We start from the raw sequence: 144,179 nt of genomic DNA, 5'->3' as shown, positions 1-144,179 counted from the left end.
GTGGGTGCTGCAGTCTGGCCAGGCACAGCCCACTCCCAATTGCAGCTGATGCTGGTGAGGGCTACAGCCTAACACAGCCCCGCTGGCCTCCAGTCCTGACCCCCGTGTGAACTGGCATGTGTTGCGACCCAACCTGGCAAGTGTCACCACCTGGTAGTGTCACCACTGCTGAAAGATCAAAATCCTCAGGCCCGGCATGGTAGCCTATTTGCTGAAGTCTTTGCCTTGAGCGCACCAGGACCCCATAGGGGTGCTGGTTCTAATCCTAGCAGCCCTGCTTCCCATCCATCTTCCTGTTTGTGGCCTGGGAAAGCAGTGGAGGACAGCCCATGACCTTGGGACCCTGCACCCATGTGGGAGGCTCGGAGGAGGCTCTGGGCTCCTGACTTTCGATCGGCTCAGCTTTGGCAGTTGCAGCCACTTGGGGAGTGAATCAACAGACAGAAGATCTTGCTCTCTGTCTCTCCTCCTGTCTGTATATCTGACTTTCCAATAAAAATACAACAAAATAAATAATAAAAACAGATCAAAATCCTCAATATTATCTGTACCATGCTTTCCAAGATACAAGTCATGAGCCAGTGGTGGGTTACAGATACAAGTTATAGGGCTTCATCAGTTCTTTTTTTTTTTTTTTTTAAGATGGAAGAAAGTAGACCATAAGTGGGAGATGGCAAGGCCAATTGTAGGCCTAAGTGTTATCGCATGAAACAGGATTCTCATTATGGGTCTTGTCCAAAAACATTTGAAGATCCCTGGGTGTAGGTCCCTGGGTGATGGGATTCCTGCTTCCTCCTTCCCTTTCTCATAACTTCCTCCCCTTCCCTAGCTGCCCGCTGTTGGGTCACAGCAGAAGCCTCCCTTAAATTCCTCTGGCAGATCTCTTTCCATTCTATGGGGAAGAATCCATAGTAAGTTCTCCCTTAACTGCCACTGCTGGAGGGAAGCCTTCCCAGCCCCGCTGGGGCCAAATTCTCACAGCAGTGTAGAGGACTGTGTTTAATTACTCCTGTAATTGTGTGCTTCTTTGGTTCAGAGTGGGCTGTTGCTGTTGACCTGTCATAACCTAGCACGGGCCCGGGCTGGCTCGTGAGCATTCACAGAGTACTGTAGACAGAAGTCCCCTCACCTATCTACCAGTGATGGTAGTTGGTTTCTCTTTCTGAGTGTTAGTTTTGCTTCTAATCCTTTGCACCAAGCAGACACACAGCAGGGCTAATTCAGGAACTTCCGTTAAAGGAATTTCCTAACTTAGATCTCAGGGCTTCTGATTAGCTTAAAATCAAACAAACAAACAACAGCTTTCATAAGAGGTTAGCAACAAAGCATCATGAGGTACCCTTTAACGCGGTCCCTGCGCATCCCTGAGGGTTTCTGAGGCGCGCTAGACCAGGAAACTTGGCGCCGAGCCCCTGCGACCGTCCCCTCCCAGTCACTCCGACTAACCCAGTGGGGCTCGGGGCCGTCATTCTTTGCGGGGCGCGTCCTCGGGGCGGCGGAGAGCAAGGGCGCGACGGCAGGTGACCTGCGCCTCCAGGGTCGAGGCGGCCGCATCGTGCAGCCCGGGTCTCGGGCCTCTGCAGCCATCTTCAGCCGGGGAGGAAGGGCGGGAGAGGCGCGGCCTCGGGGCGCGGACCGCCCCCGCCGCCAGGGCCGCCCCGCCCGGCTGGCCGGGCGCCGCGCCTGGGTTCCGACTTCCCCTCGCGGCCGCGCCGGGCTGCATCGCGCGCTCCCCGCCCAGCCCGTTCAACCCGCGCCGCGGCCGCCCCGCCGCGCTCGCAGAGGCCGCCATGGGCCCAGCGCGCTGGCTGCCTCTGGGCAGCCTCCTCGCCCTGGCCGGGCTCCTGGAAGGCCGGCTCGTGGGCCAGGACCAAGGTGGCTTTGGCGAATGTGACAAGTTCTTCTACGCCGCGACCCCGCCCGCGGGGCTGGCGGCCGAGTCCCACGTGAAGATCTGTCAGCGCGCGGGGGGCGCCGAGCGCTTCGCCACCCTGTACAGCCCCCGGGACCGCATCCCCGTGTACTCGGCGTTCCGCGCCGCCCGTCCGGCACAGGGTGGCGCCGAGCCCGGCTGGCTGCTGGAGCCGCAGGTAAGTGAGGTGGTGGCCCCCGAGCCTGGCTGCAAGCGCTCGCCGGGCCCCTGGGGTCGCCTCAGAGAAATACTGGGGAAAGCCAGTCTCCCACGCCTTGGGTGCCCTGGGACGCACGCCGCCGCGCCCCGGGAGCTGCAGTCTGCCTCACAGCCTGCCCAAGCTGCGGGAAGAGCTTGGCAACCTGTAAGCCTTTCCTAAGCCGCTGGGGAGGGAGGTGCCCCAGGATGGCGTTCTCCCTCCTTTGGGCGCAGACAGCCGCAGTGTCTCATTCGTTTCCTGAGTAGTGAGGAGCGTGAAAGAGACTCAGAGACCATTGAGATCCGCGGGAAACTCGGGCTGGGCGTCCATAGGCCTGGGTAGACACGTCACTGTCATAATGAGTTGGGGGTAAGCAGGTGGACGTTTTGTCTACTACAGAAGAGGAGGAGGTCGAGGTTGCTGATGGGGGCGCATGGGGCGAAGACACTCGCAGAAGAGCGCCCAATTACTGGGATGGGGTAGGTCTTTTGGCTGGGAAGTCGATGTCCTTTCTGTTGGGGAAGGCTTCCCTTCTGCAGAGCTAAGCCGACTGTGGAAGTCCTTCCCTCTGCACATGGTGGCCAGTAATTGGTTGTGTAGTTGAGCTGAGCTAGAATAGAATAGTAAGGCATAGGTCTGGGAGAATGCAGTGGGCTAGTTGTTATGTGGTAGAGAAACATTGACTACCTTCCAGCAATGGAGAGTCAAACCAGTTTTTCTTGATGCTTCATATGGATATCTGTATTATCAGACCACTTGCCAATGCAATCACTTCTCATGGCGTTCTGTCCTGCTGGGTGATGCTGATCAAACACTCCTAAAGGAGGCCCTGCTGAGCCTGTAGCTCACCTCTGCTCAGCCAGGCCCTCTTCTACCTCCTGCCAGTTTGCTCGTAGCTGCCTGACGACTCTTGTTCCTGATGCCCATTGCTGACCAAGATCACACCAGACTGGCAGTTGGGTTTTCCTTCAGAGTTATGGCTGTGGTCACATTATAGTCCTTCTAGATCTGGGATCTTGGCTAGTTGTCCAGCAATGTGCACCATTTCTTTGCCTTGCCCACATCCATTACACGCTGTACCTGCTGTTGTCAGGATGGTTAGATCTGGCTCAGGAAGCTAACTGTAAATCAGGCACACTCAACCACATTTTAATCCGAAATTATGTTTCCCCTTGCAGTACACCCCAGCTCCTCATTTTATGCACGGTGATTATGAGCCTAGAGAAAGCAAATGACCTGGACCTCTCTCCTTAAGAACCACATGGGACGGCTTGAGGAGAAGGATGAAAGTGTGAGGAAGTCACAATGCATGTGAAACCAGTTCTAGTTAGCTTCCAAGCACATTCGGCAACTGCCTGCCCGATGCCAAAGATTTAGGACACAAAGAAAACTGAGTGTGGCTGCAGAATCCCAGGTCTGCCAATGGAGAGGTGTCCTAGCACCAGATCCATATTACACTGGGTAGGTTCAAATCCCAGAGCCCCCACTGACTTTGTAAACTAGGGCAGATTAGCCCAGAGATCATGGCATGGATTAGTTGTTAGGATTAAATGTGTCACTATTACAAAATTTTCAAGAGAGATGCCCGACACAGAAGTATAAGCTGTTGTGACATAAGCAAAACAAACAAAAAGGTCACAAACACAAAAAACCCAACTACAACCATAATGTAGTAAGTGTGCAAAAGTCCTATTAGATTTCATTTGCATTGGAAATGGTAGGGACGAACCTCTTGTCGGGATGATGTGTTTGCTGTGCCCAGAAGTAGAAGACAGAGTTGAGAAGGGAGATGGGAGGAGGGGGAGGAAGTGATTTCTAGCAGAGGGAACATCACCAGTGAGACATGCACAACAGATTCAGGGATGAGTGCATGGGCAGTGGTTGGGACAGGTAAATTAATATGACTAGATTATAGCTGACTAAGTGTGCAGAATAAAGGGCAGGGCAGTAATGGAAGGGAGGAACCAGTAGGAAGCAGTCATCGAGGAAGGCTTAGGGAGGCAGAGCCATTTGCTCAGTTACTGAAGGAGCTGTAAAGGAGCATCGCTTGGCAGAGAGGGGAAGTGGAGAAGTCAGGAAAGCAGTGGAGACCCCAGGTGGAGTACTGAGGGATGGGAGTGGGGAGGGAGAGGCAAATCATTTCAGATGGCTCTTGGAGAGAGAACTACGGCAGCTTTGAAAATCACGGAGGCCTCACCAAGCCTCTGCCTGGCCACTGGGCTGTGCATTGCAGGATGCTTTCCTCTGCATAATAGCTGAGCTCCCCACCCCGCCCCCTGTTTCAGGGAGCCGGGGATCCTTAGAAGCGAAGGCAGCTTTATGGGATGCGCACTGCAGCAGGCATGAGCCCTCCTCCCGCCTACCTCCAGAAACCTGCATCATGCTAATTCCTGCTGCAGAAGGATGCTCAGGGCTCAGTGCGTACTTCTGGCTGCTTCCAAACTGTTTGGGATGCTGAGTCACCTTGTGCCCACATCACGTTTTTGTTAGGCCACCATTACCTTACCAAGGGGGGTTGCAATGACGATGGAAGGAGGAGCAGGTGAACAAAGGTGTTCAGAACTTGTTTCCAACAATGACTCAGGCAGGGTTGCACCAAGGCTGGAATTTTAAAGCCCAAGACGGCACCTTTTGAGAACATCCTGTAATTTCCTTTTAAAAAAAGCTTCTAAACCTAAGATCACAGAAGCAGTCACTCTTAAAGCCTTCAAAGTGTCAATTGGCCAGTGCTTACAGGAGGAAGTTCAAACTAAAGAATGGCTCTTCAACGCCTGGCATCTGCTTCCAACTCCAGCCTTGTTTCTCATCTTGCCACACTCTCACATCAAAGCAAAACGATTATTTGAGAGGTAGAGGACCACACATTCACACAGAGCACAAGAGACAGAAAGAGAGAGAGAGGGAGAAAGGTCTCCCATGGGAGTTATAGGGACCCAACTACTTTCGCCATCACCAGCTGCCTTTCAGGTGCCCAATAACGGGGAGCTGGTGTCAGGAATGGAGCTGGATAGCATAGCCAGCTACTCCAAGGCTGGATATATGCATCTTAAACTGAGTCTCAACTGCCTGGCCAGGCATTCACCCACCACCTTCACATCTGATTCTCCAGCTGCCTAGAGTTCAGCTCATGACCTACAGTTTATCACGTTTGTTTCTGTGCTCATGTTGATTCTCTCCCTTGCACATGCCTTTTCTTCACTGCTCCTAATTGGTCCTTTCCTTCCTCCCCGCACTGTAAGACTCCTGAGGTTTCCCTTCATCTGGAAGGAATTCTCTCTCTTTTTACCTACCATCTTGTTTGTGATTACCTATACATCTATCTGTCTCCTCAAGCTGAGCCCTTGAGATTTGTATGTGGCATCCCATTTACCCTTATATTCCTAGAATCTAGCACACAGAAAGCATTTAGTAAGTGTCGGGGAAAATAACTTGATGTTAGGAGACTCAATGAGGAATCAGTGGTGACATATATTTTCCATGAGTTTTCTCGGTGGAGAGCTTCCTGTTTCAGAAACTTACTCATAATTGGCTGGCAGGTGCCGTTACAAGCATATTCCTTGTGCAGAGCAGGAAGCTTTCAAAGGCTGGCCCAGCAGTTCCAGCCCTGGAGTTTGGAACTATCCCAGATGATTTGGATCTCTTCCTCTGTCTTCTAACAGCAATTCAGTGTTGAACATAGCAGCCCGTGTCTGCCCACACTGGAGGAATTTACAAGAGACCTTCTGAGATACAGAATGAGAAATTTGAAAAGAAAGCAGGGAAAACAGAGGCCTGCTGTGAGGTTTTACATGCTTCAAGTTGTTCATGGAGAGAGGAGAGAAAGAGATAGGAAGTCATCTCCATCTGGCATGATGAGATAGTCTGGGCCTCTCCAGTCAAGACTTACAGGAACCTCAATGCTCAGTGCAGAGAGTGTCAAACCTTCTAGTCTCTCCATTCCTTACATTTAAGGACAGTATGTTTAAAGATCTTTTTTATTGGAAAGGCAAATTTATAGAGAGAAGGAGAGATAAAGATCTTCCATCCACTGGTTCACTCTCCAAATGGCTTCAGCGGCCAGAGCTGAAGCCAGGAGCCAGGAGCCAGGAGCTTCTTCCAGGTCTCCTATGTGGGTGCAGGGTCCCCAGGCTTTGGGCCATCCTCCTCTGCTTTCCCAGGCCACAAGCAGGGAGCTGGATGGAAAGTGGAGGAGCTGTGACATGAACTGGCATCCATAGGGGATCCCAATGCTTGCAAGGGAAGGATTAGCCAATTGTGTCATCGTGCGAGGCTGGAAAGAGTTTTTAGATTAGTACCCATGAGGCGTTTACAAAAGACATTGCCAGTTCATGCCAGAAGTAAACATTTAGGACCCTGTCACATTATAAACATGAATAGCTGTGTGCATGTACTTAATCTTCTACAGAAATGGTGAATATGTAATGATGGTGTACATTTATTTAATCTTACAAAAGTACTGTGAGGTAGATGTTATTCTCTGTAAAAGGAGTGCAGCAAGCAAGGCAACTCCTACTCTTATTTCCTTGTCCAGAGCAGAGGCCCTGCTATTCACAAGGAATACGACCTGAAGTTCTTGTTGTCTATTTTTCTTGTTTATTCATAGTATAAATAAGTAAGGAGAGTGGCTGTGACACAGTAAATAACACGTGTAAGCATTTAGCATAGTACTTGGAAAAATGTTAAATTCGTAGCAGATATTAACAAGTGGACTTCATTAAGGTCTTCCTCTAATAATAATGAGAGGCATACACAAATGGAATGTTGGATTATGTGGGTAACTCCTACAGTTCTGCAAATCTAGAATATGAAACATTTTGAATATCTTCTCAAATGCTTGAACTATGTTCCACTTTTATATCAGTGCCAACAAAATGCGTGTTGGAAGATTGAATGAATAGAGCACTAAATGAATGGGTAGATGGATGGAATTAATTGATTTAAAAAAAAAATCGAACAGGTACCAGAGATACCTCCACCCTTTTTGCCCTGAACAACCAGCAGGTGTGTGTCACAGTGAGCAATGCCATTCCAATCTATTATGCTGAGCCTGGCAAGCACCTGGCTCAGAAGGATGGTTCCAGAGTCGCTCACAATTTATTTCTGACTGTGGTCCAGGCCAGACATGCTGCCCTTCATTGCTTTATTCTCCTTTCCTGCTTCTTTCTTCATCTTTGAACTCAGTGTTTCCACTTGTTTCACAGGAGCAAGTAAGGATATTGACCTGTATTTGTACAATGTTTCAGGCACATTTTGCCCTGAAACAGTTCACTCTCCGTACTGTACTTTCAATTCAAACAAATTTGGACAGTACAGAAAGGGAACTATCATGTATTGATCTCTCTGTGTTAAGATCTCCACAATCTAACTCATTCATCTATATCACAAGTGTAGGCATTATGACCCATGCTTGTAGTTTAGGAAACAGTGATTGGGTAATTTACCGAAGGTCACACAAGCTGGAGCTGACGCCTGCCCAATCCAAGCTCTCAGCTCTCCTTCTATTCTGTCGTGCTAGTTTCCAATTCAAGTGTCAGTGTTTTCTACCCAGAATCCAAACTCACTGCATTGTTTGTATTTCTTTCAGTGAATTAATCCAGTTCTCTGAATGCTTAATGATTTTTGTAATAGACCATTCTGAAAATCCCAGTGTCAGACTGCTGCTGTCAGCTCAACTACTAACTCAGAGTGACGGGCTAGAACTTTTTCTGTGGGAAATGAAGATTTTAGTCTCTGGGAATCAAATTTCTCTTCCTTTTAAACTGTCAGCTCTGAAAACAAAAATATGAGGAAGCAAATCCTCCCACTGCTGGTATTTCTTGCTTTCCGTAGTCTTGTTTTGCTCCTAGAATTAATGTTCATCCAAGAATGTTGCTCCTCTCTCGCTGAAGATGCATGTCATTCTCCTGAGTGGTTACTTACCCCTTTAGTTCTTTTGAATTTGACTTCCATCATAGCATTAATTTGTTGCCTGCTGATCTATCTGTTTAGTCCTTGAAAGGAAGGAGAAAGAAAAAAGAAACTGATTCATTGGCTGGACTAAAAATAGAGACTCCATTTGGTATTCTAGTCATATTTTTATTGACCCAGTGCCTGACAGAAGTGTGGCTCAATTGAAAGGCATCAAGCTGAGAGCATTTTATATTTTTTTAAATCAAAGCTGAAGATACAAGTAGGCTTCATTTTGTAAATAAACATGGACAAAATTATTTTTAAAGATATAGATTAGATTTCCAGTTGACTTATACCTTAACTTTAGGGAAGATTGATCTAGAATCTTGGCAGATCTTTAATTTGACATCTGATGCTTTAACAGAGCTTTGTGTCCTCTGTTAATTAGTACATTTATTTATTTAACAGATATTAAACATCCATTATATATAAGGCATTCTTCTGAAACAGAGCAGTAAGTCCAACAGATGAAAATATCTGCTACCATTTGGTTTAATATCTGACAGATGGTATAGATGATAAACTAAATAAATAAAAGGCATAGCATAGTAAGTAACAGTAAGTATTAAAGAGAAAAACGAAGTGATACCAAGTCAGAAAAGGTGAAGTTTAAGAAGGGTTTTTAGGGGTGAGTGTTCAGTGATTAAGATGCCTGTTAGGATTTCTGTGTCTCAATTAGAGTACTGACACTTGGGATTCATACCTAGCTTTAGTTCCTAGCTCCAGATTTCTGTCAATGTATACCATGGGAGGTAGTAGCCATGGTTCGAGTAACTGAGTACCTGCCAACCAGATCGAATACCCTGCACTGAGTTTCTGGAAGCCCACTTTAACCCCTGCTAGCAAAAGCCAGTGGGGCAATTGAGGAAGGAACCAGCAGATGGCCCCTCTCTCTATCTTTCTCTTTTCCACCTTCTACCTATCAAGTAAATAAAATTTTTAAAGTGCTTCCAAGGAATACATCACCAAAAAGATGACTTTTGGGTTAATATGGCATAGGCGTGTCAAGGGAGAATGTTCCAGGTGAAGGGAATAAGAAGTACAAAAACCCTGGATCATGCGTGCTTTCTGTATTTGAGAAATTAGTGTGATAGAGAAGGATAAATAAGAGTATAGGAAATGAAATAAAATGGGAATAGAATGAAGATATTTGGAGTCCTTCTGGATTACTTCTAAGAATTTGGTTTTTGGGCCCAGCGTGGTAGCCTAGTGGCTAAGGTCCTTGTCTTGCATGGGCCAGGATCCCATGTGGGCACTGGTTCATGTCCTGGATGCTCCACTTTCCATCCAGCTTCCTGCTTGTAGCCTGGGAAAGCAGTAGAGGGTGGCCCAAAGTCTTGGGACGCTGCACCTGCATGACAGACCCAGAAGAGGCTCTTGTCTCCTGGCTTCAGAACAGCTAGGCTCAGACTGTTGTGGCCACTTAGGGAGTGAACCAGCAGATGGCAGATCTTTTGGTCTCTCCTTCTTGCTGTAAATCTGATGTTCCAACAAAAATAAATAAATAAATAAATTGGTTTTTTACTGTTTGGAAGATTTTGATCTGATTTGAATTGCATTTTTAAAGGTTATTTATTTATTTATTTATTTATTTATTTATTTATTTATTTTCAGAAAGGCAGATTTACAGAGAGAAGGAGAGAGAAAGATTTCTGTCCACTGATTCACTCCCCAGATGGTTACAATGGCTAGAGCTGAGCTGACCTGAAATCAGAAGCCAGGAGCTTTTTCTGGGTTTCTCACGCGGGTTCAGAGTCCCAAACTTTTGGATGGGAGTGGAGCAGCTGAGACACGAATCAGCACCCGTACGCTGTGCTTGCATATCCCAGTGCTTGCAAAGTAATGATTTATCCACTGAACTATTGCATTGGGCCCCTGAATTGCATTTTAATAGAATCATTTTGGCTGCTGCAGTGTGGATAGACTTGTAAGGTCAAAGAAAGAAGGAGAGAGAGAAACCAGTTATGACATTTCAAACATTTGACAAGAGAAAGTGGTGGTTTAGATCAAGATGGTGGCATTGTGTGTGGCAAGGGATAATAGTGTTGTTCTGAAGGAATTTTGAACCAGGAGTCTTAGGATGAGAGGAAAAAGAGTCACAGACAACTCCAAGAACTTGGGCCTGAATAACCGGAAGAATTAAGTTACCATGTGTGAAGTGGAAATGCAAGCTCTCTTTTGCTCATAGGCGTAAGAATACAGTTGCCATCCACAGCAGATTGTTCTGTGAGTATACAATTTTAGTTATGCTGGATGAGTTAGTTCCAGATATCTGCTATAGAATATAATGGCTAGAGTTGAAAATTTTGTATACTGTAAGGCTTATTAAGAGCGTACAGCTCATGTTCAACCTTCTTTCTGCATACCCAGAGAAATATAAGCACATACAAAAAGCACAAGGAAACTTTCGGGGTGGGGTGGAAGGTACTTTCACTAGTGCGATAGTGGTGGTTTCATGGTGTTGGCCTATGTCCAAAGCAATCAGGTTGTGTTTGTAAAATATATGCTATTATATCTTAGCAAAGCCACGGCAGTGGGGAGCGAAGGAGACGTTTGACATGTGAAGTGTGAGATGTGCTCAGGTGTCACTGCAGCTTCAGATACAGGTCTGAAATCCATCGAATGCTTTCTATGAAACACTTTCCAAGGATGTTTTTTCACCCATGCTACTACTTAATCCTCACAACAATCACAGGAACTGGATGCTGTGAGTATCCCTCTCAGTGCAGAAACTGAGGCATGGGGAGCTTAAATCACTATTCCATGTTCTTGCACTTGAGGGGAGTTTAGGTAAGAGATTGAACTTGACCAGCCTGACAGCAGAGCACACATGGGGCCTGTTTTGTTACCATAGGATTATTTACCAAAATTTCGTAGAGTGAGGCATGTTCTAACCCTGTAGCCACGAAATAGTGATTTCCCAGTGTTGCCTTTGTGCCTGCAGCAATTGAAGAGCTCACAGACTCAGTAAGTATTTAACTGGGCTGGAGGTGTGTCTGCCTTCTTGTGCAATCTTATTCTAATCCATCTTGAACATTTCCCATGGTGATTATATAAGCAGACATTTTACTTAAGGTAGCAGATGGTTTGAGGGAAATGGCTCATCTAAAAACTATGAATTCAGTTGATCAACAGGCATTGTGCTTGTTACAGATGAAAGTGTGGTGTGGGATCTTGCATATATGAGGGTATGGAGCTGCTGCTTCTGGAGAGGCTGTTAGGATGGGCACATGCATAGTCTAAGAATAACCCAGATCCTGACCAAATGTCAATTGCCCTCAGGGGCAAGAAGATTCACACAACACTCATTATCTCAGAGTTAACCTCTTAGCAGGGACAGAAGACCGACTCCGCTCTATCCAACAGCCCCAAATAATTCTAGAACCCCTTCTATACAGTCAGCTTAGCTCCCCAGCATGTAAAACAAGCTGGGCATATTACATTCTAAAAAGCAATAGCCTAGTAATGCAATGAATCCTACTGTGGGACCAGAAAAAGGACTTTGCTCCAACACTTTGCTTCCTTATGGGGACAGAAATATTTTTTCCTATCATCACCGTGAAGAAAACTGAAATTCTTCACTTGTGAAAGTTTTTACCTTTGTCTTTACATTCTGATTTCAATACAGCTTGGCAAGTGTGTTTGTGAGTTGCTAATGTTGGTTTCAGGAAATCTGCTGACCATTGTCTTAGTAATTATACCTAAGGAAGGGAATCCATCAAAGTCCAATTTGTAGATTGAATGGACTGGCATGTGATTGTGGGCCCAGCACGATAACCTAACGGTTAAAGTCCTTGCCTTGCACACGTTGGGATCCAAATGGGTACCAGTTCTAATCCTGGCAGCCCTGCTTCCCATCCAGCTCCCTACTTGTGGCCTGGGAAAGCAGTCGAGGATGGCCCACAACTTTGGGACCCTGTACCCACATGGGAGAACTAGAAGAGGCTCTTGGCTCCTGGCTTCAGAATGAAGATGGCCGTTGCGGCAGCTTCAGGAGTCAATCAACAGACAGAAGCTCTTGCTTTCTGTCTCTATATCTGACTTTCCAATGAAAAAATAAATCTTAAAAAAACCCCAAATATGTGGTTGCTGTCTATGTTTTCTGAGAGTAAACATCACTGTACTCTAAGGACACATAGAAGACTGGGGAAAGGAAAGCTAAGTTCATCAGCTGTAGAAAGTTCTCCCTCTTGAATGTCTGTGTTGTATCTGGAGCTGTAATACTTATCATAGCATCAGACACATCTCCACAGATGCAAGCTGTTTGGGATGATTGATACCTTGATTTTTGTTGTCTCAGTTGGGTGGACGTCACTGCTTCAGTCTTTACTATTTGAACTCTGAGGTCCCAGCTCTTATCATCTTTTATCGAAATCCTTGCACAACAGCTCCCTGCCTGGTTAACCCATTGCAGCTGGTCTCTTCTAATTCTGCTCTACTCTGAGCTAGAGAAAGCCTTGGAAATATGTCTGACTGTGTCTCCGTTGGCTTCTCTGAAAACACTTGGTCTTCCCCATTTCTGTTCAGATAAAGGTTCAGCTCTCTATCATTGTTTCCACAGCCCTGCATGGTCTGCCCCTCTCCCCTTTCCAGTCTTATCTGGTGTCTCACATTTTGTGAGGTCTTAGCTTGGACATTCTGACTGTTTTGTCTCTAAAGAATGTCTGTTGTCTAGCATTATAGTACTTGCTAGCTGTCTGTTTGTTTGTTTTCCATGATGTTCTTAACGAGAACAACTGCTTATAATACTCTATCTAGCAGCACTAAGCATTTCTTTGTGAGCTCGTTGCAATTACATGGTCATTTTGTGACTCACGGAGTGCCACCCAACTAAAAGTTGCATGCTGGCAGGGCCAGGGCTATTAAACTCACCATGAAATCCTCATTTTTTTTGGATAAAAATTTAAGGCTCTATGGGACATGTGATCTCTTTTGAAACGATTTAATTGTGTTGTTTTCACATACAAAAACAAAACAAACAAACCAAAAACCAAAAAAAAAAAAAAAAAACCCTAAATGAAAGAGAATGGTTGTGTTCCAGAGAAACCTTATTTATGAAAACAGTTGGTAGTAGTTAACTCCTGGTTTAATGCAATCCAGTGCATAGTATGTGACTAACAAATGTAGAGTGTCAAGGACTTAGCAAATAGTTTAGTTAAATAATGGAAGTGAAAATTTACAGTTGTGCAATAATGTTCCAGTTGTGGAATAGGAGCCCTAAATCTAGAAGTACAGACAGTTTACAACCAGTGTTTTCCTCGTGGTGGTAATGATGGTGATTGTTTACAATATTTAATTTTTTGTGATCATAAAAGTAACATATGCTAATGGAAAAAGTTTTGAGCATTTCAGAGCCATATGAAGAAAAGATACCACTCCTCACAGATTGCCGATCTTAATAGTTTGTGTATGTATGTACATATATGTAGCACTCCAGAAATTCCCATTGCATTAGGGACAGAAGTGCATGTACCATTTCATACCCTTTGTTCTAGTCAGCCAGCTTCAGTGCCCATTTGACCTCTGTGAAGCAACATCTAGAAAAACCCTTCAATCAACTGTCATTCCTGGAGTGGAAGAATATAGAGCCTCTCTTAGTGGATAACATTTGCACAAGAACATAATCTGGTCCTTTAAGCATTTTGATCTGGAAATAGAAGATCCGGGGACTTCAAATCAAATCTAGTCTACTTCATCCCTTCTTATTTCAAGAATATGATTTATCAGACCTTCTTGCTCCATCCCATGTTCCTGCTCAGAGGGACATTGGCCTTTCCACGAGGAGACAGAGACTCAGGAGTCACTGTTCTCGCTGAAGTCATAATGCCGTAAGTGGCAGAGCTGATCAGTGTCAACCTTTCCTGTCTTTCTGGCCTATCACTAGCCCTGCTGCCACACCGTCCATTTTAGGACGTTTAAGAAGAGTTACATTCTCAAAAACCAGAAGAAAGGGCCATTGAAGTAGAAATTATTTTTCCTAGAGCAGCCTTATCAACCTTAAGTGATAGTTGTTACAAAGAACTGCTTAAAAATTGTCTTTTTGTGCATAAGGAAAGAGGCAGTCAGCTTAAGCAGCTTGAGAGAGACCTGCATTGATAACTGTTTCCTGATAGTGAAAATTACAATATTATGGAAAACAGCTTAAGGGCTGCCAGGTCTTTTCTCACGATGTTTAAATGAGAAGCAAATATTGCCTATTAGTTTTGAAGAAGAGATATCTGCTATAATTGCAGTCTTGTATGTAGACAGGCTATGTAGGTTTTCCCATTTTCAGACAGGGTGAGTCGTAATTGAATTGGCAGTGGTGTTTTCTGTGCAGCTCTATGTGCAGGTAATACATTGATCGACCTAATTAATACTGGTGCATTACTGGGTACCACTTTGCTCCTCTGTCGCTTCCACATTCCAATGTCTCAGGCAAGTTGTTAAAGAGGAAACAAAGCAGTGTTTGGCACAGCAGAGAAGCTGCTGCTTAGGATGCTCACATCCCTTATTGGGGTGCCTGGTTCAAGTCTAGGCAAACTGCTTCCAGTCCAGCTTTCTGCTAATGCAAGTCCTTGGAGGCAGGAAGTGAAGGTTCCAGTATTTGGATCCCTGCCACACACAGGAAGCACCTAGATTGAGTTTCTGGCTCATGGCTTCAGTCTGGCCAAGCCTAGCTTAGCAGGCCTTAAGGAGAGTAAACTAATGAATGGGCTATCTCTCTTTCTCTTTCTGCCTGTTCCATTGCCTTTCAAATGAAATGAAAAATAATCTTAAAAACTTACTGAAGGGAAAGCATAGGATATGGGCAAGCACATGTGCCCGGGTGGGTGTTGCCTGTCAACTTAATCAACCATTTATGCAGCAAATGTGAACACAGCCAATCAAAAAACAAGTATTTATCACCAGTTTATTTTGTTCTCTGTCACTGAATTAGGTTTTAATAAGAATGAAATTGCAGGTAGCTTTAGTAGCAGAAAGTCACACTGATTGTCTGATCACGTTTGTTCATTCATTTATTCATTCCTAGTTAGCAACTCTGGCTTCAGCATTGCAAAGATTTAATAATAGGCATTCAGCTACTGGCTTGATACTTCAATCAGAATTATCATCACTATCAACACCAAACCGTTTATTGAGGGGCTGAGTGTTGTGACGCAGCAAATTACACTGCCCTTTGTGGCACTAACACCTCGTATCAGAATGACAGTTTGAGCCTTGGCTGTTCTGCTTCCAATCCAGCCCCTTGCTAATTGTCTGGAAAAGCAGTGGAAGATGATCCATGTACTTGGGCCCTGCCATGCTCGTGTGGAGAACCTTGCTGGAGTTTCTGACTCCTGGTTTCAGCCTGGGCCAGGCCTGTCTGTTGCAATCAACCTTGCTGGAGTTTCTGACTCCTGGCTTCAGCCTGGGCCAGGCCTGTCTGTTGCAATCAGTTAGCAATTGAACCAGAAAATGGATGTTATTTCTGTCAGTCTCTCCTTTCTCTGCCTTTAACAAATAGTAAAACAAACAAAAAAATTATTGAAATCTCATGGTTGACTAAAACAAGAAATAGGAGTCCAGGCTAAGCCCTGGAAAAGGCTCTCAGTTGTCTTATTACTTGATCAGGAAGGTAGATCATGATCAAGAAACGTTTTCCTTGAGTTCCTCTCACTGGGCACTTAGCCCCCAGGGGGCAAGGGATGGACATACAGAGTGACATATGGGTTTGTATAAGATGAAACTGGGTTGAATTCCACTAGCTCTGCCATTTACCAGCAGTGTAACCTTGACAATGTTACTGAATCTCATGGGGCTATATTTGTGGAATATGCTCACATGTTGCCCCTATTCTACAGGGCACTTTGGAAGATTCAGTAAGACAATGTGTGCAATAAGCTATCCGTATTGTGCCCAAGTACTCAATGTGTATGTGTTACACATGGTCACTTGGCACAGGACTGTGACATTGGAGACAGACCTGGGCACGTATGTAGGATTCAGGTAACAGAGAGGAGTGGTGGAGGCATCCCCAGCCAACAGTGACAGAAAGCATGGAAACATTTACATTTCAACCAGGAAACTCGTATATTTAGGGGATAGGAGTTGATCAGTTTGGGTTGAATGTAAGTTAAAAGAAGAAGTTGGAGGAATTGGGAGTGTGATAGGGCATGGAGCATGAAAATGCTGTTTTATCATTAAAGCAGGAAGTGATAGGATGCTATTGAAGGTGTTGGAGCAATGATGGGTCCAAAAGAATAAATGTAGGCATCTTACTCCTTGAATGAATAAGGCAAAAAAAATCCATATTTACTCATACTGATTAAAATAGTAGCTGACTTAATAAGTGGACGCTCCAATGGGCTGTACTATTTTCTTTACCTTGGCCTCTTCATCACAGCTCTAGCCATGTGTGGACAAAACTCACATAGTGAGATCATCATGTCAATAAGACAATCTCTGAGATGCTTTGAACACCTGCTTTTCAGGATGGGGTCCCTGGGACCCTTGCAATCAGCATCCTGGGCTGGGGGCAAAACTGCATACCACAAGCTTCACAAGCTTGTTGTGAGGCACAGAAACCAGCATTTTTAGGAAGCACCCAGGTACTTTGCCAAGAAAAAGAATTTTGAGAACTATTGACTTAAGGAGACATTGTAATTTCCTGTAGTTGTTGTCTTAATTCTTCAGTGACTAATGCATGAGAATCTGATCAAATGCAATACATTGGGTTCCAATTTAAATCACATTAAAATCACAAGGGGATTCAAAAACATCCTGATTCCTGGTCTAGAGAGTGGCTCTTTGCATTATTTATTATTATTATTATTATTATTAATTATTATTTATTATTCTGGCTCAATAGGTCTGGGTGAGGCCTTAGGAATATTGTTTTGTTTTAGTTTCCAGGTTGTTCTGATGTGCAGTTAGGCGCAAGACTGAACTCATAGAATGGAAAAATGAAGACTTCTCAATTTAGCAGACTTTCCTACACACAGTGAATGCTAAACATAATTACTCTGGAAGAGAAAGCCGAGTCCAGTGTGGAAAACAGTCTGAGTAATGAGGAAGGAAATTCTAGAAAATCAGGATGATGTAACCTGAGCAGGTGCTGCAGCCTGGAGAGGTCTTAGAGGAGTCAGCACATGCGCGGTGCCTTCTTAGGCTCCCAGAAGAGCTTCCAGTGGGAAACTCTGGGTGAGCAGGAACAGCCAGAGCCTCTTGAGAGTTGGTTGCCCTGGAGACCACTCCTTCACCTCGCCACAGGCTTTTTTTGCCTGTTCTTATTGGACACTTTTTTTTCATCCCCTCTTTTGTTAGTATTTTCTTAAGTTTTCAAGAAAAAAGCCAGGTCTGAAAGGAAAGTAGGCAGCTGTTCGAGTTTTCTTCTGCTCCACTCTCCTTTGCCTCAGACTCACCCAAGTCTTCAGCCGTGTGTCTTGGCATCCCTTGATCCCTGCCACACCCACAGGGTGTAGCACAGCACAGACCGGAGTTGAAGATACCTCCTCCCTCCGTCCCTCGCTGTGGCAGGAAGGTGTGTGAGTGGAGAGAGAGCTGGGAGGAAGGGTGATTCACCAGGAGGAAGGCGGGGAGGACTAGGAAGCCCCTCTAAGTGCCAAGGAGCTGGCCAGGAAATAGAATAAATAAAATAAGACACACAACTGCATTTCTCTATCCTAAAAAAGGAAAAAGAAAGCCAGGAACATCAGCATCCTTCTAATTCTTGTAGGCTGCTTCTATTCCCAGAGGAGAAAGAGTATTTTATGTTTGTGCCAAGCACAGAGGGGTTTTTTTTCTTACATGGGTGGGTTGGGAATTTTGTTTGTTTGTTCTCCGAGAGCTGAGAGAAAGGCTTCATGGTTTATTCCTCCTCAAATATCTTTAATGTGTTGCCAGGGTCCTACCAGGCTCCCCTTCTTTGCTTCACTGGATATTTTTCTTGGTAAATAGGTTCTCATAGGACTTAACCCAGGCCCCAGACCTAGATATTTCTCCTGTGTCTGACATACAAGAGATGTCAGTGCCTCATCCAGCTCTGATAAACTTATCTGATGTTCCGGTTGTCAGCTGAGCTCACGATTCCTTGTAAGAGGGGCCTCTCTAATGCAGCCAGTGATGGGCATCAGGGTGACCACATCTCTTCCATCGCAGGTACACTCATGTGCCTGAGTGAATGTCATGGTTCTCACAGCTGTAACAGACAGGACTACTACTGTTCAGCTTCTCGTTATATCGGAGCTCCCTAGGTGGTTTCCTGACCATGGGATCTTGTCAGAATCATCCTTTGCTTGTGCTGATCTAGTCTCAGCTTAAAATTCTCCAGAGGAAGGAAACTCCACCCCTCTGTGATGAATCATCATGAAGTTTAATGACCACGTTGACCATCTTTTGTTGTGTCCACCTCTTCCCCAGGGCAGGTCATGGTGCGGGCAGGAGGACAGCCAGGGCTCCATGGAGCTCCATCCTATAGGAAATCCTATAGGCATAAGAAGATTGTTGTGGAGTTCATTGGAATCTCCAGTGAGATCATTGTTTTAATAAATACCAGTCACTTCCTGTTACACAAAGATAACTAGAACGACACACAACTAGATAAACACAGATTCTCAGTACAATGCCAGGCTGTTCCTGGCTGTGTCTTTGGTGGTCATCTTGCCAAATTCAACCATGTACCTGTGACTCACGCTGCTGGGTGCTGCCTCCTCACAGAGCAGCTGCCCTCCATCAGCAGGGCTATGCTTGGCTCTATACCTGGGAGTTGCTTCTTCTGCCTTCCTTGTGACCCTTGTTCTGCTCTTCACCGGCACCATTTCCATTCAGTCTCTTCATATTAACAGTGCCATTTGCTATCACCTTGATCCTCTGCCCAACCAGGACTCTGAGGTCAGGAACCTGAGTCTGTTTTCAGCATCACACACCTCATACTTCCCACAGCACCTAGGCCTAGTCTTTCTTTCTCTGCTGTTCTGCCTGATCATAAGCAGCTGCCAGGAGCATAAGAAGCAAGAAAATCAAAAGCCTGCACTCTTCAGAGCTGGCCTTGCCCATTAATCCTAGCTAACTTCTTCTTTTTTTTTTTTAAGATTTATTTTTTTTTTTATTTTTATTACAAAGTCAGATATACTGAGAGGAGGAGAGATAGAGAGGAAGTGGAGCTGCCGGGATTAGAACCAGCGGCCATATAGGATCAAGGCGAGGACCTTAGCCACTAGGCCACACTGACAAGCCCAATCCTAGCTAACTTCTACAGGGCCTTCTTCTCAGCAACCTTTTTCTCTCTTTCTCTCTCTCTCATTTGCAATTTTGTAGGTCCAGGAACTTCAGGAGGCTGAATCTTTGTTATGACACAGGCAGACAAAAAGCACAAGAAATGACCCTTTTTATTTTTTTATAGAGAGAAGGAGAGAAGAGGGGAAGAGAAGAGAAAGAGCAAGAGTGAGAGTGAGAGCGTTTCCATGCACTGGTTCACTTCCCAAATGGCTGCAGTGGCTAGAGCTCGAGTAGATCTAAGCCAGGAGTTTCTTCCAGGTCTCCCGCAGGAGTGCTGGGGATCAAAGACTTGGGCCAACTTCCACTTCTTTTTGAGGTGCATTAGCAGGAAGCTGGATTGGAAGTGGAACAGCCAGGACACAAGCTGACACCCCTATGTGATGCCAATTTTGCTTTACTTGCTATGCTACCATGATTCTCGAAGAGAATTTAGTCTACAAAAATGCAAGAAGCAAATGTTTGCACTTCACTCTTTTTTTTAAAAAAATTATTTATTTTAATTGGAAAGTCATATTCACAGAGAGAAGGAGAAAGAGAAAGATCTTCTGTCTGCTGATTTACTCCCCAAATGACTGCAACGACCAGAGCTGAGCCAATTCAAAGTCAGGGGCCAGAAGCTTCTTCTGTATCTCCCACATGAGTGCAGAGTCCCAAAGCTTTAGGTCATCCTCTACTGCTTTCCCAAGCCACAAACAGGGACCTGGAAGAGGCATGAAGCAGCCAGGATATGAACTGATGTCCACATGGGAATCCCAGCACATGCAAAGCAAGGATTTAGTCACTAGGCTACCACACCAAGAGTGCAGCCCACTCTTAATCAGATGCATCTCCTCACTCTGAAAACTCTTCCCTCTTGCCTTTCAAACCACCTGCTTTATGTACGTGTGTGTGTGCACTCTTTACAAATCAAGCTTAGTAACAGATTGCGCGATTCCCTTCCTTTCCCACCCTCAGCACTCCATCGTTGTCACTCTCTGCAGAACCTCCTTGTGCTCATTTGCATTCTAGAATAGCTTTTCTTCCTCTGCCTTCTCTCAGAGCTGTTCCCATTCTTTTGCCTTATGGCCCAGTCCCCTGACTGACCTTGGAGGCCTCTGCTGGGACACTGACCTCTTCATTGTCTGGTCCTGTGGGATCCTCTGTTGCATCAAGACACTTGTGCACGTGTACTTCAAAAAGAATGTGGGAGAGTGGAATTAAAAGGTAAGCTCAGGGAGTGGGCAGTTAACTAGCAGTTAAATTGTCTTTGTTCCACACTGGAGTACCTGGGTTATGTTCCCGGTTCTGAGTTAGATTATGCTTCTCATTCCGGCTTCCCACCAATGCAGACTGCTGAGACAGCACTGACAACATAAGTCATCAGGTTTCTGCACCCACAGGGAAGACCTGGATTGGTTCCTGGCTCTCAGCTTCAGCCTGGCCCCACCCTGGCTGTATGGGTATTGGAGAGTAAAGCAGCAGGTGGGAACTCTGTGTCTCTGCCTCTCAAATAAAATCCAAAAGAAAAAAATTTAAAGATACATTTAAACTGATGCAAAAATACTTTGAAATCCATTCACAGGCTTTTCATAGTATGCTCTTTCTATGAACTTACTGAACATTTTTCAGACAGCTTTAACTCTGGGCAAGGAGTGAAGGGAGCTCCTTGTCCCTGCCATGTGTCTGAGCTATTGCAGAGCAAGTGCTTGTGAAGATGGGTGATTTTAGTTCCAGAGGAATTGAGCAAACCTTGGGAGGAAGGAGGACAAAGGACTGCAGAAGGCTGTGGATGAACTCCAGAGTACTAAGCCTGTGTTCCCTGAGGATCACTTTCAACAGCAACTCTTCCCTACCTGGCGACAAACTCCCCCTGGCAGGTCTATACCAGGAGATGCTGGCCCCTGAGGTTTGCATGGATTTTGCTGCCTGAGGTCGTGAAGGACTAGGCCCTGGTTGGAGGCTCTCTGCTCCTTCAGCCCATTGGTTTCTGATGGCGCTTGAGCTTGTAGAACTGGACCTAAATGCAGAGATTCCTAGTAACCCCACCTTCCCAATGCTCCCCTAACCCTGAGTGGGAAGATAGCCTTGGCTTATCCTTGTGAGCCTTTGTCCCTCAAGATAAAGTCCTGTTCATCTTCTCAATCAAGAGGCTAATGCTGCAGCCTCCTCTTGCCCATTTCCAGTCACTTGCACCAGCTGCCTTCCTTCCTGGACCCTCTATCATTACTGATCTCCAGTTATCAAAGACCTTGGCCCTTATCCCCAGCTTCCCTGTCATCTCTGCAACAGGTGGCACACACTGTTAATCGTGCTCTAGCTGATGCTTTCTTCTTCCTTGACTTTGCACGTGAGACTTGACAACGGGTGATGCTTATATTTCTGTCCGTTTTTCCCATTTGACTTCCCAGCTTCCCTCTGTCCCATCTCAGAGCACCCAGCAGGCTCCCAGCATTTGCTTTCTCATGCAGAAACTGGTGCAATTATTTGGAGCCTTGATTTTTTTCGAATATGTGTTGGGTGACTGAGTACCTTAGAGCTGAGTTTCTGTGTTCTCACACTTAATATCAATATGGTAATGATGCCTAACTTATAGGCTCATGTGACAAGTAAATGGGATGCAACAACCATATCCAAATTTTCGTCTTGTCACCTGCTCTTCTGGCCAGTTGACCCTGTGCTCACATTGATTCAGTCCTGTTTCCACAGGCTGCTTATTTCTGCTTCTCAATGTTTGTGTAGCATCTTACCAAGTCTTTTCTGACCTTTCTCTGTTACACTAAATCTGTCAGGGACTCATCCATCCTTCAAGTCCCACGTCATGTTTTATTCCCTTCAGGAAGTATTCTCTGACTACATTCCCTGTGCCCTTCCTTCCTTGGAAATTCCATTTATTTAGCAGTTGATATAAATAGCATTGTACTCTTTTTCCCCTCTCAATTTTCTTTTAACTTTTGTATGTATTTGTATTCTGTTTCCATAAATAGTGAGTTTCTTGATGTGAGAGCCTGTTTGGAGGCATGAAAACAGTGATTCGGAAGACTAGCTAGGGAGCTGGACATCATGAGCTCACATTCTACATTGACCACATACTAACTATGTGACATGGGGCAAGTGACTTAATCTTGTGCCTCAGTTTCCCCATGCATAAAATACCATATGATTGTATATACTTGTGATTTTAAGTCAGGTACTTATTAGCTCAGCCACTCACTGATTTGACTCTGTATAAAGCTGGTATTGTTGTCTGGCATTAGTATGCAATAAATGTTGATTGTTGTGGCAGTCATTTTCAGTTTTAATGCCTCCTCCTACAAATGATAGCTCCTCAAAATGTCGGATTAATGATTAATATTGTGTGTGAATATTTCCCCTCCAGTACGCACTTTTCAACTTTTTATCCTTTCTTTCCATGCAATATATTATTACAAAAATTGTCTACCTCTGTAACTCCAAAACAAAAAAATGAAACCCCGTAGGTTTATATAACTTTGATTTTTTGGCATAAGGAAACAACCCAGCTCATTGAGAGAAGCAATTTTTTCTTGGCACTAACTTTGGATAGGAATTTATTATAAGATTATTTATGGAACAAGAGGCTAGAAGAGTAGGGACAGTTTATTATTCTAAAACTTACTTAGCATTTTTGACATGAGAAAAAAATTCCATTAACCATAGGAACTATATCAAATTGCATCAGTACTCCAAGGGAACCAGGATCAGCTGGGCGGTGAATTAGAGCTTTGTATGGTCACCTACACCGAATATTCTGTGGGGAGACCAGTCAGATTGGCAGTGTGTGCAAAAAGGTAGGTGTACTTTGGGAATGGCCATTCGAAAATACTTCTTACGTTATAGGTTTATTTCTGTCTTTAGGGAGCAGTGTTGTCAGCAATTTACTGTAATTGCAGCAAGCAGATCATTAAACTGTGTCTGTAGAGAGCATGAAAAAACACATCTGACCTTTAAATGACAGTGTTAGAAAATATAAGACTGTTTTGACCAGATGATATTCCTATTTTTTATATATTCCCTTATTGCATGAGATAGGTATTTTATACACACACACACACACAGAGCATGATTGCAAGTGTGTGTGGATGAGTGTGCAAATGTGCATTCGAATGTATTTTGACTTCCCTCTGGAAAGTGAGAGCCTACCAAAGCACTTTTGATTGTTTTGTAAAGTTAAGTGAGCATGGTAATGATGGGCTGCCAGTGAACTGATTGTATTTTTTAGATGAGTTTTCAACAACGGGTATTAAAACACTACTTACCTAGGAGCTAGAAGAAAGTTTTGTCAGAGTAAAACAATTGATCTTATATCAGGAAACAAGTTAGCATAATGGTCATTTTTCTCAGTGGAGATCAGATAGCACATTATTACAAAATTCTTGGATTTAACCTTTTTAAAAAATGGTGTGGTGGAGTGATCTCATAATGTATAGTCCATTGTTCAGGATGATTCTAAGTTGCAAAATAGAAATCAACAGAAGTAAATTTCAGGAAGGCAGAAATACCCAAGGAACGTACACAAAAGGTTTTTTGAGTAACTTGTAATACAAAGGGAATAGTGAAAAAAAATCAGATTGCTTACCACCTGGTTAGAGTGATTTATGAGAGTATGAGAATCCTTGTAACTTACTCTTAGTGAGCATTTTCAGGCTCTATAGTTCTTGGCACCAGTACCACTACATTTATACTCATACTTATCCAGGAAGTTGGTGATGCCAAAAGATCTAAGTAAAATAGAGCATTCTTGGAACAATAAATGTATAATGAGCAATAAAAGGACACAAGGCATACTTGAGAAATTTTTGAAGCCTGAGACAATGAAGAAAACATCTGAGCAAGTGCCTACACAGATGTGAAATTCCTCTTTGTACTGTAAACACATAGAAGTATTGGAAAGAACACACAATTTTTAAACATAAGATTAATATTTGAGGAAAAAGTAATAAGAGTAAATTTTCAGATCTCAGAAACAAGGACCTTCTAGAAATAATCCTAAAACCAGCACCTTTCTCTGTGGGGTTTTAGATTGGCACAACTTACTCCACATGGAAACCCTGAACAGGGAACATATAACTCAGAAGTCAGTCCCGGACTCTGTAGGATTCAAGCAGAGACAACCACAAAGACAATCCTATTGGTTTTCTTTTCCACTAGCAAAGTTCCATGGGCTTTTATGAAGGTAAGCTCACCAGCTGAATTCCTCACCTTGCCCATGTTGGGACCCCAATTTGTGTCCCGGGTACGCCACTTCTCATTCAGCTCCTTGCTTGCAGCCTGGGAAAGCAGTTTACAGCCCAAAACCTTGGGACCCTGCACTCGCATGGCAGGCCCAGAAGAGGCTCTAGGCTGCTGGCTTCGAATTGGCTCAGCTCTGGCCATTGTAGCCACTTGGGGATGGAGGGACAACACAAGAATCACCCAACTCCAACACCCTTCACACAGTTGACTAGACAGCAGTGGACATTTGACTCAACGACAACTAATCCATAGGTTTCACTTGGCATGGTGTGATCTGAAAAGATGAGCTAGATAAATCTTGCCCCCTAATGGATGTAGGAAATTGTAACAAAGATGATAAAGTGGAACAAGGGACTCTTGAGTCCATGATGACCCAAGTACAAGTGCAAGTTATGAAGAAATAGAGGTCACGAATGAGAAGAAACCAAGACAGAGACAGGAGTTATACAGAGAGAAATGGATAAGAATCCAGTGGACAAAACAGAGAAGAGTCTGACACATCAAGTGTGTTTGTGTCTTAATAATGGTAGTCATGATTGTATATTTAGTCTCAACCACAAATTCTTCCTGCTAAAATTGGTTAGATCTGCTCTGTTTCTAGTTCCAACAATGCCAACATGAGCTATAATTCCTAGATCTTTATGTTTGTTGGTTCAACTTGTCTTGGGTTTCCAATGTCCTTACAGGGAGCAAATAAGTGAGTTTTAGAAACACAGTCCAGGCTCATTGAAGCTATACAGATGATCTAGGTCTCTTGGGTCATGTAACATCGCTTCACTAATTGTTTCACTGCAACCCATATGGGGGAAGCAGAGGGGGTTGTAGTGAAGGGACTAGTTTTATGACTTTTCTCCAGAGGTTTGCTATGTTTGGTGTTTACAGTTCTCTGCTACCATTGCTGGTATAGAGAAGAAGGGAGTCACCAAATAAGGTGCTAGGATCAGGGATTTGGATAGACTGGCCCACTGGAAAATGTTCTGGCCAGCTGCCTGCTGCCTCTGCTGCCACCTCTTTTGCCTGTGAAGCTAGTGCTTCAGCTGCTGTGTGCCTCATCATCGTGTGCTGAGGATCAGCCAGTGCATGCATCATTCCACCTGCTTTTCCTCTGCGTCTCTTCCCTCTGCCCTTAGCTCTGGGGCTCACAACACAAGGACTGGAGTGTGACCTCCCTTCATTCCTATGACTTTTAGGAGTTCAGTTGCTCCATGCACATACAAAAAAGGAGATTACAGATGATGCAGATTTCTTTTTTTCCATTCTCAGAAAAAAAAATAATAAAGCACAGCAAGTACCTATTAGAATGAGAGAAAGTAAAATTACAAGTAAAGATTATATGCTTTACAGAGAAAAAGACTAAGTTCAAATCTTGGTCCTGCTTCCAATTATTGGATGATTGGAAAAGATACTTTGCCTTTCTGTAACTTAGTTCTGCATTTGCAAAATCAGATAGACATGACTTCTGTGTAATGTTATGTTGAAAACATTTAATGAATAATATAATTTGTATAAATTTAAATTTATTATTTAAATATAACAGTTAATAATATACAAATATTAGTCTATATTCCTCCATCACTATTTAGGTACAGTCTCGTTGCATTCTCTCTGATTTCAGACACTGTTTCACGTCATAAGGTATATAGTTTAATTTTGGGTTCATAAAGTAAGTGACCATGGATACAGGATTCAGAAGCAAGCAGAGGACAGGGGATGGAACATGTGCATACTCAGAGAGTGTAGTTTCTTTCTTTTTTTAAGATTTATTTATTTTTTATTGGGAAGGCAGATTTACAGAGAGACAAAGATCTTCCATCCACTGGTTCACTCCCTAAGTTGCTGCAATGGCTGAAGTTGAGCTAATCCAAAGCCAGGAGCTTCTTCCATCTCCCATGTGGGTGCAGGATCCCAAAGCTTTGGGCCATCCTCTCCTACTTTCCCAGGCCACAAGCAGGGAGCTGGATGGAAAGTGGAGCAGCCCGGAAATAAACAGGCACCCATATGGGATCCCAGCGCATGCATGAAAAGGATTGAGCCACTAGGCCACTACACCTGATTATCAGGCCAAGCCAATGGAAGTCAAAGAGCCCAGTGTGGAATTGGGCCCTGGTCCCAGCCACAGTGGCTCCATCCTGGCCCATTTCCATGTAAGGTACTTGCCCCATTTTTTTGTGAAGTGTGGGCAAGAAAAGCTTAACTTGGTTCCCAGATACATGGCCATGGCCAAAATCTGGAATGCTTCAAATCACTTTGGCCCTGAAGAATGCAAAAATGCCTGTGCTCTGTAATTTGGGGGTGAGTAGACCCTCAGTCTTGGTTTCTGTTACCGTCAGGGTACTTACCATGTTTTGTTTCTTAGACTACACAAACACTCTCTCATTCAGTTCTTTTTCTTCCCTCTTGTCTCCTCACCTTTTCTCCTCTTGTCTGCTCTCTCTTTCTCTGACTCACGCCAGATGGCTCTATGGCTGAAGACATACCCACATACTTCTCTATGCTGTGCCACAGAGCTGTAGATTCAAAAAACATATATGTATTTTCTCTTACTAGCCCTCAACAAACATGCATTCCTGACCTTACACCGAAGACTACGTAAGTCTTGACTCCACCATATCTTGATCTCATGATTTAGGAATGAGGCTGATATTTCCTTGGGATATATCTTTCAGTTATAAGAGAGCGGAGATAGAAGCTTTGCAAAATGAATGAGCTTCTTATCTCTGCCCTAAAGGGGATGTGGCAGGAGTAGAGAACATCTAGCATCATTGATGGTAAGCTAGGGGAAGGGATGGAGTGACAGGTAGGGGTAGCATATGGATTACTTCATTAGGCTTCAGCAAACAGCCCTGCCTTTGTATCAAGTTACTCATTGATCACCCTTACTACCACTACATGGACACACAGGAGAGCCTGCACGTGCTATTTGTAGAGCTAGAGAAATGCCCGACATGCTCCCCTTGGACAAGAGACACAGCAGCTCCCATGGTCATGACTCCCTTGGAGGTTTATTTGGTAAATTAGTGAGTAGCACTAATTCTAGGAACTCAATCAGGAGGAATTAACTCATTTAAAATTAAAATTAACCCATTTAAAAGTTCCTTTCGTGTTTCCTGCTGAAAGTAATACATACTATAAATAACAATATGGGTAGGAGCCATAGGAGAGAGAAATAAGAAAGCAGAGGCAAATGACGCTTGCATCATCAGGAAATCAACTACTTGTGACATTTCATGTGTTTCTTTCCAAAGTTTTTCTTGCCTATTTTTAGGCTTTCTATTTTAACTGTGACCATTTAGTGTCGCACCTTTTACTTTCAACATAATACTATATGTTTCTCTATTATCCTAAACTCCTTATAATTCTAAGCATTTTAATGGATATAAACCCAAATTGCATTATCTTCCCTCAGCCCATTGAAAATGGTGGTTTTGTTCAAGTGCATGTGGTTGTAAAGACAGAAAAGATGACCCTCTCAGGGCAAAACAATGAAGAAGCCAAGAGACCCTAGCCTATGTCTGATCTTTGTTCTTATGGGGAATATACTAGTCCCTGGTGTCAAGGAATGTACTAGCTAGTTTAGGGAGATAAACATGATAAACATGTAGTTTTTAGTTATTCCTGAATTCTTTCATTTTTTACCTTTTAGATATTTGAAAATAATGTTGAACTTTAAAAGGAAAGATCTGAAACATATTTATGCATATATATATAAATGTATATATATAGTAATATATAGCTTACATGCAAATTGACCAAGACAGAAAACAAATTGTTAATAGCAATAAAATGCATGCAAAAATTTAAGTTCAGGCACAGGTTAGTTTAATTCAAATTTTAATCTTGCCACCTGGTTTCTGATAACTGACACTAAAATATGCATGTTTTAAATGTTGTGATAACGGTTTCTTTTCATGTATTTGCTGAAGCATAAGCATTTTTTAGGAACATGCACATTTATTTTTAACTAGTGTTGTTGGCTGAAAATCTGAATTGCAGTTCTGATTTTATTTCCATTTCAAAACTATAGGCCCAGCAGACCTTATATAGAAGATTTGAGGCCAGGAATACTTGAGATATCAGAACTTTTCAGGTTCTGGAATAATTGGGTAGATTCCCCTGACTGAGCACCTGTCATCTGAAAACCCCAAATCCTACTGCTGTAAAATCCAAAACTATGTGAGCACTTGGGTTTGCATACTGGGAATGCTCAAACTGCACTTTAAATCTTGTGGTAACATATATTTTTTAAAGACTTATTTATTTTTATTGGAAAGGCAGATATACAGAGAGGAGCAGAGACAGAGAGGAAGATCTTCTGTCCAATGGTTCACTCCCCAAGTGGCTGCAATGGCCAGAGCTGCGCCAATCCAAAGCCAGGAGCCAGGTGCTTTCTCCGGGTCTCCCACATGGGTGCAGGGTTCCAGGGCTTTGGGCCATCCTCGACTGCTTTCCCAGGCCACAAGCAGGGAGCTAGATGGGAAATGGGGCTGCCAGAATTTGAACCAGCGCCCATATGAGATCCTGGCACGTCAAGGTGACAACTTTAGTCGCTAGGCCACTGCACGGGCCTGGGAACATATTATTAAAAGGAGCTATGAAATTAATAAAACAACAAGGTTTTTTTAATGGCTCTATGATTGGTATATTGGTGTCAGGGTGTCACCACAGAGTACAGGTAAGATAAACAGAGGATACAAAATAGGAAGCAGTCTACTTGAAGGATACTTTGAAACCCAAAGTTGTGGAATATTAGATTGAAGTGCATGTTCACCAAAGAAATCAAATCAAAGACGCTTCCAAACTCAGGCATTGTAAATGTTAGAGTAACTGGCGTTCTTCAAGAGTGTTAGCAGAATAATTTTTAATCAGAATGGTTCCTGGCACCCTCCCTTCTGTGAGCAAGGATGCATCTCAATACTTGTTCATTTCTTTCAGATTGATGACCCTGACAGCAACCTTGACGAGGCGATTGAGGAGGCCGAGGCCATCACCTCTTTGAAAAATGTGGGAAGCAAGCAAGCCTTGAGTACAGATTATCTTGAATCTGATTACCAAAGAGGACAGCTGTACCCATTCTCCCTCAGCAATGATTTACACATGACCATGTTCACTCTTACCAATTCGGTTCCCATGACTCAGTCCTTCGAGGAACGATGGTACATGAATCTCAACAGCCTCATGGACCAGGCATTGGCCCCGCAGTGTGGCAATGCAGAAGACCTCTATATCATCACAGGCGCAGTGCCCTCCACCCACAGACTTAAAGACAAAGTGACAGTTCCTGAGTTTGTTTGGCTGGCAGCCTGTTGTGCTGTCCCTGGAGGAGGCTGGGCCATGGGCTTTGTCAAGCACACCCAGGGCAGTGACATCATAGAAGATGTGATGGTGAAAGATCTTGAGAAACTGCTTCCATTGAACCCTCAGCTTTTCCAGAGCAACTGTGGTGAAAGTGAACAAGACACAGAGAAAATGAAAAAAATCCTGGAAATGGTAAATCAAGTCCAGGATGAAGAGCGAATGGTTGAGTCTCAAGGGAGTTCTGTTCCCCTGTCCAGCACTAGGAGCAAAAGATCTGCTCCTTTGCCTCCAGAGGCATCTGAAGAAAAGAGCAGCTTTTTAGGAAAACTCCTGGGCTTCATTGCTACCCCATTCATCAAACTTTTCCAGTTAATTTATTACCTCATGGTAGCGATCCTGAAGAACATTTTCTATTTCCTGTGGTATGTTACCAAGCAGGTGATGAACAGCATAGAAAGTTGCCTTTACCGCCTGGGCTCAGCCACTGTCTCATACTTTGTGGCCATTGGGGAAGAGTTAGTAAGCATACCCTGGAAGGTGCTCAAGGTTGTGGCCAAGATCATCAGAGCCATTCTCCGGATTCTTTGCTGTCTGCTGAAGGCTGTCTGCCGTGTTCTGAGCATCCCTGTCCGAGTCCTCATGGATGTGGCCAGTTTCCCGGTGTACACAATGGGTGCAATTCCAGTTGTCTGCAAGGACATCGCCGTGGGCCTTGGTGGCACTGTCTCCCTGTTGTTTGACACTGCTTTTGGCACCATGGGTGGCCTTTTCCAGGCAGTTTTTAGTGTCTTCAAAAAAATTGGCTACAAGGTTAATTTTGACAATTCTGGAGAGTTATAGAACTCAAACAACTCTACAGTGAATTTTTTTTAATAGAAAGCTGGAATATTTTGTTGTTTTGATGGGCTTCTCTTCACTGTCAAGAATCATTGTGTGTTAGTTTTGGTGGGGGTGTCTGTCTAGTTTGCAACAGAAGATGGCATAAATTAGCCTCCAGGGAAATGCTCAGGGTGAAATTAGGTGTCGCAGTCTGCTGTGTACCTACCTATAGTTACATGTGCGAATTTCCCAGCCACTGATAACTTCAGTTATGCACTGTGATACAGATTATAAACTCAAATGTTCTTGTATTCATTTTGGCTCATTAAAAATTATGGAGAAGAGTTTAATTAGAAAGAGGACAACTAGAAACCAGGGGGTATTATCTTGTGCCTCCCATCACGCTCTGAGACTTCAGGCAGAACAGAAATAAATATCCTTGGCTAATTTCTTAGCAAGTATTTCTCTTCTCTCAATTCTTCTCCCTTTGGTAAGAGCAGATGATGCCTCTCTGTGGACATACTGGTGTGAAATCTTGTATACCTCTTGGGTTTTCCGTGATTCCAAAGGACCTTTAAGGTTTCATTTTTTTTCCAAAGTTGAATTCTACTGCATTTTTTTCAGTGGTGATAACCATTTTATGTCAAAATGACCTAACAAACTTTGAATGTAAAGGGAAAAATTTTTGTGCCCCTTGAATTGTGTTATGCAGTCTTTCCAAGTATAAAAAAGAGGGTGCAAGTTGACAGCCCTACTCTTAGTTGGAACTGTAGATTTAAGCATTTCCTTAGCAAAGCTTGGACTAACTTAACATATATTACACCTCTGACTGATAAGAAAGAACTCAAAGATGTACATGTTAAGCTACTATGAGAATTCATATCCTACAACATACTAGATCTTTCTAATGCATCAAGTAAATAATACAGCAAAACACTGATTTCTATTTGCAAATGATTACCTAGATACAGCTCTACAGGAAAGAGCCACAAAATAAAAATTATTTTAGTCATCTCTTGGTCATTTTCTAAGCATCATTATTGCTTAGAAAAATTTTTGCAGAGTGAGGCTAGAAAACATAATGCAAATTAAAATTGAGCGATAATTCTCAATTTTTAGATCAAGCACCTGTCATCTTAATTCACAGACTAAAAATCGCAGCAAGAAAAATCAAACTTTGTTGTGTCTTCCACTGCTAAGATGAAATCATCTGGACTTTTCTGAATGTCTTCTGAGATTAGAAACAACAAATGTGAAATCCTGATCTTGAGGGTACCGCCTATGTTACATCAGAAACTCTGATGCAAAAATTTATGGTGCAGAAAGGCAATCAGGAGACAATGAGTCAATGATTTTTATGGAACTAGCAAATGAGAAATGTGATTGTATCTAAAGTAACATGTTTTTCCCCAAATGATTGAATGACACCCAAAGCAAAACAGCAGCCACCTAATCGCCTAATCAACGTATGATACAGGTTTGATACTGTGAACCACAGACTGGTCTATAACAGGGAGAGATACACTAGATTTTTCTTAGAACCTTAGTGAAATGTTTTACCATTAAGTCTATTTCTGAGCAAAAAATATTATAGTAAGACTTCCTTTCATTTCTTCAGTGTGAAAGTGAAAGAAAGGGTTATCTTAGAAGCGACTAAAGAGAGAGTCTTGCAGATTTTCATATGATGAGGAACCCAAAACACAGGGAGGCAAATGACTTCCTGATTCTTGATGCACAGATTTGGATCCAAAGTTGTTTACATCTATTCTAGCATACCTGGGAGGTCAGAGAAGGGGAGTCTGCTGTTATTTAGCTTTCTCCTTGGGACATGGCAGTATTTTCACATCCACCTGACCGATTCCAGGCCTGATTAATCATTTAGTTGTATGCTGAAAATGATCATTCATGTATGTACAACCTCATGTATCCAATGGAGCCTATCTCCTCTTATAGTATGCAGTTTTGCACTGAAAGGTCCAAAGAGGGCATCTATACTAGCTTGAGCCTCAGCACCATCCGAAGAACAAAGCATCCAAACTGCTTCTTGAGAACTATTTGGAAATGTTTTCTTTCTCATGTCAAATTATTTAGTAACTATTTATTCTTGTATATTTTTAAAGGTGGGCTGGAACAATGAACAAGAGAAAACAATAATCTTAATATTAAGTAGTTGAGATTGTCCACATTGGTCCAATAATGTTGGCTATATTGGGCCAGAAGCTCTAGCAAGAGGCTGAACTCCGGGTCTTTCCCCAGTGAGTTGCTTTGGGCTTTAATGTGGGAGTCTGGGTAAATGAACACCCACTATGGCTTGAAGATGTTGTGTGGCACTGTTATGTTCTCAGGCCCTTAGAAGGCCAGCCAACTCTTCCTTCATATGGGGCTGATTTTCTGGTTTGTGAATCAACCATGCCTTTGGACACTAACTTCCATGGTGGCTTTGGAATGCTGACTTCCTGATGAGCATTAACACTTCTGGCTGAATACATATTAGAGAGTTTGTTCTTCCAACAGAGCACAGCCCTCTTCACCCAATTATTTACTCATCTAGAAAACATGCATTTGTACACCACGGTTGCAGAGCTAGCTGTCCAATTGCATTGCTTCAATCTTTGGGAAATTCAAAATTTGGTGGGTAGGTGAGATCATGTGATATAATCGATACTTACGATGTTTCATGATAATTGCTGTGATAAAAATGACTAGTATGCCCCTGGGACACATGATGGAAAAACAACAACCCTTCGGGAATTAAGGAAGCCTTTACAAAGGAGGCAACCAAAGTCCATTTGATGATTTCAAGCTATGTACAATGCTGTGCACCTTGTGAGACTCAATAAAGTAATTATTGGCAGTTTGTTAGATGTTCCGCGCACTACCTAAAATGGGAGAATACTAGCAGTTGAAATGAAGTTTGGGGTGTTTCCCAGTTTTCTTCTTAATCGTAGTGACAATTTATTGCCACATCTGATTTTGTTCTTTAAAAAAATGAGTCATACATGAGGAAAGGGAGAAATATGAATCGGTGAAACCAACCTTAGAGTTACTTTTCAATGTTACCGCTTTGAAAAGGTGATTCAGACATCACACTTTTTGACATGTCCTTTACGCATGAGCACCACGGCACACAGGCTTGTTATTTTACTGAGTCTGAATCACATAAGACCAATGTAGGAATACTCTCATCTGTGTTTTCATTGGGAAACTCTGTATTTTGAGACAAAAAAACAAGAAGTCTCTGAAGGGGTTTTCTTTTTGTTTTTTTCCTGTGGCCTATTGCAGGGCGCTTGGGAGTGCTGGTGGCAGCTACTAGGGGATGCCTTCCCAGTGTGGGCAGGATCTTGTGTGTGAGTCTGTATGGGTTTCAGCATTATGTTTAAGCTCAAGTCACAATGTGGAGTTTCCCACTGTTACACTATAAGAGCTGTAATGTTGACCACTTGACTTCCACAAGTGGGTTCTGAGACTTCTCACTGTCTCTGTAGATATCCTTCTACCCAAGTCATGGATTGGTTCCTAGCATCACAATCCAAACTGGTTTTTAAGTGTAAATTTCACCAAAGAAAGTACCCATGACCACTCATCATCATGTATTGGGCTCTTTGTTGGGATTCCAGAATGAGTTTCTCTGAGGAGGCAGATCAAAGTTCACTCCTGGAAGGACGCTGATCCAGCACCTGGCGATGGCTCAGAACCCATATTTTAGGGTGCAAGTGACATAGACGTAAATCCTGGCTTCCAATTCATTGACTACATGGTTTTGGACAAATTACTCAGCTTTCCTCATCCACAATATTGTGCTATTATTAGTACCTACTTCAAAGGGTTGTTATGAACAACCCACAGCAAATGGTTGTTGTCACCATATTGAATGGTATTGATTGGAAGCTGCCTTGGCAGTCAGAATGTTTATAGATCAAAGCTGGAAAGATTAGCATCAAAGCACATTATGGGAGTAAAAGTACTGAGTGAAAATGAAGGACCCAGAGCCTCATGTGGTGACAGCAAATCTAGAAAAATGCAAGATTTAGAGCTGGACTCTCGAAGGATGGTTAGAAACTGTGAACTTAACATGTATCCAGCACTCTCCAGAGAGGGAATGAGGTATGAGCCTTTCAGGTCTCTAAAGTAGAAAATTTCCCTCAATGCCTATTACCTAACCACAAATTTCACTTGTCAAGAACACTGGTACCTGGGAGAAAACTGGAAGTGCCTGTGTGCACTTCAGCTGCTGAAAAGGATGACAGGCCTCACTCTAGTCATTCTCCTTTGTTCTCCAGCCTCCTACGAGTTAAAGTGTTATGAATTAGATCCCCAAAGACCTAGGGTATTGATAAGATAAAACTTGGGGACTTCCACATGTGACTCCTAGGTCCTACACTAAAATGAGCATCCTCTTTTCGCCTTTCCTCACCAACCCACATTAATTAGGCACAGACTTCAAGAGGCCCTTTCTTTTTTTGAATGTTACTTTTGAGTAGTCTTATGCCACCTGTGATACCTACTTCCAAAGCTAGTACTGACAATAAATTTGGACTTTGGAGGTTTGAGCAGGATATAAATTTCTTCAGAAAGTAAGCAGATGCAAACAAAATGTAGCCATTCAGAAAGCATTAAGTAGTTTAGCTAATAATTGAGTTTGCTGGTAAATGTTGAACATTATGCCCAAGGAACTTATGGTCTTGAGAATTCTGCCTCTTATTTTTCAGTATTTGTTAAAATTTCATAAATCTGTTGTTTGATGGACCTCCTCCACACACCTCAGGCCCATTTGCTTCCCTCCTATAAATTCCTACAATAATAGGCATTGGCATGAAAGACACCATGTGAGTCATGTAACAAGAATTGGACAAGAAACAAATGCCAGAGTTGAGTCACAGGTGAGTCCCTGCTCAGACTTTCCTGGCATTCTGCAAACCAAAGACCAGCCCAGGCATGACGCTGAACCAGTTGCACTGACAGCACCAGATAGCAGCTCCCAGAATTCTGTTTCTGGAGATTGTACCAAGTATGTGTTTTACCAAGATTTCTGTTGATGAGACATGTCCAATATCTCCTGTTCATTGTGTATGGGAAGTGGTTGTTCCAGGAATCATCATGATTGTAGAAATGGGATGACACATCAGGGTCAGGAAAGACCTGAGCTGCTGCTTCTTTTGTAGATGTCCTCACTGATATCCTCATACTTGAAAACTAAGAGAAGGCTGAGCGGGATGACCACTAGGACCCTAGCAACCTGCAGGTAGTAAGTTATGCTTTTCGTAGGTACTTATCTCTAATCTCTGAAGGTTACCAAAAGCTGGAGAAATCTCCTGGGAAGTGAATGTCATCATTGTCATCATGATGAAGATAATGAATATTTCTCCTCTCCCTACTTGCAGAATTAAATAGTGGGTTTTGCTTCTTGCTCACTAACAATTCCCCCAGTAGTCTTCAGTATTGTCAGAACTTTCACCACTTGGCACTCTTCCAGGAAGCTATACATATGGTCTGAGGAGAGTAAACACATTATGTCAATACTAGTAATCTTCCCGTAGCCAGGAACGACTCCTACACACAAGTAATTGTTTTAGTAGGTAATAATGCTGTAGAGTCAGAGGCACCTGTTTTAGACCAGTATCCTGCAGACCTAGAGATTTACGCTGGGTTTTGAGAGATGTAGCAATGTGAGAGCCCTTCTAAAATAGACCTGTCATCTTCCATCATTTGTCTAGTTACCTATCTACTTAAGCTTTACATATCTTTTATCTATCGATCCATCATTTTTCTGTCATCTATCATCTATCCATCTAAGGCACTATAAAAAATAAGACAAACCAATTTTTTCTCTGAAAGTCCAATGTAAGATCAACCCATAATGTACAGTCTTGAAGGAAGGCCTATTGAACCCATAACAACTGATATGCTGGTAAATATTGAATAATCGCATTGCAGGTCAGGGGATGAGATGATGTGTATGTTGATTTTTAATGCTTGCCAATTTCTGTGGTTTATGCTTTCAGCATGAATGTGTTCAAGTTGCAAATGTGATCTCTTTTAAAGGAAGAACTGAGAAGTAGAGCTGGTGTGAGCCATTGGGAAGCAGTTCTCCAACACCGCTACTTATAAATCCAATTGAATACATTAGGATTTATCAAATACGTACATGTATTACATATATTATATATGGTATGCAACACAAAGTAATTGAAAGTCATAGTATGGTAGAGAAAACAAAATCATTGAGAACCATACTGTCCCTGCATGTAATAATACTATTTAAGAATAAGGAATTGGCAATTCAGATATTTCCAAATCCAAAGGTTAACATTGGCCATGTAAAATGAATGCATCAAGCTGTTTTGGCACAAAGCCTATAAACCTCAATTAATCTACTACCTCTTTTTCAGTCTATTCCAATAACACAAGTTCTAAGCATGACTTGGTTTCCTTTGCTGATTTGCCTCTGTGGAGCAAGTGTATTGAACAGATTTCAAATCTGATGATGTTTCATCATGGTAAATTTGAGCCAACTGTCTTTTTAGATTTTTTTTTTTAGATTTTATTATGATTTCCTATGTAGTTTAAACATATAATGCACTTAAACAGCAAGTGGAAGTGTCCTCATCCATGTCAGCTCTGTGCTTCAGTGGATATTAATAAAAGATCATCTTCACTCTGTCCTCCGTCTCTCATTGTGTCCTTGTGTGATTCTTTTTCCTAGAGCAGTTTTGCATCTTTTGGAAGTTCATTAGAACTCACATCTCTGTGTTCTGAAACAGAGAGCTCTTCACACTGCTGACTCTCTGGAAATACCACACATTTACATCTCCTGCATTAAGGCTCACTTCCTAGTTCTGTAACCCCTACTTGTGAATCAAATACCAGGAGGATATGGTGCAATTTGATGAAAGCTCTGCTGTTGATGTACTTCATGATGGCAAGATGCATTCGTCAGGAATCCTTTGGATGTATGCAACAGAAATCATACTCTAGCTAGCCTAGTTCAAAATTTACTGCAGATATCCTGTGGATATGGAGGACCCTAATGGTGGCAGAACTCTGTGTGTGTGTGTGTGTGTGTACACAAAGCTTTTCTCTATACGTCATGGAGCATTACACAGACATCTCTGGATAGTCACCCCTACTGCTTCATATCCAGGGAGGGGAGAAAACTTCTTTGTTAATTTTGGCTGGGAAAATTTCTGAAAGGTTTTTTTTTCTTATTTATTTTCTAGCTGAATACTTGGAATCTCTGGGTCAATCACTGTAGCTAGAAAGGAACTATGAGAATTACTCTTAATTGGCCAGACTAAGTTATGAACTTATGAGATGGTGGGTAAGTTGCCGTAAGAACAGGGAAGAGGTGCACAAAGTTGTTATGGTCATCTCTTGTAGACTGACTCACACAGCCTTATTTAAGACATGCAGTGATGACCCTGAAACTGCAAGAAGCCTCAGCTCTCTCACATGTATCACTGAACTACATCAGAACCACAGATAATATGTAGTTTCTGGCTGTTCTGAAAAAGAAAGCAAAGCAAAACAAAACAAAATTCTGGCACAAGTGAGCCAGCATTTCTATCAGGCCATAATTAGCTGGAGTTTGGTAGACAGGGTATGCATTTATCCTGGTTCCCATCATTTCTGTTTCCCATCCTGTGCCTATTTGGATGTCTTCATCCCCAACATGACCTCATTTCTTTCATGTCAGGCCTGTAAACATGAATTACCTTCATTTTCAATCTTAAACCAAGATTCAGAGATTCAACTGGCTTTCCTCGGGCTATGCAGTTGAAACTTCGTTTTGTTTTTGATAGAAAAAGAGGAAGAGACAGAGAAAGAGGGAAAAAGAGAGAATCTCCCATCAACTAGTTCACTCCTAAATGCTTACAAGAGCCAACATAGCAGGAACACAACTACTCGCTGTGTTTGAGGGTGTGGATCAGCAGTTCGGAGGCAGGACTGGGATTCAAGCTCTGGCACTCTAACACGGGGTATGGGCATCTTCAGTGGTTACGTTTCATCTTAACCACTGTTTCCAACACCCTTTCCAGACTGAGAATTTAGAAACTGATGCTGGTGAGTTCCACTGTAATAAAGCCATGACAGTGGTTCAAGACTCAGAGGGCCTGCGGAGCCCTCCAGAGTGTGCTCTCTGCACTGAATGTGGACACTCTGAGGTTACATCCCATTCTATTTCACCAAAATTGCAACACTGTCCCTAACTTAGTGAACACAACACAATTCTACAAAAAGTTACTATAGAACAAATAATTGTGACTAAGTGTAAATGATAAATATGTTCTCTCTGAAATAAGGCAATCTTAATGCAAATTATCAATAATCCTTTCAATACTGTTTTTGCTGCAACCCATGGATTTTGATATTTTTTTTTATTTTCATTTCTTCAAAATAGTTTCTTCTGTCTTATTAAATTCTTCACTGACTTGTAAATCACACAGTAGCATAATTTCCTCCAAGAAGCTTTTGTGTTCTCTTTTTCATTTCTTCATCCACACATTGGTTATTCAGTAGCATGTTACTTACTCCATGGTGCTGTAAATCGTTTGTTTTTATCTTTATTCCTATTGCTGATCTTGTTTCATGGCTTCTGATTTAAAGGGATATATAGTTACTGTGTAATAGAGATTATCATATCCAGTTGTTAAGATTCAATAGGTTGGGCCCAGCACGGTGCCTAGCAGCTAGAGTCCTCGCCTTGAATGCGCTGGGATCCCATATAGGCTCGGAGGAGGCTCCTGGCTCCTGGCTTCAAATTGACTCAGTACTGGCCATTGCATTGTGTGATGAGAAGTGAGAGGAGGTTTGAGAAGTGCTTAACCCATTTTTGGGCACACTAAAATGCTTCCTAAAGAGCTGTGTCATGCCAGCAGTGACGGTAGTAGTCATACAAACCCCGTTCCCCACATTGTATCCAAATGCTAACCTTATTCAGGAAAATGATAATGTTTTATTCACAAGGCTGGCAGGAGCAAGAAGGACAGTTGAGGGTTGAGTCTGAGTCCTTGGTTCTCACCAGGACCTGTCCAAACTGGAAAGTATAGTTTTACCAAACAAGTCTTTTTGTTGTCAAGCTGGAAGAGCTGTGAGACTTGCCAAGACGTGCAGGCCACAGTGTCTCTTAGGGAAACTCCAGTTCCAGAATTTCCAGAATCCCCATGATGCTGGTTACTGATGCTACTTAATATTTACTTTTCCTGGAGGTGACTCTCTGAAATCACACTGTCACTGGACCTGCCAAGTGACAGTCTAAATTATTGGTGGAAGTCAGGAATTAAGCATCTTTCTACAATTAGGTGGGTTTCATGTGTGCAGAGCAGACGCACTCCGCTCTCCTAACATGTGTCCCCATACTCCCACAGGCATCCACAGATACCTGCCACAGACTTCAATTTCCTTTTCCAGTTGCCTTTGGTGAACATGTGGATAATGTTTAAACTATACAACTATGTTGGGAACTGGTTTCGGTGGTTTAGCATGCAAAACCTGTCTGCTGTGCCAGCATCCCTTATGAGTGCCAGTTTGTGTCCCAGCTGTTTTACTTGAGATCCAGGCTCCTGCTTATGATCTTGACAGCAGCAGAGGATGCCCAAGTCCTGCACCAATGGAAGACCCAGAAGAAACTCTGGCTTTCATCTTTGGACCAGTCCAGCTCTGGGCACAGTGGTTATTTGGGGAACGAACCAATGAATAAATTTCTCTCTTGTTTCCTCTCTGTTTCTCCTTTCTGTAAATCTCCCTTTCAAATAAAAAAAGTCACAAAAGGATATTAGTTTAAGTATTTGTTTATGAGGATGCACATGGCTTACTACAATAAATTTCCTTCTAGAAACACTTATGGGTATAACCTTGGGAATATCAGAAGCTGACACCAGATGCTTAGGGTTTGGCACCAACTGAGCAATCTACTCATTCAGAATCCTTTGAATTGGAGAAGAAATGCCGTTCATTCCAATGTTTCTGGTGACAGCAAAGCCCAAGGGCATTGACCAGGGAAGACAGTGCTTGGGAACTTGAACTACGTACAACTAAGATGGAAAGATCTTTTTTGTTTATTTTAATACACTTATTGAGGGAAAGCAGATGAAATGTGAGCATGCCTATAAAAACAAATGCATCATAAGTTACTTCTTTCAAAAAAAAAATTCCCAGTATAAAGTCATAGAGTCAGGTGGTAGAAACTGGGTCTGACTGAGGAATGACATGATATCAATCTCAGTCTCCAGAAATTGAGCTTGCTGTTTATAAGATCCGTGTAACATCACCATTGCAATGATAATTGCAGTAATAATAATAATAGCTACAATGTATTTGCATTATGGATATTATATGAAAGTGTGTGTGTGCATTCCAATGCTGAGTTTACGAATAAGGGCACTGTGGTTTGGGAGTGTTTATGATCTCCTCCATGGTCATAGTAAATGAACTTGGGTCTTGAAGTTCTGCAGTTGCACTCCAGAGCCTACTGTTGCAACCAGCCAAGCTTTTTCCTACCAATTATTAATATGTAACTTGGGTTCTCTTTGCAGACATTCCAAATTCCAAAGCAAACAACACTCTGCTAGGAAGCAGGGGGCATAGATGTTTGTTTTAGAATTTTGTGTGCTATCTGGAGATAAGAGAGGACATTTGTGATTGTGTTTTCCATGTCAATATTTTTCCTTGTCTCCTAAAATTAAGTCTAGTGAAATAAAACTAGAGTCATCAGCCAGGTTGCAAAACATGGAGTAATTTGCCTAGTAGAGTTCCTGGTTTAGTATTTATGGAAACTTCATTTCTACCAAACTGTGCTTTAGGCATTGATGACAGATCAAAAACAGTCATCAAAACAATGTTACAGGGCTGACACCAAGCACTTTATAAGCTGCAGTTGGGAAGCAGGGAGAGCGAATGGCCTCAACACATACATATTACCCAAAAAGATGCCTAAGAACAATACCACCATAGCTGTTTGAAAGGAATGGTTTATAAAAAATCAGATTTGAAATACAATTTCTTCTATATGATATGTTTTATTTGTTTTTATCTTTTTTTCTTTAAGAGTAAGCAAGAAAGAGAGAATGTGCTTATACGCTGCTTCAGTGCTCCAATACAGCAGCTGTGCTGGTCCAGGGATGGAGCCGGGGGGAGCAACACAGGGCAAGTCTCCAAAGCAGCTGCTTGAACTTGATTATTGAACCATCTCTGCTACATCAGCAGAAGGCTGAAGCCAGGAATCAGTGCTAGGAGAAGTACCTAGGCATTCTGAAGCGGACCTTGTGTGTTTCAAGTGCTCAACCAGGTGCTCACTACTTATTTACACATAGTATTAATGTCAATAAAAATAATTAAACAGGCAAGGCATCTTAGAATAAGTTCCCATCTCAAGAAGGCAAAATCATCATAAAATATCTCTTAAGAAAGAATTTGAATTGACAAATGCATTCAGCTACCCTGACAGAAAGTGAGACTGTGAATGTGGGGGTCTCTCTGCTATATCCCGTAGCACACATGAAACCCACCTAATTGTAGAAAGATGCTCAATTCCTGACTTCCACCAATAATTTAGACTGTCACTTGGCAGGTCCAGTGACAGTGTGATTTCAGAGAGTCACCTCCAGGAAAAGTAAATATTGAGTAGCCTCAGTAACCAGCATCATGGGGATTCTGGAAATTCTGGAACTGGAGTTTCCCTAAGAGACACTGTGGCCTGCACGTCTTGGCAAGTCTCACAACTCTTCCAGCTTGACAACAAAAAGATTTGTTTGGTAAAACTGTACTTTCCAGTTTGGACAGGTCCTGGTGAGAACCAAGGACTCAGACTCAACCCTCAACTGTCCTTCTTGCTCCTGCCAGCCTCAAGGGCTGTTTAACCCAGAAACTGCAGTGAAGGAACTCATCCTTGAGGAACATATAAACCAGCTGTTCTAACTCATTAATGTCCTTGTCTCCGAGCTTATTTTGTGGCATGTTGCCAGAACATTGTGACCTGGAAGATCAGCACTCACGACCAAGTACTACATTGTGTGATGAGAGTGAGAGGAGGTTTGAGAAGTGCTTAATTCATTTTGGGGCACACTAAAATGCTCCCTAAAGAGCTGTGTCATGCCAGCAGTGACGGTGGTAGTCCTACAAACCCGCTTCCCCACGTTGTCTCCCAAAGCTAACCTTATTCAAGAAAAAAAAATGTCTTATTCCCAAGACAGAGGGAAAACAATTTCTCTTGTTTGGCTTAAGTTGGGTCATATGAAAAGAACACAGAAGTCAACTCCTAAATAGTGGAAAACTATGCCCATTCCTGCTGAGGAAGACAGTGTCCTCAATATAATCAAAATGTAATTTCATTAGTGAAGAAACTCCCGTGATCTATCTACATGCTTTCTATTATTGGAAAAAAATAAGCAGAATATAGCCCTGAGTATTGTTTTATCCCTAATCTTTATCACACAAAGACATTCCGAGTAAGTAGCATACTCAATCGCTTGGACAAGGAATGCCCAGATGTCTAGTGTTACATGGATATAGGTAAACACTGTGAATTAACTTTAATCATAGTAGTTGCATTGCCTAGAAAAAACTACAGGCTCAAGCCTGAATAAGTTTTTTAAAGTCCTGAGGCTCCAAGTGCCTCCCTTGCCCTGCTGCATTTCCCGAAGTGCTCCAACTTGGGGTCTGAGACACAGGGAGGGCCTTTGATGTGGTTTCTGCTCATTCAAGCCCAGAAGCCCGACAGGCTGCCGCTTTGACAACTACTCTGCCACTCTCAGGAGTCACACATTTGAAGTGTCACTTGTCAGCAGAGCTGGTTAGGGCTTTCAATTTGGTGGCAAGTAGTTCACAACGCAGCAGAGACTTGGCAGGTCCAGTGACAGGAGTATGAAGCTTGTGAACCCTGATAAGAGCTGATCAGGGTTGAGCTGTCTCCACCCCTGAACTGGGGAAGAGGGAAGAGGGAAATGATGGATGTCTTTCTGTATGATGTGAAATGGGATACAGATGGGACAATTTAAAACTGAGGCCAACGGATGCAAAATGAAGGGTTGCCTTCCACAGACGTTTTGTCATGACTCCAGAGGCCAGGCCCATCTCTGTGGAGGAAGGCCGCTATGGTTGCTTAGATCCTTCCGGTCCTGGGAGTCCTCAGCAAGATACTTCAGACCACATCCTTGGGGGATAATCTACGATGATCCTAAAGACACGTTGAGCCAGGACTCTTGACTGCTCAGAAGTGCAACATAGGAAAGCTCTTCTCTGATGCAGGCCTTTCTCAGAGAATTGGGCATGACTTGCCACACGATTGCCTCCTAGGGGCACCCACCTTACCATGTCAGACACATCTAAATCTAGGCAACTCCTTGGGCCTTACAACCAGGATGGCCTGTCATGACTTCCCAGTTAGACTACTAGTGTTTATTACTTTCTGCCCAAAATCAAAGTATCAGACACTAGAAAGAACCTCTCCAGTCAGTCTTCTCCACATTGGAAAGGAACAGTCCCATCAATCACCCTCAAAGGACAGAAAATATAAATAATATTCAGACTTCTCTCCACTGTGAAAAAAAGTAAGAAAAAAAAAATCTCATTCTGCAAGTAATCGAAAGCATAACTTCCAGGGCTCTTTCCCCAGCCACGGACAATTTGAGGCAAGTTGTCTAGAAGTCATGCTCTAGACTGTCCACTAGAGGGAGACCAAGACCTCTGACTGATCCATGTCTGTGGAACAGATTTTGACCATGGAGCTCAGATCTAATGAAGGCCCAGCTCTTCTGATTCAAACCTGACCCCACTTCAAACAAGTTCCCAGAAAGAGAATTAGACACACACTCTTTGTGACCCAAGTGGGCTTGTCATGAATCACATACAGTGAGAACCACAGAAGTAACAGCAGAGCCTGAACCTGAATTCCAAAGCCATATTTTAATGCGAGTTTAGCTATATAAGGAATTATTGGAAGCCAAAGAGAAAAGCAGAGAATATGAGGAGTTTGCTGCATAGGGAAAGGGCATGGCTCAAAGTCAAGCAGCAAGAAAACTGGAGGCGGAGGGGTGGTGGCGGGGCAGGGGAAGCCAGCGTGATGGCTCACCTGGCTAATCCTCCAGCGCAGCTCCAAATACCAGCCTCCCATATTGGTGCTGGTCTGTGTCCCAGCTGCTTCACTTCCCATCCAGCTCCCTGTTTGTGGTCTGGGAAAGCAGTCGAGGATAGCCCAAAGCCTTGGAACCCTGCACCCGCGTGGGAGACCCGGAGGAATTGGAAAGTGTGGGGAGAAGCTCTTGGCTCCTGGATTCAGATCGGCTCATCTCCAGTCACTGGAGAGTTAACCAGTGGATGGAAGATCTTTCTCTCTGTAGATCTGCCCTTCTGAGAAATGGATAAATCTTTGTTAATAAAGAAGAACAAGGACAAAGAAGAGGAGAAGAAAGAAGAAATAAAAGAAAAGAAAAACAACATATGGAGATGCGAGAAGCTACTAGGCTGTTACATTGGTGAACACTTAAACCAGATGCTCAGGGAACAGGGGAGAGAATCCAATGGCCAAATTAATTGAGAATAATAAACTTTAGGAGAACGAGGATAAGAAAGGGAAGACTTGCTGGGGTGGCCTTGACATCCTTCCACCAGACTTGTTATTTGGTTGGAATATTTCAAGGATGGAAGAAAAAGCCAGAGTTTGAGTTTTTTGCTTGTTGGGTTTTTTGTTGTTGTTGTGGTTGTTTTGTTTTGTTTAATATACACATACGTGCATACATACAGTGGGCAAAGAAAACAACATTCATATCCACTGGCTCACTCCCCAGATGCCCACGATGGCCAGAGCAGTGCTGGTGCCAGAGCAGGAGGCAGGAACGTATCCACATCTTCCATTTCGGTGGCAGGAATTCAGTGACTGAGTTATCACAGCTGCTTCTACACATCTTCTTTGATGAAACACTGGAGTCAGCAGCTGGAGCTGGAAACCAAATGCAGGTACTCTGCAGTGGGATGCAAAGCATCGTGACTGATGCGCTAAATGCCTGTTGCTTAGATCCAGGCTATTTCCAACAAGATGCAAGTGACCAACAAGAAGGGAGCGGCAAGAAAGTGCCTACAAGAGGAGCTTTGAGGAGATACAGTTGTGGTGACTGAACAAATGAGCATGAGGCACAGACATTCCTGTTCTATCTGCCTTGGCTATCAATAAGAACCAGCAATAACTTGTTGAGCACCAACTTAGATACTTACATGATTAGGACTGGAAGTCCTGATCGGAGGTACCCCAGACTTCTCAACTATTGAAGTAGACAGAAAACACTGAAGTTTCGGTACCCTGAGGATATCTAGAATTTGTTCTTTTTTTTTAAATTTCTCTTATTTAAACATACTCACATTTCAGAAAAAAAATTCAAAGTCCCTGAACTTGTACTAGCATTACTAACTGGTAGAGACAAACAAGAATTGAGAGTATTCTCTTTGATTAGAAACATCTCTGACATCTAGAAGGCCGTTGGCATGAGGGATGGGCATTTGCCCAATGTGTAAAGTGACCACATCTCATATCGTAGTACCTGGCTTGAGTCCTTTCCAGCTTCCCGACAAAGGGCATCATTATCCTGGGAATCATCTGATGATGACTCAAGCACTTGAGTCCCTGATATCCGTGTGGAGACCCTGATAGAGGTGTTTTGTTTTTAAGATTTATTCAGTTTATTACAGCCAGATATACACAGAGGAGGAGAGACAGAGAGGAAGATCTTCCGTCCGATGATTCACTCCCCAAATGAGCCACAACGGACCAATGCGCACCAATCCGAAGCCGGGAACCTGGAACCTCCTCCGGGTCTCCCACGCGGGTGCAGGGTCCCAGTGCATTGGGCCGTCCTCAACTGCTTTCCCAGGCCACAAGCAGGGAGCTGGATGGGAAGTGGAGCTGCCGGGATTAGAACTGGTGCCCATATGGGATCCCAGGCGTTCAAGGCGAGGACTTTAGCCGCTAGGCCACGCCGCCGGACCCCCTGATAGAGTTTTGTCTGCTGGCTTCAGCATAACCCAGCCCTGGCTGTTGTAGGCATTCAGGGAGTGAGCTAGTGGATGGGTGATCTCTGTCTGTGCCCTCTCTCTTTCAAATAAAGTATAAATAAATATACATTTTGCTTGATATCTGAAAGGGTCCACATGAGATATATATATATGGATTCAGACAAGGCAAGTTAAACAATGAAATGTATTGCGGACACAAATGCGAAGGTGGGAAGGGGGAGTGGAGGGGAGCAAACCAAGTTGTTCCAGAGGTCAACCCAAAGGCTGTAGTGTGATCAGTGCTGGAGAAGCTCACGACAGGGATGAAGAAAAGAATGAAAATCAGTTTCTTATCTATAAGAGAAGCAGGCAGAGAAATGTGGAGGTGGACAGCCTAGCCTCCCCATCTTCTGGGTGGACTCTTTGGAAACGAGCGGAAGCATCGTGCTCTGCCATTGCTTTATTTCTGCTGAAGAACAGAGCCATGACTCCCTACACAGGTGCTGAAAGTGACCACTGATTATCATGGGATTCCCTTGCCTTCAGGTCCTCACCTTCAGGGCATCAAGGAGAAGGCTGACTCTGCGAGTTTTGGAGAAACTAGAGCACTTTCCCTGTACTTTCACTTTAAACGGAAGACCCAGACCTGATGTGGTGGGGCTCCACTCCTGCTAATAAATGGTAATTCCCCCATGCCCCCTTAGTGCCCTCACCTTTGCAGAGATCCCTCCATTTGCAAGCATCCATCCTGCTTCTGCGGCTCTTTATCTCTAATGCCAGCAGTGAGAATCCACCACCACCACCTTGTGAGGTCTATTCCCGGTGCCTCGTGTTCACACCCAAGTCCCAAAGTCCATCCTCCAACCATGCCAGATGCCAGCCCAGTGGCATCCCAGATTCTGGGCTTTAGATTTGCCCCCCCCCCCCCCGCCCGAAGCTGCTGGAAAAATCCTCCCTCTCTCCATGTTTTCCTCCTTCTTCCAATTCCCATGTTTTTCCCCACAGGGAAGTTATTGATGATTTTGCATAGGAGATCTCTCTGTGTCTCCAGGGGGCATTAAAAAGATTTTGCTGGTTCTGCCCCCCCCTTCCAAGATGAATGCATTGTATCAATGGAATCACAATAAATTGTTAGATGGAAGAGCCCTGAGCTCTAGGTTGTATCAACTGCATTATAGCCATGCTGAAAATAATCAATAAAAGTAGTAAAAGCATTTCAAACAAGAAGGAAGAGTTGCAGGAGTGATGAAACTACGGAACAGTGAAGCAGGTGTTGGTCTGTTCATGCAGGTCGTGCCTCTTTCTTGATCCCTTGGAGACTACGGGTGGCACCCCTGAGCAAGACGATTGGGCCTGGTTCAGGGGACTCAGTGGGTTACAGCCCATGAGTCTCAAAAGAAGAAAAGAAGGGGTGCTCTCAGACAGGACATAGAACTTATCATTTAAAAAGAAAATTCTACCCCATGTTTATGTCAAACTCATGATTTGTGAAACACTTTGAAAGATGTTTTTAAGAAGCCATAAAACATGTCTGCGTGGGAAACAGTGCTAGGTCATAAACTGCAGCAGCTGTTCCTGTTTGGCTGTTATGAACTCCGTGTGAACTCTTCAGGGTTTGCAAAAACGCTGGTTCACCTGCCCATTAAAACCCAGCCTATTAAAAACTTAGTGTCACTCATGAAGCTTGAGAAAGCAACTTACACTGTTAATTTTCCCTGATTAGCTGTTTGTGGTAAGGTGTCTCTGGCAGTTTTCTGAACACACACAAAATAGGATGCAGTTTCTGGTTTTCCTTTCTTTCTCCTTTTGTTCTTTTTCTGTTTCATTGTTTCTTCCTTTTCTCTTTCTTGCTTTCCTTTGGTTGGGCTAAGAACTTGGTCTTCAATGATGAACCAGACTCACTGCCCTATAAGAATCCACAGGCTGATATCCAAGAGCCAGGCACTCCTTCCTTCCTTGAGAAGGGTCAGCTTGTATAGCGATGGGTAAGTGAATGTGTAAAGACCAACTTCAGGATAAGAAGCAAGAAGGCAAAGAGTACAGGAATTGCCACTGAAAATGCAACTTGATATGCAGTAAATATGTCAGCAGGACCCAGAGCTTGGGCAAATTAAGTAAGCATCAAAGGCCAGCAGTGAACAGATTGATTCCATCTGATACCGGGGAATGGGCCCCTGTATTCTGCATTCCTCCTCGGTGCACTAACTGACCAATGGGAGGGCTCCACGTGCTTTTCTCTGGCAAAGAACTGGGCCTCAGTGTTGTCTTCTATACCATGTATAAACTCCTAACTCCTAAACTCCGAACTCCTATGAATAAATAACAAAAGGAATGTCCTCATTCATAAGAGCTTGAACTCCTGTCATATTCTAGGATCATTCAGACAACCTGGCAGGTGCCTATCGAATACTGTATTAGATAATGTCAGCCTAGTGTTGAGGTGTTTTTGGTGGGTTTTTTTTTTTTGTATCTATGATATACATTTCCTCATATAATTATCTTGCCTTTTCTGCAACTACAGTGATAATTTACAGAGTATGTTGTTAATCAGCTTGCATGCTTTATCTAGTTTACTTTTAACAACCCCAGGAAACAGTATTTTGGTTTCAGCTGCCACTTAACAAACCAATCCATTACTTGTGGCTGAAATGAAGTGTGTTATTATGTCTTAGTTTGGATTTGTGGGTAAAGCAAGCTCAACTAGGCCATTCCTTCTGGGCTCTCATTGAGTTGCCGGATGTCCAAGAGCGTTCACTTCCTCAGCTGGAAGGTGATGCCGGCTCTCAACTGGCAGTGTTAACCACAGCACCTACAAAGGCTTTGAGTCTCTCATAGCATAGTGGCTAGAACTTAAGAGGGATTGTTCTAATATATAATTGTCCCATATAATTGGTTTAATCTTGTGTGACCTGGTCTTGGAAGCCCCAGACCATCACTTTTACTGCAGTGCAATAATCAAACTACTGGAACCATTAAAGAACAAGGGAAATGAGACTTCAGCTGCTCAAGGAGGGAGTGGTGAGGCCATTTCTGAAGAGCAGTTGGGATGGGAAGCAGTTTGAAGGTGCATATAGAAGATAATACCTGTCACAAGTAGTTCTTACTAACATCTGTTTCTACAGGTGAGGGAATCCCACATTGACCTAGTTTGGAAGGTCACTTAATTGTTCAAGGCCAACCAAATCCAACTGTTAGAGGAGCTTCTTCCTGTTGAAATTGATTCTGTTGTTACAAGTTGATTCTGTAACAGTTACACTTAAGACATTATTCTGAACCTTAAAAGTGAAGAAGTCACCTGTTCCAAAGATGCAGTATTTCTTCAAAGAATATGAAATTTTTATACAAATCCTAGTAAAAACTTTAAGAAAGGAATAAAAGTTCTAATAGGACTTGGGATGTTATGTTTGAAGAATACTATTGAAGGAAGAACTACAACTTGTTGAATAGTAGCCCAGGCACTTATATACAATATGCAAGTTCATTTCATCCTCACAATGTTAATTTTATCCTGGATTAAAAGTGTAATTTAGAAAATTAAGTATTTCTCCCCAAATGAAATAACCAGTGTTGGAACCCAGAAATGTCTTAGTTTACATTCTACGTGTTTTCCTTGTGTCACATAGGTTGGAATCTCCAAGAATCACTGGAGGGCAGGATGAATAGAAGTTAACTGGGTGTTCAGGACCAGCATTGATGGGGAAGATGCAGAGTCAAGTAAAGGAGAAGGTGAACTGCGAAACAGTCATCACAAAAAAATTTAGGAGAGCTCCAAAGCTGAGGTCCTTGTTTCAAGCCGTCCAGAAGGGAGCAAGGGATCTGCACTTTGGTTACTACCCAGACTCGCTGCAAAAGGTAATACAGGGAGTTGCTGCTCAAGAAACAAATTCGTATTAATAAAGATTGACTGTGGGCCCGGCGGCGTGGCCTAGCGGCTAAAGTCCTCGCCTTGAAAGCCCCGGGATCCCATATGGGCGCCGGTTCTAATCCCAGCAGCTCCACTTCCCATCCAGCTCCCTGCTTGTGGCCTGGGAAAGCAGTTGAGGACGGCCCAATGCATTGGGACCCTGCACCCGCGTGGGAGACCCGGAGGAGGTTCCTGGTTCCCGGCTTTGGATCGGCACAGCACCGGCCCGTTGCGGCTCACTTGGGGAGTGAATCATCAGACGGAAGATCTTCCTCTCTGTCTCTCCTCCTCTGTGTATATCTGGCTGTAATAAAAATGAATAAATAAAAAAAAAAAGATTGACTGTGATAACAGGTGCTACAGGGAAGGGAATTGTGTTGTATAATATGCTAGTTCTGGATAAGGAGAGTCTTTCCTGTGGAATATGAAGTATCTTCAGGCCACAACTCCCAGAAAATACTCAAAATGTGAGGCCAGGGGCTGGGCACGATAGTCTAATGGCTGAATCCTTGCCTTGCATGTGCTGAGATCCCATTTGGGCACTGGTTCTTGTCCCATCCAGCTCCCTGCTTGTAGCCTAGGAAAGCAGTAGAAAATAGCCCAAAGCCTTGGGATTCTGCACCAGCATAGAAGACCCAGAAAAAGCTCCTGGGTTTTGGCTTTGGATTGACTTAGTTCTGACCATTGTGGTCACTTGGGTGCTGAACCAGTGGACAGCAAATCCTTCTATATCTCCCTCTCTCTCTGTAAATCTGCCTTTCCAATAAAAATATATAAATAGTAAAAAAAAAAAAAAAAAAAAAAAAACAGTGGTGAAGCCAGGTTTCTTAGTCTAAACCATGTCCTAAGATACATGCTGCAAGGTTCACTAGATCATCATGGAGTCCTCAGAGCAGGTTAGTACATTTTTAATGTTGCTGAGTTTAGACATGGCCCCAAATTGACTCAAATTACAGTATTGAATTTGTTTACTCTAAGATTCCAAATTGTGACCATACACCGAATGAGGAGTTCCAAAATGTAAATAATTCAAGAGCTGTTCACTCATAGAGGCTGGCATTGGGAGGCTGTTAGTTAATGAGACACGGACGGCCAGTCACAGTGATAATCATTGTCAATGGATAGAGGCCATGGTGGATGGAATGAAATAAAAAAACCACATTCAGTGTCTGTGGATAGCTGGAAGAAACAGAAACAGAGAATTACAAGTTAACAAGAAGAGGGCACAATGACAAAGCCTGGAAAAGCGAGGCTAAGTTACTTAATATTCTGTCATTTAATCCTTATTAAAATCTTACGCATTGGCATGACACAAGTTTTTCAGATGAGGCAGTTGAGATTAAAAAGGATAAGTTGAGATTCTGCATGTGTGGGAAGAAATAAGAAAGACAATAAAGGGTGAAGTAGATGGAGGATAAGCTAGGTACATTTATCAGAAAAGAAGACAACACGCATTAAAAACATGTAAAGTCAATGCCTGCAGCGCAGGCATACCATGTGGGCACCAATTCAAAACCTGGCTGCTCTACTTCCTATCTACTTCCTATCTGGCTCCCTGCTAATGTCCTGAGAAAGCAGAAGAAGACGGATCAAATCCTTGGGGCTCTGCACTCATGACGGAAGCTGCTGGCTTCAGATCAGTCCAGCTCCAGCTCCAGCTGTTGCAACCATTGCTAGGGTGATGGTGAACCTGTGGATGGAAGATCTCTCTCTCCCTCTCTCTCTCTCTCTCTCTCTCTCCTCCCACCCTGCCCCTCCATGCTTCCTCCCTTCCTCCCACCCTCTGTCCTTACTTTCAATAAAAATAAAGAAATTTTTAAAAATGTTTAAGAGTACTTTGCACACTTCTGGGCCTTTATGCTCCTCCCTTGGTTTTAAACTGAAAACTCAGAGCCTAGCCAGTCCCCAGAGTCTCAGTCTTCATTTTATCTTCCACCTCTCCTTCCTCACTATCTCCAGATCCATCGTGAGACATCAATGACCTGTGATAGACTGTTTTTCCTGAAGATTTTAGATTCTTGATCACAGAAATCATTCTTATCTTCATTTCTAATGAAATGCTTAGCCATAAGATGAACAGTTAAGGGCTATTCCCTGCACTTCATGCACACTGATTAGTTCACTTCAAAAACAATCTTGGCAAGATAAAATAAATATTATCTTTCTTTTTGTGAAAGAGGAATTCACAACTCAGAGAGGCTGGGTAACTGGTCTGATATTATATGGTATAAGAACCAAGGATGGAAGCCAGGGAGGAGGCTAGGTTGGGGCTCACACATTTTCTATTTTCTATTCTGCATAAATTGCCTAATTTCCCAATGCTAGGAGAGTATGTCTGTTTGTGTGTGTGTGTGTGTGTGTGTGAGAGAGAGAGAGAGAGAGAGTTTTGATACTCACATAACATACAGACTTCCTTGAAATAAGCTAAGCTTTCCATTTTTAGAGTCACTTGACAAGAAGAGGTCCACTGCAATGCAAAAGGTGGAATGCAGCCAAAGGGAAGAACGAGGGAATAATTATGTAATACATAGAATTATGTGTGCATGAACCTCATTTTTGTCTTCCCCCCATAATCAACATCTCCATTTCCTCAAGGAGTAATAATTTCACCTATGTCCGTCGTCTATGTCCTCTTGGTGACGTCACAACCAGCAATGCTGCCCCATATATTGTGCAGTCATCTCTGAACCAGGGCTGGCTTTAACCTTTGTGGATGCCTATGGATGCTACCAGAAGTTCTCAAGGAGACAGTCCAGTATCCCGTGTATTCCTAAATATCTGCTGTTCTAGAGAGCAGATGGGAAGGACCAGTACTTCCTAAGATCCAGCAGTAAGGTTGAAAAACTAGCTAGAATCAGAAGGTGGCTAGGTGGATGAACCAGAGCCCCAGGGGAGATGAACATTCTAGAAGCATACCCAAATTTAAGGCACTGGTCAACTGAGTGAAGAGGCAGGGACATGATGAGACCTAGACCCCTCAACTTAGCTCACATTGTGATCCTGAGTGCTGCCAAGCTACCACGGAGATGGAACAGGTAAGCAAGGAGCCTTGTGATGGGTGAGTGGGAAAAAGGGTATTTGCCACCACACGTAAAGCAATTGGGGTCAAGAAATGCCCGAGGTGCAGTGATATGATGTGCAATGATACAAGGTGAAGTAATAGAAGCTGCTGCTTGCCCCCTCACGCATGCATGATTTCTCCAAGTCAGAGGCTGAGTTTGGGTCAGGATTTACCCAGCGGGAGGACAGAGTTCTCCCTCAGGCCAAGCCCTCGGGGTGATTGGGAAAGCTGCTTTCTTTTCTTTCCAGGCAGACACAGCAAGGAAAAGGGAAAGTTGTGGCTGTCTTTGGAATCCCCACCGTGTTTGGAGAGTTCGCAGTGGCAGGCCAACAAAAGATCACTGTTTCCCTGCGAGGGCTAGCAGGAGTTGGCGATGACCGACCACCCGCCTGAGCACAGGACAGGCATAACCTATAACGGCTAACCACAAACACTAGTTTGGTTAAGTTCAAGAATGTAAGAGGATCTCAGCCACTGTTTCCTTACTCTTGGGGTAAATGGAGAGGAACTCGCTGCTTCTGCGTAGCAGGATGGGGAAGAACCCACCTGAGGCTCAGTCCAGAGACCCCCCAGGAGTCGGAGGGCAGAAAGCAACCTCCAATGGCATCCTAGGCCCGACGCCTTGGCCAGCGGCTCTGGCGTTTCCTTCGGCGCCAGGGGATGTGTGGATCCCTAGAGCCCTGGAGCACAAGGACCGTCTACCTGGGGGAGGCATCCAGACCATGGGGGGGGGGGGGCTCTTCCTCTCCTCCGGCTGACCCGGGAGCAGCTTCGGGGAGTACAGATGCTAAGGGCTGACAGGCACTTGCCCTGGGAAAACGTGCTGCTCACGCTGCTGTTCCGCAGAGCAAGGAAGCCGGTGACTCCGTTGACACCCTCCTTCCTCCCAGGGTCCCAGCAGGGCCGAGATGGCCAGCAATTCTTTGCAGGGATAAAAGTGGTAGGGTCACAAGGCCCTTTCTTTTTCTTTTTCTTTTTCTTTGCTCCCAGGGTGGGGGTATTGTTTACTACTTCGGGATCCCTTCAGAGCTCAAAGGAGAGATGGGATGTGTGAGTACTGGGGGTGGGGAACCCAGAGGACAAGAAGTGCCGCTTTCCGGCGCTTGGCTGCTGGACCCTGGTCTCCCCCTGGCGTCAGAAAGCCTTGGGCTTATCTCCGGGAGTCCAGACACTGCTGGAGCCCCAAGGGTCCCCTCTCACCTGGACCGTTCCCCTTTGGAGGCGATGCGCTCTGGATCTCCCGCTGCCCACTTGGGCAGTGTTAATGAGCACACTATGGTTGTGGTGTAGGTAGCAGTACACACTGTGCCGCTCCTCCGCGGTGAACTGATTTCACAGCTTCACCCGCAGAGGGTTGTTGTTGTTCTCTGCCGCTAAGGCACTGGGCCTCCTCCAGAGCCTGTCTGTGAGGCTCAGGCCCCAGGTCTCAGCGCTCATTGCAGAACAACCTCAGTGCCCCAGCTCTACGAGGTGACTCTCCTTTTATCCTTCCTCCTGAGTTCCGCCTCATCTTAAAGGAGCCCCATATCCCTCAGTGTAAGGAAAGCAGACCAGGGAAAGTCAAGGCCTGGGGAGGCCTAGAAAGCATCTATTGTGTGCCAGGCACTCCACCACACACCGTCTTAAGCGGACAGGGGCTTGGTTTGGAACTCTAAGAGCTGTCTGGAACTGTTTTTGCTTTCTCCATATGAATTCCTCATATGTACCACATTTCTACCACAGTGCTTGTCACACAGTTAAATTTCCACATAATCATTGATTGTATTCCCTTGAAAAGGTATTTATAGAGTGTCCACTGTGTGTGAGCCCGTACCCAGTGTGTAATCAGACAATAATAGAAGGAGACTGGTTATAAAGAGCTTTGTAGACATTTCACAGACATTGGCCTTAATGGGAGCAAAATGGAGAGCCTTTCTTCAGCTTCCGAGCAGCTGATACACATTTGCTTTTCGTGAGGCTCCCACCAGCTGCTGTGTGCAGAATAGACTGAAGAGAGGGGAGGCCATGGGAACACAGGTGAGGGAGAGCCTGCTCTGGCCAGAGAGGTGCTAGAGGCAGAACAAAGTGATCCAATTATGTGCCTGTTTAGAAGAAGAAGAAAGATTTCTACTTGATTGTGCATGCGACACGAGATAGAAATCAACACAGGGTAACTCCAGGGAGCTGCCAGCATAGCATTGCCGTGGGCTGAGGTCAGCAGACTGGGGTTGGGGAGGGAGCTCAATTTGTAGGTAGTAAAAAACAAATGCAGGGCACCCTTCTAGAGATACAGTAGTGTGGTTGTCATGACACACAGTTGGGTCACCAGAGAGGTCCCTGAGTGTGAATACGAATGAGCAATCCAGCACTTGGCCCCGTGACCTCCTCTGTTGCACCCCACCTCTGCTCCTGTGGTCTTCCGTTGATCACTGTGCCTTCTCAAAGAACGTCACTTCCATAAATGGACCCACCCAATTTCTCCTCCTTTTACTTTCATGACATATAAAATGAATATCAGTGCTATTCCCACCTAATCAAAATCCTGTCAAGAAAGTTCAATGAAGTAAATAAGTTTAAAATGTTTTACAAATACAGGGTGCTTCAAAATATTCACAAAAATGGAATTAAAAGATTATTTTGGTGCAAAAAATTGAAATCTATGCAATTTTTCCCTAACACACGTTTTCCATTAAGTCTTTTAAGACGCCTTATCCCAGGTACTCGATATATATGCTATTTTTTTAATCTGTCTAATTGAGAGAGAGTGAGAGCTCCCAGTTTTTCATTCACTCCCCAAATTCCCTCAGTGGCTTGAGCTGGGTGATGTTGGGGCTGGGAACCAGGAATGCCATCTGAGCCACTTACATGGGTGTCTGGAGGCCAATCACTTGAGCCACTACCAGTGCCTCACCAGGTCTGGCTTAGCAGGAAGTTAGGAGTCGGAATCAGGTAGTGAACCACGATACTCCAATATGGTATGTAGGCATTCTAACCAAGATAGTAACTACTAGGGCAAACACCAATCCCTCAGTGTATTTTTAGAATGTGGCTTGACCTCATTCTCTACTGCCTTCTCTAATGGGTTTATGGGAACTCTTGAGCTTATTTTAGCTTCTGATTGAATCTTCACATTTTCTTAAGTTTGTGTGTAGGGTAAGAATTGTTTTTTTCTCATTTTATAGAGGAGGAAAGTAGGCTCAGTGAGATACAAGAACTTCTTGAAGGGGAACATTTCATGGCAATACCAGTGGCTAAACTGCTTGGGCACATCTGTTGTCAAACTCTGCGGTAATGAGTTTTCTGGTATCTTTCAGTGATAGTTGAAGGCAGGTAGCAGTAACTTCACTTGTAAATGAGGAAACAGAAGCAGAGAGCTAAGATCGCAGAGCGAGTAGGTGACAGAGTCAAGGTCACCAAACTCATCCCTTACCCTGATGTGAGTGCTGTTTCTCAACCTGACACTGTTCATTCCTCTGCTGGACTCTCGCCAACACCAGAACTCGCCATCCCTTGTCTTAATGTTGAGAAAATCTCTCTTCATAATTCTCTTACCATGCCTGGTACAAGAGCCAGTCATTGGAAACTTTTTGGAGCAAGCTAGTAAAGAGCACTTTGGTTTGGTCTTTTTGGAATATTTTTTCTCTTATTTTCTTCATGGTGAGCTCCATTGTGTTCTTCCAAATTCCTGTAAAATTCTTTTGTGTCTTTCCAAACCCAATCTAAATACCACTTCTATTCTCAGGGTTTCTTTATTCACACCAGAGTCACAGATGAATTCACATAACACTTTGTTCAGCATATCTCTACCCTAGCAAACTGACCCATTTTTTTTGGACTGACTGATGTCCCTGTAGTATTGTAGTCCTCTAGGAAGAGCTATTGTTTTTATCTTGGTGCTCAAAGTGGTGTTTGTTTAATGAATGCATGGGTGAATGATTTATTAATTATCATTATCAAAGAATATTTATGGAAACCAAATGCTGTTTTACAGAGGATCGTAAAAGGTCATTTACCCAAAGCCATTCAACTTATTCTACATTGGAACTTGGGCTCCAGTGAGGTACAATGTGCTATGGAGTCTCTTGATTCTTGGTGAAACCTTAAGACTTTATCCTGTCATTGTCTGCCTTTGCTGCTGCAACCTAGAGACCCGGAATCCTCCCCAAAACAATCCTGCAGGTGGCAACAGAGGCCAAGGCAAGATGAAGCAGTGTGTGAGGGCTAGGAGCCCTGGATGGAGGTGAGGCAGAGCTTCCAGAAAGTAGGTGACACAAAGAAATCTAGACATCTATCATTTCGAATCAGGAACTGTTGAGATGATTTTAGTGTAGGCACTAGTCATAAACTGACATGAAGAAAAGAAAATGTGACTAAAGTTAAAGGAGAGGAAATAACAAATATAATACATTATATTAGAGCTATATAGATTGCAGAGTTCAAAGGCAGCAAATGGTTCAGTCAGTATCAGGGCCATTGATTCACATTGTAGTGGGGGTATCTTGTCTGAGGCTTGACTAGAGAACAAAGTCCAGGTTTAGGCACTTTAAAGGGATTCAGGGGTGCATTCATTCATGCACTGATGGCTCCCTGGAGGGACAGCACTTCTGGTAGTTGTGGAGCTCTGTCCCCAGCTCTGTTCTAATCAGCATTTTTACCTATGACTTACCAAAAACATTGAGAACAGTTGAGTGAATTTGCCAAGTATCCATGAAGAAAAACAATGTATTGTTCAAGTTCAAGCAGTATATACCAGTGGGGAAACAGAACAAAGTGAAACTTTACCCTTGGGGACAAGAATAGCATGGAAGCAACATGGCTTCACAGCAGGATATCTGGGAAAGAATGTGGCTGGGGCTTTTATTATTACAGCTCAGCATCTGTAAGTCATCCCAAGTGGAGAACCTGGGGTTGAGGCTCTGCTGCCTGTCCAGCCTCTTGCTAATGTGCCTGGAAGATGACAGGTGATATCTCAAGTACCTGAATCCCTACCGCCCATTGAGAGATCTGGATGGCATGTCTGGGCTTTATCTTCTGCTTTGTCCAGCCTCAGTTCTTGTCACCATTTGCGGAATGAATCAGCAGCTGGAAGATACCTCTCTTCCCTTGTCTCTCTTTCTCTCTGCTTGCCTGTCTCTCTCTCACTCTGACTTTGAAATACAATTCAAAAATGAATAAAGAGGGACTGATACAATGGCTCAACTGGGAAATTGTAATCCTCTGTTTACAAGCTCTGGAATCCCATAGGGGGATCAGTTCTTGTCCCAGCTGCTCTACTTCCCACCCAGCTCCCTGTTTACGGCCTGAGAAAACAATACAGGATGGTCTAAAACCTTGGTCCCTTCAACCACATGGGAGACCCAAAAGAAGCTCCTGGTTCCTGGCTTTGGATCAGCTTAGCTCTGGCCATTGTGGCCATTTAGGGAGTGATGCAGCAGGTAGAATATTTTTCTCTTTCTCCTTCTCTCTGCAAATCTGACTTTCCAACAAAATAAATAAAGCCTTTTAGAAAATAGACAGGTTCATTAAACATTCTTTGTTGCTTTTCTGAAATCCAAGTTTAATTGTTCATCTTGAGTTTTATCAGGCAATCCTGCTTACAAGTTATAGAATTCTGAAACATCACCTCTTTCAGTGCAAAAATTTCTCGTAACTTCTTGTTATTATAGAGATGAGTATACAGACTCAAATTCCCATAGGTAGGTAACATAAATATTTGAATTAAGTGATTGATGGAAAAGTGGAGTCTAGAGCTAAATAGAGGAACATTTTTTCCAACTCAGATAATTTAAGTGTTAAATTCTATCAACAAAATTAATCCCAAGAAAACTAACACACACACACACACACACACACACACACCACACACATGGGCATGCACATGTGGACACTGCTGTCAGAGAGTCTGGATTACAACCTGGAGCCTGAGCCAAGCCAAAGTACGTGGCCTGGCATTGCTTGGCCCTTTCCTGGCCTTCTTGCCCTTGATGTTACTCTTCACCGGATCCATGTCTTCCACTCCTCTCTTCTTTCCTCCAAGCCTAGTTCACCAGGGTCATCTTCCCACCATCCCAGTCCCGTCATCCATTCAGGCCCATAATGATCTTACCCTTTTTACAAAGTGCTTTTTTCGTCCAGGGATACTTCTAGTGGCTGCATTGTTTTTCCCCCCAGAAATCAAAAGTGAAAAGATTTTGAGAGACTTTTACCATGTGATTTTGAGAAGCATTTACCATATACCAAGTCTTCTCTGCATATCTTTACTTATTTTGGTAAATCGGTAAATCTCCCAAAGATAGCATCCCTGTCACACACCTCTAGTTGCCATACTGAGCTTTAGTAGAAGATGCATACTCAATGTATACTTACCCTAGTTCCAAGCATGTACAAACTGTGAATTCAGTAGCTTCAGACTGCAAGCAAAACCGCAGACCAGTGATTCCCCCACCCCCACACTTCCTTATCAAACCTGAGGGCCCCCAGTTATAGTGTCAAGCATTTTTCAAGCGTAAGCCTTTAGCCCAAGTTTAAGATTTGGCTTAAACCATCTATTTGTTTTTACCAGGCTGGTTAGAGGCTGAATTGGAAAGAAGATTCTTTACTGCCCTTGATCCTGCTTGGGTAGGTTTGTCCTTTTACAAAATTAGCCAACGCACCTTTAACCGCCACCTCATATATGTTTTAAACCAAGTCAGAGTTAAAATGGAATGACATTGAATCTTGGAAAACCCTTCCTATTATTTCTAAGGTTGGAAAATACTCTGGAAATATGGGTAACTTGGGACCATTTGCATTTGTAAGGTGATCTGTCTTTGTTGGGCCAAGACTCAGAAACTTGGACTTGTACAATATAGACACTACTCTGGGCTAGAGAAAAAGACAACTGCTGGCTAGGCAACCTTTAGTTTTGCTAATGCCAAAGGTTTTATAAATATCCTCCTTCTCTCATGATCTCTTGGTTTGCCCAAACACATTCTGCCTGAGAGGTGTCTGAGCTGGGCTGGGGCTGCAGCTCTGGGTCTGGGCTGTAACCAGCTGTCACTTCAAAGAACTCCCTTTCCAAGACTTCTTCCAGCTCTAGATTCTACAGCTGCCTGCAGGAGCCTTCAAGCCCAGAGGGAGCCTTCTCGAAGTCCCATTGCCTTTTACAATCTGTTATCACTCTTCATAAACAATCTCTTTCTTGCAGTGGGGAAATGTGTCATGACAAATATTTTATCTTATCATTAAGCTTTAAATTTCATGAGGGAGGAGGATGACTTTTTTGTTTTGTTTTGTTTTTAATGAAGGAACTCTTTGCTATCCGTCAGCTTCAAAGAACCTATCATAGGCTTTCAGAAAGGATTCCAAGCAATATTTCATAATCAGAAATCACAGCCAGAAGGGAGACTAGACAGCATGGGTGAATTTTACTGTATTAGTGGTTTTCCATGTGCCAGGTACTGTGGTAGGATCGAAGGATGCACAAAATAAGTAAAATATGATTGCTGCTTGAGTTCACCTGATGGAGCAAGTGGCCTGATGCACTCTGTGCCTAGCAATCAGTAGTGTCATGCAGTGGTTAGAGGCACTAGCTCTGGAGCCAGAGGGATTGATTTGGGTACTGGCTCTGTCATTTGTGGTTCGTTTAGCATTGGATACATTAATTAGCTTCTTGGTGCTTTATGTTCTGTATCCTAAAACAAGCTTCATCATAAAACCCATATTAAGGGGCCCCACCCATTGGCTCGATGGCTAAATCCTAACCTTTCAAGAGCCAATATCCCATATAGGTGCCAGTTTGTGTCCAAGCTGCTCCACTTCTCATCCAATTCCCTGCTTATCACCTGAGAAAGTAGTAGAGAATGGCCCAAATAAAGCCTTGGGACCCTGCACCTGCATGGGAGGCCTGGAAGAAGCTCCTGGTTCCCAGCTTTGGATTGGCTCAGTTCCAACTGTTGTTGCCATTTGGGGTGTAAACCAGCAATGGAAGACCTTTGTTTCTCCTTTCTGTAAGTCTGCCTTTCCAACAAAAATAAATAAATCTTTTTTTAAGCCCATATTTAAGGGTAAAGAACAGGTGAATTAAAACAGATAAAGTGTGAAGCACAGTGGTTGGCCCTTGCCAGTGTTTATCACTATCATTAAGAAGGTGTGGAGGAAGTGTGTAGGCGCAAGGAGGAAGGTGCAACTGACTGCTTGGATGAAGCTGGGGAGGCTTCAAAGTGGAGGTGACATTTGATTTGCATACTGAAAGATGAGTAGGAGTTCAGCAGATAAAGAGTGGTGCCAGGGTACCCAGGCAATGGGGGAACGGGAGCCTGGTCAGAGACAAAAGAGTGGGAGATATCTGTAAGGACTGGCAGATGCCAGGATGGCTTCAGGCAAGCTTTTGCATCTGGCTGGAGAGGCGTGTAGGAGCGCAAACTGATTGGCAAGGTGAGTTAAGGCTTGATGGGGAAAGGCCTTGAACTGCCTGAAATAGGTCATTCGTTCATGGAAACCACTTACACTATGCCTGATGTACCACTAAGTGCTCGAAAAAGATTAGCATTGTTATTATCACTATTATTGTCAAGTCTTTTATAGGTTTCAACTCATTGAGTTCTCGCAACATCCCTGGGAAGTAGGTTCCATTATCCTCATAAAGATGAGAAATGACTGCATTTAAACAAGTTATGCAATTTGCTCAGTGTCTGAACCAGCAGGGTACAAAGTCAGTAGGCGGTAGAACTGTAGCATGAACCTAAGTCTGACTCCAGAGCCTAACTGTGAATCTGGAGTTTGTGCTTTCTCACAATGCTTAAAGCGCCTGACTTCTAAGGGTGCTTTCCATTCTTTTCTTCCATGTCCACCTTCAGATCAGCTGTGATTGTGACCAGCAAGCACAGGAGCGGTCCTAGCCAGGAAGTTCAGTGCCAAACAAGTGATCGTTGTCAGTGTAGGTCACCCTGAGAAGGATAAACAGTACCTATGAGAGCAACTCGAAGAAAACAAGTTAAAAAGTGCAACACTGAGCACCATCTTTGTGTTTGGGTTCAGAGTCCGTATTAGGGGAGGGGCCACAAGACTGCTGGTTTTTGTGTGATTTGTGATTTCTTGGATTATGCCAAGAAAAGTCAACCCAAACATAGACTTGCAAGTCTTGGCCTGTTCAAGAAGAAAATGACTTCAAGAAAACAGTGAAAGGAAGAAAGAGAGAGGAACTGATGACAAAGGCCAGTGTTGGTGCTGGCCAGAAACAGGGTAAATATTCTACCGTGACTGTACCTGCAGGGTTCACAGAGAGTTCTCATGAGAGGAACAATAAAGACTTTGATGTGGAAACAAATTATTTTCAATATGTCCAGTTAAGTGAGATTGTGTGTGAATTATACCATACTACTTATTTTAAGGCAATAAAATAAAGGAACATAATAAAGCCTTATGTGGACCACAAATGATTAAATTTATGTTTAAGTTGAGCTGTATTCTGTCCAACCCTGGTTAAGAAACTCTTGGATGGTATCTTCGGTGCTTAGGCTATGGAAACACCGCTGTCTGACCTTCCAAGGTGAACTTACTAGAAAATCACCATGGCAACCTCAGCTAGCATTTCTCTGGAACCTGCTTGGCAGGGCTGAGTGATACCTGACACTCTGAGCACTTTGCTTTGATCAAGGGCTTTGCTCCCTTAGCCTTAGGTCACAGATCAGGATGTATAGTTTGCCAGCCCTTGGACAACAACCCAAACATATTTCTATTGGACCAGGGATTTCTCTGCAACCCATTCATGGGCAGCCAGGGTTTTTCTCTTTTCTTTTCTTTTTCTTTTTCTTTTCTTTTCTTTTCTTTTCTTTTCTTTTCTTTTCTTTTCTTTTCTTTTCTTTTCTTTTCTTTTCTTTTCTTTTCTTTCTTTCTTTCTTTCTTTCTTTCTTTCTTTCTTTCTTTCTTTCTTTCTTTCTTTCTTTTCACATTCTGCAGCTCTTCCTTCTTTGGGGAGATATTCCCTCGTCAAGGATCCTAAGTGCTTCTTCACCCCCTCTTAGGAAACAGTTAAGGAGAGAAGAGCAGGACCCCCATGGGGAAGCGAGCAAAGGGCACCAGAGAATTCTCCTTTTCCAAACAATTCCCACATTTATCATATATTGGTGTCTGTAATGCCAGAGGTTAGGAAATCCTTGGGATCCAAAGGCATTTATCCTGGGTCAATTGTAACTCCAATGGCCCACAACTCATTTTTATTCCCTGTATTCCAATCCATATTTCTAGAAACCTGTGCTTCTCTTCCTTATTACTCCAGCCTCCATTCCCCGCCCCACCACCTGGATACTCCATGCAGGCAGGAACCGCTACCATTTCATTCCCTGTTGTGGCCAGCAGTGAGGGTAGGTGTAGCACGTGGTCTTTTTTTATGCATCACTCGCAGCTCCTTTCCCAGCTCCTTCACTGGCCCTCATGCGTTCCAGTTTGGCTGCCCTTTAGGTGTAACGATGTCTCAAAGCTAGCTCCAAGTTACCTCCCATCTCTCACTCTTTTTCCTAAGTCTTATCATTCATGCATAAAGCTTCATTTAGCCTTCTTGGCACTTCTGCTTGACTTAAAGGCCTCTCAAATACCCAGTTACCAAGTAAATACACATGAGGTTGGCTCCTTTCTAGTGATCTTTGAGTAAATGCCTTCATCAGGTAGCAGAAAGGCAAACCAGAAACCTAGAGCTATCCTGATACTTGCTATTGCTTACCCTTCCTTAAACCAAGCACTCAACCCCCATTGACTTTTAGGTTGTGCCTATCTTTCAAAAATGTCTACCTCTTACCATTTCTGCAGATTGCATTCTTCACTTGCTTTCCCACTTCTGTTCTGCTCTTCCTCTATATTTCAGGACCTAGCTGATTTTCTTGAACTGCAGATTTGATCATGTCATAATAACTAACCACCCCTTATCACACACACACCTGCACATACACACAAATGCATAGTTTAAAATTCTGCCACAGCTTACAATAACTGTGAATCTCCTTTGCCTGAGCTTTGAACCCATGTGTAACATGAATCATACAGAAGGCCGACTTGGGAGGTGTGTTCTCTAGTTGACCTCTTGTCAACACAGCAGGCCTCAGCACCTCACTCCGACAAGTTCCTTCTTTGATAGTATTTCTTCAAGAAAGCTGAGGTCTGGTTACCTCCTGGTCTTCTGGCTTATGAAAAACTCACACACCTTCACTAAACCAAATGTTGGGAGGGGCAGTCTGCTGCTGCCCAGCCTCTAGGGACAGCCTGTCATCAGAGGCAGCCCAAGCCATTATTTGGCCCACATACTATCTTTTGGCTTGGGGCTGAATACGTAAGGTGTTCCCTAAGCTATGCAAGGCTTGTATAAATTTTACAGAACATATGACTCAAAGTATTGCTCTTTTTAATGAAATCATTTCTTCCTGCTCATTAACCTCAAATCTTCTTATATAGCCAGAAGCAGTGCTGAGGCAAGGGCTGTAACACAGGCTTAAGAGTCCCTGTTTCAAAACTGTTAGAAACACAAAACAAAATTGTTAGATACTTGAGCCATTTTGGTTGTCTCCTTGAATCCTTTTGGGCCACAGAACCCAATAGGTAGAGCTCTGTTTTGAGAATCCTGTTTATATACAAGGTGCTCAGTTGGTTAGAATTCCCTATTTTCTGAGAAGGGGAATGTTCCTTTTGGAAGTTGGGAGTATGAGCCTTTGTGACAGCACAAGGAAGCTGTGAGGACAGAAGGGCACCTGGTTTCATTTACTGCTCTACTTGGTGCCTGAAGCCAAACTGAACATCTTCTGCAGCCCTTGAACTGGTCCCAAAACTTTTGGCCTGCTGCATTCCCACTCATGACTTGTACCCCACTTGTGGACCATTCCCAGGAGCATCAACCCAATTTCATCTTAAGGTCAAGGAAGGGATTACTCATCCTAAGTTTCAGGAGGCTTCAGTGCTGCCACGCCCTGGACAGGTTGAGCAGCCACACTTCTCTGCTTTAATCAAATGAGAACACTCTCTGCTTTGCGAGTCCCATGACTCCCAGGGTCTCATTCCTCAACGAGTCCTTACTCCAGCTACAGAGCATTTCTAGCTCATCTCACCAAGGCCAACACTGGAAAGACACATGAAGAAGATGCTATTTGTCTGAAGTGCTTGTGACCACAGAGAGCAGCAACCTAAGAACACTGGTAGGAATGTCAATTGGTACAACCTATCTGAAAAGTAACTCAGAAATGCGTTAAGACTATTTTTGCCTTTTGATGGGAGAAACTCCATTCCAGCATTTTCCATATCAGAAGAAGACCAGCACAGCTTTGTGATGGGGAGTTGATTTTTACCACGGGGAATCCATCTTGCTCTGAATTCCATTTGATTTGCTGTGTTAGTAACATTGTGAAACTTCTGTGACTTCCCAGTTATATGTGGTGGTCAAGGCAGAACTAAGTTCGTGCAACTGCTAATGTTGTCTAAAGAGAGATTGTTCCTAAAAGCTACATGGCTCTGCAAAGGAGTTTGGTGTATTGCTAAAAATATAAAATCTTGTGTGGGAAGCTTATAAAAAGGGGTACTATGTGAGCCCCTTACACCTTCCTTCTGATTCAGCAATTCATAGTAATTTCTAAGAATGTCTATTTTTAGCAGAGCAGACCTTTCTGTAGATTTTTATGCTTAGAAACAAGGCCTAATAGTCGTAGCTTAGACTATAATCTCCTATAGTCCATTTAGCTTTTAAAGAATCTGCCAGACCTTATTTCTGCTGAATACTGCATGTCACAAGAAAATCATGCATTCCAGAAATACCTTAAAATTCTAAGAGAATGTTCCTACTGAAAAGTTATGAGGAAAATTGCCATTACAAAAATCACAGTGTAACTCAAATCATACTCATGTAAGTGCACACTGCACACAGAAAGATTTCAGCACACAAAGGTGTTTTCAGTGAGCAGGGGCACTGGTCTTCACTCCTGGGGGTCATGTGAAAAGGATGCATCCTTCTCCTTCACATTCATAGCACTTCTGGGACTCTCCCAGGAAGGTTGTGATCTGACAAACACCTGGGATTTATCTGTCTCTATCTGTCATCTATCTATCTACCTACCTACCTACCTGGCTACCTACCTAGCATCTATCTATGTGACAGTTTTCTCCCCATTCTCCCTGCAGACCAGTTTGGTGAGACATAGTTCATTCCACTATTGGGAAGATACCACATTGGTGGGGTAAAAAGCACCATTTTGAGTAAGAACTCTTCAGTTATACTGCATAGGGGTGCTCCGGCCAGGAGAGCCAGTAACGTGGACACGGAGAGGGTCTGGGGATGAAGCACCAACAGGAGACTAGTGATGTGGAAGTCTCTCCGAAGCCTCTCTTTATTACTCCTTTTATACTATTTCCCCCAAGCCCTTTAACCGAACAATAGGATACCAATGAGTCTGATTAGACCAGGTGCTTTTAGCCTAAAGCCCATTCCTGTTACTGCTCAGCTTAACCAGTGATAATAAACTCCTTAGCCCACAACATAGGGGAATCATCAGGAGAAGTTTTCAAAATCCAATGTCTTGTATGCACCTCAGACTAATTACATCTGAAGCTCAGGGTCAGGGGTTGATTCTCTGGTGGAGGCAATTTCTAAAAAAATGTATTTGTTTATTTGAAAGGGAGAGAGAGAGAGAGAGAGAGGAGAGAGAGATGTTTCATCTATTGTTAACTCCCCACAGCAGCAAGGGTTGGAACAGGCAGGTGCCAGGAGCCAAGATCTGCATACTAGTTTCACTCAAATGTGTGGAAGGAACCCAAGAACTTGGACCATCTTCCACTACCTTCACAGGTATTAGGAGGGAACTGAATTGGAAGTGAACTCAGTGCTCTGAAATGGAATGCTGGCGTCAAAAGCAATAGCTTAATCCATTGTGCCACTGGGATTTTTCTCTACTTCTTTTCAAAATCTTTCATTGTTCTTCTGTGATTTGCACCTAAATTAAATTTATTAATCTTCAAAGCCGTAAAACTCTTCTTGTAACCTGTTTTCCCTCAAAGTCCGGCAATTGTTACCTTGATACCCCAAATGCTTTTGTATCTTTTAAATCTAGGTTCTTGGTCCTGGACCGAATATACTAGATTGTTCCCACTTCAAGAGGTTCTGGATTGATTTTCTTCCTTCCTTCCTTTTTTTTTCTTTCTTCCTTACTTTCTTCTTTCCTTTCTTTCTTTCTCTCTTTCTTTCTTTCTTTTCCCTCTTTCTTCCATTCTTATTTTTCATGATACAGTTCCATAGGCTCAGAGAGTTCTCCTTCTTTGTTTTTTAAGAATTTTACTTCTTTTTATTATTATCATTTTATCATACAGTTCCATAGGCCCTGGAATTATTCTTACCCCCACCCCAATTCCCTCCCTACTCACTGAGTTCCCCTATATCATCACTATAGCATAGCTCTTCATACAGTCATATGTCTATCATTCCAGACATGGACAATGGCAGAGTCCAACATCCTATTGTCAAGATATAGTAAACAGTCTCATTGGGAATCCATCTTTGTCTGGAAGTAGAAATGCATACTACATTGTATCCTCACATCTGGATATGATACTCTCCATTACACAGTTACTGTACATGCCCTTAAATGAAAAGCCACAATACAAAATCAACAACAAGAAGAAAAATAGAAATTTACAATGCCATGAAGCTAAATTACTTGCTACAGAATATCTAATGTGTCATTGAAGAAATGAAAATCAAGAACTTGAAGAATTTGTTTGTTTCCCCCTGGTGACAGGAAATAGCTTCTAATTTTGAGATTCCTTCTTCTGCCTCCTTCCTTCTAGTTTGGAGATTCTCCACTGTATTTTTAATTTGCTCCACTCTACTCTTCATTTCTGATATATCAGCTTTCATATAATGCATTCCTACTATGATATATTCCTTGAGTTCCTTGTGCTTCTCATTGTTGGTAAGAAGTTTGGTAAGAAGTGTTTTGAATTCTGCATTCCCCATTTTTTCAATGTCTTCCTCAGTGAACTCTAAGGTGGGCAAAGGGTTTTGCTCCGTTGCAGAGGAGTCTTCAGTAATATTCATTGTGCCTCTTTTGCTCTTGGTCATTGTACTTCTGGTTAAGAGAGTCTTCTCCTTGGGGCAGGTTTCTAAGTTCTGTCGCCCACAGGTCTACAATTCGATTTTATTTATTGCAGTTGGTACATGGCTCTTTGTTTGCAGTCACTTGTGCCACTCTGTCCAGCGAGTTCCTGGTCTGGGTTCTTATGTTAGATTTCCACCTTGGTCTCCGTAGCCTCAGCTCCTGGCTCACCAGCCTCCAACTCCGGTGATACCGTACTGAGGCTGCACTATTATCTCTACAACCTTTCTTCCACTTCCGGTTGGAGCAGGTTCCAAGATTGGGGAGACACCAGGTGTCCTAAATAGCTAGGTTGCTGGTGGTGCTGATCTTGCCAGAACCTGTTGGCTTTTAGTTCTGAGGGCCTCATGGACCTAGTTTGACCCATATGCTGCCATATTTGGTATTATTTTCCTGTGGGACCAGTGCAATGCACTGAGCTCAGGGAGTTCTTGCCAAGCTCAGTGCATGCACAGCTCACTCTTGTCCCTACAGTCGTAAATTCTTTGCCACACTGTAAGAAACGGCACCTGATGTGCCACTGCTAGAGTTCTTGATCTGCTGGCAGTCAGATCTGAGGGTTATTCAGACCCATCTTGGGTGGAACTAATAGGATGCCACGTTGTTGCAGTTCACCGAGCCAGAAATGAGTTCATTCCCAGCTCAGTGTATGTGCAGTCCTGTCCACAGCTCTTGCCTCCTTAAACAAAATGGTGCCTAATTCAGCTCTAGAAGGCGGACTGGGTTGTGAAATCCACCCTGTTTCCATACTGCCCATCTGGGATCTGCCGCCTGTCTCTGCTCCTGGTCAAATCAAACAGACCAGCAGGACAGGCAGTTCTTTGTCTGGGTTCACCTCCTGAGCTCCCGCTAAACATTCCTTCCCACCTTGTTGCTGGTAGAATTCTGGCTGCCAGTACAGTTCAGATTACCATTCGCTGAATGTTGCTGGGGTATCAGCTACTGCAACACCACACCATTTAGTCCACTGCTTTCCCGTGTCTGTCAGTCTACAGGTACCCCTCTGCTGCTTTTCTGTCCTATCCTATTTCCTGGAATGTGCCCTCTCTGCTTCACCCTGGCGGATGTTTCTCCATCTCTTTAAACATGTCTTTACCCCAATCCACCTTCTTGATTTCCAGCAAGCCTTTTTTGACAATGTGTTTTTAAAAGTCTGATGCTGGCAATAAACTTTGGCTATCTGCCCATCACAGTAGTCCACGTGTGCTAGTACAGGCTTTGTGCACCAAGTCCATCCCTGCAGGACAGCAAGCACTTCACTATATCACTCACTTGCCTTCCAGTCCTTCTCTGATCTTAAACAAACTTTGGTCTCATTTAACTTCTGAACCCAGTGTAAGATAAAGCAGGTCAACCAGGGTATTAGAAAATAGATCCTAGAATAAATTCAAACCTTAACTCCACTATTGTTAACTCGTTGGTTTTGAACAAATTATGTAGTCTTACGGCTCCTAAATTTCCTCGTCTGCTAATTGCCGAAAACAATAATAAGAAGATGTCACCTTTATCTTTAAGAAAGGGGAAGTGTATTAAAAACAGGGCGGCATTGGTAGGATATCAAACAAAATAGAAAATAACAGGGCAATAAACTACAAATCATTTATTACTAATATAATTTAAATACTTTCATAGTATTTTATTATAATAACATTTCAGATGGATATTATTTTAATTGTAGAGAGTTATTAATAAAAAGAAGCTTTAGGTTGTCAGTGTTTTGGCACAGTGGATTAAACTGCAGTCTGCAATACTGGCACCCTATAGAGATGCCGATTTTGGTCCCGGCTGCTCTGTTTCTGGTCCGGCTCCCTGCTGATATACCTGGGAAAGCTATAGAGCATGACCCAACTTCTTGGGCCTCTGCACCTACATGGGGGACCTTGATGAGTCTCCTGGCTCTTGGCTGCAGTCTGTCCCAACTCTGTCACTGAGGCCATTAGGGAGGGAATCAGCAGATAGAAAATCTTTCTTCCTATCTCTATCTCCTGCTGTCCCTGTAACTGCATTTCAAATAAAAAAAATAAATCTTTAAAAAGTAAATAAGGAAAGAGAAAGAGCCTTTGCAAAAATAAAGTACTGTGTCCAAATCTAACCACAGAAATTATAGCACTGTTCTCATTCTTGCCTGACCTTAACTGCTACTCTTTTTTCTCTATGCCACAAAGAAGAACACAGTGTACTTTTGTGGGTTTTTACCATTGAAGATTTTTTAAACAGGTAATATTTAAGCACACATTTACAGGATGGCTGAAATGTGTTCTTATAGCCAAAAGGATATTGTGATATAAATGGAAGGGATGATTGGGGCTGGGTAAGAATCCAGAGGGTGGTATGGAGAGCTCACATGCAAAACTGCTGGTTAGAAGATGAATTTGGTTGGACCACGCAGGGCCTAGAAGCCTATGAGTTAAAATGTGTATGTTTATTCATCTGGGAAACAGGTGACCTAGGTTGAGGGGGCTCCAGAGTGGAGCCATTTTTGTGGGTCTTCAGCCCAGTGCTGTGTCCCACTTCGGAACAACAACATCTCCTTAATAGTCAGAGCCTGATCATGCTTCTTGGGCAGCACAGAAGCGGCATCTCCCAGGTGACTGTACCGCTTCCGTGGGCTTTGGGGGCCAAAGCCAGGAAACTGAACCCAACTCAGGCCTCTGATGAGGGCCACAGGAACCCAGCTACTTCAGCCATCAGCTGCTGCCTCCCGAGGTGTGTATTAGCAGGAAACTGGAGTCTACAGCTGCCGCTTGACGTTGAGCCCAGGAACTCTACTGTGGGATATGAGTGTTGGAAGTGCTGGGTTAGATAAGCACTGTGGTTTCCTGAACACTTGTGCACATTTCCCCCGATTTGGGCCACAAGGCCAGCACTGGCAAAGTAATCTGGTGACATACACACTAATCCTTGCTACTTCAGGTGTTTCTTTAAAAGTTTTGTATGTTTACTTCTCAAGTAAAGAAATACAACCTGATCCTATAGTGGACATTAAAAAATGAATGTACTCAGGAAATCACTTAAAATATTCAGAAATTTGGTTTCCCCAATACTAGTGCAGAAGGTAAAGATAGATAATGGGAAAAAATTGGAAAGTACCATACAAGTAGTGGGCAACATACAACTTTGCACAGATAAAGGAGAAAGTTGATGGGTTTTGAAATATGTAGAATTTATTTATGTTAATTTAGGAGGTGGTCCGTTCATGAAGAAGGATTGAAAATTTGTGCCTGAACTCTTTAATGTACTTGGTGATGGAGAAGTTCAGGTTCACCATGTTTTTGAAATATGTCAAGCATAGGAGAATAATTATCTAAGATTGATTTTCTTCACATTTGACAATAAGGACATGCATTAGAGACTGTAATGTGACTTGTTAACTTTCACTATACACTAGAATGGTTCTAAAATTAAAAATGTGATACATTTGTAAGTTTTGCTACATCCATTTTCTCTTAAGAGAGAAATATCTATTCTTTTAAAAAGTCTTTTTATTTGAAAGAAGAGTTGCACACAGGAAGAGGGAGAGAGAGAATGTGTGTGCTTCCATCCATTGGTTCACTCCCCAAATGACTGCAGTGGTCCGAATAGGGCCAATCTGAAGTCAGAAGCCAGGGGTTTCTTCTGGATCTCTTACGTTGATACAGTAACCCAAGGACCTATGTCAGTTTCCACTTCTTTCCCAGGCACATTAGTAGGGAACTGGATCAGAAACAGAGCATCTGAGACTGAAACTGGCACTCACATGAGATGCTGCTGCTGCAGGGAGAGGCTTAAGCTACTATGCCATCATACCAGTGCCCAAATCTATTCCTTCAAATCAAAATAAGTCATAAGTTAGCCAAACAGGATTATCCCTTCACTGTTTAGTGAAACATTGTACGGATAGCATGGTCGCTTATATCACTAAGCAAGACATAGGCTGAATTAAGATAGGAAGAAGATATCAAAGGACTGCAGTTCAGATCCCCACTGTGCTAACTCCAGGGGCCATCTCTCAGCACTCAATTTCCTCATCTGTGAATTGAAGATTTTAATTATTTTAAGTTATTGTGGCTATTAGGGAGATCATCTGTGTCCAAGGAAAGCACACACACACACACACACACACACACACACACACTTTAAACATGGAATTTTATTTTACTTTAAGAAATGGCTCAAAGTTGCTAACAGCTTGATAATCTGCCGTGGAGAAGCTGCACTGTGCACTGGGAGAGAAGCTGTGGAAGGGCGGGACAGTTGGCTGAGTTAGATGTGTTAGGCCCTGCACCGCCTCACCCTCTTCGCTGTGTCTCTTCTGTGAAAAATACTAATCATCTAGGAACTGGGTTTTTGTTTGTTTGTTTCGTTTTTGTTTTGCTTCATTTTGTTTTTCTGATCCTCCATTATAGGTGAACATGGAGTACAAAGGAAAAGTTCTTACCTCAGGTGCAAATTTTCATAAGTGAACTAAGAGAAATGTGAAGCTAGGACTCTCCTTGGAAAACCTTCTATAAAGGACTTTGTACAGCACATATGGCTTTCCAAGGTCAATTTTACATTGCTACCTAAAAAACTTACCCTTGCTTCTCATTACAAATGCTTAATTTTCACTTTCCTACTTTATTGCAATGGACAATACTCTTTTCAGGGCTCTTTTATCTGCTCGAACTCCTTACTCTAGCGCACATTTCAGACACACGATGCATTCATCTGTTCTCAAACATTTCAATGATATGTTACTTCCTCAAAGCTGTGGTTTGGAAAGCAAGGTTCAGAAAGGTTAGAATACTTCTAAAATGACAAATAAGTAGGATGTGAAAAAAAAACAGTCCCTAGCCTCATGCTTAATTCCTTTTCCCCATTTAATTACTATTATGGTCAACAAGAGATGATGATAAAACGAATTTGCCTAAGAGATCAAAATTGAGATTTTAAAAGGTAACAATAATCATATTTTACTTAGTTTACATGATCACAATTAATGTTGATTACAAGAAATATTAATAGAGGGCCTGGCACAGTAGCCTAGCGGCTAAAATCCTTGCCTTGCACACGTTAGGATCCCATATGGACACCAGTTCTAATCCCGTCAGCCCCACTTCCCACCCAGATCCTTGTGTGTGGACTGGGAAAGCAGTCGAGGATGGCCCAAAGCCTTGGGACCCTGCACCCGTGTGGAAGACCCAGAAGAAGCTCCTGGCTTCTGGTTTCAGATCGGCTCAGCTCTGGCTGTTGTGGCCACCTGGGGAGCGAAATCAGTGGATGTCTTTCCTCTCTGTACATCTAACTTTCCAATAAAAACAAATACATCTTTTAAAAAATCAATATAAAGGTGTGGGTTAATAATAAAATTGACAGATAATATAATTCCGACAGTTCTAATGTCCTTAGAATGTGTGCCTCAATAATCAAGCAGAAACTAATCGAGGCAAGAATATACACCAATATCAACAAATAAACACCACAAACAATTGATTGGGTTCAGTTTTGCCAATTTTATTGAACCAATAAAATTCCTACTAAGAACAATGAAATAAATTTCTGCAAGTATAAATGTGATACAGTTTAACAAAACCCATTGTTTTGTACCTATAAATAGATTTTCAAAATGTCATAAAAAGTGCAGTTATGAATTGTTGTTAACATGTTAATACACACAGTTCCTTTATTTCAAATGTGTTTGTCTTGACTCACTAACAGTTCCTTCTGCATCTGTTCAAATAATATTACCCATCCCTCCAAAAAAAAAAAAAAAGACATTAAAGCACTAGAATATTACACATAAACTGATCCAGTCAGGTCAGCTTTAGTCAGAACTATAAAACCAGCAACATAAGAAAAATAAAACCTAGTTATACATTTAAAAAAAGCTTTCATGGGTTCTATAAGCTCCTTTACTGCTGACTCATGTGGAGGGCATCAAAACTGAATAGGCATTTATATGGTGAACTACTTTAGACTACAGCTACAGCAAGGTCTGCTCTGCCAGAACAAGCTTAAAGTGGCTGTTTATTAAGTTTCCTATTTTCAGAACTGAAACTATAAATATAAGACCGTCTTTTGACACTGAAACTGGTGTGAATCCTAAATTGCATCAATGATCTATTCGATAAAAGCTTATTCTAATTTAAAATCTTATAGAGTAAGAGACTGATATATATAGCAGTCTTAAAGATCACGTCATCTGCCTTACATTAGTCCAATATCACGTGCTTCGTAAAAAACAGAAACAGTTACAGTAACAAAGCACAGGACTACAAAGGCAAAACATCACAGCTTCTGATTACATTGAATAAAAAGTACCAAGAAACGCAAAAGATAATTCTATATTAATACTGATGAATTAAAGAACTATAATAGACATTTCACAGCATGCTACATATATCACTCACAACTTAAGGGTAAAATGATGTCTAAAAGTGAAGTTCAAGAAGTTGGCAATCTGATTTCATGTGCAATTCAGCTACGAAGTCTTAATATATACATTCATCTTGTAGCTGCCCTGCTAAATCAGGATTTAAAAAAAAGTTTTCAAGTTCAAATCCTATTTCATAAGTTAAAGATACATCCAGTTCTTCCATGACCAAGAAAGTTCTTTTCAGGTTGAAGGAGCTAATGTAAGTAGCAAGGCCATGTTCCAAGTGGACCTGACAGGGTTCTTTTTATCTTGATTAGACTGTGCACATGGACGTACCTAGTCTCTTAGTATTGAGAAGATTGCCTAAGTGGCTTGCTTTCCATGTTTGTCTTATTTCAGATTGAAAAGAGTAAGTGTGACAAGAAAGAGGAAGAAGACATTTTTTATTTTTCTCTTTAGAGAAGATATGAATGCAAAGCAAATATTTCACTAGAGTTTAGATTACTTTCCTTGGCAAACAAGGGTACCATTTAACTCTTAATTTACAGAACCCAAGCAATTCAGAAAAAAAATCTACAATATAAATGAAATTTTTTGTCCACCCAACTGATATTTTTCTTGGACCTTACTTTTTGATCCTTCCTTATCAGACTTGGGAGAGCTAGTCAAAATTTAGCAAAAGCTGATTAAGAAAGACGTATAATTAGCTTTATCATGTATCATAATGTATGCACTTAACTGATCAGTATTTATGGACACTATTTTAACATTAAAGACTAGAGATTTTCTTTCCCTCTTATATACTCAATGTAAAAATTATACATTCATTTTTAAAAAGAGGTTAACTTGAGGGGGTTTGAGAAAATAGGCTGTTCAGCAAAATTTACATACTGAGAAGTATACTCATTATGTTTAGATTTACTGTTTGACGTTGTCCTAAGAATTGTAATATGGGACATTTGTTCTAAAGGCTATTTTATGATGTATACTGCATTATTTCCAAGATTCCCACAAGAATTCAAAAGAATCATTCTATTTTCCCCCTCTATATTTTTTCTTTCCCAGATCTATACTTCATATTGGTTCAGTCATAATTAAGCTAATGCTGTGATAAACACTTAATGACATTATGATCTAATAAAAAGCCATTTCTTCAGTGTCCATTAAGTCTCCTTTCTAAACTAGGCCACTGACTTTTTTTCCTGGCCCTCTAAAGGTGTTTACTGGACACTGCTGTCAAGTGGAGTTCAAAAATGAAATGGAAAATATCCAAATACTATCATACATCAGAATAATCTGTATATTTCTTAAATAAAGTGGCTTATCTGTAAGTCATCTATAGATAAGCATGGCCCATGTTAGAAACCTGACATTCCTTCACATCTTGAACACCACCATGTGCAAATAGGTGTGAGAGGAACTGCTGCTGTCCTTCTCCTCCTCGCCTTTCCTCTTCCTTAATGATACTATCTGGACATACCTGAAGTGCGGCTAGGGAAATAAACATTACAAAGTCAATGCATTCCCTTCTTTTCATCCCATAGAACATTTACTCCCATGTGAGCAGGGCAGGAATGGGGGCTAGAAGTTAGGTCTAACCCACTTAAGTCTGTTTAAACTCTAATAAGATCAATTTTGTGATATTCTATCTCTATTATAAATCAAATGTACTTCTGGGATCTAGCTGGACCATCTAAATGTCCTACAGGAAATACCAGCAAAGTAAATGTCCGAAACACCACTCAGTTTGCATGCCAGACACCTCTTGTTCCACTGAAGGGTTACAGGTCAATCTGGACAGCTAGAGAATTTAACTTTACATTCAAATAACTTGGACTAACACCAATATTCACCTAATATAGATTCAAGTTAAAGATGGCAATTCAATCACTTTAAAATCTTGCAAACTGCTAAATTCTGCATGGTAGAAATAGCTTAATTTCTGTATCATGTATAAATATAGATTACTACTTTGATAAAAGGCAAAAATCTTTTATGATTTATTTAAACTATGGAAGTAGTATTACTGAACAACAGAGAGTGAATCCATGAAAAGGCTGGATACTCCGAATTTATAGGCTCTTTGGGGATGAGGTAGAGGAGAGCAAGACATTTTGGCAGCTGGGAAAGGGGAGAACAATATGGGGTGCACAAGATTATACAGTGTCTAGGGCAAAGGTTAGTCGAAATGAGTATAGCTACACTGGTTAAAGGATTGAGAGGGAGTTGGGATACAACCATATTCTTATGGAATGGAGCAAAAGTAACTCAGAAAAGTAAATGCTGGTGACTTTGAGCAGGTGGCTGGTGACTTGGATAGTGAAAGGTGTTTGGACCCAGCTGGGCTGAAGGCAGGGGAGGAGAGTGCATTTGTAGAGGTTGAGGCACTTAGAGGAAGAGAAAGCAGGCTGGAAAGGGTGGGCTGGTTGCAGGGAGGAGCTCCCAGGCGAGAAATGTTGCCTTTGTTTTAGGTGGTACCATGCTGAGCATAGCCCTGCTCTCAGCTTTATGATCCAAGTGTTCTGTAAAAACTTATCCTTCCTCACAGGGCTCTGCCTTGACAAAAACCTCTACCTCTATGATTCATTTCACCCCGGCTCTTTTTGTTCTAGGTCTCTCCTGAGCAGACATTGTTAATTAAGCCAAATCAGCACTGGAATAAATTCCACATGTAGGTGGGCATGGACTGATATATATATATATTCATGTTACGGTACTGCTTTGAGGAAAGACCAGCTTAATTTGATTCTCAGTCTCCAGACGGATGCAATAGGGAAACAGTTTATCATGATGACCACCTAGGATGGAGCCTAGTTCTACAAATTAGGTAACCTAGAACTTGGTCTGTACAGAAGAGCCACAAATCTTTCAGTTTGCTATTGAATTATATGAAGAAAATTTCATGTCCTATTTATATACTCTATGCAAGGTCATCTCTTTGTCAAAAAAGAAACAAGAGTGTCCCATGAGATAGACAGGTGTTTAAGGTCTTGTTTTTTCAGAAAAAAAAAAAAATAGAATGTCTTTAGAAAAACAGAAAACACAAACAACTTATTTTACTATCACAGTGCATATTTTTATATCATGCACTGAAACTTGTTGCTTTCCCTGATATATTGTCCTTATAGTTAAAAATAATTTTACCGTGTTGTGTGCATGCACTTTTCACTAAACAGAGTGAACTATTTCAAGTACAGATCTTTAATTGTTCACTGAAAACCCTATTCTGCTGCAGCATAAAAATCTAAGACTTTTGGATTAAACAAACAAACAAACAAACAAACAAACAAAAATCCCTCATAAGGTAGCAAGGAAAAAGTTGCTTTGGAAAAAAATTAATTTGCTTTTAGAAGAATTTAAGATCTTCATGAGACATCATAAAACAATTGAAATAGTGGCACTGGTTCTAATTTTATGTATTTTTACATGAAATTTTACATCAAGTCTTTTGTCTCCAAAAAACATTATTTAAAACCATAATTACAGGCCAAAGCCAAACCCCGGACTTCATGTTAGTGATCTTCTATTCTAAGAGTTCCCAAATGGGACAAATACTTCCTGGAACTAAGCCAATGTGCTTAGTTCAAGATGATAAAGAAAATACTAACCAGTAGAGTTTCAAAAGCCTCATGTCCCCGAATTATCACAAGTCTGAGGAATCCAATGAGGCATCAGCCTGGCCCCTCCCAGTGGCAAGTGGGCTAAGATTTACTTAAGGGTATTTTCATATTTCTTATGGTGATCTGAGAAATCAAGAAGCTAAAAAACTTGAAATTCTAAAATAAGTAGACATTATTGAAGCATATCCGTCAGTGGATTGCCAAACTAATTTTAACACAGTAAGCAAGGAATCAAAGAATTCACATTCACATGTGCTTTTTCACGCACACTTGCACATTTAGGTTTGGCACAATGTAAGCCCAAAGTGTAAATCACCATATTGTATAATCACATCAGTATACCAATTGAACCAGATAACTCTTTTTTAAAAATATCACATTTTAATATAAAAGCTATATTATAAATTACTACATAGTAAATTCAATACTCTGAAAAAATATCACCCTGGAAAACCGCATCAGAATTTCAAGTTTGCATTAGATAAAGAGTTGACAGCAAACTCATAAAATGGTATTCACAGCCCGGAATGCTGGCCATGCTGCATCTGGGAGGTGCTTTGGCACCTTCAAAAATCAATTTTTTTAGGCTGGTTCACTGAGATTCATCAACAGATTATTTTGTTTTTGATACTAGTTCCAAGTCAACTTATTTTCCTGATTATTGATGAGAGTTCAATGCTGAGCTAGAAAGAAAATTTGGTAGGAAAGAGATCTAGTAAAGGCACTAGTATTTCTATAACCCAAAGTCCAACTACTAATATTTCAGGGGGAGAATAACAAAGCAACCCGGACAAAACAAAACAAAACAAAACAAAACAAAACAAAACCAAGTGGCCATTTAGTTACTTCAATTTTGTTTCTCCTTTTGGTCTAAAGCTCATATGGTGTTCTGTAAGAATTACTCCTCCTTTCTAGTATGTATAAAAATCACTTTCCATCCTGTAATACAATTCACCTGCACAAAAATAGAGGGCTATTAAATGAAAGGATTCCAATTTTAAGAATGCAAGAACAGAAGACATGCTCGAGTTGAAGGTTCTAATGTCAGGGCAGTCACACAGACACCTGTGTTGCCATCTGTGGTTTGTTTTTCTCCTAAATACTTTCTCTGTATTTAATACATATCTGTTTAAGGTGATATTTAATGAAATCAGCACATGGCATAAGCAACCAACAAAACAGAAGAAATCTGGCATGAACTCTTTGAATAAACTGTGTAAATACACCACCCTGTCATCAAAAACGTCCGTAATTTTTCCCTCACGTGGAAGATTTCAGACAAGATCCTGGAATCCAAAAATGCAAAACCACCTTATCTCATTAGATTTACAGTCATCTTTGTTGCCTTATATGGGACAAAATATAACGAAAAGCAACCTAATGTGCTGTACCATAAAGGGATGATAAAAGTAAGGGGAGAATTGACCTAATGAAACACTAGTCCATGACTCTGAGATAAAAGAAATTCTTACATAACAGAAAAAGTAAGCCTAAAATAAAACATTTGTGGGAGCTGTAACAGAAAATTTTAACTATATTACTTACTACAAAAATTGTTTTTTTTTTTAGAAAAATCAACATACATTGTAAAGTTCAAGTCACCCTTAACTAACCAAAAGAGTACAGAAGCAGTGCAGTTGTGTCCTAGTGGATAGTTGTCAGCATCTCTTTAGGCACTTCACTGGTTCATAACGTAATTTAAATTAAAGCTATAAACACATAATGTTGTGCTCTCTGAAGACAGTCTAATCAAGCAACATAAACCAATGCAAAAATGTGACTTTTTGGCTGCCCGTTCTTCCCCTATAACTTTATATATATATTTGTCTAACCAATTGTCCAAAGAGATTTTTTTTCTAGGGAAGGAAATGCTTTGGCATTATGAAAAGGACATTGTTCAACCCCAGTAAGATGAAACCAAAGAAAGGAAAGCCTGTGCAATAAAGACATTTGAACAAAATTTCTTTATGGCTCTGTTTAAAAGGACACTTCTGCAGTGACATGACAGGGAGAAGGTACGAGTATCTTTTTGAACATATTGCACTCTTTGTTGTTGTTCAATTGCCTTAATGCATAGAGACACAATGTTTTACCTTTGTGTAATAAAACCGCTCGACCTATTTATGAAGAAAACTCACAGAAAATAATTTCTACAAGTCTAACAGGAAAAAAAATAGGCATATTAACCTCTCTTTGTTTACTGCAATATAGAAAGAACTATGAGAAAGGAGAAATGTGCAAAGAAACTTTTTGGTCAGTTTCGTGTGGATACAGGTTTCTATGTGCCAATTCGCTGAAGTGCTAGCAGCTCTCTGAGCGCTGATCCTGTAAGGTGACTGAGGACTCCTGTCAGCGATACAAAGGATTGTGCATAATTCCACTCTTAATATATACATCTGATATGGAAACTAAAACTGCTGTTTTAAGAAAGAAAGAAAATAGTTGAATTTGGCATCTCAGTAGCATGCTATAGAATTCATCATGATTAATTTCACATTAAATTATGGACAATGGCTGTATCACATTTCATGTTATAGCCAATAGCAGTTTAAAAAGAAAAAGAAAAAGAAAAAGAGAAAGAAAAGCGAAAAAAATAACAGTGCCTGACAAATCATCTCCTGGGGACACAAATTTGTGTCCAATGAGCAGCTTGGTTCAATGGAGCATGCTTTTCTCCCACCAGATTAAGGACACAACATGAAAATTTCAGAATGGCCAGAGGAGGCTACTCCTTGTTGAATTCCAATATCTGAAAAACAATTTTCTTAAGCTGATTGTAAGCGCTTTTCCTTAATTTTTTTAAACAAAAGGTAAAGGGAAAAAAAACACACACACAAACACATAAACCCAAAACCACTGAAGTTAAGCATTAACAAACCAGGTTCATGATTGATGTTCAGTATCCAAAAATCCAACTATAAACAATGCAAAGTAGTGCTTCTCAGAATTATTTTTGCAATTGTTAGTAATGTGAAGCATCAAGAAAAATGAAACACACCATTGCACATTACAGCCGCAAAAAAGAACAAAACAAAAATGACTAAACTTTGACACTAGAGAATTGAATAATTTTTGCTGCTATATCACAAAACAGTTTCTGTTGTATATCTTATGTGAAAAGGTCTTTACACATATCTGACATTTCCTTGGCCGGTGCATCAGGTTAAATGCCGAGTTATGGCACGAAGAGCATAAAGTAGTTCAGCTTGCATCCGTGCTTCCATTAGAAGTAGGTTTACATGGACCTAGAAATGCAAATGTCATTAGTTTAATAATCATTACAAACATTTCAATTTTTAAAGAAAATCTACACATTCACAAAGGCTTTGAAAAAATGTATATGCAGTCAAAACACAGCCACACATGCCTGGGCATGTTTTCACAGGTACGTGATGCAACATTCAAACCTGCATTTGCAAAAAACGACTCTAAGCAATAAAAAATGACTCATGATGTCCAAAACATTCCCATAATCTTGTTACACTATATGCTATGCAAAGTCAATCAGCTTTTTGGATTATAAAACTAAACTTTATACATTACAATTATCCTACAAATTACACTTCCTTATAGTTGTAACTTTTTACATGGCTAGAAATTAGCCCCACGTTTCTTTCTTTCTTTGAGAGACAGAAAGGCAGAGAAAGAGAGAATCAATCTGTCACCCACTTGTTTACTCCCCAAATGCCCACAATAGCTAGGGGTGGCTGAAGTTAGGAGTTAGGAACTCAATCCAGTTGCCCAAGCTAACGGCAAGAATTCATGACCTGAGCCATCTCATACCTGAGCCATGTACCTGAGCCACCCAAGGTACATATTAGCAAGAAACTGGGATTGTAAACCCAGGTGCTCTGGTAAGGGATGTGGCCATCCCAAGTGGGAAAACATCCTAGTTTTTACATGAAAAATACTACAGAGAAAGCTTGATGCTTAAAGCAGTGTCTAATAAATGTCTGATACTCATACTATCAATTAGGTAAGAATAGCTCAATGAGAGTCTCTTAGTTGAAACTTCTTTTCGGGATATTTCTCAGCTGACAGGTTAAAAAACACATTCATGTTTTCAAAAAAGAAATGAATTATGATATTATATTTAAATTATTTTATTATCTTTCCGCAGATTGAATGTATTGTTGAATATATTCTCATAAGTAAAGAATACTTTCAGATAAAACCTGGAGAATCAGATAAATCTAATGCAAATATGTAAATTTGGCATAAAAATTAATCAAAAGAGATGCTATTGACAAAGGAATATTTATCTCAAGTGTGACTGGCTCTATGACTCTCCCCAAAATGTTAACAGCTAGGGTCATAACATTCCCCACCAAGGTCACATAGTTAATTAGTGAATGTTAGGACCCTGAAAAGATTTTCTTATTCTCAACTTTAGAAACTAGTATAAAGAAGATTTGTGGACATCATGGTTAAAAGACGCAGACCTTCAGGACACTACTATGTGATGTTGATAAAGATCTTTACTTTTTTTTAATGGAAGATTTTAAAATTTTTAGTTGAGAAAATAAAAATTTAATTAAATAAAATAAATGAATGGCCGGAGCTAATCAATCCAAATGCACCGGGAGCTTCCTTCAGGTTTCCTATGAAGGATCCAAGGACTAGAGGCCAACCTTTGCTGCTTTCCCAGAGCATAAGCTATATGGGAGACAGATGGAAGTGGAGCAGCCAGGACATGAGCCAGCACCCATATGGGATGTGGGCACCCAAGGCAGAGGCTTAGTCTATTATGCCTTGACGCCAGTTCCAAGATCTTTAACTTCTATTAGGTTTTTTAAACTTAAATAATGGTATCTATATATTTCATCTAGAAGAATATCCTTATATAATAATCACAACTTCTGCATCATATTGTCAAAGTACCATATTACTAAATAGGAACAAGAAACTTGTTGTACAGGGTTAAATGTAGTGGCTAGCATTAAATAATCTCACAGTGGATGTGCCTCTGGACCAAGATACAACTGTGCCTACAATGTACTAGCTCAGAAAGCATATTTTTATAATAGTTAAAATGGTAGGCAGTTTCCAAATGCACCTTAAAGATAGCAATGTTCAGATCTAATCTTTTAAAGGTTGATATTAAAACTTACTTTATGCCAAATTAAACAAAGCATATAATCAAAATTTAGTTAATAGTCATAAACCTGAAAAACATTTTAAAAAGATAGTTATGTGTGACACTTCCATTTCCATTGTACTAATTCAACAACAGTTTCATGTATCAGTTTTTGTAACTATTGCACTGCGTGATCACTGTTGGAAACCTTCGTCATGAGATACTGACCTTTTCCGAGTGCTTGAACTGCCTCCAGTAACTGTCATACATGCGTTTTGTCGTTCTCTCAGGATAGCAAGTCACTGTCTTAATGTAAACCTTCAAGCTTCTTTCAAGTAACTGGTTAACTTCTCCATAATCATAGTCATCATACCTATGAGTGATATGACAACAGGTTTTTAATGACAAAAATCAAAATTTTTAATTCTTGAACTTGTATCAAGAAACACTGATTGTCTGGTAATCTAATATAAAAAGTCCATTAACCAATTCATCTAACAACCTATTATGTGTCATCTACCCTTAAAGGCACTGGGGATATACTTGTGAACAAAAGAGCTCATCAAGCTTAAATTACATTGCAGTAAAAGGAAAAAAAAATAAGAAGATGTGGTTTGTCAGCTGGTGATAACTGCTATGTAGAAAAAATATATATGCCAATTAGGTGGCAAATGCGGCTGCTTTGTGAAATAAGAACAATCTGACCACTGCAGGTAACTATTTGGAGGTTAATGACACCCTCAATAAGGACAGTTTGATTGGCATGATGGGGCCATTGGCATGATTGTAGATGGGTTCAAGAGAGAATGGGAGATGAGAAAATGGCAAGTCAATACACAAAATCTTTGCAAGGAGATTTTGCAGGGAAGCAGAAAAGTGAGGTAGTAGCTAGGGGGTGGAGGGGAAATGATGAAGATAAAGTTTTTTTTTTTTTTCAAGATGGAACAAACAGCAGCCTATTTCCATACTGATGGGAAAGATGCAATAAGGAAAACAGAGCTGCTTCTGGAGGCGGCAAGAGGAAGCTCTGGGAGAGCACAGAGCATCAGAAGCTCAGAGGAGACGGCTGTGACAGGCAGTCATCCATTGCAGCAGGAGATGGCGGAGGCAAGACCCAGGGACAAACAGCTGGACAGAACGGATACTGGGCGTTTGTGGAATTTTTTGCCAATATTTTCAGTTATTCTTAACTCAAATGTAATGATTAGTTTACAGAAAGAATCTGGGCCATTTTATAGGTTTATTTAATTGTGTCTGACAGATAAATATGAGCACGAAAAATCTGCCTTGTAAATAATAAATATTTACTACAGTTAATTAAATTCTAGTAGTGATTTTCCTTAACAGGGTAGCTTTATTTTTATATAAAAGTTGTGTGTGAGTGTGTGTGTGTGTGTGTGTTTTAAAAGATTATTAATTCTCTGACAATTTATTTTTAGGGTGTTCAATGGGAATAGTAGTATATAATAATTACACTAGATTAACAATGTCTTTTACATAGAATATTATATTTTAAGTTGACTTATTATGAAATATGGGGGTTCTTTAAGTTAATATTATAGAAAACTGTTTGCTTACCAAATTGAGTTGTAATTCCATTCTAAAATACAATATTATAATTGATTTATTGTGTAATCAAGATGAATGTATTCATAACTAGAAATTTTCTTTTTCTGCAAATCTATCTCCATATAAGTTTCAAAATGCAGGTCAAAAGGAGCATTATCCACAAAGAGCTCTTTGGACTAGACCATTCAGTTTCAATTACTCGCTTATTCCCTCGCCTTTCAATGGTAATTTTCTAAGTTTTAAGGCATTAATTTATATTAATTGGTATATTTTCTTTCAGTTTTCTTATATGTCCTATGTAAGCTTTATGAGAAAATAATCCAATTTTATTTATTTAAAAATAAACTTTAAAAAAATTAAACTAATTAAACAACCAAATTTAAAGGGCCACAAATCATGTTATTTTCACCTAATCTGGTCAGTCTTCCAGGAAAGATTCTCTGGTGTGATTCCATTCCATCCCAGTATTTGCTGAGGGTTTTTTTCCCCCTCCATAATAGTTTTTTATTAGTGTTCTTAAATGTGCATCAAGCCGATATATAGCACAAAGAAAAATGCTTCTCTATAAAACAGAATTTTTTCAAACCAAAAGTGTACATGCATATAATATTTTCTCTGCAGAAACATTTATTCCCAAACAGGATATGAATAAGACCCATGTAAGAATTTTTCTTTATCTTTCCATCTTTTCCTTTTTTGTTGTTTTTATTACTATTTTCCATGATACCGTTGTCTGGGTATAGGGATCCCCCGCCTCACCACCCCTTCCTCCCTCCCCATTCTCGCCCCACCACCATTTCCCCCCATATTATTATAACAGTAAGGTCCTTCAGCAACAGTCGCAAGTCCAACATTCTACTGTCTTAGTGTATCATGGCACGGAGGGAACAGGCAATGATAGCAATATATGACTGTCTCCACAGCGAGCATACCTGATTCCAAACATACAGTGAACATAATTGAACAAAGCTCGGCGCAGCATGGTTGTGTCTACACCCTCGTGGGTAGCCATAGTGTTATAGGTGAGACTGTAGACCATCCGAAACTTCTCATCAAGAAGATGTCCGATATCAGAATAAAGTCTATTCACGAGGGAGAACCCATGATTTTCCCAAGTATAATCCTAAAATAACAAAAAAGCATTCTCCATTTAGACTCTCTTTTTTTCTTTCACCAATTGTAACTACTAAAGACAGTTAAGTAAAATTGTACCCAATAAAGTTCTAACTTAAAATTCATTAAACTTTTACCAAGAACCATGCAAATCAGCTTGGGGACTGGACTGCCAGATGTTTCTTCATGGGGGCCAGGATTTGGCATGTTAGTGATGAACTCTGGTGAGGTATTAAGGCACACCACACCCTTATCTGGAAGGAACTCAAAAACCTTGGGCATTTTCTATCTGACCAAACCCACTCAGTGATATGGACAGTTATCTAAAATAAGTATCAAGGAGTTTGTTTCATTCAAACTTGAAGTCACTTCCCTACTGTGGCTAGGTGTTTTAGGAGTGACATGGGCCAGGGTAACATGTAAGGCTGTAACTCTTGGTATACCAATTTTTCACTACAAAATGCTTTTTTTATTATAAATATATCCATATAGCTTTATTTTTTCTCTCTATTCCTCTAAAAAAAAGTGTAGATGTTATACATCCACCATAAAAACAACTTATCCAATTCTTTCAAAGTCAATTTACTTATATTTCAACATCCAAATTTTTTTCTGAATTCTTGTACCTGAGCTCGGAAGGTGGGCAAGTGCTCTTCTCCTCGTCTAGCAAAATCTTCATATCCAAAACCAGGGTCTTCAATATAGCGAGAGACATCAGATGTTATGATCATGTCATCCTCAAAATCTAAGGACAACAACGCACAGTTTAGCACTGAGGATATTCTTCTCGGTTAGGCAGTGAAATTGGAATCTATTTTCTTCTAACTTTTAGTTTCACTATGGATTTCTGAACTGATGATAATGACTACATGCTTTAAATTCACACAGAGTATCTATTGTTTGTGGGAAAGACTTAGCGAAGTCACCAACAGCACAGGCCGTCAAAGCCAAAATAAACAGACGGGACTACATCATATTAAAGTTTGTGTACAGCAAAGGAAATGATCCAGAAAGTGAAGAAGCAACCAACAGAATGGGAGAAAATCTTTGCACATGACATAACCAATAGGGGAATAATATCCAGGATTCACAAAGAGCTTCAAAAACTCAGTGACAGTAAAACAAATGACGTGGTGACAGAAATGAACAAATATTTTTCAAAAGAACAAACTGAAATGGCTAATAGACATATTTAAAAAATGCTGAGGCTCCCTAACTGTCAGAGAAATACAAATGAAAATCATATTGAGGTTTCACCTAACTCCAGCGAGACTGGCCTACATTCAGAACTACACTAACAACACCTTCTGGCATAGTATGGGGACAGAGGTACGCTCTACACTGTTGGTGGGAGTGAAGGCTAGTACAACCACTATGGAAGTCAGTATGGAGAGCACTGAGGCAACTGAAAATTGATCTGCCATATGACCCAGCTATCCCTCTTCTGGAAATATATGCAAAGGTAATGAAACCTGCAATATGAGAACAGGGTCTGAAATCCTTTTTTTAAAAAAGATTTATTTATTTTTATTGGAAAGGCGGATATACAGAGAGGAGGAGAGACAGAGAGGAAGATCCTCCGTCCCATGACCCTCTCCCCAAGTGACCGCAACAGCCAGCGCTGTGCCGATCTGGAGCCAAGAACCAGGAACCTCCTCCGAGTCTCCCACATGGGTGCAGTATCCCAAAGCATTGGGCCGTCGTCCACTGCTTTCCCAGGCCACAAGCAGGGAGCTGGATGGGAAGCAGAGCTGCCGGGACCAGAACCGGCGTCCATATGGGATCCTGGGTGCGTTCAAGGCGAGGACCCTAGCCGCTACCCATGCCGCTGGGCCCAGGATCTGTAATCCTATATATACAGCAGCACAGTCTACAATAGCAATGACATGGAAACAACCCAGACGCCCACCAAAAGAGAGAATAAAGAAATTGTGGTACTTCAACTCCATGGAATACTACTCAGCCATGAAAAAGAACGAAATTCTGCCATTTGCAACTAGATGGTCCCAACTAGAGACCATTATGCTCAGGGAAACAAGTCAATCCCAAAAGGACAAATATTATATGTTCTCTCCGATATAAAGTCAACCTTCATGCAAATTACAGCATCAATAGCTCCTTCAATACTGTTTTCGCTACATATCAGGGTATTTGATATTTTTGTTTTTATTTTCATTCATTCAAAAAAAAAAGTTGTTTTTCTTATTAAGTTCCTCACTGACTCAGAGGTCTCAGAATAGTATCGTTTGCTTCAAGAAGGTCTTTAATTTTCTTTTTTTCATTGACACACTTGTTATTCAGTAGCATGTTATTTAACTGCATGTTGTAAATTTTCTATTTTTCTCTCTGTTGTTGATTTTGTTTTATGGTTTTTCATTTACAGAGATGTATAATAACTGTGTAGTAGAGGCTATCATGACAGATATGAAGATATGATGCAGTGTGCCTCTCTGCTTTCAAATCAAAGATGGACTCCTAATGAAATTGTTGAGTGTACCTTGATAATAGAATGATGGACACTTTGTCAGTGTTTATGCCTACAATGTCAGGATATGCTTAGCAGAATGATGGACTTAGGATTGATTGTGAAGGACTATACTATGGTAATGACATGGGGGAAATTAGTGCGGGATGGGTGGGAATTTGGGGAAGGGAAAAGGAAAATCCTGGAACCTACAGAACTGTGTCATGGAATAATACAACAAGTAAAATAATTAATCTTAAAAAAAAAGAAATTTCAGGCTTGTGGCTGGTGCTGTGGAGAAGCAGGCTAAGCCTTTGTTAGCAGTTCTGGCATCCCATATGGGCACCAATTTGAGTCTAGGCTGTTTCACTTCCAATTCAGTTCCTTGCTAATGGCCACAGAAAACCACAGAAGATGGTCCAAACCCTTGGACTCCAGCATCCATTTAAGAGACTCAGAAGAAATTGCAGGCTTCTGGATTTAGATTTGCACAGCTCTGGCCATTGTAGCTATATGGGCAGTGAACCAGCAAGTAGAAGATACTTCTCTCTGTTGTGCCTCCTCTGTAACTCTTCCAAATAAAAATAAATAAACCTTTTAAAAACTGGTCTATCTCTAGATCAGTCCTATAACCATTTTATTTTCTCTTTATTTACTCTAGCCAGATAAACAGAAGCAATTAAAAAATAGCATTTTGGGGGGCCCAGCATGATAGCCTGTAGCAGCTAAAGTCCTCGCCTTGAACGCACCAGGATCCCCTATGGGCACCAGTTCAAATCCTGGCAGCCCTGCTTCCCATCCAGCTCCCTGCTTGTGGCCTGGGAAAGCAGTCAAAGACGGCCCAAAGCCTTGGGACCCTGCACCCATGTGGGAGACAAGCAAGAGGCTCCTGGCTTCTGGCTTGGCTCCAGCCGTTGCGACCACTTGGGGAATAAACCATTGGATAGAAGATCTTCTTCTCTGTCTCTCCTCCTCTCTGTATATCTGCCTTTCCAATAAATAAATAAGTCTTTGACAAATAGCATTTTCCATTGCATTACCTCTCAAGATTTATGAAGCAGGTTATAATTCCTTAAGTCTATCATATATTAGTTGATAGAAATGAAACAACCAAAAAAACACATAATGTAGTAACCACTGAAACTGCTAGGAAAAATAAGAGTTTGTGGGTTGTAAACTAAAATCAAACTGAGAACAGTGAGTGATAACTAAACTTTAATATTTGTCTCTATGCAAGTGATTTTTCTCTTGACACTGTAGCACCAGATGGTTTCATTTGGCAAACACTAATACTGGAATTGACTATTAGATATTTGGTTCCTTTGCCTTTGATATTTGGTTTTGTCTCACTCATATACATCTTAAAGTTTTTATTTGACCTTGAAATTTATTTAAAAAATTATAAATGAGTAACTTAGTAAACATAATTATTCTAGGAAAAATTTGTTTATTAGTTTTATTAAACTAAGAGTCAACCATGACCTGTCTTCCAAACAGTTTTATCCACTGAAAGAAAAGTGCACAAGTCCCTCAATTCACTTATATTCATTTCATAAATTTATTTTAAGAAGTTAAAATTAATATTATGGTCAATAAATCTGAAACTCTAACCTTAATATTATATAAATAAATACATCAAAATCTGTATTTAAAGGAAATAGCATTTGTACAGTATCTGCATTCTTCCTCTCCTAGGAAGCAGCTACTACATAACACAGAAAAACTCTGTTGAGGTAATGGAATACATTTATATCTTAAAAAACAAGAAAAATCCTTAAACAATAAATGCTAGTTAACCCTGTTCCAAGCTACAGAATACTACGCCTGTAAGTATTTATTTATTTTTCTTCAAAAAACTTGAAAAGCTGTTTTTAGAATCCATACAAGCAATCTGGAATGCTTTATCGAGCTGGTTATATCCAGAAATCTTTTATAGAAAACAAATTCAATTTTTTTAAAGATTTTATTATTATTATTGGAAAGCCGGATATACAGAGAGGAGGAGAGACAGAGAGGAAGATCCTCCATCCGATGTTTCACTCCCCAAGTGAGCCGCAACGGGCCGGTACGCGCCAATCCGATGCCGGGACCAGGAACCTCCTCCAGGTCTCCCACGCAGGTGCAGGGTCCAAAAGCTTTGGGCCGTCCTCGACTGCTTTCCCAGGCCACAAGCAGGGAGCTGGATGGGAAGTGGAGCTGCCAGGACTAGAACTGGCGCCCATATGGGATCCCGGGGTTTTCAAGGCGAGGACTTTAGCTGCTAGGCCACGCCGGCGGGCCCAGAAAACAAATTCAATTTTACAACATAGTTTATAAAAAAATGATTCACAAAGCTCCCATACAGTTATTTTTCTATATTATTTCTACTGCCAATAAACTTAGTACTGGGAATGATTAACAGTAAACACAAATATATAATGGATTGATTTATTTTGCTGAATGTCTTATACATAAACTAGACCCTTCTTTAAAATTAGAACACAATTTTTGGTCAGAACCCAAAGCTTTCCAGTCAAAATTCACTTTCTCAGGCCCTGCTCAAGGATTTAAGAAAATGAATACAAAGCTCCAGTGAACTTAAATAAACTCCTAAAAGTTACTATCTGAACGCTAACAGATATTACTAATGCTAATAAAATGCTTACTTTCACATGTTGGATTACTTAGGCTAACTCTAGGTTCATTACTTGTGTTTGCTCCTAGTTGTTTTCCCTGGAATTTTCTGACCCACTTTTTTGGATTTTTATCTCGCTCTTATATGGTGAAAACTCACAGAGCTTTACCTGGAGCTTATGAACCCTCTCCTGATCTCCTGTGTGCTATACCACTGCTACTCTGAGTGTGACTGGCATGCTAACAGCCCCAACATCACTTGTAGACTTGACAGCCACGTGGCTTCTCAGGCTCTTACCAGTGTGACTGGCAGCAGCTGCCCCTGACAAGAGTGCCCAAGTGACTCACATGCACACTGCAGGTTGAGAAGCCCTGTGTTAGACATCACCAGACTGCATGTTATACACACATCTCGACTCAAAATGTCCAAAATATTACCATGTTTCTTACAGTTAGAAGTGTCATTCTGAGAAGCCTCCATTTACCTAAGCTGCTTCCTCTTCACTTTACCTGCCTTATGACTTATATCTTAATATGAAATCACTTGTTTTCATGCATCCTGTTTCTTTACCACTGTGAACTGTTCAGTCCTGGGGGCTGCTGACCAAGTCCTTCCAGGTTCCTCAGACATAGTAAGACTGAGCTTGGAGCTGAGAGCTTCCGGAGTTCTTCCTGCAGCTGCCCTCTGTCTACACCCTTCTCAAGTTTCTCATCCAGACAAGGGTTTCAGCACCCTCTTCCAGTGTCGTCTTCAATTACATTTAGGTATTTCTCTCCCACTAGCATGAGAGTACCCTAAACACAGGAATCACATCTACCCTATCTATCATAGTCCTAACACTGCCATGGTGTTCAACGAATGTCTGTAGTTTGAACATCAAACCAGTACCTGAAACATTAGCTTCTTTATTTGGAACTTTCTGCTGGTTAGCAGTCTGGTTTGTAGTTACAGTGCCTTCAGTGAATTAAATGGATTCCTCACATGGACAGATATGAATCTTTCAGAAAATAATATCGCTGGGGAGACAATAAGAGTTCTAACTGTTCCTGACAAAACTTCTGAGAATTATTCATCAGTGCTATGTGTTTCACATCAACAAATTAAAGCCTAAACAACCCTCAGAATTTAAGGGCTTACTAGCCTTAAGTCAGCAATTTTGAAACCCTCTTCTAAACCAATGGAACTGTGTTTCAAAAACTGTTATATAAAATGCTGCCTTTTGAAGGGTTTAGCTTTGTATTGAATCTTTACTTCTTTTTTAAAATATAACTTACCATGTAGTATTTAGTATCTTTTCTGGTTATACTTGAAAAATATCTGTCCTTTTTCAAAGTCTCTTTGAGTATTAGAAAAGCTGTCTTAAGTCTACAGCAAAGAATCTGAGCTTTTAAATAAAATGAATTCCTCCAAATTCAACCTAAGAAAATAACCTAAGAAATATGTTTTTGTACAAGTCTAAAGAAATGTAAATGTAAGTACAATGTAATTTTAGAACTAATCTCAAAAAGCAGCAGTGTGAGAATAATCCTCCCACACATATGTCATCTACAAAATGGCAGACTTTTTAAAAGGTATCTACTGAAATAGAATTTCATTTATCATTTAAAAAATTAAAAAGTAGGTGAATTAAATATTCCTAGAGCTAACATTATAAGCCATTAGTGTATTTAAAGAACACTGCATTCAGGATAGATTATGGAAAACAATGCTGACAGTTTCTCTTCACTGGACTGGACATAGCTATACACTGTATAATGACAGTTTGGTCAGTGATGAACCACATATATGGCAGTGATCTTACAGGATTACAATGGAGCTGAAATCCTATCACCCAATACAATGTTACATATTATATTATACATGACTTATGTGTTGGTGATGATGCTGCTATAAACAAGCCTGTACAGTCAGAAACTATACAGCACATGTAACTATACACAGTATATAATATATGATAATAATAAATGATATACTGACTTATGGATTTACTATACTTTTTATCATTATTTCTGCTTGTGAAGAAATGTCTATGCCCCATTATGAAGGCAATAGCATCATATGCACATTATCCTAAAAAAGAACAAGGCTTTTGGTCTATAGTTAAGTCCCCTGAATCTCATATTGGGGTGCTTGGTCCCTACTCTCAATCCTAGCTTCCAATTCCAGCTTCCTGCCAGTGTATACCTTGGGAGGCAGTGCTGATCCCTGCAGTAATTGAGTCTCTGCTGCCTGTGCGGAAGACCTGGATTGGATTCCAGGCTCCAAACCTTGAGTGACCTAGTCTCAGCCACAGGAGATGTTTAGCTTAGTAAACCAGTGCGTGGGAGCTCTTTCTGTATCTGTCTGTCTGTCCGTGTCCTTGCTGCCTCTCAAATAAACAGCAACAACAACAACAATACTAGGAGAAGCTTTAAAAACACTGCATAGTTTAAAGTTTTTGTATGAAAATAAAGAAATACTTTTAAACATTCCATTTTCCAGTAACTGAAGTACCTTGTATCGTATTTACTGCACCTCTTGATTTCACCAGAGGTCACACTGAGTGACCATCCATATGTCAGCATACTCTCTGATACTTGAACAGTCAAAACTGCCTAAGAACTTTTTTCAGAATGTAACTTCATCGTAAAAGCATGCATCACTACACATTCCAAGATGCACCCACCTAAAAAGAAAAGCAGCAATACTAGGGTACAGAGGGAAGCTGATATAAAAGGAAAATGGTAACAGAACTGCTTTTACACAACCCTATGGAAAACACTAAAGGTTGCACAGTCAGGGTCTGACAACAGCTAAACAGTAAACAGAGTGGGGGGAAAAGCACCTGAATGAGGAAATGAATGAAAAGTATCTCCAGAGACCACAAAAAGACTTTCTTTCTTCTCCTTCTCAAAACGAGTGGTCATTTCTTCCTGAGATGCCTCTTCGTCTTCCCTTTCTTCTTGAAGCCTTTTCATCCTTTCCATTAAAGCCTCTAGTTCACTTAAGGAATCCACAATCTGGAACCAGGCAACATAATAACAAATGTTATTAATATCACAAATTGTTCCAGTAAATGCCTCCTTCCCTCAATGTCACCTCATTATGTTTGGTGGCAGTTTTGAAGACTGAGGGAAGAGATGGTTAAAAGATCATACATCTTGATCATTTACCTACACAATGTTACAATTAAATAGGATGAAAGTACACTGCAAAGATGTGACCAGAATTGGTGAATATCTGAAAACAGAAAGTTAGTGTGGAGGCCAGAGATGGTAAGAACGGCTGATGTCTGTGGGTCAGGGGAGAGCAAACAGTCATAGATTTTCTTTCTTGAGGGATATGGTTTAAAGATTGTGGTGATGGTTGCATAACTCTGTGATCACACTAAGAATTATTGGATTGTATACTTTTTAAAATGGATTACATGATACATGAATTCTATCTTAATAAGACTTTTTTTTTAAAGTTCCTATCTGGGATTTTCACTAACTCCAAAGAGAATTCCATAACAGATTCAAATACTTTCTGAAGTATGGCAATTTTGCTTCAGGTAAAAACACAAAAAGCTTAAGAAGATATACCAAGATTTCACACACACACACACACACACACACACACATAAAACTGTAGCATCTGCTGTATAATAAATTCATTACAGTTTACTGAAAAATTAACTGCTGCTCCCATGAGACATTTTTCACTGGCTATTCCAGCATCTTATACATACAAATATGCTATTCTGAGATCTATGTGTAAAGGGTCTAACAGGAAAAGAATGCATCATTGTTAGGATTTATAATAACTACTTGCTGCAAAAATGTTTTCAAGATAAATCAAAACTTAAGATAACAGTTTTATTTTTACAGTAGTAAAATTATGTAAAAATATTTCAACTATACAATATATTTTCTAATAAATTCTACCAAGACATTTTTAACATTAAGACATGTTTAATCAAAAATAGTAAAGACAATAAGTTAAGAAAACTCACCCCGAAATTGTTGCCTGTAAGGGATGCATTTTCTATATTATTGTCATTAGCAAGATCACAGACACAGAAATTGTTGACCGATATTAGCCTGAATCCATTGGAGATTTCCGGATCTCTCTCTGGATTGATGCCACTGCCGAAAACAAAGCTTGCCAAAGCATGATAATGTGCCAGTAGGACTACAGCATGTACCAGTTCAGGCAAAGACCAGTTATTTTCTCCAGTTTTGACGAGTTTCTGAAATGAAAAAGTAAATTAAGGTAAATATTAAAAAAAACCCACAAAATGTTTTAAACTATTTGAAAAAGCATGGCAAATCTATCAGATTTCATATGCACATTTATCTGAAGAATGTTTCATATGCTGAAGATCGGGCTGTGATTAAACGATGCTACATTAAAGCTATGATACCTAACAGTAACCCAATTCTGCAGTTTCTTCTGAACTGCTTATCATACAATGGATTCTCTGCTTTCAGAGCATTTTCATATAGCATGTTATTTTAATGAGACACTTTACAGAAGCAAAGAACATTGAAGCTGGAAAGATTTTAAAGATTTTTCTAGAAAACTATTCATTCATTTGACAGTTTTTTGGAAACTGTCTCACAAACATCACATAAAATTTCAATTTAGCAAGTCAGTTTTTAGTTACCCTTTAGAATTCTTTTTTAAAAAGATTTATTTGTTCATTTGAAAGGAAGAGTTATAGAGAAAGGAGGAGAGACACAAAGGGATCTCCTGTCCACTAGTTCACTTCCCAAACGGCCATAATGGCCAGGGCTGGATCAGGCTACAGCTAGTTGCCAAAAACTTCAACTGGGCCCCCGAAGTTAGACGCAGGAACCCTAGTATCTGAGCCATATTACTCTGCTTTCCAAGTTGTTTTAGTAGGGAGTCTGATTAAAACTGGACCAGCTGAGATTCCAACTGGCACCCATGTCAGATGCAAGCATCATAGGTAGCGGCTTAATCCACTGTGCCACAGTGCTGGTTCCTAGTTTTAATGAAGAAAAATCCTGTAGCAGATGACAGAAGTATTGAATATTATCTTACATTTGAAGAAGAAAAACATGTCATGGCGCTTTTCATTAAGACATTTTACTTAATCCTCCATTGCAGACAGACTCTCAGCCATTAAGAAGAGCAACATCCCCATACCCATTTTTTCTCAGAATGATTCCCATAAAGGAATCCATCAGGGAGTCGCTGTAGGTGCACCTGTGTATGAACCTTTCCCTTTCTTTACCCCCCCGATTTTAAAACTTCTGCTGATTGATATCACCACTAAAACCAGATCAAACCAAACCAAAGCAAAGCAAACCAAATCAAAAGCTTCTTTACTCTTGATTATTTACATGCACACACACACATATGTATATATATAATTTAACATATCGCAAAGCTCTAGGAAAATTAGAAAATTAGTAAAAATTCTATGCTCATCACTTTTACATATGTCTCTACCTTTTATAATTATCACAAATTAAAAACATGTACATTTAATTTTCTTCCCAAATTTGATATTTTGATCATAAGGCTGTACTGTCACATTAATTTAAGAGGCCCATGCTATATGTCAATGGTTTTGTAACTGCTCCTTCATTCTTGTGCTGTTAGTCAAATTGTTTCTAATTTTGTTTTAGTTTTGCTTATTTGCGGGTAAAAATACCACCTCCATGCTATCCCTTCGTTCATAATTTCAGAACATTTCCTAATACAATTCTGCGGCTTTTGATAATGCTTCCAAATAGTATTTCCAAAAGAAGTGATAGAATTTATAGAACTTTTGCCAGGTTTCGAAGGATTATTACTAAACCTGAAAGCATAACCAACACTCACCATCTCACATTTCTCATCTCTTATTCATTCCCACTTTCAAGACTCACTATCTGGTTTCTCTTTCAAACTAACTCATGGAGCTACATTCACTAAGGTTTACATCGTACAAACAGCTGGATTGAACTATTTCCTTTTAGTTCTTACCCTATCCCATTTCTGCAGAATTTGTGGTGTATACTTCTCTCCCTTCACATCACCATCGTTTTGGGAAAGGTATCCTTTAAATATGATGAGATAGATTTTTTTTTCAACCTTCTCCCTTGCCATCCTCCTTCATTTCTATTTGCCTTCCAAACATAGCTCTATCTCTTGCACCCATGATCTTTCCTTCAACTTAACTGTTTATTTGTAAGTAACTATTCAATTTTAATTCTAACCCAATTTTAATTATGAGCTACAGACTTATATTTCCTTCAATAACTGAACATCACCTGTAGGTGTCATAACTTTATGTTCTCAGGCCTACATGTGCTTATACTGTGAAAGAATCCTTCCAATCATCTAATCCTCATTAATCTCATCCATAATGATTACCACATCCTTATCACTCTTCTTGATCTCCCCACGGCTTTTTCTTTTTAAAAAAAATCTTTATGGAGTATAATACCATGATTGGGATCTCTGTTTCTCATCTGTACTGTTTGGAATACACCTTCTGCATCACTGAATATGCTTTTATCACCACTTAGCACATCATTATTGATTTCCTATCAGAGTCATCTCTCAAATATTTTGAATGCATATACTTCCAACAGTAAACAACTGGAGATCCAATCTCATATTATGTAACACAGAGGCACTTCAAAAAGTTCATTAAAATATTGATTTGAAAGGTAAGCTTATCTTGGTACAAGAAATATTGAAATTGATGCAGGACTTTAATAAAATGCACTTTAAGTGAACTCATTTATTTATAAATTTATGTATATTAGGAAATATATTTTATATAACATATTTCTATTTATATTATAACACAAATATTATAAAGGGCAAACAATTTTAAAATAAGGATAAGAATACACATCATAAACATATGTACATATTTTAAAATATTCTGAAGTAAGGACTCATACACTATCTAGGTATCATAACTCTGGGTACAGCAGCTTTCTGAGAGCAAAACTCAAATTCTTTAATGTGAAACTCAAAGAGCTCATGTAAAACTGAATTAAAATAAAAGGTAATTGTGCTGCAAAATATTTTGAAATCCATACCTATAAAGGATCTTTAAAGAGTTCATAAAAATACATATCATTAAAGAACTATAAATGGTTTTCAAAAATGTTTGTACCCTAGTAAGTTTATTTTTAAGTTTCCCTGCAGTCATTGGGTCATACAATATGGTCCCAATCCATTCTCTCCGAAATGCCTTCTTTCCTTGTTACTATTCAAGACTTGGTTCAGAAGTTTCTCTTTTAGGAAACCATCCTGATCCCATTCTCTTTATTCATACACCCATACATCACTGTGCTGTGATTAATGTCATTACTCTCTCCTCTCCTTCCCAGGAATTAAAGCATATCCAAGGGCAAGGTCTTTATATTTTTAGACATAAAAAAGTAAATGGTACAAAACCATTAATGCATGACATATAATAATGATTAATCATTTACCTAACATATTATCAACTCAGAGCATAAGCTTTATAGGTTCCAACATATGTCACGAAAATATGAGCATGTATAGATCAATAAAAATGGCATATGGTTAGATAGCTGGGCCAAAACAAGAGGATCAAGAAAAGGGGCACTTCTCTGCATAAGAAGCAGGGAATCCAAGTAACTAAGCATTCTATTGATAACAAATTAGATGGTAGCTCCCATTTATTGAATAACTATTATGTACCAGGCACAATGCTGAGCATATTATACAGAGACTTCACCTTGAAGGCTGTTGGTAGATACTCCTTCTGATCCGAAGCCAGGAGACAGGAGCTTCTTCTGGGCCTCCCAAAAGATGCAGGGCTCCAAGGTTTTGGGCCTTCTTGAATACCTTTCCAGGCCACAATTAGGGAACTGGATGGAACGTGGTACAGCTAGGACACAAACCGGTGCCCATATGGTATCTTGGTGTGTGCAAGGCGAGGACTTTAGCAACTAGGCTACCTCACTACGACCCAACATGTCTGTTTTTATACTGCCGTCTAAACAAAATATTCCTGTGCTGGTTAACTGTATTTTAGTATTTAATATTACAGAAAATTGTATCTGTTGGATTTTAGAATTTATGAAAAAAACTGATGTTAGCCCTGTTAACTACTGAAGATGTTAGATGTATAAGACTGCTTCATGTGACTTATCAAATTTGTTTTAAGTCACATAAGTAAACAACAGAACCAGAAAAGAGTACAGATTTTGTAATAAACTACTGTGTTTGCAGTAATAATCATGTAATACCAGCTATGGGCATTTTGTTGTTTAAGAATTATGGCCTGAGGGCCCGCCGGCGTGGCCTAGCGGCTAAAAGTCCTCGCCTTGAAAACCCCGGGATCCCATATGGGCGCCGGTTCTAGTCCCGGCAGCTCCACTTCCCATCCAGCTCCCTGCTTGTGGCCTGGGAAAGCAGTCGAGGACGGCCCAATGCATTGGGACACTGCACCCGCGTGGGAGACCTGGAAGAGGTTCCAGGTTCCCGGCTTTGGATCGGTGCGCACCGGCCCGTTGTGGCTCACTTGGGGAGTGAAACATCGTACGGAAGATCTTCCTCTCTGTCTCTCCTCTCTGTATATCTGACTTTATAATAAAATGAATAAATCTTTAAAAAAAAAAAAAGAATTTTGGCCTGAAAGACCCATTTAAAAGTTATAGCTGCTGGTTCGTGTCTCCCCTGCTCCACATCCAATCGTGCTCCCTGTTTATAACCTGGAAAGGCAGCAGAGGGTGGCGCAAGTTCCTGAGACTTTTCACCTTCAAGGAATTTCCGGCCCATGATTTCGGATCAGCTTAGCTCTGACTGTTGTGGCTATTTGGGGAGTGAATCAGTCAATGGAAAGGTTTTTCTGTGTCTGTCCTCTCTTTAAAATTGCCTTTCAAGTAAAACTAAATAAATCTTAAAAAAAAGAAAAAAAAAAGAAATGCAAGTATTCTCAGTTAGCCACAACAATTCTACTCCTCATACTCTAGTTCCTTAGCTGCATTTAACCATTCACACAGCAGCTGTGAAATCACTTTTTATTTTGAAATATCATATTTTTGTGAATCTTAAAATTATGAAATGTTAGAACTGGAAAAGAGTATAAGTTATTTTATCTAGCTCCTGCAGTTTAAGGATGAGGGATGGGAATTAGGAACATGGAAGTTAACTTACTAAAAGGCACTTAATTGAGAGTAAGAGTAGAGATTGGAATGTAAACATACTAAGATGTTATTCTATTTTTTTTTCTACCCACTGCCAAGAAATAGAAACCAACTTTTTTCAAAGCTACTCAGCAATGTACAAGCTAATTAGTGACAACTTTTAAGAGGTGTATTCTTTTGCATTTAAACTTACTAAATGTATCTTTTCAATAAGTGTTAAGAGTTAAATAGGAAATGGCTCCCCAAACTCATAGATGATTAAATCCCAAAGTTTTAACAGTTAACGTAATAATAGTAATGGATTAAGGTAAAGACGTGATTTTAATTATGCCACTAGAAGTTCTAAGAATGATGGTAGAGGTATTATCCTTGAAAGATAGTTCTTGTGACAGGGTTAGTTACTTACACAAGCCATGCCTATTACTTGTCCCTCTCTACTTCCTGGATTGCCATGTGATCATCCCTCCACCATTCTCTGGTCTCAACAGATGCTCAATGGGCTGGCCTGATCTTAGACTATGAACTTGTAAACTATAATCCAGAACAAGTCCTCTTTCCTAAGAAGCTACTCTCAAGTATTTCAGTTAAAGTAAGTAAAAAGCTGACAAATGTAATATTAAAATACTGACTTTTTAAAAAATGTTGCAAGTTCCTAATAAGGAAAGTGTTAAAAATTAAGTCTTGTGGTGGTCATTTGGTACAGTAGTAAGGACATCATTAGGGACGTCCGTATCCCATATGAATGTCCACCTTCAAGTCTCACCTCTTCTGACTCCAGCTTCCTACTAATTCTTGTCCTGGTCCCTGCAACCAATGTGAGAGACTCAAACAGAGTTCCTGGCTCCTGGGTATGGCCTGACCCAGCCCCAGATGTTGTGGTATTTGGGGGGGTGAACCAGTGGTGGGAGATCTTAGAGTCTGTCTCTGTCTCTCTGCATTTCAAATAAATAAAAGAAAATAGGGAATATGGGCATAGCAGGCCAAGCTGCAGAACAGCCAGTAAATGCTAAGCCTGGGATTTGATCATGCCTTGTGTGGCCATAGCACCCATCAGTCCGGGAAACATCCAGGGTTGGAGATGGACCCAGCAGGGGAACTTAAGGAGCTTCCCTGTTAGGTCACAGCTCCTGCTGGTGAAGCATCATGCGCATGTGGGGAGGCTGGGCTGGGCAAGGCTGCAGCAACACGGGTATGTGTAAGTATTGGGGCAGCAGTGATCTGGGCTGGCTGGGCTGGATCATAGCACCAGCTGGCACATGCAAAAGTCAGAACAGAATGCAGACCAGCTGGGCTGGGTTGCAGCACCCACCAATGCACATGAGAACCAAGGTTGGGCTAGGCCATAGCACCTGCTGGCATGCACAAAAGCCAAGAAAGAATCTGGGCTGGGCTAGTCCAGGCCACAGGTTTACATAAGAATGTGGACTGAGAGACAGGCTGGGCTGTGCTGGACTGAAGCATCTGCCAGCACACACAAAAGCCTGGTGAGAGCTTTTGAGGGTCACCCCAACTACGCCACAATATCCACTAGTGTCCATGTGAGCTTGGGGCAGGCTAGGCTAGGCTGTGCTACAGCACCAACTAGTTCACATGAGAGACAGAGCTGGGGGGCAGGACTGACCAGGCAGGTGCGCCTACTGAAATGTGAGACGGCTGGTACAGGAGATGGACTGAACATGACCCTGCACCAACTGGCACACACAAGAGTCAAGCCTGAGTACCTTCCAGGCAAGATTTCTTGGGGAATCCCCAACTAGACCACTGCACTCAAACCCCATTTTTAGGGGAAAATCACAAGGTATGTCGTCTATCATTGGAGGGCATGTATTGGGACTGGGCCTTCTCAGTTGCTGACTCCATCCAGTGGAGAGAATACCCAGATGCACATTTATGCCAACACAGGCAGTGAGTTCCTCATCAGAGGGTTGAAAGAATAGGTTGGACAACCGCCTTGACCAAGCTTTGCAACAAGTGACTGGGTCTGTGGATGTACTGAGGTGCATTTGGTCAGCCAATAGACCCTGGAAAGATTTTTCTCAACCATGGTGCAACAAAGCCTAATGTCTCAGAATTATCAAAACCACTTAAGTAACACCCTCGGAATATTCTTCCCCATATCAGGGTCTCTATGGTGTTATCAAATGACCATCCCTCCTCCTTGGGTGCTGATGTGATTTGACAGCAAGGAGCAACCCCCTTCTCTCTCTTCTCACTGCAGACCATGGAAGAAAAAAACAAAAAAGAAAAAGAACTGAAATATTTGTCCTACCCATCTTCCTCCACAACTTGACCCTCCGTACTCCTAATCAGAGGTCCGCGTGGGTTTGCATCCCTCTCAACTATGCAATCAACATTAAAAACTTTAAACTGCTTTAAAATTTAAAAATTAAAATGCAAGTAAATAGAATATGCTTAAGAAGTAACTCTTAAGAAAATGTTAAACTAAAAATATTAGTGCAGAATCATTTTATTTCAAAGAAATACTCAGTACCTGAATATGCTCTTTTGTGATCAGCCAGGGTCGGTGTGCTAGCAGCTTATTTATTTCATTAAGATTTCTCAGTCTTTGTGGTACATATTCCAAACCATTCAACCATTCAGCAATACCTCCAGTCTTTAAGAATTCATCCACATGCATATTTATTAAGTAAGAACACTGATGTCTGGCTGCAGCCTAAAGTACAAAGAAAAGAATTCATGAATAAGACAATCATGGTAGAGTTTCATTCCACTATTTCTAATTTAGATGGCACCAACAATTTTTATGACCAAGATTTTTCTTACAGAATCCTTCCTTTAAAACCACCCCCTCACACTGCTGCAATATATTCTCGAATCAATAATTGAAGCTGATCTGTACTTGCATAAGCGAGTGATTATCACAGGAAGACAATTATTTCCTCCTCCCAAAGTCAGAATTGATTAGCCTAGGCTCTTATTTCTACCTGTATTAAAGAGAAACATGCCCATATCACTAGGTCAATATATTGACTGTATTTCTACTTAAACATAACAAAATCTTGTACTTTATATTTTAACAATTCAGACTCACACTAATTTTGGTAGCTTCTCTTCTAACCACTGCCAGTCATGCCTGCACATGTGTCCCTGCAGTGCACTGACACACTCCTTCTGACAATTCAGTAAATCCACGTTTCTTGATAAAAGAGTGTTATTTGTTCTCACTGTCTTCTACCTCTTATCTCCCTCCTAGCTTTTGGGCATTCTAAAGCTGCTTTCATACCCATTGTCATCAAAACCTTAAGTTACAATTATAGTCTGAGTCAAATAAACATTTCGTTGTTAAAAGATATTCAAATCAGTCTTGGTAAACACTGATCTGCTGACTTCTGGCCAGCTCTTCAACATGAATATACAACACTTGAATCATGGCCCTTGTTCTCTCCAGGACAGTCCTGTAGCACTGTTCCTTTCCACCACTGTTACTCCTGCTGCTGTTGTTCTAATTTATAACTCTCCTCCTTGCCTCCCACTTCCTGAGCAAAATCAATGTGTTCATTAGTTTGCAACACAAAGTACATTTAGAAGTGTTAAGATTCATCAAATATGTCTTCATTTATCCAGATTCTAAATTACTGCTGATACCTTCTTCTTATTTAGCCAAACTAGTGTTAATCTTCATGTATCCAATGACTAAGGAGACGATCACATAAAAACAGGACATAAGCAACAAAAATGGAGCTTGTAAGATTTTTTTAGGACTCTACAAACATTTTTAATCATAATAAGTTAAACATGGAATATGATTTTTTCTGAAAATTAAATGAGAAAGATTCTATGTATAAAGAATTCCAAATACATCACAAAGGCCACAGACATCTTCAATTCTATGCTCACAAAATTATACTTAGCTCTATACACACACACACACACACACACACACACACACACACACACACACACACACAGAGGCATACGGGAATAAGACATAAAATGAAAGATGAGGGAGAGGTTATGTAAAAATAGGAACCGAAGCACCAACCATTATTGCGATGTAGTGCCTATATGGTAGAGGAAGAGGGCCATCCATGCGCAACATGTAAAACTGGCTCCGCAAGAAAGACTCCAGGTACTGAGTGTGTAAACTCATGACCTGTGTGATGTTGTCCAGACGGCCAGATGTGGAGTATTCTTCCACAAGAAAGTTAGTACGCTCATCCACCGTGTTTGCTTGGACAACCTTGTAGCCAAGAAATACAAAACAAAGTAACTATTGAGATATAAACATGTCTTGGTTTATAATAAATTTTACTATTATTAAAGTGAATGAATATTCATTTGATATTAACAGCCACTAAAATTATGCAGTTCCTCATACTAGACTCAGTGAAAAGAAAAAAGCACCATTCATTTCTGGCTCCAGTACCACAATTTATTAAACAACAAATGTTAAATTATCGAACATCAAATACACAGCCATGAAACTGAAGAAAATAAGCTTCCATCTGTTTTATCAGGCACATTAAACAAATTTTCAGGGACCATGTGCTGGCTATTATCACACCAATTTGTGGTGAGGCAAAAGCAACAGCATTTGATTACATACATTTACATCTTCTCATCAGCTTGTGGAGATAATTAATCACATTATTTTTAGACAAATATTTTTTGTCCCATCCTTTGCCTGCTTTTGTATGCAACATTTTAAAAAAGCTTTTTGAGGTCCTTCTAGGGAAACAGGAATATATGATAATATGTGTGAAAATGTTAATTGAAAAATTAATAAAGACTCTAAAAGACTGTCACTCCTATTTTAAGTCGATTATAGTAATCATGAAAACTGACGTAAGTTATTAAAGTAGACATCCTCCATCCTAAGGGATCAAACATCTTTCTCAAAAACAAATTATTTATATACAAGTATAGCTTCATACAAAATGACAGGTAGGACATCATGCCAAAAATTGGATCTAAAGGAATTAAGAACTTATTAACATGTGGCAGAAGGAGCTAACTTTATGAGAACTGATGCATGCTACAAGATGCGTAATGCCAGTATTGCTTCACATTTATTTGGATTTTAGAATTACAGTTTTAGACCTAAGAAAAATAAGCCTCTTATTTTAGAGATAAAGAAACAGATTCAGGAATAAATTCAAGCTCATGAATCTACTTAACACCATCACTGGATCATAGTCTTTTCTGAAAAATAAATACAAATTATGCAAAGGCACTATTGACTGAGGGAAATTTAATTCTGAAGGAAATGTTTGAAAAGTATAAACTAGGAAGAAATGTTAATTACAATGGTGTAAAAAATAGGCAGTTTCACTTGAGCTTACAATGGAAACAAGTACACATTCATTTGACCATTTCCCCCATTTTGCCAACTACAAGGACCAAAATGGTAACTTAAAATACAATACAATTCAGATGAACCACATGTAATTATGGATAAAATACTATTGTTGTTCTTTTTTGCTTTGTTTTCCCCAGCAGAAGTTCTTTGTGTCTAATTGATGCCTAAGATAGATTAAATTGATGCAGCAGATCTTGAAAATCTGATTATCCTCAAATATATACTGTGAACACGACTCTGATCAGCAAGTACCTAAACATGCAGGTTATGATTCTATTACAGGTAGTTCGAGAGCTCTACAAGGGAAAGAGCTTTTACAAGTTCAGGAGCTTCTCTAGGGCATAGTCACCACCTACATGAGCTGTTGTCACAGAGCTCATAAAAGAATACTGTAACTTTGAATTTTTATTCAATCGGAAGGTCACTAAAAAAGTGATAGGAATATGAAAGAAGTGTTGTTGCTGCAATAATGTAGTACTACCATAGCTGCACTAGTACCATAAGACAATGCCTGGCACACAACAAGCTTCCCGTGATTATCCACTGACAAATTTCAGAACAATACAAGAATAATCCTGATGCTTTAGGATAAATGACATCTTTGCAGCAAACAGTAAATCAGCATATATGAGGATTGTTTTCAGTGTGAGCTGATAATTCCTTGAAGCAGAGAAAAGACCTACTTGCTGGTTCTTAAACTTAACACAAGGGCACCCAAGAAATCTAAGGCATCCAGAAATCTGAGAATGTCCTTGACCTTCTTATCATCTCTCATATAGATGTACACCCACAAAACAAGACCAAGTCTTGTTACTAATTACTATCTTCTGTATCAGTTGATACTCTTTCTTGCATAGATCACCCTGACTCTACCCTTCCAAAAGCACAGAACTGCATGATGATTCTGAGACATCCTATCCAAGCACCTAGAGTCAAAGAGGAATAGCTGCTACTAATGGCACATCACATTTCATATTATGGGCTTGGTTGGCAAACTCACTTCATTTTAAAATACCTTCTAAACATTTATGTATCCTGTTATCATAAAATGGTGGACCTTCTGACATTCAAAACCTTTGGGCTAATATTAAAAGCTATTACTCTTGGCTGCTTTAAAAAAATGTTACATCTAAAAATATTGCTAAATCTGTTTTTCTTGAACTCTACCTAACACTCTGATTTCTAAATGAAACCGAAAAGAAAATATCTCCCATGGTGTTTTAACATATGAATAAGAAACTGAAGAGCAAAATATTTTTGTGGGAGTTAGGACAAGATGCATGCTGAGTTAAGACACTCTGAGGACCACCGCCCCACAGAAATACCCCTCGGAACAGCTATTCATGTGCCAAGTCACCTTCATAACAGCTTTGCAAGTCAAGGGAGAGAAAACAGCGCATGTGTTAAGTGTAACAATTAGAAAAGCTCCTCAGAAGAAAGCAGGAAGAAGAGTTGCATGTATTACAACTCTTCTCCCAGTTCTAAGGATACACTCTTGCTTGGGTAAAGAAAGGGAATTTGGCCCAGGACTTAGATTTAAATCTCAGTACCAGGCCTTGTTTTGATAGCATTCAGAATTAAAAGGGGCACCATGGCCCATTCCTCCAGGTTTGTACCTGTGTTACTCCTGTCACTCCCTCAACTCTGGCAAAAAGTATAGCAAGATTCCAGCTGCTGCAGCTGCCTTGGAATTCAGAACCAGGCCTTAGTCATTGTTAAAGCCCAGACCATTGCTCATGGATGGAAACTGTAGACCTGCTCCGGCATCAGCACAAAACTTGGATTTTGCTGAGATATGTTCCTTCGGTATGTGCAACTGTCGGCCTCAGTAGGCCTTGCTTACACTGCAAAGACCTCATTGGATCAGGTGACCAGGAGATCCAGTTTGTCAGTCCAGGGGGCTGGGGGTATTACAGGACTGCCATTGTCTTCCCATTTCCAATCTCTGATAGGCAGCAATGGGACTCAGCAGTAGGGTGGTAAAGCTCAGCACTGGGGAGATCCGAATTGTCCCTGGCCCATAGGCCAATTCTAGAGTTGTTCCAGTAAAAGGGACTTCCATCCTGGAGTAGGACTTGATTTGGTATAAATCATTGCAAGTTTCATGTGGGCCTGGCATGTGCCCCCCAAATTACACAGGAGCTGGTAACCTCATAAGCTGTCCTTAATGCCAGCTAGGACAGCTGAGGCCATCTCTGTTACCTTTCTTCCAACCTTACGAAGAGAGCAAGGAACCCCAGGATTGTACTGAACTTATTGCCAGGCTGGTAAAAGCCAACACTGAGTAAAGCATACTGGTTCCTATCAGGACTACGGTGGCAAACGGAGCCTCTGGACTTGCTCCTGTCCAAGTGGAGTGACATGACCCCGGCTGATGAGCTCTACGTCCCAGCCAGCATCACCAAATGCTGTTGGGCCACAGGTTATGGGTCTATCTCGGTAGCAGGGAGATTACTGCAGGGTAAATTCTAGTCCTACCCTCAGACTGTACCAATTTCTCGAGGGGAGCGGGTCTGGGTAGGCTCTGGATACAATCATGGTATTGAGAGCCACAGGAATAGGCATCTGGGGTCATCTCCATTCTAGGAAGAGGCATTAAGGATAGACTAACCCTCTTTTGTCACCCGCCAAGCTCATTCTGAATACCACAGAATTGTAAATAAGTGACAAATTTGAACTTGGGGAATATCTAAGGACTTGAATAGTGAACATACACCAACTGTAGTCTCAACTTAGGGCACCATCAACTGGCGAAAGAGCAGAATTGTCCATAGGCTCAGAGAAAGTAAACAGACTGCACAGAATTCATGAAGAGAAAGTCAGATAACTGTAATAAATTCTTTAATATGAAGACCGTGTTGTATATAAGCAAGCGTCAAAAATGTCCATTCAATCACACTTTCACCTAACAAATAAATAGGATGTTAGAAACCAACCATGTAGAAATTGAATTATTCAAATGTTTGGATAAACATTTCAACATAGCTCTTTTGTAGATGCTCAGTGAACTTCAACAAAAAAATACAAGGCTTAATACTTTGATCTAAAAAGACTTGACAGACAAATAGAAATAATTAAAATAAATAAATAAAAGAGAAAGCCTTCAGCTGGAGGAAAATTAAAAACATGGTACATCCATAGCACAACAGCTTAGAAGAATCAGCAAAACTGAAGACAGAATTTTGAGAATGCGCAATGGAAAAGAAAAATGAAATCTGGGACAACATGAAAAGAGAAAATATCCGAGTCACTGGGTTCCAGAGAGACTTGAAAAATTGTGACCAAAGGCAATGTACTGAGCAAAGATATTCTTAAGACAAAAGAGATAAAGGCTTTCCCAAACAAAAGTTGCAAGAAGTTATCACCACTTGGCTTGTTAACCAGACTTGTTCACCACAACACTGGCCCCCAGCTTTGTGGGACAGAGTGAAGTTGCTGCTTATAAGGCCAGCATCTATATATTCAAGTTCTAGTCCCAGGCCTGTCAGTTCCATTCCCCATCCAACCGATTCATCAGGGAAAGCAGCAGATGATGGCCCGATTCTGAGGCCCCTGTCTCTCACGTGGGTGATACCAATGGAGTGTCTGAATTTTGGTTTCAGCCTGACTCAGGCCTTGCCACTGAGACCCTCTGGAAAGCAAGTCAGCAGGTGAAGACCTCTCACTCTCAACCTACCTTTCAAATAAGATAAACCTTAAGGAAACAGCTAACAAAATGCTTTAAATGCAAAAGTCAAGTTGTTCAGACTGAAAGAAAGGGATCTCAAAGTGTAAGAATATATTGACAGGCAAAAAACTCAATGATAAGTATACAGACAAATTCTCAATGCACTAATATTGTAGACATGGTAAGTAAATGATTCATGTCTTTAGTATGAGCTTGGAAAAGGAAAACAAAAAAAGGTAACAACTACTGTGGTCAGCATTGTGGTGCAGTAGGTAAAGCTGTCGCCTGTGATGCCAACATCATATGTGAGTGCATTTGTGCCTTGGTTGCTCCTACTGTGATCCAGATTCCTCATATTGGCCTTGGATAAGCAAGGGATGTTGATCCAAGTCTATCGTGTGTGTGTGTGTGTGTGTGTGTGTGTGTCTTCCTCTATATAACTCTGACCTCCAAAATAAATAAGTAAATATTTTTTGAAGAATTAACAATACAGAACAATAAAAGTACAAAATGTGAGAAAGGATGGAATGTAGAGTTCTTTATTAGTAAAAACTTACTTTTTCTATTTGAATAATCAAAATTAAGTTTTTATTTTTTGCAAGCCTTGTGGAAAACAGAGCCAAAAATATATAAAAGCTCACCTAAAATAGTAAGTGAAGTATCAAAATACATTACTATAGAAAATCACCAAACTACAGCTTATAAAAAAAAAAGGACCTACAGTAAAATTAGAAAACAAGTATGGAAGATTTTACTATCAATAATTATCTTAAATGTAAATGAATGAATTTCTCTAATTAAAATTAAAAAACAGAGTGGACAATGATATGGGTGCTGGTTGGATGACAGTGTGGTGGTTTGCCAAGCTAATCCTCCGCCTGTAGCATTAGTATGCCATTGGACACCAGTTCGAGTCCCGGGTGCTCCACATATAATCTAGCTTCCTGCTTATAACCTGGGAAAGCAGTGAGGCTGGTCCAAGTGCTTGGGCCTCTGCATCTATATGGAAGACCTGAAGAAGCTCCTGGTTCCTGGCTCCTGGTTTAGGATCGGTTCAACCCTAGCCGTTACAGCCATTTTGGGAGTGGACTAGTGGGTGGAATATCTTTCACTCTTGTTCTCTGGCTCTCTCTCCCCCTCTCTCTCTGTAAATCTGCCTTTTAGACAAAAATAATTTTTTTTTTAAGGAAGCTTAATTTAAAAAGAGAGAGAGACCAAACAGGACCAAACAGCTTTACTGCTGAACTCAATCAAACTTAAAAAAAAAAATTAACACCCCGTTCTAATAAACTACTTTAAGAAACAGGACAGAAATTCAATGCATTTTATCACAGCAGCATTACATACATACTAAAACCAGTCAGCTCTTCAGTACAGACAGACCGCAGTGAAGTTATGGAACTTTATATCACAGCAGACTATAAATGAAGTTAATATACTATATATTTCTCTATGCCAAATAGTAGAAAATAGAATTATGACTGTTTTTACCACAAAGAAATGTTAAATAAGGAAATAGACATATTTACCCTGACTGGACAGCATTAACAATGTATACTTGAATCAAAGCATCATTTGGCATGTCAAAATAAGTACAATTTTTTATGTATCTGCTACAAAAGCTTAGAAAAATATTTAAAATACAAAAAGCTAACTTTTTTAAGAAAAAATTATTTCATATTCTTTGATATAATGAAATAATCTTTTCATCACACTTTATACATTTTAAGACAGGTAAACTTACTTCCTTTTCTGGAATAAAGGCACTTGGTCCTCTTGTCAAAGGTTGAGATACTCTGATTCTTTTATCCTGTTTTTAAAAGAAAAGTTCATATGTATTAATAATGACTTTCTAATAAAAGTTAAATTGGCACACCATTATTGCTAAGATACAATACAGAGTCAGTGAACAGAATTATGTGAAAACAAACCTCTGGGTCTTAGAACAAAGGAAACTCAAAGGACCATTAAATGGATGAGATAGTGGAACAACACCTGCCTTAGTCCTGGGTACTTAGCTAGCTCCTCAAATGACATTTCCCTTACTCAGATTCCACATCAGCATAGATTTTTAGTGTGTATTTGGCATGACTGAAAACTATTACCTCCAATAATAGCATATCAATGGTATACCAGTAGCACACTCTAAGACATCAATTTGAAAACTAAACGGAAGGTTCAATTGAAAGAGGACTGCACGCAAAATCTCCAAATAATCATTTGCTTGTCTCTTTTAAAAATAAAATAGCAAAAAGCATATTAACATAGAGCTTTGAGGCTAATGAAAATACAATACTTAGAGAAGTAGAGGTTAATTTAATAGAGAATATAAGAAGTCTTATTTTACATTCTACTTCATTAATATTAATAACTGGAAGACTGATAAATTGTATGTGGATCTTATAAGTTTTTTTATATTTTTGTAGTGTTTTTAGAATTGAAAAATACTGTTGGTGAACTCACTGAAGTATGATTACATACAATCACAAAAATTCCAGTAAAGGAGCAGTTTCTTGTCCTACGCATATATAGGAACAAGCACAGTCAGCAGGAGGCTCTTACATTTCAAACCCCTTCTTGGCCAGAAGTAGGGGGTATGGTTACTTAATTTTCTATGAAAAAGTAATACTCTAAAGTTCATAATTAGAAGACCTTCAAGTTGCAACATAAAAACGTGGACCATGTCATGGTTTATTAAAGGTTATAAAGACTGGGGCATGAGTCGATGTCACAATGAGCTACATCACCACTTTCAAGGCCCGCATCTCATGCTGACTGCCTGTTGATATCCCTGTTACTTCACCTCCAATTCTGCGTCCTTCTAATGTTCTTGGTAATACAGCAGATTATGGTCAAGCACGTGGGTTCTGGTTTATGTGGGACACCTGGATAGAGCTCCTGGCTCCTGGTTTCAGCTTGGTCCAGCTCCAGTGGTTGTTGACATTTAGGGAGTAAATCAGTGAACTGAAGATCTTTCTTTCCCCACCCCTCAACTCACCTATTCCCATCTTTGTCTTTTCAATAACATTTTTTTTTTAGAAAAAACGAAGAAGCTATCAAGATTGAGTTGGAAAAACTGCAGTGCATGGGAACATGTGGTTATTGGAAAAGCACATGATGAACTTTAGGTGCTACTAAGACCACCTCAAAAAACCTTAAGTTGAGGAAATAACTCTAAAGGATGCATTAAAAATGTTCATTGGAAACAGATTCTGAAAAAACTGTAGATAGATCTCAAAATTTTTGCACCAAAGCAAACTTGATCCAATTCTCCAGAAACTGAGATATGTTCATTACTGGTTCTTCATCTGAGAATGCCATAATCTATTTCACATGAGTTTATTTTCTGGCCATAGCTGGCTAGACCAAGATTCCAACTAGTAAAAATGGAAGCTGATCTATACAGTATGTTGGTGCCTTGATGTAAATGTTTCACCCAAACAGAGGGAAATAATAATAATTACCTGGCTTGATTTCAACATGTTTGAGTGCTCAGGATAAGAGAAAAAACTACACATGTAATGTCGTGACACTGTGGCAACCACACATTCTCACATTTAATCAGGCGACTCCCCTGCAGCCTTTCCCTTGCTGCCCACCTCATTCTTCCTCAGTAAATAACTTCAGTGTGTTTTTCTTTGAGCTGATCCAGCACAAAATAGTTCAATCATTTAAATTCTTTACTTCATTAGCAAGCAAGTGTAAAGCAAGCTGGCAAAAGGAGGCACTCAGACATTTAACAATGAGGTTTTATACAAAGCCTAATCAGATACTGTGATACAGACACTGAAGATGTGGGGTGAGGAAAACAGATATGACCCTTGACCTCATGAACTTAGCACACAATATTCATCAATTTTTAGGTTTCATCAAAATAAATATATTACATAATGCTGCCTTCAAGCTGCTAAGGTTTCAGAAAGACACAGACAACAAGGTTTTATTGATAAAGTGGAGACAAGCAGGTCCCTATATCCCAGTCAGGTACTCTAGAGGGCTGTTTATAAAAAGCATCAATTCAAAATTTCTAATATTGACATTTCTTGTCTATGTCAGCCTAGATTTAAATATAAATATCTTTAAAATAGATTTCTCCCTTTTGTTCTCAGTCTCTGTGAAATTAAAATTTCAAATATTCTCTATAACAATGTTCTATAACATTAACGTAATAACTATTGCATGAAAAGCAATTTCATGGCTAACTCACCATTTCAAAGGAATAAAAGCAGTTGGAGAAGCTGACTGTGAGGAAAAATATGTCAACAGAGAGGAAGATTCACAGAAAAAAAAAAGAGTTTCTTGGTGCAGCCAGTTAACCTGCCACTTGCAATGCTCATATCCAATACCAGAGTGCATGGTTCAAGGTGCTCCTGGCCACTTCTGACCCAGTTCTTGCTAATGGACCTGGGAAGGAGGCGGTTGATGGTTCAAAGACTTGGGTTCCTGCTACCCAGGTGGGAGACCCAGATGGACTTTGCATCTCCTGGTTCCAAGCGAGCCCTGACCATTGCAGCCATTTGGGGAGCGGACCAGAGCGTGACCAGAGAATGGGAGATCTTTTTTTCTGTGTCTCTTTGCTTTTCAAATAAAGCAAATTAAATTTCTGGAAATCATGAATTATATTTAACAACTGAACTTAGCTGAAAACAGCTGTAATAAAGTGAGCACTGGATATAGAACCAAGGTACTCCAATTTGAGACACAGGTGTCTTAACCACTAGGTTAAATGGCCTTCTCTGAATTTACCTTTATGTGTTTTAAACTGTTATTTTGCCAACTAATACATTTTCTGGAGAAGGAAAGGCTTAAACATGAAATTTACATTAATTATAAACAAATATTAAGCTACTATACTTAAACATCAAATCTCAGTTTTTAACCAACTGATGAAAACCAAGAAATTCAATTCCATTTGTACCAACGTTTATTTCATTTATTCAGCAAATGTCAATTGTTTATAATGTGAACTAGTCACAGTAAGGACAAAAAGGTTAGATCGACAAAAATAATGATTTATGGCAGACATATACACAAAGTGATGTAGGAGCCATCACATTACTAATGGTTATTTTTACTCAGTTACTCCCATATTGGTGAACACCCAAGCTACAAACAATTTTCATCAATATAAATAATCTGATGAACATCATCAGAAATAGAGATTTGGGAAACAGTTTGTAGAGTTAAACATCTTTTTTTTAGGCAGATTCCCAGAAGTAGATTTACCAGGTTTTTGTGTAATAATGTTAACATACTGCCAAGAAGCTGACAAAAAAATGTTTTTACTAATTCCATTTTCATCAGCTGAGAAGAATGTCCGTTTCACCCAGAAATTTCAAAAGTGAAAAACAGCATCCCAAAACGTTGTGTGAAACTTTTTCTTGTCTGCTTATTTGCAAGGCCTCAAGCAAAATGTGTATAAATCTGTGTTTTTAATAATGTATTTCTGGGAGTGATATAAACCAACGGCTTCAGCAAGGAGAGCTATGCTAATAGCTCAGGAGAGAGATGAATATTCTAATCTACAAGATCTGTTTATACGCTGAACAGATGGGAAAACTAAGGCAACTCTGAAGTTTTACGCCATGTATTTTTTCTCATTATATTTTAAAAATGGAATCACATTTGAAATGATCAACCTAGTGGCTGCTGCTTCTGTAAAAGTGGCGTCTCTTATGGTGAGGATTCTGTTACTGTGTCAGTTGGCTGCTTTGTGTACTAATATAAAGGTAAAAAAAATACTTAAAAATTGTCAAAGCAGATCATAAATCCTATTTTAACTTCGTTTTACTTGGGAAAATGGTTTCTGCCCATTTTCTGCCTGTATGTTCTTAAAATTGATAAGATAAAACATGAAATAAATAGGACAGTACAATACACAAAAGATTTGTTTTAAAACCAGAAAACTGAAGGTCTGGTCAAATTGCAGTACTTTTCCTTCATTGTTTTCTTTCAAATAAAAAAAAAACTGGGTTCCTACTTCATTCATACCCTGATAAATTTTTCTGAAGCCTCTAGACCTGTGTTACCCCATATGCCAGTCACCAGCATCCTACATGTGACCAAATTTAAATTAATTAAAATCAAATAAAGTGAAGGACAGTGATTTCTCTGCTTCAATACCCACGATTCAGGTGCTCAACAACCACAACGTGGGTCTTGGTAACAGCAGAGACGTCCATTAGACAGAAGTCTTTTATTCTTTAGGTTTCTTTGGGAAAAAAATCCTATCTTTGGGTTATGCTTCTTTGTAATGCTCAGTGACTGCTCTGTAGAGTCACCAGTTTGATGGTTATAGTGTATGATGCAATATTGCTAACTACATATTTTAAAGCAAATCTCTAGGATTTTTTTCATCTTGTATAATTAAAACTTTATACACTATGAACAGCAACCCCCACTCCTGCAAACCATGATCCTCCTTCTGCTTGTTATGTACGCACAAGCTTCAGATTATAGCTAAGACTTCTCTTATGAAATCCCCAGCCTTCTTATGTCCTTGCACAACTCAGATCTACCTTTCGCCACAAGGCTCTTTGCTCAACATCTATTCATTCCACTAACTTTTTGGACCACTGTTACACTTTTCCTAGATAGTCTTTGTTTCTTTCTTCAAGCAAATGGTCTTTTTTCATGGCTTTCCTCTTCTTTACAAAGTTGGACTGACATGTTATGGTCACCATACTGAGGGAGGATGGTGGAGTTGATGAGGGCAAACAAGGCGCTTGAGAAAAAGCAAACAAACCATGCAACTGGTTCCTCACTATTCCATAGCTTATGTAGTCACCATCTAGCTTTCTCTGCCTTTCATTCTGACTTGGAGGCATTTTGTGACATCATCTGAATACAATATTAATATCTTAAAATCAACACATTTCGGGACCAGCTGGATGGTTCAGTGGCTAAATCTTTGCCTTGAACACACCAGGATCCCATATGAGCACAAATTTGAGTCTCAGCTGCTTCACTTCCCATCTACTTCCTGGTTTGTGGCCTGGGAAAGCATTAGAGAATGGCCCAAAGCCGTGGGACCCTGCAACCATGTGAGAGACCTAGAAGAAGCTCCTGTCTTCTGGCTTTGGATCAGATTAGCTCTGGCCATTGAGGTCACTTGGGGGAGCGAACCAGTGGACAGAACATCTTCCCCTCTGTCTCTCCTCTCTGCAAATCTACTTTTCTAAGAAAAATTAATAAACCTTTTTTAAAATTTACATGTTTATTATTAATCTACTCCAAATCAGATGGTCCTCCTCACTTTCCTGGATAGGTTATACACCACCATACATATCAGTAACTTCAGCTCACAGTCACAGGGTTAACTGACTATTCTATATTCAAATAGTTGACAAACCCTATAATTGGACTTTTCTTAAATAAATCTTTAGGCACCCATTCTGAGTTCCTTCTCAGTAAGTTTCTCTCATGCTCAGAAATATTCCCTCAATTGAGAATATTTTCAATTCTGTCATGACCTTTCCACTTGCTAAGAAACTTGGAGAACACATAAAATGGAAAAATGCAAAGTGCAATACAAGAACAAAGTCTTTTTATTTTCTTTTGCTCAATTTTCCCCAAAGTTCACCAAAAACTAATCTAGAATAGGGCCCGGCGCTGTGGCTTAGCTGCTAAAGTCCTCACCTTGAACGCCCAGGATCCCATATGGGTGCCAGTTCTAATCTCGGCATCTCCACTTCCCATCCAGCTCCCTGTTTGTGGCCTGGGAAAGCAGTTGAGGATGGCCCAAAGCCTTGGGACCCTGCACCCGTGTGGGAGACCCGGCAGAGCTCCTGGCTTCTGGCTTTGGATTGGCTCAGCATCAGCTGTTGCAGTCACTTGGGGAGTGAACCATTGGACGGAAGATCTTCCTCTCTGTCTCTCCTCCTTTCTGCATATATATCTGCCTTTCCAATAAAAATAAATCTTTAAAAAAAACTAATCTAGAGTAGCTGCAGTATATTTTCTTGACAAGAAAAGTTTTATTTAAATAAAAATTGAAAATAACCTGTGATGATAATAATTTGGAGGACTAATACTTCTTTGTTTCTTTCTCTTGCAATATTTAAGATGAAGCTAGTGTTTGGGGGAACAAGTAACTGGCCATTATAGTGAATTTTACATGACTGCCTTTCCATCATAACCTTGTTTTAAGTTTCAGTGAAAAATTATAACTAATAAACAAGCCCTTACATCTCTTTAGTTGTACTATTACAGAATCCCAGGTACATGAGACCACTTAAGGTGGTACATTACAGAAAGTTAAAACTTTAGAGCCTCAGTTGCACTAGCCACATGTCAAGTGCTTAATAGTCACAAGCGGCCAGTAGGTACCATGACAGGCAACGCAAATCTAAGCAACTTCTTTTGTTGTTGAAAGTTCTACAGGACCATACTATGTCTAATCGTGATTTCAGCTAGCTACTGGGGATGTGGAAAGATACACAGTGCCTACAAGTTCAAATTCAGGAAGGAACATAAGTGGACTAATATGTATTGGTGTGCCTTCACAGAAACAAAAAAACTGATTTGAATGTTTAGACTAGAAAAAACAATAAAACAAATTAATCATATTTGATCAAGAACAGTAGGAAGATATCGTTCTAGTCTTAATTTCTTAAGAGCTATAAATCAATAACTAGAGAAAAAGGAAATTGTCTGAAACACTGACCCTGCTAGAAAAAGGAATATAAAAAGAATTAAGAAAATTTAAACAATAGAAACTGAGTTTTGCTTTCATTTAACATTCATATTTTCTTAAATTTCACTAAAAAGTCATCGTTTAAATTTTAAAAATTATTAAATAACAACTTTTATTTTATGTGTCAATTATATGTGTTCCAAGATTATTTTACAAGGGTTATGATTTTTAAAATGCTACTAACAGGAGAGTTTCTTTATTCGGATATTTTGTCATAGCTGAAAGATGTTATGTTTGAAATTCATAAATTAAGATTATGTCTATGAAGTAATTATCTCCTAGAAAATAAAGCATAAAAGGGTAAGGCTGAATTACACTTAGAAAATTACATAATTACATATTTTGACACTTAACAACTATGCAATTTGCAATATCACTTTATACAAATTATTGCCAATAAAAATTAAAATATATTGAAGTTAAGAACTCTTAAAATGAGTTTTTAGAAGTGTTCAGCAAATTATTTGCCTCTAAAAGGCTGAATGTAAAAGAAAATTAACTTGGGCTCGGCAGCGTGGCCTAGTGGCTAAGGTCCTTGCCTTGATCCCATATGGCCGCTGGTTCTAATCCCGGCAGCTCCACTTCCTCTCTATCTCTCCTCCTCTCAGCACATCTGACTTTGTAATAAAAAAAAAATAAAATAAATCTTTAAAAAAAAATTAACTTGAATTCAAGCTACTAAATGCTTTAAAATGAATTGTCACTTTTTTCAGTTTATTTCAGTAGAAAATGGGAAGGCAAAAACATGCATTTCTGTGCATTAAAATATAAAATATGCTTACATATTTACCTCTATATGCTTACATATTTACCTCTATATGAGGAAAGAATATGATTAGTAAAACATGTAATTAACTTTATATAGGGACATTTAAAGAATCTTTTCTTAAAAACATCTGTTCAATTTACTAAAAATTATGAGAAAGTAAAGTTTGACTCTACATGCTAACTCCACAGCTTTTAAAGATCTCTTTACAAGACAGTTTAATTAATAACAGGATACTAGACTCTGTATCATTAGCTGACAGTTACAATGTCACGACACACATAAAGAGTAGAATATTGGAGTCTAGACTACAGCTGAAGGATTGTATTACTGAAAAAGGGATAATGGGGAGGGGAGAATGAAGATAATGGAAAATAAGAATAAAAATTAAATAAAATAAGGCAGTTTAATAGCCTAAAGATTTTTTAACATACCACAAAGACAAGCTATTTTAAATATGAAATATATACTCCAAAACGAATGATCAGTTGTGAATGTAAGAAAATCAATTGTAATGATAAATTTAAATTGTTAAATTTCCTTTTATTAGTTACAAACTTTGGCAAAACATTGTAGAAAGTGCTGGGGCAGACAGATGGCTCTATGCTATGAAATATGTCATATTTTATGGCGAGGTAGATAATTTTAGATAATATCACTTTTGTAGAAATAGATGACATCATTTATTACAAAGGGAAAGAACAAATGGACTGCCACATGGGAACAACTCTCTAGTTCCAAAAGGTAAGACAGAAGGTCCCAAACTAGATTAATTGTAATGGATTTGCAATTTTTTTAGGAAACTCAACTTAAATTAATACATTCTGTTCCTATCCAAAGGCTTCAATAAAAATGATGACCTCTCCTAGTCTAGAAAAAAATGTGTGGATGCTTATGATATTATGCTAAATACTGAGATCCAATACCGTTTAAGGATAAAAGATCTGGAAGCAAAAAAATAGTAGTAACACCAAGTCTCCCCCCACATTATAAAACACTTTCCATACTATGTATTGAATCCCCATTTTGAATTCTTGAAAAATTTACCTACTAAAATTATATTTATGACTGGTGTGATTGCATGGTCTGTAAATTCACTAACTGCAACAGTGGCATTCCATACGACTGCTAATTTGAGTTCCAGCTAGTTCACTTCCTGTCCAGCTTTCAGTTAATGACCTGGGAAAACCAATATGGCCTACCTCCTACATGGGAAAGAGCTCCTGGCTCCTTCCTATTTTCAGCGTGTCTCAGCATGACCATTGAGGCTACCTGGTGGTTCAACTAGCAGATAGAAGTTCCCTTTCTGGCCAAAATGATGTCAATGGCTAAATCCTCACCTTGCAAGTGCCAGGATCCCATATGGGCACCAGCTTATGTCCCTGTTGATCCACTTCACTTCAGCTTCCAGTCTATAGCCTGGGAAAGAAGTAGAGGATGGCTCAAGGCCTTGGGACCCTACACCCATGTGCAAGACCTGGAAAAAGCTCCTGATCAGCTCAGCTCTGGCCATTGCAGCCATCTGCAGAGTGAACCAGTGGATGGAAGACCTTTCTTTCTGTCTTTGCTTCTCTCTGTAAGTCTTCCTTTTCACTAAAAATTTATAAATCTTTCTGTATCTCTATTCTCTCTCCCTATAATTCAGACTTCCATACAAATAAATAAGCCCTTTAAGAACATTATATCCTAAATGACAGTAACAGAATTTAAGATTCGGAATTTTAGAAAATTCCTGCAAGAGTTGTTAAACCTATATAACGTTCTAAGATTTCTCCATAGATATTTGATAGCTACTAGTCTTTCTGGTGAAACAAACAAAAAATATGCTGATTGTATTAATCCTGGTATATGAAGCCAAATTAGAGTTTCAAATCAATTTAACATCTAACAACTTGATTGTAATAAAATCAAAGGACTCCGGGTTATTTAACAGGTCACAATGCCAAGGACAAATTTTTAGGTCTTCTAAAGACACAGTGTTAAATTATGTCACTTGCTCGGTTCTGATGAATTAGTAAAATGAATTAAATACATTTGATTTCTAGATAATTACAAAGCATTGTAAGCATTTAACTATCTGAAAACTAGTACTTCTTTACACATTGAGTAGTCAACAATAACAAGAACTTGTACTCATTTAAGGAAGTACCTTTCACATGGCTTCCCAGGATCACAATGACTAGCAAATTAAAGACATCTCACTTTATAGTGAATTACCTTAAAGTCCAGTTTTAATGAAACTGAAAGGAAATTTTTATTTTTGCTTTGATAGGAACAGTGCGCATTTTCCTGGAATAGAAAATTGGTCTGGTCTCCAGGCTTCACCTCTACTGTTTTGCTTTGTTAACTATATAATGTGTGCAAGGAAACTTAAAACCTACATGACATACAATTAAAGCCATAAATTGTTATGGTTATCTAAACAGTTCACAAACTTTTGATATTGAGACCTTTTTATATTCTTAAAAATTCCTGACCTCTGGGGCTGGTGCTATGGCCCAGCCGGCTAAGACCCTGCTTACAATGACAGCATTCCATATTGGAGCACTTGTTTGAGTCCTAACCGCTCTGTTTCTGACCCAACTCCCTGTGAATGTGCCAGGAAAGCAGCAGAAGATGGCTCAGGTTTAGGAGATGCTGAAACCCACATGGAGACCTGTGTGGAACTCCAGGCTCCTGGTTTTGGCCTAGCCCAACTCTGGCAGTTGTGGCCTCCAGGGTAATGAACCAGCACATGGTAGATTACTGTCTCTCTATGTCTCTCCCAGTCTTTCTGTCATTTAGGCTTTCAAATAAAAACTCTTTAAAAAATTGTTGACCTCCACCCAACAGGCTATGTTAATTATTAATTATGGCATTAGAGATTAAATTTAAAAATATCTCAGGCCACATGGCACAACAGTTTTAAGTTGCAGCTTAAGACACATGCATCCCATATAGGGGTACTGACTGGAGTCCCAGCTGCTCTGCTTCTGATTCGACTTGTTGCTAATATGACTGGGAGGCAGTAGATAATGACTTGAGTTACTGCCACCCATGTAGGATATGTGGATGGAGTTCCAGGCTTCTGGCCTTAGCCTGACCCAGCCCTGGCTGCTGCTGCCATTTTGGGAAATGAACCAGTACAGAGGAGATACCACTCGCCTTGTCTCCCTATACTGTTTTTCAAATAATTAAGTAAATCACATTTTTAAAAAGAAATGTTTTAAAATATATATTCATTCATTCAAGAATAGAAATAAAATAACCATTACATGTTAATATTTATAATTTTTTGGAAAAACTCAGAACGAAATATAAGTCTGTCTTACGTTTATGGAAATACCTGACTTAATTAAAGAGGGCTGTATTTTCATATCTACTGCATTCCATCTAGGCAGTGCTTAAACAAGATGAAGCAAACCTGGTCTTACAAAGCTACATGGTTGGGAAAGGTGAGAGTGTTTTATCTTAATAGTCTTTTCAGACAATTTTAGGCATTCTTTGAAACTACACATTACAGCCTATCTCAGCACTGGCCTTTGCATCCAACTGGGAAGTGAACCTGAAGATGGACGAACGCTTTGTCTTCCCTCTCTGGCATTCTGCCATTCAAACAAATAAGTTTTTAAAAACTTATTACAGGGCCCAGTGTGATAGTGTAATGGTTAAAAACTTATTATGGGGCCCCGTGTGATAGTGTAGTGGTTACATTCTTGCTTTGCGCACCCAGGATCCCATATGGGCGCCAGTTCTAATCCCGGCAGCCCTGCTTCCCATCCAGCTCCCTGTTTGTGGCCTGGGAAAGCAGTTGAGGATGGCCCAAAGCTTTGGGACCCTGCACCTGCTTGGGAAACTTGGAACAGCTCCTGTTTCCTGGCTTTGGATTGGCTCAGGTCCAGCAGTTGCAGCTGCTTGGGGAGTGAACCATCGGACAGAAGATCTTCTTTTCTGTCTCTCCTCCTCTCTGTATATCTGCCTTTCCAATAAAAATAAATAAATCTTAAAAAAAAAACCTTATTACAGCATTTTGGCTTCAGTATTAAAGATTAATGATCTCAGATATATGAAAGAAATTTAATGTCCCAGAATTTTATAGGGAATTGATGTAACAGGCCTTCAAACACAGCTACTCTTCCCTACAATGCACTCATCCCTATTTTTTATCTTCTGAAAGAACTGTGTGATCATCCGTGTGCTGTGTGTTTGTAACTATCGCAGCACAAGAGTTGGCAGATAGGTCAAGATGCCGCACTCAGAGGGCTGCCAGCTGGAGTGCCTGTTTCTCTTGGCATGCATTGCTTTTACTTCCTCCAAGTATGGTGGTTTGGTTCTGAAGAGAAGCATCCAAATGGGCAAAATCTGAAGCTGCAAATTCTCTTCATGAATTTCTATTGTTAGTCTTTCAATGGCTAATTTTACTTTCTGAAGCAAAGAATTCTACTTCTCCTATTTGCAATTAGTTATTGCCCTGAGGTGAGTGAATTACAGTGGGCATAACTTTTTCTAGCAGTTACATGAGTGGTAACATGATCTAAGAATTCAATTTCACATCGCAAGAGAACATTTTCAAATCCATGAAATTAGTCCAATGACAGTTTTTAGAGGTTTTAAAGATAAATCAAGTCTTGCTTTTTATAGATCAAGAGAAGAACTTGTCAGAGCAAAGTTAAATTACTCTTCTACACAGTGTGAATAAGTTAGTTTTAATAACAGTGTTCGTAGATATATATGATGGTGTAATCAGAAAAATTTAGTTGGAAGATGTTTTTAAATAATTTTAATATATCAACAGACCTCTGCATTCCAGACAGCCCATGTAAATTAAAGATTTTAGAGTGACTACTATCTCCCAAGAATGTTTATATATATTTGCATAAGCTTAAATACTTAAAAGACAATAATTTTATGATTTTGTAATATTCATTTTCTCTATAATGTGCCCTAAAATAAAAATTTTAATAACTTCACAAATGTAAAAAATGCTCTTAATTATGACTTTACGTAGTAAGTTCATGACAGAATCCTAGTGTCTCCAAGAGTCACAGATCAAATTTCTGTGATTATCTAATTATTGGCAAAACAAGCAAACACACAAAACCCAGAAAGCCACAGAATTTCTGTGTCTACTTCATCTATATTTAGTACACCTAGTAAAGTGATCACAATGTTATAAAAATTAGCTGAAATCAAGGCTTCATCTTAAAAATGAAGATAATTTTTTAAATTAAAGTTGTTCTGTTACAATACAATCTATGTGCCCCTAAAAAAAATCACTGCACTATGCAAAATCACATAATAAAATATAAGGGCTTAGGGCAAAAACGAAGGGCACAACAGCAAAAGAATTACATCATTTATACAGTTTTTAATGAGAAGAATCCTAATGAAAATGGTACTATAATTTTACACAGGTTAAACTCCTAGAAAACACATAAATATTATAATATATAAAGTACTTTACCTTGAAAAGATCTAAAGGTTTCTTACAGAAGTAAGTAATAAAGGGCTACACTTTGCAAATTTCGACATATAGTTCACTATAAATAATATATAAGTAAATACTTCTTTTCCATATATGAAAATTTGGCCAGGGACCAGAGTTGTAGCACAGTGCATTAAAAGCCACTGCCTACACTGACAGCATCCCCTAGAGGAAGAAGGTAGCTCAAGGCCTTAGGCCCCTGCCACCCACATGGGGAACCCATATGGAGTTCCTGCCTCCTGGCTTCTACCTGCTGCAACCCTGCTTGTGGCATCCATTTGAGGAGTGAGCCAGTGGAAAAAGGATATCTCTCATCTCTCTCTCTCTCTCTCCCTCTCTCTCCTGAAATGAAAGTTAATTTAAGCAGCTTATAATTAGATTTTCATGATTTAGAAACTAAATACACAGTAAGAGATATGAAAAAGAAATAACATTCTCCAACATCTCTAACACTGGACAGATAGATGGATATTATTAATTACTTCCTAGGATATAGAAAAGCATGTTTTAAAATGAGAATGACAAATCTAAGTTTGCAAACTCCAAAGCTGTAATCAAGTAAACTAGCACAATTTCTGTTAACAAAAAGATACTTCATATTTTTAAGAAACATGGCTAAGTTATAAATAGGAGCACTGGCCTTTAAGATGAAGATCAGCAGACCAATTTCTCCATTCAAAAAAAAAATCCAAATTATCTATATCTATTCTGCTTTTAAAAGCTCTTAGAAAAGTTAATTTTAACACTCTTGAGAAAACTATGTCTAGCAGCTCTCCATCAAGAAATGGAAATGAATTTGTTTATGTTAGAATTACTAGTCTTATAATTGGAAATGAAATAGTCATCAGGGCACTCAAATGGAAATTTCTTGACAATATATAACAAAAAAAGCTAAGATAGCCCATTTCTACCTATCAGACAGAGGTGAGGATAAAACATTAGATCTCTATAAGCTTTCTAACTAACTAACATATTGGATACTCAATACCATGTCAACTAATTCCATAACATTATAAATTGTTACTGATGTAATGTCGGGGCTTTTAATTGAACGGGATGATACTCTGCCAGCTCTACCTTCAGACCAGAGATGGTCTCCCGAAGAAACCGTTGAACTTATCTGGACAATAAGATGCTGGACTTTATGCTTGGTAGATGCTTGCAATGAAAGAATCTCAACTGAATTTGAACTGTGGTAAAGCAATAAGGTGGAGGAATCCACCATGCGGGGGGGGGGGGGGGGAATTCCCAGTGCCTATAAAACTGTGTCACATAATGCAATGTAATCAATTTAAAAATATATTTAATAAAAGATCTCGGGCCCGGCGGTGTGGCCTAGCGGCTAAAGTCCTCGCCTTGAAAGCCCCGGGATCCCATATGGGCGCCGGTTCTAATCCCGGCAGCTCCACTTCCCATCCAGCTCCCTGCTTGTGGCCTGGGAAAGCAGTTGAGGACGGCCCAAGGCTTTGGGACCCTGCACCCGCATGGGAGACCCGGAAGAGGTTCCAGGTTCCCGGCATCGGATCGGCGCGCATCGGCCCGTTGCGGCTCACTTGGGGAGTGAATCATCGGACGGAAGATCTTCCTCTCTGTCTCTCCTCCTCTGTGTATATCTGGCTGTAATAAAATGAATAAATCTTTAAAAATAAATAAATAAATAAATAAATCTTATAAAAATCACTAGAAATGGATCTTAAAAATCCAACCATTATTTCTCTGTCCTTGAAAATAGGAACAAACATTTTATAGTTAAATACTCTTATTTTCCATATCATAGTACATTTAAATTATTGAACTTTTATTCATGTCTTCATAACTTTTGAAGAAAAATAATAACCATGAAAAACAGGTTACAGAAACTCAAAACTGTATATACTTTCCATCATTATGTCTCTTTACAATTCTTTGGGCCAGTGTTGTGGTGGGCCGCAGGTTAATGTGCTACTTTCCATCATTATGTCTCTTTACAATTCTTTGGGCCAGCGTTGTGGTGGGCCGCAGGTTAATGTGCTACTTACAGTGCTCACATTCCACTGGCTGCTCCACTCTAGAATCCGCTCCTCGTGGGTGTGCCATGGGACACAGGAAAAACTCCTGGTTCTTGGCTTCAATGGCCCAGCTTGGTCATTGCAGCAATTTGGGGAATGAACCAGAACTTACAGCTCTCTCTCCCCCCATATCCTTTCTCTGTAGCCTGTCTTTCCAACAAATAAATAAATTTTTTAACAAAAACATTCTTTGCCTTCAATCACATAGTAAGCTCTCTAACACCTAGTTCATAATCCATAAATTGTATAATTTATATATTAACTGAATAACTGTAAACTCAGCTTTAAAAGGAAGCATGTTTTCCTTTGGTTCTTAATCGGTAACAGCAGTATCAACGGTATTAAATGATGTGTTTCATAAGTCTTATCTACCATACAGTATAAAAGCAAAGCAATATTCCTGCAGCTATCTATCATCTTTACTAGCAAGGAAAATAACTTGTTGATGATGAAATAAATCCTGCAATCACTAATATGACAACATAAAGGTACACGCTATAGAGATAGCTTAATGCCTTCATTCACCTCCGCACTATATAATATGGATGTCTGTGTTCACACATCTGAGTCCTGATTAGCTGACTATACACATACTACTCCATTGGAATTTATCCACAGCTACTATGGATATGTATTAAGCCTATCAGCATTTGTTTTCATCTAAGTGCTTCTTTAATTTACCATCCTCTTTGAATTTTCTCTTTGTACTTTCCATAACTAAAATTATTTGTTTCACTATTATTTCAAAACAGTAACATATTTTTGCATTTTTATAAAGCACATGTTTATTGCCAAAAACAAAAAGATGATGAGGAGAAGCAGAGATTAAAACTAACCTCTCTAATCCCACCACCAAGAAAAGAGATCCAGGGAGAAAGGTTGTCAATGGAATCTTTCAAACAGAACTAAGTGATCTGGAGACTGCATATTACAGGAGTCAACTTGGAAAAAAAGAGGGAGCTCATTTATCTTTTATTTTTAATCCTGTGATTGCTTCTTTCCAGTGTTCCAGAACCCGTTCTATTTAAACACAGAATTACATGTCTATATCTGCTTCTCAAGTTTTCTATCAACCTGAAGATAATAATTATCACTCATTAACCAAGATGAGCTGTGCAGTATTTTAAAGTACTCAGAGAAGAAGTGCTGTATCTAGGGATATATTCTGCTACCTTAATCCTCATCAGTCATGCCACAACTGACAGGAAGTATCCTCATACCTTCCTCCTGCCGTACTTCTATTTTAGACCGTGAAAATCCTTTTTTTAAATTCCCTTTTTTTATGAAACTCCAAGTCAAAAGCTGACTGTCCATTGCCATGGAAACAGTTCTATTTAAGGTACTATATTAGTCCTTTCCTCACAGAAAGATAGAAAATAGTCAATAGAAAAGCATCACTCTCCATGGTTAGGAATTAAATACCTGCATAAGCTTCTGGGGCGGCCAATACATAAGGCAATTTGGAAAGGGGAGTGGACATAATTTAATGCAGCCCATTATTTTTGCTGAGTAAGAACAGTGCAGGTTAGATATGTTGCCTTAGGTTTGTTTTACATTGATTTTCAGGCTGATGTGCCTTACTGACAATGCAAAAATATGTAACTGAAGAATCAGCTAGCATAGGTGAAAAAGGCACATCCATAATTTATATACATTTAATCACCACACAATTGAAAAAAGTATCAATTCTAGGTCAATCTTTATCATAAATGTTACCATCCCTCTTTTGATTAGTCTTTTATTCATGAAAGCTTGAAATCAATATTTAATGAAATTGAAATAATCTAAGATGGACAGACTCATCAATCTATCAACGTTAGCACTAAAACACTGATCTTTATATAAGTAAACAATTCCAAGAGATACTTTCACTTGATTATCACTCATAAACTGTTTCCCCAAAACCAATTCTTTATTTTCTTTAAGCTAATAACAATAAAACACATTTTTCCTAAAGTAACAACATACTGTATCTTGAGATCTCAGTTGTATATTTTTAAAACTGATCAAAAAAAGTCATCTTGGTTCTAGAGCTGGTATTGTTACCATCCTCTGTGATGAGTAGGCTTTGAATACTGATATATTTGGAACAATGTCTCAGAACCACCTTTTCCCAAGCATTGTGAAAGTGAAATGTATGGAAACACTTCCATTTGCAGACACGTTTGACAAATAATCTTTTACATTAATTTTTTATTGGAAAGGCAGATATACAGAGAGGAGGAGAGACAGAGAGAAAGATCCTCCTGCTGATTCACTCCCCAAGCGGCCGCAACCACTGACGCTGAGCCTATCCAAAGCCAGGAGCCAGAAGCCTCTTTCTGGTATAGGGTCCTAAGGTTTTGGGCCATCCTCAACTGCTTTCCCAGGCCACAGCAGGGAACTGGATGGGAAACAGGGTCACTGGGACGTGAACCGGTGCTTATGTGGGCTCCTGGCATGCGTAAGGTGGACTTTAGCCAGTAGGCTACAGCACTGTGCCCACCAAATAATCTAAATCACTGGTCCTCTATTCTTACAGCACATCAGAATCACTTGGAAAATTTGTTAAAATACTTATGGTTGTGTACAACTTGTGAATTACTGATTTAGCAATCTTGGATTGTGACCCAAGAATCTCATCAACTCCAAAGTGATGCTGATGTTGCTGGTTCCAGACCATATTTCAAAACCTTGTCCCAGACATTAAACAAGTTTACTAGCCTACAGAATCATTATCTAATTCCTGAAGGTTCCCAAAGTGAGCTGTAAATTGAACCAAAAAAAAAAAATAACTTCAATCTGGGAGGATAGGGATAGAAAATACCAGCAATTTGAAAAGATATTAAATCAATCATTACCAAGGTGAATCCTAACAATTGCTATGCTGAGGTTGGATAACTGCTGTGAAATACAGTGACATGCACAGAAATAACCCCCTGATGAGCTGTGTATGTCTTTTGACCCTGCAAATTTAACTGACTTTGACAAATATCCACCACAAAATAGAGAAGAGGAACTTCATATTTGAATGTAAATTTTTCTTAAAAATAACAGTAGTGCCCAGAGCAATAGTCTAGTGGCTAAAATCCTTGCCTTGCATCTGCTGGGTTCCCATATGGGTGCCTGTTCATATCCTGGCTGCCCAACTTCCCACTCAGCTCCCTGCTTGTGAGCTGGGAAAGCAGTTGAGCATGGCCCAAAGGCTTGGGACCCTGCTCCCACGTGGGAGACCTGGAAGAAGTTTCTGGCTCCTGGCTTTGGATCGGATCAGCTTCGGCCACTGCAGCCACTCAGGGAGTGAATTAGGGGATGGAAGATCTTTCTGTAAATCTGCCTTTCCAATAAAAACCAAAAATCTTAAAAAAAAAAAAATAACAGTAAAACAGGTATGCACCATGTATATGTCCAATTTCTGTGAGTTCAATCTAGATTTTCCACTGACTTACATCTTCCTTTTAAAATTCTCTGCTGTTAATTGATTAATCTTAATAAACAGCACTGTACACATTTAGTTTTCAAGTGCTCTACAGCTTCTTTCAAAAAGCTACAAATAAACACAAACGCATTGAAATGACTGTGAGGTAGAGCAGAAGGAAGTATCTTTTTAAGCAACAATGTCCTCCTCTCCTCCTATGATTTATTGAATACATGCTTGTTAATGGAAAGGTTAAAAGGTGATTGAAATGTTAAGAGTTTTAACGGACAAATTCCTTCATTTTTATGCCATCAGAGTAATTTTTATGACTGATGAAAGATTGAGTTATGAAATTCCTAAATGTATACTACCATCATTATTTCAAAGTTAATAGCACTCTTAAAAGAAAATCAAATGCCCAGTAACACACACTGATGGTAGCGGCCTCATTACTTTCTCAGTTGTTTATACAAACATCTGAAATGGAATGAAGTGATCATCAGGGTACTTGTTATCAATTCTTTCCACTTTCTATTGTGACAAGCATGAACCCTGCAAGTTTTAAGATACAATAATCAGTAAAACAAACAAGGCAAAAACATCTCTACATGGTGTGTACTCACTTTTAAAACCAACTAAAAATAGGATATTTTCCATTAGTGGCTCATTAGGCATCATGGGAATTTATTTCTTAAAACCAGACACAATAGATTAGTGACTCTTTCACAATATAAAGATAACAAGAAAGATCATCCATAGCAACACACAGATTGTGTGCATTAAATTCACCCATACATAATCATAACAGCACACAATACATAATCACAAGGAGAAATGGGCAAAGGATTCCCTATGAAAACCAATTTCATATGTTATTAAAATGCAATGACCATCAATCCTCACTCTAATGGAAATTCTGATTGTCTGGAGCTTGGAAGCTTCACATTGCACTGACTGGGTCACTGGCCAGGGTTAGCATTGGAGCTCAACCATGGAACACACCATTTACTGGTGCCTTCCCAAACATACAACCCAGAACAGCAGTGCCATACTACTGAATACATTCCCAATGTACATTAAGAAACTATTCCCATAAAAACACTGTGCACTTGATTTTCTATTTTTAAATTCCTTCCAGTCACCACCTGCACTGATCAGCAGTTTTTCCTTCCCTTCACAACAGTCACATTTACCCTTCCACCAGACACTACTCATCAACACTGCAGTACGTATGTGCATGCTTCTTGAGTCCCATTACATTAATGATGATAGAAGAATGTAGATAGGGAATTGAAATTTTAACAGAACAAGATAATTAGTTTAACATTTTTAGCATTACTTATTGACAAACTATTAGGTTCATCATTTACAGTCTGTAAGACAAATATAGTTGTTATCTATTCCATTGCAGCAAACTTGCCAAACTCTGCTCTACTAGCTGTCAATTAAGGATCAAAACTTTGAAGATATCTGTGAGACTCAAAATATGCAATTGGGCCTGGTGTGGCAGCCCAGTGGCAAAGGTCCTTGCTTTGCATGCACCAGGATACCACATGGGTGCCGGTTTTAATCCTGGTATCCCCACTTCCCATCCAGCTCCCTGCTTGTGGCCTGGGAAAGCAGTTGAGGATGGCTCAAAAGCTTTGGGACCCTGCACCCGCATGGGAGACCCGGAAGAGGATCCAGGCTCCTGGCTTCGGATCGGCTCAGCTCCGGCTGTTGCAGCCACTTGGGGAGTGAATCAATGGACAGAAGAGCTTCTTCTCTCTCTCCTCCCTGTATATCTGACTTTAATAAAAATAAATAAATCTTAAAAAAAAAGTGTGCACTCACATTGCTTAGGTTAAAAGTCCTGATGTTCTCATTCTATTTTTTTGGAAATACCTAACAGAACAGAGTACTTAATTTTGTTGAATAATAAATGAATGAATGGAAGGTATTCATATAGTACTAAGTTACTTGAAATATTAATAATCTCTAACATTTCTTGCTTGACATGGTGAAGGTCAGTAAAATGTAATAGTATTGAACATCATATTCTGCTAATACTAAAATAAGAATCTGTATAATTTTGCCACAAAAAGAATTGTTTTTACATTTCTATTTATCTGAATATGTTTTCCCTCATTTTTAGGGATACCAAATACTAAACAGAACTCTTGTAATCAAAAGAATATCTATAGTTCATGCTAATTTGGGGTATCCACAATATATATCTTACCTAAAGAATATGAGAACCTAGAACCTAATTACTTCCAATAGCACAAAATATAAAAATTAACCAGATAAGATATTAACCATACAGTCATATGCCATTAAAACAATACAACTACAACACAAACAGATTTTATATGTAGCAACTGAGAATTCACTAATTTCAAGTAATACACAAAAAAATTTTGATAAAATAATTTTAAGGTTTTTTTTTTAATGTCGAGCAAATCAAGTTAGAAAAGACAGTGTCCAATGAACCAGTCACTTAGATTCTTGGGATATATTTTCCCTCTGGAAATAATGTTATGCATCATGGGTATGTTTCAATACTAATCAATAAAAGCCCCTCTTTTATATACCTGTAATAATAATAATAATATACTCTGAAACATAAACACATATTCTACTGTATTTCTATGGTAAGGTAACAGGGCCTAATTTATTGGCAGCTGACCTGTATCTCCCAAGAAAGCTCCCTCTGAGCACAAACTCTGTAACACTGGACACTCATGCAGATGTAGCATGTACATAGATATAGAAAGGTTAGGTGAAGGATTGCATGCCTATGGTTTCTTTGCCTCACTAATCAACATTTTTGTCATAACACACAAAAAGTCAAAACAATGGCAAGAGATATTTGTGAATGGCAGAAATAAGCATTCATATGATCTCTTATTTTCATAAAAACATTTTGTTATAACGAGATTACCAAAAAGTGAGAACATTTATTTATTCAAGAGACACAAAAAAGTCAAAATGTGTCTAGGCACGGTCTTTTGTCAAAGACACCATAGCAGTATTCAACGATTCAATGACATTTAACTAGGCTTTGTTGGTAGTAGAAATAGGACAAAGTGTGTGGGGAAAGTTAGCAAAAAGATATCCTGAGGTTAGGAAAGACTGATCACACAGCTGGGGATTTATGGAGAAAAAGATTAAAGTACAGGGTAAAACTGAAAAAAATCAAACGTGTTTCTCAACTGATTCAATCTTACATTGCATTTTGTGCTTCTAGTGAAAACAAATACACTTGAATTAGCAATCATTTCTATTGATCTCTTGAGCTACCAGATTCTATCAAGCTCCACTAATTTTACATCTGGCAAGACTTTTGCAAGGAGAAAAATATGTGTTTACATCTGTAGAAAGACCCAAAGTTGCAGTTCAAAATTGATTAAAATCTTGAGCCTGCCAATTTTTGGCTACTATAATGTATCAGCAGGCCCAGCACTGTAGCCTAGTGACTAAAGTCCTCCACCTTGCATGCACCAGATCCATATGGGCACAGGTTTGGGTCCCGACTGCCCCACTTTCCATTCAGCACCCTGCCTGTGGCCTGAGAAAGCAGTCAAGGACAGCCCAAAGCCTTGGGACATGGGAGACCCAGGAGAAGCTCCTGGCTCCTGGTTTCAGATCGGTTTATTTCCGGCTGTTGCAGTCACATAGGGAGTGAACCAGCAGATGGAAGATCCTCCTTTATGTCTCTCCTTCTCACTGTATATGTGACTTTCCAATAAAAATAAATAAAGTATTTTAAAAATTAGCAACATGCCAGCAAGTTACTGATGTCTTCTGTGTCCTATTTTATTCATCCATAAAATTTAATATTTTTTGTTTAAGATGCTTAAGCTGGTAACATGTAGTATTTGGTCTCACATGATCATTTCAATACATTCTGAAGGACACATAAAATAAAATGCTGCTGTATCTTATCAGAACATTGAACAGACAATGTAAAGTATTTCAAAGCATCATTGAGTTTTAGGTAGAATTAATATATTCAGTAACATTCATATTCCTATAATTGATATTATCCCTTCAAGGATAACCAATATCCTAGACCATATCGAAATCACTCCCTCTGGGTGAATCTAAAAAGTAGCAGTCACTTAGGGAGTGTATATAGTTCTACGTCCATCAATTCTGCTTCACAGTCACCGAGAGTGCTGGTCAAGGGCACTACACCTGGCTTGGCAGACAACCAAAGTGAAGGGTGTGGGAGGAGGTGCAGAAGATAGGCATGGCCAGAACTCTCAAGTCAAAATAAAATCTTCAGAAATGGCCTTGTGGAGAATCTTGAATGATTGACAGTATTCCTACAGCAACACTGAAGCAGCAATAAGCAGATTTCAAGAGCTGAAGCATGTATTCCTTATTAAAGCAAAGGCCACATAGCATTTTGGAGAAGGAATAGCGGCTAATACTGACATCCTGATTTTTTCTTCGTGGACAGTCATGCTGCTAATCAGAATTGCCCTCAAAAACTGGCATGTTACCTAATGGAAACATTCTAATGGTCTAAACATGAGAAAATATTTTAAACCAGAACAAACACCTAAGCACTAGCATACTTTTTCTTTCTAAAACAGTCATTCCTCTTGTACTTCTAAGAGAGTTTCTGATCAACACAACCAAGGAGGACTGCATACAACACACAGGCCAGAAAAGCTTTAGAAAAATGGCACAAGTTAGTGTATTAGTTATATTACACTGTATCCAGCATACTGTTAATAATTATTATAAACCATATTTAAATAAAAAATCATTTTGCTAAAAATCGGGTCTCTACCAGCCAGATCCAAAATAAGAAGCCATACAGTAGGCTGGAGATATATAAGGATATATTGAAAATTCCTGTAAATTGAATTAAAATATTAGGATTTCTGTGCAACAAAATTGTGAAATTCATAACGTCTTCAAAAATCTCATGGAAATGCATAATAAAAAACTATGGATGGATTTCAGTTTGTTTGTACTTAAACTCATCTTTTAATTCAATTCTCAATATAAATGAGTAGCACAGAAGTCCAAAAGACAGAGGGAGAAGAGAGTTGGAGATTAGGAAAGGCTTTCTGAAAACACCCAACATTTTGAGGGACACTGAAACACAAATAGGAATCTGACATACTAATTGCAGCTTTAGATTGTCAGATACACATTTCAACAGATTATATTATACCTACTTATAAGTTTATAGTAACTAAGGGATGTATACTATGGGATGCATAACCAAACATTGTTGCTTGGCAATATCTGAGATTTGCATATGGTTTGAGCATTTCCTGAAGGTTTGCTGGTTGGAGGCTTGGTTCCCAGGTTGTTGGTGATGTGAAATAGGGACCTTTAACAGGTGGGGTCTATTGGTAAATCTTTAGGTCACTGAGGGTTCTGCCTAAGGTAAAGTTTGAGGTAGTTCCCACAGAGCAGTTGTAAATGCCTGAGTGTGGCCTCACTCAGTCTCTCTGGCTTCCTGTATCGAGATGCAGTAACCTGCTCCACACAGGCTTCCATTATGCGTCAGACCTGAGTAGGGCCCTCACCAGAAATATGCCAATGACAGCTCCATGCTCTTAAACTCTCAAAACTGTAAGTTAACAAACAAACAAAAAACCCTTATTCTCGAGTACCCTAACTCAGGTATTTTATTGTAGTGAGGAAAATCTAATGCCATATATATACAAGGAATCCCAATTCCCTACAGCCCCACTGTAATCACATTGATGTTAATCTATTTTTAGGTCTCACCCGAGCTAGGAGTCAATTGATCTTTATGCCTTCAAGACCCATTAAATTACACAAAATTTTTGTCTGCCATAGTCTTTGTGTGCAACATGTCACACCATCCTCACCCTGCAAAATGGAAATCCACCTAGACCTCTGAGGATTGCAGCATTTTAGGAACTCCGCAGTTCAGAGCTGTCCTATCCCCTAGCTGCAGCCGTGTTTGTAGCTAGGTTTTGCCACTCTCTGCTGTAACTGTGCTTAGGATCAGCATCCTACGTGGATGCTTGTCTTTCTTCTGATTCTTTCCAGTCTCTTCTGCTGCTGCTTCTCCCACACTTCTGTTTTCAAAAAAGATAATCTTGCTATTCAGTTTTTTTTTTTTTAGTCAAGAATCACAATCAAGTACAGAAAAATGGATACAACCTTTGGATCTGCTCTTAAGCTGTAGCATAGTACTAAGGGAAACAGGTCTTCAAAGCAAAAGGGATTTTTTTCCCCTCCCCTTGTTTCTATAAGGTCAAGGCTGCTGACAAAGATACAGAAGGTTCTTCTCACTGTGGCAGCAGAGCAGCGTCTAGGATGTCACTGAGAAGTGTGAGGGTGCCTCTGCAAAGGATCCCAACACAGGACCAAAGTGACTGAATGGACATGCATACTGTCTATGGCATCACCTTACATGTATCATAGGGGGATAGTACAAACTCTGGCTTAGAAATTCCTAAATATTTTGGCCTTGGAATTAACTTATACTCTTTAAACAGTACTGAGAATCCCAAAGAGCTTTGGTTATGTGTGTCAATGTATACTGTATTATTAAAAATTGGCTTCGGATTGGCTCAGCCCCAGCTGTTGTGGCCACTTAGGGAGTGAGCCAGCGGACTGAAGGTCTTCCTCTCTGTCTGTGCTCCTCTCTATATATCTGACTTTCCAATAAAAATAAATACATATATTTTTTAAGTAGGAATTTAAGAAGTTCCTACTTTGAAAAAAAATTGTGAAGAGACTGGTACCATGACATAGTAGCTAAGCCTACTTCTGATCCAGTTCCCTCTGGAAAAGTGGCAGAGAATAGCTCAAGTCCTTGGGTCCCTGCACCCACGTGGGAGATCCTGACGAAGCTGCTAGCTCCTGGCTTCAGATCAACTCAGGCTCTGGCCATTGCAGCCACTCGGGGAGTAACCAGCAGATGGAATATCTCTTTCCTCTTCTCTCCTACTCACTGTAAATCTGCTTTCCAAATAAAAATACAATAAATCATTTAAAAAGTGAGGAAAGTTTAAACATTTAATTCACTTAAAATCTATTGCACAATAATACAAATCACAACATTTAATGAAAATAACTTTATTTTCCAAAGCAGAAAAAGAAAGGAGGGAGAAGAGTGATACTGATATTTTTACAAGTTTTTTTAATGTCTGCTTAAGAGCAAATAGCTGTATTTTTGCATGCTTTCAGTAGTGACATCTTGACTGAAATATGTGAGGAAAATGTAGTTTAAGACAGATTTTTGATTGGAAAAGGAGACAATTATCAATATTATTTTTTGCTATAAATCAAAACTCAACAAATACAGTTTATTGAAGGCTTGCTGAAATCTGAGACCACATCTGTGAACTCACTTTCTACATTTTATGAAAATCTACTTTTATATCTTAAATTTTGAATGAATCTTTTAGCCATATGTGATTTTGAAAAATACATTGCAAAAAATAGTAAAGTGATTCTAAAAGATTAAAGGAAACTGATGGTATTCATTGTCAATAATAATACATTGTCAATAATAATTCATTGTCATGGGGACGAGCATGGTGCCTCAATAGGCTAATCCTCTGTTTGTGGTTCTAGTCCCAGCTTCTCCATTTCCAGTTCAGCTCCCTGCTTATGGCCTGGGAAAGCAACAGAGAATGGCTCAAGTCCTCAGGTCCCTGCAGCCACATGGGAGACATAATAGAAGCTCCTAGCTCCTGGCTTTGAATTAGCCTCTGTCCATTGCCTTTAGGGAGTAAGCCACTTGGTGGAAGCTCTCTCTCTCTGTATTTCCCTGTCCTCTGTAAATCTACCTTACAGTAAAAAATATTCTTAAAGAGACTTGCCTTCATTGTTCTCCAATTATCTGGCTATCACTGGACATTGGAAAAGAAAAAAAGGCCCTCAGTGGAAATACCTTTATGCATTTATCATTTGGAAGGCATTGGTTAGGGAGATCTAAGGGATGACACACTTTAATATACATCATCAAAAAACTCACATCAATTAATATCACTCTTTATATGTCAAGGGAACAGCTTTTAAGAATTTTTATTGATTTTGTTTTTTTTCAGACAGACCATCACAGGGAGAAGGAGAGACAATACAGCCGAGAGTCTATCCTCTGGTTCATTCCCCAGATCGTCACAATGGCCAAGGCTGAACTAGGCTGAGGTCAGAACCAAGAATTCCATGCTGGTCTCCTACATGGTTGAAAAGAGAAAACGTAGAAGATAAAGAGGCAGACAGAAAGACCCACAACTGGTTTCCTAAACTAAAATATTTAAAAATTGTCTTACCCTACATTTACTCCTACCTTTATTATGTGCAGTCATCCTTAACTTTCAATCTTTTCAAATCAAATACTGTACTTCTCCTACCTGCTTAAATTTCAAAAATGCAAGTTTCTTTAATTTGATTTCGACTGATCCAAAAGCAATGGAAACAAAATGTTTATAGAAATAAAAAATTTACAAAAATATTCTAATATAAAGAATCTTTAACTCTTATCTCTTTTACAGGCGATAATTAAAATTGACAAGAAAATGAGTACTAACCAAAACATTCAGTATGTATTGCAATACATTCCTTTAATACACAAAAAGCTAAGGCATTCTGGGAAAAAGGAAAATATGTAGTATTTTTTTCATTTATGACCATATTGTATGGTTTATCCCTTAATACAAGTTATTTCTCTTGTGCTATGCAACAATGTTTAAAGCAGGAATGATTTACATTTTACAAAGACAACTACGTTTAAAGGAAGCTAACAAGCTTGCTCCAAACTAAGACTTACCAAAGACCCCAAATCAGACAAACCATATGCATATCTTACTGCTTAAACTACTGCTGTATCAGGACTATTCTTTCTTATTTATTCAGTGGTAAGAAGTTGGAGGAAGCCAAACTCCCTTTACAAAGTAACTCCTAAACTGAATCAAAAGTATGGAGCATATAAAGAACAATTTTAGTAGGTATTTCAATTATACAGTAATCATTATTGAAAGCAAGAGCTTGTTGAGGTACAAGCAGGTTAAGCTACCACCTGGGACAGGCACATCTTCAGGCTTATGAACTGGTTTCCAGTTAATGTACCTGAGAGGAGCACCCTAAGTGCTCGGGTTCATGTGGGATAAGCCAAGTCATGTGGGCTAGGCCTGGCTTTGATCCGGCCCAACTGTGGCTGTTGAGGCATTTGGGAGAGTAGCCAGAGATGGAAGATCCATTTCTTTCTCTCTCTCTCTCTCTCTCTCTCTCTCTCTCAATCCCTGCGTCATTCTTTCAAATAAATATTTACATTCCCACAAGCAAAATTTTAACATTAGCAGGTATGTACAGAAAGAAATTTAAAAAAGAAAGTCCAGTGTTTTCATAAACATTGACAATTTCTATCATCAATGACATAGAAACAAAAAAAACTGCAAAATACAAAAAGAGAGCAAAATAAATTGTGATTTAAGACCTATACAACAATAATTTTGTAATAAAAGATAACGGTGGTAAGCTCTAATCTCCAATGCATTAAAATTATGTATATCATATCTTTATATTACTTGTATTTTAAGATCACGATTTTAAAAATTATCTTTTTATTTGAAAGATAGCATTAGAGAGAGAGGGAGAGGGGAAGAAAGAAAGGAGAAGAGAGAGAGAGAGAGAGAAAGAAAGAGAGGAGTGATCTTCCATCTGCTGTTTCAACTCTTCACAGCTTCAATGGCTAAGTGTGGGCGGGGATGAAGCCAGGAGGCTGGAATTCCATCTGTGTCTCTCACATGGGAGCTGGGGCCCAAGCACTTGCGCCTTCTTCCACTGCCTTCCCAGGTGCATTGGTAGGAAGCTGGGACTCCAACTGGCACTCATATAGGATGCCACTGTCACAGGTGTATGGCTTAACTTGTTGGGCCACAATGCCAAGGCCCAGAATAACAGTTTTAAAATAAATAATTTAAAACATACCTAAAAACCTTGAAGCATCTTGGGATTTCACAGAAACCAGCTGAAAGTCTTTGCTTAAAGCTTTGCTGTCATAAACTTACTCCTGGAACTCTGCTTAGGTCATACGCAAGCAAAATCAAGTAAATATCACCTCTAACAATCAAAAGCATGCAATATAAGAAACATGATGAACAAAGGCAAAAAGTAACTACTAGCCCACAAAGTAAATATATTCTACTGGTTGTACCATGCAAAATTACTACCATCTGACAGCTCTGACTATAAAAATGAGACTCAGGTAGTTCAATGTGATGTTTTCCATTTTAATTTGGCATTTATTTTTTTACTTACAAAGTCATCAAAACGTTCTCAAAATGTGTGACTATATAAGCAAAGTAACAACAGTGCAAGCACACAAGGAGATATCACTAGAACTACCTACACATAGTAATGATTGCTAGATGCTAATGCCACCAACAGAGCATAGAGTTCTACGCACTTAAGTAATACCAATTGTTCAATGCACTTTTATTTACAGAAGATGAAAGGTCTGACAATTAGCTACTTTCCTTAAATCTGCCATGCCACTTTTGCAAATCAAAAATCTCATTCATCTAGTTGTCACTGGAATTTTTCGAAATTCATGAAATTTACAAAGCAAATATAAACATTTTACCTTTCAGTAAAAACTTTACAGTACTACCTAATTTACCGCAAAGCAGATTAGAATAAGGAGCTATAGATTTGAGGACAGTCTAGTGTATTAATTTATTTCTGCACAGAGTTCGCCTTCATTCTTTGCACACGTCTACGGTACAATCCGTATTTTAAGCAGTCTATTTTGGAAGACACTGAATTAAAATTGCAAGTCACTCAGAATAAATGTGATTCTCATACAATATACAATTTCATATTCAGATACTGGGCTAAACCACATTATTCTATGTGAGGGTGAATTAGGTTTCTTCCCAAGTTCCTCCAATATCCAACACACTGCAATAAGAAAGGCGAGAGCTTTCTGCACAGGCAAAGGTGTCCCTTCCTGGTCAGTAACGAAGCTCATCAGGGCACCAAGGAATTCACATTGTATGCATATCACTTGAGCTACACTGAACTGAAGTTCAAAATGTTATGCATGACTCACTTGATTATTAATGAGCTTCTCATTAAACAGAAAATGTAAATTGAGGCAGGTGACTTTCACTTGGAGCTCTAGCAAAAAGGAAAACGTGGGTTTATGAAAAATAAACTCCTACGTGCTATTGTTGGAATGATGAGGAAGTTAAAATCATATTACTAATTTCTTTTAAGTGCATTTAAGATTGGTACCCTTAAAAAACTGCAAATGTTGCTAAGTCACGTCATAACTGACTCAAACAACCCTATTTCCATCTAAAGTTATCTCATGCTGTTCCATGAATCAATATTAAATATCTTGGAGGTACTTGAGACTGGAATATTGGCAGAGATGTAGCAAAGCCATCAGAAAGTCTGAGAAAGTGAATACTCATTTTCCAAATCTCTGAATGATGGCTAGAAGTATTTCAAGAGCATCATGTTTCTTTTTGAGTAAACAAATATATAGTTTGGTCAAAGCTAAGAAGAGAAAAGATGTTTCAAATGCTAACAAACTGTCAAGCAATCCACAGCCATAGGACTATCCACAGAAGACCGAAACAGATGTTGCAGGCCAGTCCCTCCTCCAGAGGCTCTCTTGGCCCAGCACATTGCCAGAACCATCGAAAATGCTTATCAAAGTCAATATAATACTCCTTATTGTTAGTCAGCTAAAAAACATAACATTTTATTCTTTTAATCAGGCTTGAGTTTAATGAAACATGTCTCAGACAATGTTTTTTTTTCCATATCAGAGACCTAATATGCCACTGCTGAAGTCAGGAAATAAAAATTTCAAAATAAATAAATGCAGATGACATCTGGCCCTGCAGCGAAAGAGTTAACATGCAGCTAAGCTGATCTGCACTTCTGATCCATTACATTTCTCACAAGCTGCCCTACAATGAGCCGAGCAAGTATCAACTGTAATTTGATCCCAGAGTTTATAGAGAAAAATAACTGCACATACTCAACATGCACAGTTAATAAAAATCTGTTTCAGGAGAAACATATCCAATAAACACAATTTAAGGCATTTTTAGCTGTTTGATTAACTTTAAATCTGCAATCCTTCTGCTCTCCTCACGCTCTCAAATTAAAACAGAGGGAGGAAAAAAAGCCGCGGCCTTACTGCAGGGAAAAAGAGGCTTGAAAAACAACTTTGATTGGCACTTGGCCTGACCCACAGAGGAAGAAAAACAGTTTTTGGACAAAGAGCGCAAATATTTGAGCTTACTTGCTTATGAGCTTTCTTTCTTTTTTTTCCCCTTTTTAATGTATAAAGAACAATCCTGAAGAGAACCCTGTTTCGAGAAATCAACTAAAACCGGTAGAGTATTCATCTCAATCTTTCCGTCCCCCAGCGTTTGCACAGCTCAGCAGTTTTAATTCATTGGAGCTGGACAAACAGAATCACCTCACCTGGTGCTTTCTCTCAGTGAAATATAAAAATAAGAGCCTGGATTAGAAGAAACTGACAGAAGGACCCAGGGGCGGGCGGCTGTTAGAAGCTGATTAAAAACTCTTCTGGGTCTAAAGAGGCATTTTTTTTTTCATTCCCTTCTTTACTGCCCCCGCGCAGTTCCCCCTCCTTATCCCCCCTAGAGATTAAGACAAGTAAGCTAAGCAATCCTAAACTTTGCATCCGTCAAGCTGGGAAGCAATAAACTGAGGTGCCTGGTCGAGCACGGGGTACGGGGGCATAGCAGGGATGATGAGGAGGAATAATCAAGCCCCCCCGCCCCCCCCAAGTCTCCTCGTATCCCAGCGGAGGAACCGAACTGTTGAGATTGAAAAGCATTTCCCATGGGCATTAAGTCAAGATGCTTCATCATTAGTTCTTCTCACCAGTGAACTACGGACTCGCTCCAGTATCTAAAGGGGCTGCCGGGCAAGGGCAGAAGCAATGCAAGCAACAAAACAACACCCCCGAAGAGTTAGCCAGGGCCAAGAGGGAGCCAGGTTCCTGTAGACCAGCTCAGGCTGCTCTGATTTCACACCTACCTCCAGGGACAGCCAAACGGCGCACCGGGAGGAGAATCGACGGGTGCCTCCCTCCCTCCTCCCCGCGCGTCCCGGAGCGGACAGGGGAAGCAAGGCGGGGAGGCGGGTTGGAAAGCGGACCGCGAAAAAGAGAGGACGGAGGCAGCCCCCTTGGGACTGGCGTCCGTCCCAGCGGAGATGAAAAGCAGCAGCAGCAGCCCGAAACCCACGCCCCCTTTTTCGTCTCCGCAGGCCGGGACCGGGCTCGGGCAGCCCCCCGCAGCCTCGCCCCGCAGCGCGCTCCCGGGGGCTCCAGCGGCGCGAGCCCGGGCCGGCCAGCAAGCGCCCCTCTCGGGGCGGACCCCAGGCCCAGCCCGTACCTTCCGCAGCACTTTCCGGCAGTTGGTACAGAGCAGGTAGTTGGCGGCGGCCGACGGGCTGCCGCCGCCCCGGTTCATCGTGGCGGCCGGCGTCCGAGGCTGGGGTGTCGGAGGGCGAAGAGTCGGCTGCGCTGTCACCGCGGTCAGCCGCGCCGCTGCGGGCCCCGGAGCGCGTCTTCCCGTCGTCGCCGTCGCCTCAGCCGGCTCCCGGCGGGAGGTCGGAATGGAACCGGCGACGGCGCGAGCGAGCGAGCCGCGACCCCTGCGGCGGCTGCCCGGAGGCCGGCGGACACGGCGGCGGCTGCCCCTCACCGGCCCGTTGTTCCGCCCGCCCCCATCCTCCAGACCCCCGCCCCCGCCAGGCTCGGACGAGCAGCCGCCGCCGCCGCCGCCGCCGCCGCCGCAGCGCTCGGTCAGCCCCGCCCCCGCCGCCCCACCACCTTCACCACCTCCACACGCAGGCCCCGCCCCTCCCGCCCGGCGGACCGAGCCGGCCACGCCTCCCAGGCCGCCAGCGCGCAGCCAATGAGCTTCTAGAGCCCGGTTGGGAGCCGCACCGACCAATCGCGAGGGCCGAGGATGCCTTGAATCTCCGGGCAAGTTAAGTTTATCTCCGAGGCTCGGAACCCAAGGGGAGCTGGCGGGTGAGTTAGGAAGCCGGGTGGGCGGGACTGCAGCCTGCGCTGCTCCGCCAGTCGGAGTGAGGGGGTGTGTCGTATGCGGATGAGCCAGGAAGATGGACACCGCCCCCACAGTAGGCCACACCCCCTCTTCTGGGTTCCCCCCCCACACACACCGAAGTGGAGAGGACAGTGAGATAAATAGCTGGGGGGCTAGGGCTCCTAGGGGGACCAGGGCTGACATCTCTAGAGAAGCGA

The 144,179-nt window shown here is 40.5% G+C and overlaps 2 protein-coding genes across 2 annotated transcripts; one reads left to right on the top strand and one right to left on the bottom strand.

Annotated features, from left to right (window-relative positions):
• The first annotated feature begins 1,664 nt into the window (after nucleotides 1–1,664).
• Nucleotides 1,665–33,830, top strand: ENDOD1 (endonuclease domain containing 1). Its single transcript, XM_004584994.4, has 2 exons — nucleotides 1,665–2,090; nucleotides 29,460–33,830. The coding sequence occupies exons 1-2, from the start codon at nucleotides 1,791–1,793 to the stop codon at nucleotides 30,660–30,662; spliced, it is 1,503 nt and encodes a 500-aa protein (XP_004585051.2). The 5' UTR covers nucleotides 1,665–1,790; the 3' UTR covers nucleotides 30,663–33,830.
• Nucleotides 33,831–81,679: 47,849 nt separating this feature from the next.
• On the bottom strand, nucleotides 81,680–143,661 carry SESN3 (sestrin 3). Its single transcript, XM_004584995.3, has 10 exons — nucleotides 143,302–143,661; nucleotides 111,297–111,362; nucleotides 104,569–104,766; nucleotides 103,057–103,239; nucleotides 95,429–95,665; nucleotides 94,280–94,454; nucleotides 87,004–87,122; nucleotides 86,197–86,387; nucleotides 83,924–84,068; nucleotides 81,680–81,863 (listed from the first exon to the last, which is right to left on the bottom strand). Exons 1-10 carry the CDS (start codon nucleotides 143,377–143,379, stop codon nucleotides 81,777–81,779), a joined length of 1,479 nt encoding a protein of 492 aa, XP_004585052.1. The 5' UTR covers nucleotides 143,380–143,661; the 3' UTR covers nucleotides 81,680–81,776.
• Nucleotides 143,662–144,179: the final 518 nt, after the last annotated feature.

Source organism: Ochotona princeps, chromosome 4, assembly GCF_030435755.1.
Source record: "Ochotona princeps isolate mOchPri1 chromosome 4, mOchPri1.hap1, whole genome shotgun sequence".
Taxonomy (NCBI): Eukaryota; Metazoa; Chordata; class Mammalia; order Lagomorpha; family Ochotonidae; genus Ochotona; species Ochotona princeps.
Note: the sequence above shows the minus strand (reverse complement) of the source record. Positions and strands in the feature narration are given on the sequence as shown.

Coding starts and splice junctions, on each gene's coding strand:
- ENDOD1 (XM_004584994.4), top strand. CDS start 1,791: ATGGGCCCAGCGCGCTGGCTGCCTCTGGGCAGCCTCCTCGCCCTGGCC. Junction 2,091..29,459: donor GCTGGCTGCTGGAGCCGCAG/GTAAGTGAGGTG, acceptor CATTTCTTTCAG/ATTGATGACCCTGACAGCAA.
- SESN3 (XM_004584995.3), bottom strand. CDS start 143,379: ATGAACCGGGGCGGCGGCAGCCCGTCGGCCGCCGCCAACTACCTGCTC. Junction 95,666..103,056: donor TCACAAAAGAGCATATTCAG/GTACTGAGTATT, acceptor TTTTCATTTCAG/AAACTCGTCAAAACTGGAGA. Junction 84,069..86,196: donor CACTGTATGTTTGGAATCAG/GTATGCTCGCTG, acceptor TATCACTCATAG/GTATGATGACTATGATTATG.